The 144,179-nt window shown below is 38.2% G+C and overlaps 5 protein-coding genes across 6 annotated transcripts; 3 read left to right on the top strand and 2 right to left on the bottom strand.

Annotated features, from left to right (window-relative positions):
- Window positions 1–12,724: 12,724 nt before the first annotated feature.
- Window positions 12,725–22,468, top strand: LOC122073598. Its single transcript, XM_042638194.1, has 17 exons — window positions 12,725–13,146; window positions 14,177–14,533; window positions 14,624–14,764; window positions 15,311–15,443; window positions 15,566–15,679; window positions 15,762–15,835; window positions 15,916–15,990; window positions 17,572–17,664; window positions 17,860–17,920; window positions 18,324–18,656; window positions 19,217–19,343; window positions 19,416–19,515; window positions 19,774–19,843; window positions 19,952–20,104; window positions 20,412–20,507; window positions 21,287–21,603; window positions 21,959–22,468. Exons 1-17 carry the CDS (start codon window positions 13,060–13,062, stop codon window positions 22,169–22,171), a joined length of 2,544 nt encoding a protein of 847 aa, XP_042494128.1. The 5' UTR covers window positions 12,725–13,059; the 3' UTR covers window positions 22,172–22,468.
- A 2,184-nt stretch (window positions 22,469–24,652) lies between these two features.
- LOC122073599 (pathogenesis-related thaumatin-like protein 3.5) lies at window positions 24,653–25,860 on the bottom strand. The gene is made up of 2 exons (XM_042638195.1): window positions 25,617–25,860; window positions 24,653–25,526 (listed from the first exon to the last, which is right to left on the bottom strand). Exons 1-2 carry the CDS (start codon window positions 25,669–25,671, stop codon window positions 24,844–24,846), a joined length of 738 nt encoding a protein of 245 aa, XP_042494129.1. The 5' UTR covers window positions 25,672–25,860; the 3' UTR covers window positions 24,653–24,843.
- Window positions 25,861–37,190: 11,330 nt separating this feature from the next.
- On the top strand, window positions 37,191–113,539 carry LOC122074144 (phospholipase A-2-activating protein). Its single transcript, XM_042639010.1, has 23 exons — window positions 37,191–37,343; window positions 37,817–37,872; window positions 38,155–38,243; window positions 44,639–44,746; window positions 49,627–49,687; window positions 51,882–52,021; window positions 52,922–53,126; window positions 61,137–61,198; window positions 61,597–61,685; window positions 66,775–66,847; window positions 66,947–67,006; window positions 69,175–69,321; window positions 69,464–69,502; window positions 69,684–69,721; window positions 78,585–78,671; window positions 83,424–83,589; window positions 86,523–86,600; window positions 86,757–86,893; window positions 104,095–104,171; window positions 107,135–107,204; window positions 107,369–107,434; window positions 111,839–111,993; window positions 113,170–113,539. The coding sequence occupies exons 1-22, from the start codon at window positions 37,284–37,286 to the stop codon at window positions 111,971–111,973; spliced, it is 2,043 nt and encodes a 680-aa protein (XP_042494944.1). The 5' UTR covers window positions 37,191–37,283; the 3' UTR covers window positions 111,974–111,993; window positions 113,170–113,539.
- Window positions 113,540–116,479: 2,940 nt separating this feature from the next.
- Window positions 116,480–118,037, bottom strand: LOC122073279 (elongation of fatty acids protein 3-like). The gene has a single exon (XM_042637836.1). It carries the CDS (start codon window positions 117,734–117,736, stop codon window positions 116,810–116,812), a length of 927 nt encoding a protein of 308 aa, XP_042493770.1. The 5' UTR covers window positions 117,737–118,037; the 3' UTR covers window positions 116,480–116,809.
- Window positions 118,038–127,785: 9,748 nt separating this feature from the next.
- Window positions 127,786–129,436, top strand: LOC122073101 (E3 ubiquitin-protein ligase RNF185-like). Of its 2 annotated transcripts, none has more exons than XM_042637624.1 (2): window positions 127,786–127,943; window positions 128,409–129,436. In XM_042637624.1, exon 2 carries the CDS (start codon window positions 128,411–128,413, stop codon window positions 129,086–129,088), a length of 678 nt encoding a protein of 225 aa, XP_042493558.1. In that variant the 5' UTR covers window positions 127,786–127,943; window positions 128,409–128,410; the 3' UTR covers window positions 129,089–129,436. The 2 variants fall into 2 exon arrangements, with proteins under 2 accessions (XP_042493558.1, XP_042493557.1); XM_042637623.1 differs by having other exon boundaries at window positions 127,787–127,943; window positions 128,392–129,436.
- Window positions 129,437–144,179: the final 14,743 nt, after the last annotated feature.

Below are 144,179 nucleotides of genomic sequence, written 5' to 3'. Positions count from 1 at the left end.
AAATGAAATTTTGATGCCATGTTAGTCAAAGGATTTGAATAAATTTTTTGGAAAAGGTAAACATTTTGTTTGAAAATTTTGGTCGACCTATTTCAATGAACAAATAAATACATATTATAGTTAATTCAAGTCCAATCCCTCTTTATTATTTATACTATGGAAAAAGCCTATAGATTAGGTTTTAGTCATTATCCTAAGGTTATTAATGTTTCCATAGTACGAAGTCGATAATACCCTTCACCCCATGTGTCATACTTTTTCAATGTCTTCTGGGAAGCCGTGGTTAAGGGATTTCCCTTCACCATGGCTTAAAGAAAATATGGTCATATACTTATTATTATTATTATTATTATTATTATTATTATTATTATTATTATTATTATTATTATTATATATACATATATTTTTTTTGAATGGGTTGGTCTTGAGTAGAAAAATTAGAGGTTCCAACAGGAAGTAATTTCATTGTTGCATAGGTATTGTTTGATCATTGCCATCATTAAGAGACAATATGGTCGTTAAACAAAATAGCAGGATCCATCGGTCCTAACCAGGCATGCTTGGTCCTAACGAAGGTATGTTTGTCATATTCTTTCACCCAATACAAGCATAGCTTGAATCCTCTGAAACATGGTTCATAACTTAAGTTGGTGGATTAGAATTGCAAACACAAAAAAGTGGATTAGGAATTAGACATATTATACATAACAATAGAATCTAGTAGCAAAAATCTAAATGAATAATCCATCTTAATTCTTCGTAGCCAGCTTTTGAAGGTGTCATCTAGCTCAACTAGTTAGGTTTCTTGCTAGTTGCAGCAATCGCTCAGAGATCAAATCTCACCTTCACATGGAGGGTTTGGTTTGATCAAGATGTTCCTGGACGAGGGTGATTTCCTTGTAAATCATTTGAGTACCTTAGAAAATTGTTTAAATTATTAAGAAAAGCTTTCTCTTGCCCGACACTTTATATGTTGGAGATTTGAAATGCCCTTCACTATTGTTCCAAGACATTCATCATGGGACCTAAGAGGGCAAGTTCCATTTCACAGTGAATCACTTCCAGGCTGGCATGCCTTCAATCTCTCTTGCCAGTGGCCCTTGTGTGCCTCACTTATGCATGGGTGACATTTTCTATCGGTCAAACTTTTCTCTCTGGCCGTGGGGTTTCGTTCTCGTGGTTGGCTCGCCAATTGAAATTGCCTTGGGTCACCCTGGTCATTAGCCTATCTTGTCTCCGATGGTCCCACCCCCCCCCACATTTAATTAAATACTCTATGGGCAAGATTGAATTAATAGAAATGGTAAGAAACAGCATTCTTCACCTCAAAGAAATGTCACAAAAACTAATAAAAAATGCAGAAAATGAGGGAGGATTTAAAAGACTTTTATTTTTCTTTGTGCAGCACAAAGATACTTATTAAAATTGAGGCTTCAAATGTTTTATAAGACCTGGATGTGACTGAAGTCTTTGGAACCCTCAAAATTAAAATGAAAAAGGAAAAATGTGGTTTACATTTCAATTACTTGAGTACTATTCTAGTTGGGACTAAGATTTATGAATCAAACTAATCAACTTGCAATGTATGTATGTTTCAGAATGATTACCTCTTATTTAATAAATCAAACGAAAACAAAACAGAATTGAATTATGTATATATTAGTCTCTCTCTCTCTCTCTCTCTCTCTCTCTCTCATATAGAAGATTCCTTCTAGATGTTATATTGGATAGTCGGATAGTCATATTTTTTATAGAAGATATTCAAAAATCAGCATCTAAAAACTATCCAAATCCATTCGAAAGTTATATTAGTCAATCGGATAATAAAAAAATATCTTATCAAGTCATCACATATTAATATGTAATTAAACAAGAAAAGTGAAGGTCCTTCTAGGCATCATCATGCCTAGTGAAGTATAATGTCTCATTACTCGCCAATAGGTAGTACATGGGTAAGCCCATGTGATAAAGGACTCTACATACATTTTGATGGCCAAATTTTAGTGCAAAGTAAGCAAAGAAAAATTGTTCAAATTTTGATTCAAAGTTTTAGTAAAATTACAAAAAATGTCATCAAATGGAGATGAATATAAAGCATCTTTTATAATTTTAGTTGCTTCTTCTATTTATTTTAAGCTGAAATTGTTACAATGAGATGATTTTTCAATCCTCTATCACATGGATTAACTCATGTACTAATATGTGGCAAATAATGAAGCATTATATAATAATATGCAGAGTGAAGAAGAAGACTCTCTCTGCCATGCTTTATAATTATTTTCCGTTTCACCTTATTGTCATTAGTTATGTAATTATTTAAATTGTGCTACATCTCTAGGCCTTGCTCTTTTTCTCTTTTGTTCCTATAATATATCTATTTTCCCTATAGTGGTGCATCTGGGAGGCAGCCGGCACTCTATCATATCTGGTCATTCCCCCTTTGCATGGATCCATTTTGTTTTTGTTTTATAACGTCTTTTTTTTTTTTTTGCTGATTTTCATGTCTCACAGACCTATTGCAAATGTAGATCACAAGCATAGAGTCCAACTTGCTACCTAGAACATTGGATCCCTAACAGGCAAGAGCATGGAGCTTTTAGATGTCATGAGGAGAAGAAGGATTAATATTGCTTATATTCAAGAGACATGATAGAAGGGTAAGAAAGCTAAGGCCTTGGATGACTTCAAACTTTGGTTCTCGGGAGATCATAGTAATAAGGGGGGGTAGGCATTATAGTGGATAATTACTTGAAGAATGACATGGTGGATGTGAAGAGAGTGGGGGATAGTATCATTGCAATAAAGATCATGTTGGAGAAAGTTGGAGAAAGAGGTTGTTAACATAATTAGCGCCTATGCTCCCCAAGTAGGGTTGGATGATGCTAGTAAAGTACAATTTTGGGAAGATATGGACGGACTAGTGCAAAGTTTTTCTTAATGGACATGTTGGCAAGCATCAGTATATAAAGATGTTCATAGAGGTTTTGGTGTTGGAGAGAGGAACGAGGAGGGGATTTTAGTTTTAGACTTTGCAGTAGCATAGGATCTACCTATTTTAAACATTTTTTTTGAAAAGCGAGAGGAACACCTTATTACTTATAGAAGTGGCCTTCATTACAACCAAATTGACCTCTTTCTCACCAGAAGATCTGATAAATTGATGTGTAAAGATTGCAAGGTTATCCTGGGAGAGAGCTTAACATCTTAGCATAGATTGACGGTCATGGATATGTAGTTTTGCTCACAGATTCGTAAGACAAAGATGCCGATTTGCCCTAATATTAAGTGTTGAAAACTAAAAGAAGACACCAAAGGTACTTTTACTGATAAAATAACCAAACTTAGTAAGTAGGACAATGAAGGAGACTCCAATGAGATGTGGATCGATGTGCATCAAGATGATATCCTATATTAAAAATGTCGCTAAAGAGGTTCTAGGGGAATCAAGAAGCACTAGGCATGACCTTAAAGAGACTTGGTGGTGGGATGAGGAGGTTCAAAATACTATCAGGCACAAGAAGTTTTGCTTTAAGACTTGGCAAAGGACAAGGGAAGATGAGAATAAAAAGAAATACCATTCTTCTAGAAACGAAGCTAGAAAATCAGTGGAGAAAGCAAAGACTAAGAAATATGATGGGTTCTACAGTAACCTGAACACTAAAGCTGGGGAAAATGCTATATATAAGAGAGCTAAGTTGAAGGACAAGAAGAGCAAAGATCTTGAACATGTCAAGTGTATCAAGGATGAAGGCGGTAGAATGATAGTTAAGGATGAAGACATCATGACGAGATGGAATGATTATTTTTCCAAGCTTCTAAACGGAGACAACCTGAGTGGATCTTACCCTTACGAGTCTCCTTTCCATTGGGACAACACTAGACATAGATATGTAAGAAGGATTGGAGTCTCTGAGGTTAAGATGCCTTAAGAAAGATGAAGTCTAGAAAGACTCCAGGCCCAGACGACGTCCCTATAGAAATTTGGAAGAGCTTAGGACTTTGTGGCATATCTTGGCTAACTAACCTTTTTAATAAGATTATGAGTACAATGAAGATACCTGATGAGTAGAGAAGAAGTTTTGTAACTCCTATTTATAAAAATAAAGGCGATATCCATGATTACAATAACTACATATGTATAAAACTTATGAGCCGTACGATGAAACTTTGGGAGAAAGTTATTGAAGTGCACTTGAAAAGAGAATCAAGAGTTTCGAATAATCAATTTGATTTTATGCCATGGTGATCATCTACTGAAGCTACATAGCTTATTAGAATACTCATGGAGACTTTTAGAGCTAGTAAGAAGGACCTCCACATAGTCTTCATCGACTTGGAAAAGGCTTATGACAAAGTTCTTAGAGATTTAATATGGTATGTCCTAGATAAGAGAAAGGTACCGAGCAAATATGTGGATCTAATTAAAGATATGTATGATGACATGATAACAAGTGTGCAAACCAAGGGTGGTCAAGGCTACGAGTTTCCTATTTCTATTGGGCTACACCAAGGGTTTGCTCTAAGTCCCTATCTGTTTGCACTTGTTCTGGATGAGCTAACAAAATATATACAAGGTGACGTCCCTTGATGTATGCTTTTTGCAGACGATATTGTTTTATTGAATGACACAAAATTAGGACTCAATACTAAACTATGGCAATGGAGATCTGCCTTGGAAAACAAGAGGCCTGAAGATAAGCAGATCAAAGACAGAATATGTGATGTGTAACTTTAGCCACTCAACGGGAGATAATGACGAAGTGACTATTGAAGGAAGAGGGATCAAGCAAAGTAACTATTTTAGATATTTGGGATCTATCAGTAATAAAGAAGGTGATATAGAGGATGACGTTTCACATAGGATTAAAGTGGGATGAATGAAGTGAAAGAGTGCATTTGGAGTCTTATGTGACAAACGCATCTCGGTAAAACTTAAGGAAAAATTCTATCGGACTGTCCTGAGCCCGGTTATGATATACGAGTCGAAATGTTGGACCATTAAGAAATAACAAATTGATAAGCTAGGGGTAGCAAAAATGAGAATGCTAAGATAGATGTGCGAAAAAACTAGAAGAGATATGATTAAGAATGATCATATTAGAGCAGACCTGGGGGTTGCCCCAATTTCTGACAAGTTTCGAGAATACCGTTTGAGGTGGTGCGAGCATGTTCAGCGAAGGCCACTTGATGCCCTGGTAAGGAGAAGTGACTTGATCCAGATAGAATGATCCAAAAGAGCAAGATACAGACCTAAAATTACCGCAGGAGAGGTTGTGAGGAAAGATATGCACAAATTAGGTCTAGTCCCAAGTTGGATTTTGAATAGAGCATATTAGAGGGTTAGGATCCAGGCAGCGGACCTGTTTTAGTTGTGTTCTACTTTGTTAGTGGTTATCATTCTATCCCCATTTAACGCCTTTTATTTTCTCTTCCTTTGGCTTTCTTTTGATCCATGTAACTGAGCTCATTAAGTTGGGACAAAGCTTTGTTGTTGTTATTGTTTTATATGGCAAAACATATTATTTTATGTCAAAAAACTTTAAAATAAAATAAAATAATTTATTTTTTTATTTATAGAAAAAATAAAAGAATTCTCAACTTTATTTTACATTCAGTATCTTACATAGAAACAAGTGAAACTTTAATGGAAATTATTATTGAATGACTTATTTTAACACTTGAAGAAGTTTGGGTATTGGAGCCACACTCATAAGGAAATGGAAGGAATTTCTCTTCACTAGCTTTGTGAAGACTCACGTGTTAAAACCTCTCTATTTTTCTAGATAGATTCTATTTGTCTTTTATAAAAAGGCAAAAAAAAAAAAAATTATATTAAAATATAATACTTTACTATCTATTTAACATAAAATACAAATCTCTCTCTCTCTCTATATATATATATATATATATGTATATATGTATGTGTGTATCATTTCACTGAAAACTCTACAATGAAACAACAAGGCTACAAGGAAGTAATGAAACTCTCAGATAAGGATAAATCAATTATAAATTATATTCCCATATAACTTTGTTGGATTAAAATAAAACCAACTAGTTTTATTCAGGAGGATGATCAATCTTCTAATTAAATGGGAGGCAACTAGGTAGGTAGATAGTCGAGCTCTAGCATAAGTCCATGAAAGTAAAATATAGTAAAAATAGGTTAGTAGTTTGTAATAAATAAGGTCTAATGGTTCCCTTGTTGTCTCTTCATGTTTTTGTTGGACCCTAATGGGACCCATCAAACCCTAATGTGACTCTTTCAAAAATAAATAAATAAAATCCAGGTCTTCTCTTCCGACCCCACAAATCTTCCAAAGGGCGCATCACATCAGTGAGAGTAAATGCAATTAAGTATCATGGAATACAAAGCGCATGATGAAATAAATAGGATTTGTTATTGTCCTAATCTAAGGCCCCACCTTAGTTATGGTTAGTTGGCAGAAAAGTCTTTGCGAGTGATATAAACCACTAACCACCCCCTTGTACGGACTCCGTCTGTGTTGAGCTAATCAGTAAAAAAGGTAGCCCACCAACACGGCACCACTCATAACTTGTAAGCTCTAAAAAAATAACCTAAGCAAAGGCACCTCATTGGCTCCCCACTTCCTACCTGTTATAGGCCGTGCTGGGCCACGCCAGGCTTGGCCTCCTTTTTCCTGAATGCGATTGTGGACCAGCAGGCCAAGCATGGTCCATGTTTCTTATCCATCCGGATTTTGAATAATTAATCTTTGATTTGTAATTAACTATTTTGTTAAAGATGGTATCTTTTGTATTCTTAATGGTAGTTATTATTGGACTTGTCTATGCCAACGCTTTCTGTATTTATGTTGGGGAAATATTCTCTGTCCAAGTGCGAATATTATATCAAGAGTGATTCCTACACATGCATTAAACCCAATCAGTTCTCTTCATTTGATTTAATTTTATGAAGGATTGGAAGGTCATTTTACAAGAAGAAGGAGAGAGACAAGACACGAGGGTGTTGGTGTAGGCCATGCTCCCATATACTCGTATAGTACCTACTTGAGGATTGATTGTATTGGCGTTTGGCTTGTTTGCTTTCCAAAAAATGTGGTCATTGGGTCCCTGTTGACTCTTTCGTGGATTTGTACTTAGTTTCTATGTGAGGCACAGTCAAGTACATAAAGGTGTAGAATTTTTCTAGTTAATAGAAAATTCACTGATGCTCTTAGATGAATGTAAATATATATAATATATTTTTGTCGCACCACATTAAATTTCTTGTGTATGATTGTCTACATTTTATTCTTTCTCTTGCACCCAAAAAAAAAATAAAAAAATCTTTCTCATATTTACACACTCCATTTGACATCATATTTCTCATTCAAAATTAAGATCTCAAATAGATATTCAAAGAAGTCACTATCTGAGTTTCGATTCACTTATTCTTAAGGGAGCATCCGAACACACATCCCAAAGAACTCACAACCACGCTGTAAATGATTTAGAAGCTCAAAAGGAATGATTATTTTTTATATACATATTTTTTTTTTCCAATGGATAGTGATGAATTGATTTAGGCATATTTTTAGCCGGTGGAGTAGAGTGGTAGGCAACCTAAACCTTAGTATGCCACCATTAAAATTCAAGCCAACTGCACCAAGCAATCCCATTCCAATAACAGCATCAACTTATCCATTTTAAAAGTATAGATATAGATTGGAGGAAAAGAAAATAATAAGAAGAAGAATGGATAAAGGCATAAAGCCATCCTAGAAGGCTAACATCATTATCATTCAAAGTCCAAGCAGCAAAGTGCAGAAAGCATTTTGAAATAAATGGAGGAATCAGGTGATGCCACCACCTGTCCATTCCACAATTCTTATATTTTAAAGGAGTGAGGAGCCTTGTAGATAGATCTTAGTTGAAAATATTTGAGATTATAATTTACCTGACAAGCAGTTTTGGAGATGGTGACACCATTTCCATTGAAACTTTTTGGTTGAGCTAACTAATAATGGAGAAATTGCCAGAGCCATCGCACCATCTATGTTCTTCTTTTGTCCACATGATATATGTCAACCTTATTTGGTCATCTTCCAAACACACCTATATGATGCTTAATCCTCTATTTTTTTCTCATCTATGGTTCAACCCTCCCTATGATTTAAAATATCAGTATTGGTCATATAAGATTATTTTATCCCTCAAAAATATCGATTTCGGAGTATATTTCGATAAGTATGACTTTCGTTTGTATCAGTATTATGCATCGATCTGAGATCATGGATCGATATCATTGGGTGTCAATACCGATCCAATCAATCAATACAGCTGATCCAAGACCAATCCCTCAAACCATGTTCCCATGGGATAAATTCTAGCTCAAATAATTCACCTACAAAATAACTAACCATGGTCAATAATGCAAGGAGGAGGACACAAAAATTGATATCATCATGGTCATAATTATTAAATTAATTTTGAATAATTTGCATAGGTCGTTCTTGAACTAAACAATCCATCTCCGATACGATACGATACCCTCCGATACGTATCTTAATTTTGGCTGACCGATACGATGACCGATACCGATACTTTAATCCTTGAGTCGAATTGAAGTAATGAAGGTAAATTTCTGTAATTTTACATGTGTATTTGAAAAATGTATAAGACGTATTTGAAAATGACATAATGAAAAATCATTTATAAATTAATTTGAAAACAATTTTTTTTTTTGGTCAAGAATTGTCGGGAATAAGACAATAGTCAATTAAAAGATGATTACAACTTCTTGAATCACCACTTTGGTTACAACAAGATGCATTCATTATCACAGTTTTAGGTATTAGTCTTGGATCATCTGTATTGGTATTGAATAACATTAATACCAATAGTTAGTTGATTCCGAATGAGCGAACAGTATGAATAGAGGGTATAGTTGTCAAAGTATAATATGGTATTGACATCATTGAGGGCAAAACCATCTGATACAACCAATACAGATCGATACATATGCGTCTAATACTAATATCAATATCTAAAATTAAACCATGCTATTCAAATTTATGTCATTTGCTTTTAATTAGAATGTGATAACTAGTTGGTTAGGTGAAAATAAGTGAGACTGTTTTCCATTAAATTTTTTAGGGAAAAGGTTGGGCACACGCAGCGAGATAGGAAATTCAATCCCTAATAGCAAATGAAATCCGGATTTTTTTTTTATGGAGGGCATTTCGGATCTCCAACAAATAGGAGTGATAATTCCCATATATGGATGGGTGTATCCTTCATTGTTGGTGATGGACCGAGTTTTCCTTGAGCGATAGTAAAGGACATTTAAGACATCTACCGGATAGTAGATTGTAAAATGACCTTAAACAGGTTTGTTTCTTTCATCAAGGAGTAAACAAGGAAAAAAGATTGGTTACAAAGGACAGGTTGGAAAATACCTTTCTAGGGTGAAATTTTGCACCCTTGGCCTTAGAATTTTTTTTCCCTGGTTGGCTGCAACTTGGGTAGCAGACAAGTTCCGCTCATAAACAAGTGATAAGCAAGATTTCTAATCTCGGGTATCTCAACTATCTCCATTCTTATATTAATTTGGATTGATCAAAATCGATTTGGATCAAACGGATTTACGCCCCCCCCCCTTTAAATTTGTTTTTTAATAACTTTTACCCTTAAGTGGTACCAATGTGATTGATCAACACTCAAGAGAGTTGATCTCGATTTCATTGATTCCAATCCAATTTTAAAAACCATGGTGGGAAGGAAAGAAGGTCAAACGACCAGGTCACATACGTTGAAGATTTCCTCTTAGTATAAAAATTAGGAATTTAGGAATTAGAGAAGACATTGCAAATCCCCTATAGACTCTCGTCTTAAGTCAAACCAAATACCCAGAGAGAGAAAGAGATAGAGAGAGAATGGTGGTGGTGGTTGCCATTGGTCGTTGGCTTGGAATAGTCCTAAGTTTGCCTTCTTCACTTCAAATAAGAATTGTTCCAAAACCAATCTATTTATTTCACGTAAACCCAACCCTATATACTCTCCAAGGAATACAAATGTCATTTTCTTAAACTTTCATATAAATAGAAAATCTTTGCTAACTTATTGGATTTTTTTATATAAAATTTGTAATCATATTGTTAAGTTTGGTGATTAGGTATCGATCAGAGTAACTAATCTGAAATCTCAAAACAAAATTTTAATAGTTTCCATACGCAATCTGATTAAGAATGTGATTAGCATTCCTTGTTATTAAACGAAAAAAAAAATTATCCATTAGATAGCTATTATCCTTATATTAACCAACCAATTTTAGGTTGGCCCACAGATCATAAAATTATTTCTCCTAATTCAAATTAATTGAAGATGTCAAATCATCTTTCCTCTTCAAACAGATCATAACAAACTTCTTATTTTATGTTTTTTTGAATAAAATTAGTTGTATCTGTTCAACTGAACTATTTGTAGGTGTTGAACACAAAAGGGTTCATTCATTACAATCAAATGAATGTTATAATTCCATGCCACTTTGGTGATTTCGCTTTCAAGTTTCATGTTTTAATTTTAATTCCTCACGCAATTCCCCAATTCAATGATTAGGTCACCTGGTAGCTCAACCACACAAATCAAATAGGGATAAATGGAATCTTGTGGGTAATTAGGCCAACGAGTGGAAAGAAGATTAGGGAGGATGTTTTCTGCCCGGCGAGATACTACGAACGCCCCGCTATCGGTTCAATCAATTGGGGCAGAGAGGTCATTTAATAGAGGATGAATGAGATAGAAAGAAGGGTGCTAGCCAATGCTACACCCAAAGTAGGAAACATTCTCCATAAAGATTATTACAAAAACATCATTAAATACCCCCATTATTTTCATTAACATGATCGGGTTAGGTGAGGCGAGTGAGGTGAATCACCCGCCAGGGCCGCAATTGTTTTCCCATTTTGGAAAATGAATGATGGAACTTTCTTTCATCAACAGTGAAGAGGACTTAATTCACAATCTCTAACCCTTGAATTGATGGGGATAAAGGGAGAACTTCTTAAGTCACAAATTTGATCTTTGAATTGGTTGGAGAATGGGTGGTTTCAACCATGAACAATACAAGACAATAATTTAAAAATGGAACTTATCATTCACTAGTTCAATCATAAGGTCACATCATCGTAGAAGAAGAGGTCTAACAATTTTTTTTTATTATTTTTTTTTAATGAAGCAAAAAGTATTCCTTTCAAAGTCAATAGAGGGTGACAATTATTCTGCCCCTATTCAAGATGAAGGTTTGGATTATCCTTGGCTATTCCATCTCGCATTTTTTAGTAAAAAAAAAAAAAAAAGGAAGAGATTCTCTCTTTAATATGGGTGAAAGAAAACTCGGTTATAAATAAAAGATCACCACTTTTATTCGTTCTTTACATCTATTGCAATTCTCCATATCATAGTCATGCCAGTGTATATTCTTATTTGTCATGGGTTAATTTCTTATCATTGTTTGGTACTATCATATTTATTATCAACAGAAAACTCTCTTAATAGAAAATGACACTTGATCGGTTAGAGTGAAATTTCACCTGAATAAAGGAGTAAGAATTCAAATTGTCTAATAAGAGGTGTTTTAATAAGAAGAAAGAGTATAGAATCCATTTATGAGATGTGAAAGAACATACGAAAAAATCTGAATCTACAAAATAGCATGGTGACAATCTTCTTCTTCTTCTTCTTCTTCTTCTTCTTCTTCTTCTTTATTTTTTATTTTTTATTATTTTTTTATTTTTACATTTACATTTACATATCTATTAATAGGTCATAAAAGTTTTGCCTATTTGTGATTCTAGTTCTTCCTACTATCCTAATAGGCTAAATACTTAACCATATTATTGTTACTTTTTTACACAAAAGATTGGATTAAATAAGAAATTGTCCAACTTAGTTCTAAGAAGAATAGTGACCCAAGTCCACTTCAAAATATTGTTAGGGTTTATTTAGGATTCTAAAGCTTCCGTATCACTCCAAATCCTGTGCACCTCTCTTCCATATCTTTTTTTCATTAGTAAATAGCATTTTTTTATTATTATTATTATCTAAGGGTCATAACAAATCTCAAGAAGAGTGTACTTTCATTACATATTAATTTGCCATAGGATTTCAGGCATTTTAAGATTTAACCCTTCAAAATGTAAGAGTTCTTTTTTTTCTTATCTATTTTTTAGACTTGTATTTATATCTTGATCATTGTATTCATTAAAAATCACAAGAAATATAAAATGATGTGCATAGTGCATGATCCCCTTTTACACTTTTCAATATTCTCTTTCCTCTCTGACCACGTGGACCCTTTGTAGACGAACCCTAATGCATTCCCTTCCATACATTCATTAGCCTAGCATTGTTAAGTCAAAAAGATCAAGAGAGAGTTCTACTACAAATGCTTGTCTCTGGACACTAAACATGCCTTTTGAAATTCATTTTCAATTAATAACCACATCTTCTAACAGATATCATTCATTAGATTCAATGGAGACATTATTAATTATTAATTAATCACAAAAAAAGAACATAGTTTTAGAGAAATTATTTTACCTAATTCGTTTCATTTATTTTATAATTCTATTTTTGAGGGTGAAAAGGAGAGATGGTTGATATGGTGGCATATTTTGTAATTACAACAATAAAGAAGGTTAGTTAGAAACAATAGCAGACTTCAATTTTTAACCACATCGATGTTCTATATTTTCCCCTTGTGTGTGCTTCTTTTCTTCTTCACATCTTCACTGATTTCTGTATTTTGGACTGAAAATTTCTTCAAATCGCTGAGGTAATCAGTTGGGTTTAGTTTACAGAGTCGATCCAAGTAATCAAGAGCAGTGTGCGCCATTTTTTTTCTCATTTTTGGCTCCTGAAAGACGCCGGTTTTCAATAGAAGAAGAAGAAGAGAGAGTGGGGAAGGTTCGTCTCTGTTGGAAGTTAGAAATGCTGAGAAACCAGCGATTATACGGGGAGTGGGATCCGATCGGGAAATCGCTGGTGGTTTGATGGAAGGGGTAATTAGAGGGTTATTGACTCACGCATCGTTTGATGGAGGTGAAGGCCTTGCGGAGATCTCCGGCTACGTCGCAATCGAGATTTCAGACCTCCTTTCTGTTAGCAGCGCTTCTTTACGAGGTAGGTTTTACTGTTTTCTTCGTACTTCTATTGTCATGAATTTTGGCGTTGCAGTGGTGGTTGCTGTTAATCATGGAGATTTAGAGCATTCGTTCAATTGTTCGGGATCCTCCGCCTCTCCTAACACACACACATACACCACCCCCCCCCAAAAAAAATAATAATAATAAAGGAGCTGTAGGGGCTTTTTCAGTACCTATTTTTCAGTTTCTGGGTTTTAGATTTGAAGGGTTTTCCTTTTTGGGTTTCTGCTGGAGGGTGAGAGAGGGGTGCCGAGTAGTTATTGTTTTGAGAATGTCCTTAGCTATGCGGATTTTGGGGGACCCAGCTATGAAGTGCTGGGAGTCTGGGACTGTCTTTAGATTGTGATGATAGAACTGTGCAAAGTTGAAAATGTATTCAAGAGTTTCTTATATTTATTGGACGATTTGGAATATTTTCTGTCTACACTGATGCTTCTGGGTTTTTTGGGGGCTTCGAAGCTTTTCAGCGATTTTTAAAGTTTTTTTGGTGATTTTCTTTTTTTTGTTAACTTTTCAAAATTTTAGCTTGTATCTGCGGCAACAGTTTGATTTAGTTGACAAATGAAACCAAATTTTCTGTTGTTGTGGATGGTGTTTGGTTGCTTGGAGTTCAAATTAAGTCACTGGGAAAGGTCCAAGAGGATGTCTGTAGAATTGCGGGTTTGGTATGAGGCAGTAAGGGCAATGAATTAATAATTCGTGAATGTACTTTGGTATTTCAACCGGTTTATGCTGGGTTCTACAGAAGGCTTATTGATAATTGATTGATTTTGCAGATTTTCTATGATTTCTAGCTAGCAATCACATGAAAGGAAATTGTAATTACCTGTAGTGTTTACTTGGTTTTATCGGTCCAGAGAGAAATATACCTTTCACTAAGCATTTTTTTATGCTTATCTGTTCCTGTTGTGTGAGGAGATTGTTTGTTCAGAGCAACCTCAACCCCCAAAAGAACAAAATGTTGAAGTTAATTATTTTAATTATTGTGTTGTCCTCTTGCAATTCAGATATTACTGTTCCTGGTTTGGACTGAAGGTGCCAATGCTAATTCCCAAGTGAACCAGCTGCAAGGGCAAGGACTTGAAAGGGGTAATAAGGAAGTTCTCTCACATTCATGCATTCATGATCAGATACTTGAACAGAGGAGGCGACCCGGTCGCAATGAGTATTCAGTCACTCCACAAGCTTATGGGTTGCCTGGTCACTCGAGACATCTTCAACGTAAGGGAAGGGCATTGCTTGGAGTATCAAAACCACTAGAGTTGCAAAAGGATGCAAGGCAGCCAATTAGAATATATTTGAATTATGACGCTGTGGGCCACTCACCTGATAGAGATTGTCGAAGTGTTGGAGGGATAGTAAAGGTGTGTGACGAATTCGCCAAATGTAATTTTGCTGCTGGTACATGGCTATAGTGATTTTCTTATGTTGATTTTTTATGCCCTCCTTTTCAGCTAGGGGAGCCACCTGTGACTTCTGTTCTTGGAACTCCTGCTTGCAATCCTCATGGAGATCCTCCGATTTTTGGGGACTGTTGGTATAACTGCACCATGGAAGATATTTCTGGAGAGGACAAGAAGCATCGTCTTCGTAAGGTCTGGTTCCTTATTCTGATGCATTTAGTTAATTTACTTTTAAACCATTCAAAGATAATGTCAGCTAGCTTCATCTTTGATAAATCTCAAATTTACACCTACTTCGGTTGAAATGTGTCCTAATCTCAACTTTGATCAGTAATCTAAAAAAATAAATCATAAAATCTCAAGAATGACTCATGTTTTAAACCTATCTCTTTGTATTGGACATTTGACCTATGGATGAAACGTCTTCATACATGTGTAGCTATGTAAATGTTTGGTAGAGGAATTGTGATGATATGCAATCGAAGTCTTATTTCCACTAAAATAAGCTACACCTGTGATTTATCTACATCACATTGCTCTGTAGTTAGTTTTTAAAATTTTCAAAATTTTAATTCCTTTTGTTATTTATTATTTTTATCAAGTATCTTTTTAGCCTTTTGACTAATTTTTTTTTTTTTTTTTGTAAGTGATTTTTCTCCCTGTATCATATCAGGCATTACTTGCTAGTTTCTATTGCAAGTAGCATAATACGTGCTAATTAGAAGTAACTTTACACAGGCTTTGGGGCAGACGGCTGACTGGTTCAGAAGAGCCTTAGCTGTTGAGCCTGTGAAAGGGAATCTACGGTTGAGTGGATATTCTGCATGTGGACAAGATGGTGGTGTACAGCTTCCACGTGAATACGTAGAAGGTAATTTGCTGTAGGCGGTGCATGTCTGATGGTTCATCTGATGCAGACCATTTAATTGAAGGCTTTCTTCCTTTCTTGTTTGGTTGATATAAACGTGAGTAACCAATCACATCTTTTTGTAGAGGGTGTAGCTGATGCAGATTTAGTTCTTTTGGTAACTACAAGGCCTACAACTGGCAATACTCTGGCATGGGCAGTGGCATGTGAGCGTGATCAGTGGGGCCGTGCAATTGCTGGTATTTGTTTTTGGGGTGGTTGAAATTATTTCTATTAGGTTCACATATATACTTACCAAACTAATGACACCATGGTGTGTAGGTCATGTGAACGTTGCTCCTCGTCATTTGACTGCTGAAGCAGAGACATTACTGTCAGCTACTCTTATACACGAGGTTAGTTATCAAATAAATAAGGTTCAGTCATTACAGTGGCCACTATCTTTGGCCTTATGGAATTATTTATTTCCTTCCAGGTCATGCATGTTCTTGGCTTTGATCCTCATGCCTTTGCACATTTTCGGGATGAGAGGAAAAGAAGGCGGAGTGAGGTAATATTACTTAAAGTAGATTGCCATTTGTATGACACATTCTTTAATAATTATTTTCCTGTCAACCACCCAAAAATAATTTCCATAAAGAGGCTCATATCTTGCTTTCTCTCTTCCTCTGCTAAACCTTTCAGTATTTGTCAGTTATTGCCAACAATGTACTGGAAATTCATGCTTTCATTTACTTGCCCCAAGTCCAAATCATTTTATTCCATGTGGTCAGATAGACCTTTAACACTGAAGAGAGTTGTGCTCTTTTCATGTTTATTTTTCCTACTTCTGCATATGAACGTAAATTGAACTACGTGACCATCCAATTCTGTGCGGTCACAGCTGCTGTATGGTGAAGCTTGGACCCAAATTCCAGCACAGTGTAGACAATTTCTAAGGGGTGTTTAGAGATGCCAAATTGTATTTATCTTTTGACACATGTATCATGGTCCTGTTAGTCCACTGGTAAGTGATCTATTTTCTTTTGATTCTGTGAACTTGGTCAAAGGCACTGTAGTCAAAACTGTGGCTAGATTGCTAAATGATGTGAAGGTCACATATTCTTAGAACTATTCTCATGAAACAATTAACATATGTCAATGCTATGCTGTCCTAAAAACTGTAAAGTTCACAATTCTTACGCTCCTTATATTTCTCTAGAAGATGGTGTTGGCTACTTTTGACAATGTAGTAAGTGGGAACTCTTGTAATTCATCCATCAGCTACATTGGTAGCTGACTTATATCTGGACTCAGTTAGTTTACGACCTCTTGGAGAAGCCAGAACACTAAAGAACTGCACTTGGGAGCTGATTCAGGGAGACTAAAGATTTTTTGTGATACCTGCTGTCCATAGTTCTTGGGTATCAATTAGAGTGCAACTTGTTAGAATCGTCTATTGGCACCAGTTTGGTGAAGAAGTGGCTTCTGGAGTGGCCGGTTATACTGACAAATGGGGCGAGGGAAATAGAAGTTATTTTATTGGACCACATGTTCTAGTGCATCAGTTTTCTGTTTGGTGGGAGGGTTCTTGATGTTGTTGAATACTGATTTGGTAGTTAATTAATGTTTGTTTCTCGCCCTATATTGATTTTTTTTTTTTCTTACTCGCGATCAGAAAAATGATTTAAATTATAATAGTAGGAAAATATACTATGAAATTCTGGACAATTCTAGATGAGCAGACACTGATCATGAGAATCCACCTATGGCATAGCCGTCAGCAGCATCACTTAATAAAAATTGACTTAACAACTCACCTTCGGCAAAGCCCTCAGCAAGGAAAGCCAGTAAAAATTTTGAAAACTTATAATGGGGTCTTCCTTTAGAATCCCATAGAATCTCACGCTGAATGAAAAGAGGACAATCCTTCCAAGAATTAACCCCTCTCTCGGAAGCAGCCTTCTTAGCCAAAATATCTGCAACACAATTAGAGAATGCCTGCAAAATGGTCCAACAATGGAGCCCTAGATGGATATTCAATATGCCCATTGTTGGTTATCTTGATGAATGGAAGTTGGTGTTTCTGGAGTTGCGATGTGGCTTGGAAATTTAGGGCCTCTCACCTTGTGTTTTCATATTCTATTTGCAGGTTACTGTACAAGCCATGGATGAGAAGTTGGGGCGAATGGTGACTCGTGTGGTGCTTCCACGTGTTGTCATGCATGCACGATCTCATTACGGAGTAAGTACTGAACTTTCGAAAGGTAGAAAAGAAATGCCTCAAGCAGTTTATAAAAAAAAAAAGTCTCAAGCAGATATTTCACAATTTAGTTCTCTCTCTCTCTCTCTCTTGTATTTCTTCTTTTAATTGGATGGAGTTGGGAGTGGGGTTGATTTGGGGTCTAAAAGATTAAAACTGATAGTCTATAATGGGCAGGCCTTCTCTGAGAATTTTACTGGTTTAGAATTGGAGGATGGAGGAGGTCGTGGCACATCAGGTACCTCCTTTTTCATTATTCTGCTCTATATATCTTTGCTGGCAAGAAAAGTGTGCCTTTAAAACTTAGATGATGGTACCGGAGAACATGGTGACTTCTAAAATTGTATAGTATTGTATGGGACAGATGCAGACATGCAGTCGACAACATTAAGTGTTGCATTGAAAATTTAGAAACTTCTAACTAAAATGGAAGCATAAGTAGAACACGGAGTGTGTATTCCTTGTAAAAGATATTGCACTATAATTTTAGCAGTAAGGACAATTGTGTTTTCCATCATATACATTCTGCTTAGTTCATGGAGTTGTAACTGCTGGTTGAGCTCAAGGACATTGGGTTCTTATGTAAATCTTGGATCATATATATGTTCTTAATGACGAATGCATGCTAAATTTGCCTGCAGGATCACACTGGGAGAAAAGGCTTATGATGAATGAAATTATGACAGGTTCAGTTGATACAAGATCAGTAGTTTCAAAAATGACATTGGCTTTGTTAGAGGATAGTGGATGGTACCAGGCTAACTATAGTGTCTCAGACAGTCTCAATTGGGGTCGCAACCAAGGGACAGAATTTGTTACCTCTCCCTGCAATCAGTGGAAGGGGGCGTATCATTGTAACACAACACAATTGTCAGGCTGTACTTATAACAGGGAAGCTGAAGGGTATTGCCCAATTGTAAGTTATAACGGAGACCTACCTCAATGGGCTCGCTACTTTCCTCAAGCTAACAAAGGTGTGCCCTTTTGCATTTTTGTTTTTCCACTTTCACTTTTGGTGATGATAATGGATCTTTCGTCTCTTCTACCATATACTGCTCAGGACATTTGTTCTGCAAAACCTGTGATTGGTACCTAAGAGCATTAGTTATTCCATCAGAGTGGCATCTCAGATCTGGTTGTAAATGTGGATTCTCCTTGAATTGTCCTATGCCATATAAAGTGATTACTAGGACTGACTCTCAGGAAACATGGCGTGCATGATTTTCCAGGACCAAGCATTTGGTGGAATCCACCAATCTAGATCTCAGATTATGAAAAATGATCGGTCACATTCTAAAATGTGAACCATCACTCTTGTGCTGAACCTCCAATGCACAGGACCTAAAATCTTAATATTATATTCGTGGGTGGTAATTACTATCTATGATACCTTAGATTGGTTTATCTCTGAAAATTTTACATGTATTCATAGACAATCACAAATACTGCCTAAAATCATTAACTATTAGTGGCTGGATATATTAGGGTCATATCTTTTGACTTATTGTTAACTACCTGTCTCTGGTCACTGCAGGTGGGCAGTCCTCATTGGCTGATTATTGTACCTATTTTGTGGCGTACTCTGATGGGTCATGTACAGACACAAATAGTGCACGGTCTCCCGACAGAATGTTGGGTGAAGTGCGGGGAAGTAGCTCCCGGTGAGTTGTGCTCTTGAAAATTCATAAGAAACACTTGACACGTGGCAGCGACTTACGTGTTTGAACATATAGGTGCATGGCTTCATCTTTGGTGCGAACTGGCTTCGTCCGAGGATCAATGACCCAAGGAAATGGTTGTTATCAGCATAGATGTGTAAACAATTCATTAGAGGTATAAATATGTTTGTATTTGCTTTTGTCATATATTCCTTCATAGCAAATGTTAAGTGGATCTAAATCTTATGTGCTGGAAGGGTCATTTTTGGGTCATAAGCATGAATGTGCACCGTCGTGAAGAAATTATATTAAATAATTATTTCATTCCTCTGGCAGATACTGAATGATTAGACAACTTGTGATTCTTAATTGTTCAATTTTGCTTGTTGTCTGTCTCCCTTCTTAAGTGATGTTTTTCTATTTGTTCTTTTAGGTTGCTGTTGATCGTGTGTGGAAAGTGTGCCCTGAGGCTGGTGGACCAGTTCAGTTTCCTGGGTTCAACGGTAAATATGCTGTCCTATTGGCACTTTATGTGGTAAATCACTGAAAATATGAAATGCCAGTTGTTTTCATTGTTGATCTTAGTAGCTTCTATCTGTTCCTATCTTCAGGTGAACTGATCTGCCCTGCTTACCACGAACTCTGTAACACTGTGCGGGTGCCTGTACCTGGTCAATGTCCCAGTTCATGTAATTTCAATGGAGATTGCATTGAAGGAAAATGCCACTGCTTTCTAGGATTCCATGGTCATGACTGTAGGGAACGTGAGGCCTATACATCTTTCCCTTTACTTTGGATTGCTCTTTGACCAAAATCTCAAATTATTTACAAAACATGCAACGACATGGAACTGTATCTTCACTTTCTCTCTACCCAGTTTGCGTACCAAAGAAGTTTTCTGAAATGGTTCTGAATCGTGAAAGTTTACTCATTTCTGAATTTACAGCTATCCTTTTCTAGACGCGATTCCCTTACAATATTTACTTTGGACTCACAAACAACATGGACCTCTGGCATTGTTGTTGCATCTGTTAATTTTATTTGAGACCTGACATTTACTGGTATTTGCAGGCTCCTGCCCAAATAATTGTGGCAAGCATGGAAAGTGTCTCCCTAATGGAATCTGTGAATGTCAAAAGGGGCATACTGGCATTGACTGCTCAACAGGTAATTGTCCTTTGAAAGATTATGCTGGTCTCTGCATACTAAGTTCTATTGTTTTGTAATACAAAAAATGTTCACTCCAGTCAAATTAATGTTTATTCCATGAATAGATGAGAACCTTTCTGGGCACTTCAAAGTAGGAACCATACCTTGTGTACACACATTGAGATCAACTACTAGTCTTTAATATTTGTGACGACGATGATGATGGATGTTGTGAACCATTTATATTGCATGTTGCGCTAAAAATATATATTTCTTTTTAGTAGAACTTAGAAAAAAAATTTCAATATAACATGCAGCAGATGCATGCAAATATGATCTCCCTGTCATATGAAACACCCCTAAACTGGAAATAAGATGTGTAAGGTAGTACAAGTGACTTGGTCAAGCACATGCAGAATAATTGAATCCTTACGGAACACTTCAATTTTCATTTATGATATAAAAACATTTTTTAAAACTTCCCTGATATAAAAACATTTTTCAAAACTTCCCTGAAACTATATTTTGAATCCAATAGCAATAACTAGACATGCATGTGTTACATATTTTAAATAAATTGTGTTACATTTTTTAAATTAATTGGATTTTCTCTGCAATACTTGTAGAATTATTATATCGGTATTCAGTACATGATAAGATATTAATTTGAAGTATTTGAAGATACAAATGCCATTTACATTGTAAATTACCATATACTGTTTTTGGGTAAAACATTAGATCAAATATCCAATGGAAATGATGGGAAGTGCTTGACGGTGCCTTTGCATGATATGCAGCCGTTTGTGATGAACAGTGCAGTCTGCATGGTGGTGTCTGTGATAATGGAATTTGCGAGTTCCGTTGCTCTGACTATGCGGGCTATACCTGCCAGAATAGCTCCAAGCTCCTTCCGAGTCTTTCAGTTTGCAGGGACGTTCTGGAAAGAGACGCCATGGGGCAACACTGTGCTCCTAGTGAACCGAGCATATTGCAACAGCTAGAAGCTGCTGTGGTCATGCCCAACTACAATAGATTGATTCCTGGCAGTCGGACATTATTTAGCATCCTAGACAATGGTTACTGTGCTGCAGCTGCAAAGCGGCTAGCATGCTGGGTGAGTTTTCATATTGTATTCCTTTTCTTATCCCCCCCCCCCCTCTTGTAGTATGGTGAATCTTACAGGAAATCCTAGATTTCGTTGCATTTGCATGGGTCAAGCAGCGCATTGGGGGTGCGTGCACCAGATCCCCTGAATTCTGCCAACTTATCATGGCTGTCTTATTAGTTGTCTCCAAAATAGAAATCTACTGATGGGATGATTTGAAACATGCGCTTTCGACAGTGATGCCAAGCAGTGCTCTACTTCTTGCACGCTGTTGTGAACCACAACAATGACTTTCTTTCTTACTACTGATTGATGAAAATGTCAGAAGTAGTGTTATAATACGGTTGGGTCTTTGAATTGGCAGATTTCCATACAAAAGTGCGACAAAGACGGGGACAACAGGCTTCGGGTATGCCATTCAGCATGCCGTTCATACAATGCAGCCTGTGGAGCATGTCTTGACTGCACAGACCAGACTCTCTTCAGCAGTGAGGAGGAAGGTGATGGGCAGTGCACTGGCTTTGGTGAGATGAGACCATGGTGGCTGCGTCGCTTCCGGAACTTCTATTCCTCATAGCACAAGTGTTTAGAGAAATCTGTAAAATATAGCCTCTGTATTTGTCTGTCTTCTGTAATTTTTCCGAAGGGTTTAATCTTAGGAAAGGTGACGACGTGCGTTCACCACAAGTAGGTAGGTTCCTTCCACCCTGCAAAAAGTGAAATCCTTGAAGAAGGATTGGGTGGTATTTGTATGGAGTTTGGGCTTTGAAAGTGAAGTCCAGACGGTAGAAATTGTAACGAAAGTTGAAAAAGAGGAAGAAGAAAAAAATTGTTCTTCCGGAATTGAGAATGAAAATCTCAAGGGCTTTTTGAAGATTTGGTTCCATCATTGTGATTTTTCTTTTCATTGGTTCCAAATAGAAATTAAGAAGATGGGGAACAGTAATCCCTTATGCAACTTATTGTTAAGATTACACTTAGGCTTCTCAATATGCATGGGTTATCTTCTGTCCATGGAGTGTTTGATTCTGACAGTGGTTTAAATATGCGTAATGTTGTTGCCCACCAAGCTGCCAACTATATGATCAATTTCAATAAACCTCAAAAGCCTAAAATATTGGGAGACCAATTCCTCTTCAATCATGATGAAGAAAAAATCTCCTCACCATGGAGATCTGAAACCTTTGATGAACATAGGAAAGATAATTTTTTTATCCAGGGCAATGGGAGCTGGGAGTTGACGACACAAGAGTTCGATCATAGGGTCAATCCTTTGATGTCTTGTTTGTCTCTTTGTTTCCTTTTAATTGTTACTATGGGTGGTTATTAGGGTTATTGAGAATTCTTTGTAAATGCATAGAACCGTGAGGAAGAAAGCTTGTAACTCTTTTTCCATTGCTATTAAAACTGTTCTTATCTCTATGTGAAGGTAGACATAGGCAAACCAAGTATATCTTTGCATTGTGTAATTGTTTTTTCATTTTCTGCTATCATATGTAGATTTTCATTTCTACAACATCATCAGTGATGAACAAACTCTTCTTTATCCAAATGTGAAAGGAAACTTGGTTCAATATTGAAACTAAAAGTTCTTCTAGGGAGGATTAGGAATTATCATTCTCACACATTGCTCCGAGTTGGATCATAAGTGAAAATCGATGGAATAGGCTGAGATGTTAGAAGGTATAGAGGTATGATCCTTTCTTTGGGACTTTGAATGTGTTTTTATTAACCTTTTGGCCCATTTCAATCTAAAAGCTTACACTTTTAACCAGAATCCCAACTAATAGTTATTGCATGAGCTATCCACTTTATTTAACACGATCTGATTTTTCGCCATGATTTATGATTTAATTAGTTTGACCTTTTTTGAGAATTTGGCTCTTTTCCAATTAATCGGCTGCCCAATTAGTGATCCAATGAGCTAGAAAGACCTCGGATCCGTCCTCTTAACCTTTGGATCACTAATTGAATACCTAATTAATTGGAGAGAATCTTTTTTTTATTTTTTGAATACCTAGGTTAGACCAATCGGTGTGGGCATGTCCACATCATGATGACCTTGTAATTGTTTATCATGAGTTTCCATTACCAACTTCGTTGAATTGAGAAACCAATTCATAGATCAATCAAGAATCCAATTAAAGTGTTTGTTTAGGGCAGACGTAATGGTACCTCATACGTGTTAGGCCATTGGCTGTCTGATTTTTTTTTTTTTTGGTAGAATTGGCTGTCTGATTGAAGCTTTGATAAAAGTCAACAGAAATATAAAAATCCAATCGTTGTTGATGCCCATGTATCTATCCTCATTGGTCGTCACGTCAGGTATAGACCCAGACCAGGGAGCCTTTCTTTTTTCAATTTTTTAAAATTCTTATAATTAGTAAGGTTTTGAAAGTCACATTGAAATTGATCAATAACTCAAATTAACCAACTGCCGATTTAGATCAACCTTGATTCTATGTTTATTGAGTCCAACCGAGTAAGACAGTCTAGGCAAGTTCAGTCGATTCTGACCTAGTTACAATTTACAACTATTCTCAGCCAATTTTGGAACTATTTCAAATTGGAATAGGAATCACAAGAGAAGATGATGAATCATGTACCTGATTTCAAGTTTTTAAACCTTGTGATTAAACATTGCCAAAAATTATTTTCTTCCATTAGGTGGAAAACACCAAAAATATATAGTTGGTATCTAGAACTATGCTTTTTTGTTAGACATAGGTTGCCTTTGGTCTGCATTCTCAGAATGCATTCCAAGAAATTTGACCAATTGCAACATTAATCTTCCACTCAATCTTATATATCTGGATCAATTATTTATTTAACATATATTTGTCATTTTATCTTCTCAAACATTTGTGGGACCCACTAATCCTGGACACCACACTTGATAAGATCTAAACTCTAAATTATGGTTAAAGAGATTGAACTATATAGCTATACTTTGAGACAGCTTAAAATTATATAACAGGATTTTTTGAAATGAAAGTTGCATTTGGTATGATTTCTTAGAATATATAATACATACCACACGTAATAATAGACTCTTCTGTAACCAAACTCTCATTTATAACTCTGTTTGTTTCAATGGAATTTACAATAAATAAACGACTATTAGAAATCCAGCCAGAATTAAATCCCCACTAAATAATGAGAACATTCTAATAAATAGATTGAAAATAAAAACAAAAGAGAACAAAGAAACCTCAGCGAATTCTACGCGCCCATGGAGTGATCACGAATTCATGATCCGGTAGGGCAGAAGGTGATTAAGTAATCAGAGCCGTTGCAGGTACAGGTACTAGACGCATCATCGTAAGCGTAGCTATAAGCCGTCGGGCACGCGCTCTTGAACAATTGAGAGTAACGCGTAGGAGAGCACGTCTGCGGAGTGGAGTGGGCCCCGGTGCAACAATACTCCGGCGAGTTGAACGCATCGCACGCGCTCTTACATGCCACAACCGCCCCCGACTCCGTCACCTGCAGCTCGGCCGGACAGTTGGTATTCAGGTCGTCAACACAACCTGCGTACTGACACGAGCCGGTGCCACCGGAAGGCTTCACTCCCATACCCTCATTGTAACCGTCGACGAGACTCACGTCGTAGAAATCCTGTTGGTTGTTGCCGCTTCCGATGGTGAACTCTGCCAGCGTCACAGGTGGTGCGCCGCCCCCGGTGCACTTAAGTCCGCCGCAATCACCGGTGGTGCAATGACCGTTGCCTGAATCGTCGAAGTTGCATCCGGTTCGGGCCCAGAATCGACCAGACCAACCGGGTTGTGCAGTGAGCTGCACTGACGTACCTGGTGGCAAAGGAAAACCTCCGTTACCCAGTAAGGCGCCGCCATCACCTGATAAAGTTCCCGGCCAGACGGTGTAGTTACATGAGTTTTGGAGTGTGAACACTGTGGCCGACATAGTCTTCCCTGCAACAGAAATAAACGAAAATTAATTTCATTTTTGTTGAGAGCCCATTAACAAAAACCAGAAAGAAATGTGTTTTGTTTGTCTCTTACCTACTAGTAAGAGGAGTGGTAGGAGAAGGGTACTCAAGTTTCTCCAGAACGCCATTAGTTTTCTCTGAAATCTGAAGTAGATCGAAGAGGAAGAAGGACAAGTAGAACTATCTGTAGAAGATAAAAGGAGTGGTTGTGGCTGGCAACGTGGAAGTTATATGTATACGTAGCTTGAGTTCCCTCTTATATACTACTACAGAGCCTTGGCCTTTTCAGATGGTTCTTGTTTTGCAAAGTTAATTACATTTTTGGGCTCAACGACAAGTTGATGAAGATATTTTTCTGATCTATCATCCAAAGACTCCAGGACTTGCGGTTAGATTTTTTTTTACCAATCATCCTCTTAACAGTGTTCGTGTCTTTGCGATCGTGAATCGTGGCCAGGAGAGTAGTTGGGCCAACCTTTTCAAAACCCCAATCCAAACCCAGATCCCTTTAACTTAGCCTAAGCCACTCCTAGCCTGGAGAACCAACCTTGTCAGTCTGAGCCCAGCTTAAGTCCGCTCTGATTGGTCTTGTTGGGGCGCTCCTGACCTTGATTTGGTTTTGCTGTTAGGACCAGGCTGACCCTCAAAAATTTTGAAAATCCTACTCAGGCCATGTTCGGACGGACAAGGTTAGGTCTGGGTTGACATGGTTAAACTTGCACCTCCATTGAAGAGTAAGTAATAATTCATAATCGGTAACTAAAAACTACCCTAGTAGTTAGGGTTACTGTAACATTACGTGTCATGCAAGAGTACAACACCATCTTCTGTCACCGAAGCTTCCTTAACAGGCCACTCCTCACACGTTCATAAGTTGGTTAGACTTACCATACCCATCAAAACCATTTAGGTGAATTTTTCTGTGATGGTATTAGATCGACGACCTTCTACCAAAAAAAAAAAAAATGAAGTATTAGATTGACGACCTACGACTCTTCTAGTAAATAGTTTTAGCAAAAAAAAGAAAAAAGTAAATAGTTTGACCCTATTATCTTAGCCATCTGTGGTTCAACTAAGGATATGACTTATTGTAAGAATGTAAATGGATCAGATGTATTCGGATCCCGATATTTCATGATCGGATATGGATATCTTTAAACGAATACGGATGTAGATCAAATTCAGATTTTCAACTATCCGTTTACTCTCTGACTTATGTAATCTGGACCTTCCTTCCCCCAATGAATATAATTTGCTCTTAATCCATCTTTCTAAGTTGTTTTAACTCTTTTTCTCATTCTTTAGAACCTGTTTAAACTTCAAGAACCCTCAAAATCATTAATTGATTTTAATTGGATAGGATAATTATTTTTCAGATAATTGGATTTTAATCCGGATACGGATACCCCTAAACAAATACGAATTCGGATTTCGACTATCCATTTACATCTCTAACTTATTGACTATTTAGTTTAGGATAAGTAGCTTGAAAGTGGTTCAACACTTCAAGCCAACACCAATGGCATCCAAACTTAGAGATGTAAATGGATAGTTGAAATCTGAATTTGAATTCGCATTGTTTCATATAGGGGTATTCGTATCCGATTAAAGGATATTCAGATTGAAATATGATTTATTCAGAAAATAATTATCCAATCCAATTAAATAATCAATTAATGCTTTTGAGGGTTCTTGAAGTTTAAACAGGTTCTAGAAATGAGGAAATAGTTAAAAATAACTTACAAAGATGAATTAAGAGTAAATTATAATCATTAGGGGGAAGAAGGTCCAGATTACACAAATAAAGTAAATAGATAGTTAAAAATCCAGATTCAAGCCGCATCCGTATTTGTTTAGGGATAGTTGTATCCGATCTAGAAATATCTGAATCCAAACATATCCGATCCAAATTTGATCCATTTACATCCCTATCCAAACCGAGGAACCCGGGACCACCACCCTCCCCACTCCCATTTTGGGTGGCGGGGTGGGGGCGTGGGGGCGTGGTGGGCGGTGGGGGATTATGTCATATTAGGTTAACGGCTTCAATAAAAAGATAACTTTTATTTAGGTTTCATGCTTTTTGATACTGTCATTCGTCTGAACGAGTCATTTCCCTCTGTACATGGAACCTAATCTAACCTAATACGCGAAAAGCTGGCTTTACTTGCACATTTTGTTATCTTCCTTGGTGTTTCTACCCATGGATTCTCAGATTAAGCATGATCCCTCATCGTTCCAACCTAACACACTTGACTATATTGCCTGATGAACTACATTGCTTTATGACCTCACCTCTTGGAAGAAGGGGAGGAAGAAGGTTCTTCATTGCTTTAGAGTCGAAGAATTTTTGTCTCTTATGGATTCATGTAATTCCTTCTATTTGAAATCTCAAGATTCGACATGAAAGGTTGGACTGAGTTTTCCTTATTGCATGATGGTATCTCCCTACCCTAGTAGGGAGGGATAATTTCAACTTTGTAAATAATCGTGCCAAAGTTCGAGTGCATTCATAACATTAGATTCCAATCATGAGGTCACATCACCAATAATGTCTAATGGTGAAGGAAAACTTAGTCGGATTATGTTTTGCAGAATCCTGAAAGGAAAACTTTGGCTATGTTAATTGCAAGGAAAATTAAATGGAAAGAAAATGAAATTTTCATACTTAAAAAAGTAATGCGTAATTTGAGCCCCTCCAATCCCCAAACCATCTGGAACCTTTCTACATTTTTACTGGGTATCAATTTCTGACATAAGAAAGCCCCTAGTCCACATATACAGAAAGTCATGTCAAGTCATCCAAAAACTTAAAGCAAAGTGGAAGACAAAGTTTGATCTAGTTATCAGTGGCCAATATTGTGGTTGCCCAATGGAAAATACCTATTAAGCCTTGGGCTACAAAATATCGAGCCACCCCTAAAAGCAAAAAAATTCAACCAGCCATGATTTTGGCAAGAAAAGAATATTTCAGAACAGAACATGCGCAGAGTTTTTCTCAGATACCTCATAAGTCATGGCCAACAATTAAGCCTTGGTTAGTCAGGGAATGAAACAACTGAATAAAGAAGGGAGAGGATTGGGTGGAAATCGTCTGCAATTCTGATCTCGTACAATTCCGTGCAATACCACATTCAGGCGGTGACACGTGTATTGATACCAATACAATGGTCCAGATCTGGTACAACTAATAAAACATTAAATCAGTGAAAAGGCATTTAAATCAGATTTGGACCATTGCATTGGTATCAATACACGTGTCACCCCCTGAAGGTGGTATTTCACGAAATTGTACGAGATCAGAATTGCAGACGATTTTTTTCCGAGAGGATTCCTTCCAACGCCTGTTTTATGATGTGACGTCTGGTTCCCCCTTTCAAACCTTCCAATAGGGAGGGTTATTTTAGACATTTCACTGATTTGGAAGAATAGTGAAATGTTAAGGGGTGTGCAAATGTTGATCTGCATACTGGCAGTGGGAATCTTCTCGCCACAAAAAAATTATTCTAAACAATTTCTCAGGATTATGTTGTACGAGTGTTAGAGCTTTCTATCAGCACTATATACTGATTACAAAGTTTCACTCATAATGCTAACCACAGCAGTTAAAATACCGAGAACTAGTCAAAAGCAGAACTTAGTCCCTGCTAACCACCTCCACTCTAGATTTTAACACATGAGGCCGAAGACCATATGTTGCCAACTTCTCCATATCAGAATGCCTTCTGTGTGTAGAATGGAAGAATAGACTCAAGAACCTTGGGGTGTACTAGATCATTAATTCCAGAAGCAAATTTCTCCAAAAGCAATAAATCTCGAAGAAGGCAAGGATTTTGCCATGGTGACATTCACGACAACATAAATGCAGCAACAGTGGTCCTGAGACAATAAAATTTATAGCAAATACACAAAAGCACCAACAGTTCTTACCTAGTACAGTTAGTACTCTTTCCTTCTTGTACATCGTCTCTTCATGAGGTGAACTTGTATTTCATTAATTGAGAAATATCACTACAATCTAAACTCTTCAACACCATACAATCAATTCTAGTTCTGTTCTTGGCAAATACAATGCTACACTGAAAAGGGCTCGGATTTTGCCATGGTTCTGTAGTGTTCACTATAAAATAAATGCTGCAAAAGTGCTTGTATAACAAAAGACATACAGAAATCCACAATTAAGTATGTCATGTGCTGAAAAAATTTGGACTCTCCTAACCCAGTGGAATACTTGGTCACAACTTAGATTTCTTGTCACAAAGCATAGCCTTCAAATAACCTATAACTGGCAATGGTCGAAAATTGAAGTAGGTAGCAGATGAAAGATAAGCACAACCTAATGCTACATATATTTTGAACCAGACAGATGAGAAAAATGTAAGGAATACACACATGCTGGTGAAAGAAATCACCACTAGAACGTTTACCAGGCACTTGAATGTTGGGAGACTTTCTTCTTTTTGTTGATTGGGGAAACACCCTTGAGCAGCAAAATCGGCAAGCAGCTGATCCTTGAGCTGGAATGTATCCATCAACCAAGCAGCAGCCTCGTTCTCAGAGGTTGGAATCTCGCTGAGGAGGATACGCCGAACATGAATGTGGACTTCCGCAGGATCAACACCACATAAATTGTCCATGAAGAGAGGGCAGCGATGCTTGTACCCAATAGTTACATCATATACTGCAGTTAAAAGAAAAGGATAAGTGAGGGATATTGCAGTTAAAAGGCATGCCAAGAAATATGTGCTGCAGTTAATGGATACAGTATCATGAGGGGGAAATGAGAATCAGATATTGGGGTCTAATAATAGAGCTCTCCATTCATGTGAAATAGCAGATGAGACAATCAAGAAAATATCATATGCAAAATAATAAGTTCAGCTCCTATTTGCATGTTCTCTTGTAGTTCCGGGTACCATCTTAGTTATTTTCGAGGGGATTAAGTATAAACTTCTAAAAATATCTCTCTTCTTCAAAAACAATATAATCTACTATCCATCCCAAGAAAAAATCAGTGCACTAGCAGAAAGCTTGTAGCTCAACTACAACCAACCAAAGCCTAATTCCAACTATTTGGGATCAACTACACAACTATTACTTTTGCATCATGTCTAGAGCCATATCTTCCTAAATCATGTATTTCTCCCACGTTCTTTATAGCCTTCCCCTTCTCCTTCTGGAACCTTATTTAACACCAAATTATTCATCTCATGGCTGCAGCCACTTGTCTTCATCGTATATAAACAAAGCATCTTTGTCAACTTTGGTTTTTGGTTGAGCTTGTCTTGATAACCAGCAAGTTTCATTAAATGCATGCTGTTTTGAATCTTGCCATTAATCTGAATCCACATTGCATATCGGCAAGTGTAAATAGCGAGGCTGAGGTAAGCCCAAGCACCAGCCAGCTGTTTTGAGTCATAGCCTCAGCCAGGCCACCTTGGCCCCAGGGGAGCCAAAAAGTCTCCCAGCAGTCAAGCACAAATTTAACCGACGAAAATCAGGAAGACCCGGCAAATCTGGGTCCAAATCCATAGGGCATTGTTGGGGGTTAGTGGAACTACAGGTTGCACCATGCATGGCAAACAGACACTAAATATGCTACATTGAATCTCAGATGGGGCACAGAAGACACGAAACAGGTACTCCCCAACCTACCCCACTCATGTACCAAGTTTCAGCCCAAAAGAACTTAGCATGCTGCATACAACAAACTTTTTTGGATATTTTGACTTAACATGGACTGTTCGCTGTTGAAAATATGAAGTCGTACACAGTGGGTGATGTGATTGAGGTGAATCCAAAAATTTTACATTTGACAATTAAGAGTTACATTCTCTATTCAACAGTCAAGAATAGCCAAATAAGCCCTCCACATGACTCAAATCAAGTCAATCCATCTTCCTAAGCCTATCAAGGTGATATATATGTGGGTGTGGGTGTGGGTGTGGGTGTGGGTGTGGGTGTGTGGGTGTGTGCGTGTGTGGGTGTGTGGGTGTGTGTGTGTGTGTGTGTGTGAGAGGGAGAGAGAGGAGAGATGCTCCAAGTTGATCTATTGCTTGGTCACCAAGGCAGGTGGTTCTATTTTCCTTTTAGGACTATTCTATTCATACTTGATAAGCTGCATATCAAAGACCCATAAAATGAAATTATCCAGAATACTGATGCCAAAGACCAGTATCACTTGCACAGAGGAAGACCCAAGCTCTAAGAAGATCTATTGCTTGGTCACCAAGGCAGGTGGTTATATTTTCATTTAAGGACTATCCAATTCATACTTGATAAGCAGCATATCTAAGACCCATAAAAATGAAACTATCCAGAATACTGATGCCAAATACCAGTATCACTTGCACAATGTACTTCAGGGGGCTATAGCAACAAGCAGAACCACCAAAGTGCCACTTTGGCCGGCCTAATAATTGAAGCAAGGTATCGTCATTATACAGTGCAAATCAAATTGTCCACGATAAAAGAACTAAAGAAGTGTCAAATGAGAAGCAAGGAGAAATCAAATTTTGAAAGAAATTTATGCAAATATACCATTTTTTATCATAGTTGTCAAAGCGCTAGGCGACAAGGCGTTTGAGGGCCTTCCTAAGCACTTAAGCTATAAGATGGCCGCTAGGCGCATGAACGATTTTAAAACATGGATACAGTTTCGTTCTTACTTCTCAAACGCAAAGGGACATAAACCATGTGGCAGGGTTCATGGACACAACTGTCCACCCTAAAGTCCCCCCTTTAGTGTACTATAAGTCTATAACATAAAGACAAACAAGTTCACCCAGAATATATAATATATAGAAAGGGTGTACCCGGTGCACAAGGCTCCCGCATGTGCGAGGTCCGAGGGGGGGAGGGACTAGAACTATCCACATGTCGAGAGGCTGTTTCAACCACTTGACCACCAGGTCGCAACATTCATATATATATATATATATATATTGTTTTTTTCAAAGCACACGCAAATCGTAAGGGACAAGGGGATGACGAGTCACACGACACATGGAGACATTCTTGGGACTGCCAACCGGAAAAGGACACGAGGGCACAATTGGATAAATATCACCCACCAGCTGTACTCTATTTTCTCTTTTCCTCCATTATCCCTTTGTTTATAATTTTTACTATTATATTAAAGCCAAATAATTTAGGTAAAACAACCAATTGACCGAAGCAAGTAGTAGAGAAGGGCTAAGACTTTGGTTCCTTAGTCCCACAATAAAATCTTCTCCTTTCGCTAAGATACGCTAAAGATACGCACATAAATGGATATGAAACACCTTTTTAAACACTTTTGCATAAAAAATTTGTTAAAAAAAACTATTGATAACATGTATTATGCATAAACACTAAATTGAGGTTATCGCACTAAGAATTCAAGGTTTGTAGTTGTCCCATAAATGTAAAATCCTTGTTCCGAACCTTGATTTCCACTTTAGTTAGAGAGAAGTATGGTGGTAGCACTTTGGAACAAAAACCCCTCAAAAAATCGTGTTTTCTAAAAAAATACCCATCTTGGCCATTATATGACCGTAGCGCACTGTATCGATACATACCGATACTCACCGGTATGTATGATTGATACATACCGATACGTACTGATACTCATCGATACGTACTGATTGATATATACAAATACTCATCGATATGTACCGATACATACCGAAACATATATTTCACCTCGATTTTATATTTTCCATAGAGTATCAGTACGTATCGATAGTGTATTGGTGCATATCGGTATGTAACTGACAAACAAGGGAGTTGTTTCTCCAACCTTTCAAAGTAGTTTCAAAGTCAATTTGGAAATTGGAACGACGAACGAATTTAGCGAATGGAATGGATCTTGAAAGAAGCGACTATGAATCTGTTGAAACTTGAACCGTAATTAGCCCCTTCGGTATCGCTTCTCTGAACATCTCAACCCAAGGAAACCAGTGAACCACACGACGTCCTTCCCTTCCCGTTTGACATGTTAATACGTAATGACTAGCTACTAGGCTATTAGCTACAAACCTCATGAATTACTTGGTAGGGCTTGTATTGTAGTTTCCCTAGAGTTGTTGTAGAACTTTTGAGTAATGGCAACTGGGGCATTTGTTGATCTGCCACTAACTAGTCTTGGTATTTGATATTAAGTTCAAAACAAGAGGGACAGGTTTGAGAGGTATTGTAAAAAAAATAAAAATCTAATTAAGGAAGTCCACACTTCTTTATTCATGTGATATACTAAAGGTTCGGTGTCAATAGTGCGGAATTTGTGAAATATGGAAGTATGTTTAATTGGTGTGGAACTCAGGTAATTGATGATGTAAAGATCTTCAAAAATTCATGCTTCCAAACAACAACTTGTAGAAGAGATTTTCAATTCCATTTTTATTTTTTATTTTTTTATTTTTTAAATCAAGGTGTTCAAGTCAACTTATGCGCACCTCGACTAATCCTCAGTGAGACTAGTACAGCAATCCACTGCTACGTTCTTCACTTAAATTACAGATGCACATGTGGGAATCGAAACCTTAATAACTTGGCATTACAATTCCATGAATTTGAGAAATTTAATTAAACGATATGGTTATATGAGAAAGTGTCATAAAAGAGCACACAAATAAGGTACAATGGAATCATCATACATGAGAGGGTAGCAGGTCATGCCAATTTAGGAGGTGATAGGTGATAGAAAGGACGTTAATTCCCCATTGGCTCAAATAACCTTTTCCATTTCAGACACTAAAATTACAATTCAAACAACTTGTATTGTCATGAATTGTGAAACCCTTGGATTTCCAAATAATTATATCTGCATTCAGGCTTAAAGAATACACTAAAGCCACTGCTTAGTATTTTTTTTTTTTTGAGAGAGAGAGAGAGAGAGAGAGAGAGAGAGAGAGACTTGAAGCCCTAATTATCTGTTTTGTTGCAGAGGAAAAAAATTGTGATTCCTCACGAGAATGAGCCAAATCTATGCTTGTCATGGAGAAAGTGACTTAGTTTCTCTTTGATGGTTCGTTTTTTGTAATGGATCTTGATTGTGTTTCATTGGTGGAAACAAAAATTTCACTTGGAAGTAACAATTCTTTGCTTGTGTTCTGTCGTGATTTTTTCTCCTTCGTGTACTGTCACGGTCTTCAAGATTTTTTGGGGATCATTTATTCGTATCTTATTCGAGAACCAGTGGAGGAAATGCTTAGAAATGGTGAAATCCTATGTTTCTAAAGCATTTTAAGGATCTTCTTATTTCATCAATATACAAGATGGAGGTTATGAGGAATGTTCAGTACCCACTACAATGTCACAACCTATTTCTATTAGTGCTTTGGCTTCTGCCCTCGCAAATGCAACACCTGAACAACAGAGGACGATGCTGGGTGAAAGTCTGTACCCGCTAGTTGATCAACTTGAGCATGAAATGGCAGCTAAAGTGACAAGAATGCTGCTGGAGATGGACCAGACAGAGGTATTGCATTTGCTTGAGTCACCATAAGATTTGAAAGCGAAGGTCCCAGAGGCCATGGAGGTTATGAGGAATGTTCAGTAGCAGAAAAGTAGTCCAACTGACCAACTGGCATCATTGTCGCTTGGTGACAACCTTGTTCCTTGAATGAATGTTTGACATACAGTTTGATTACTAGTGCTGGATTTTAAATAAACTATATGAGGGGTGTTCATGATACACTGTTGATTTAGATGATCACCATCTTCCGACGAAATAGAGAACATCGTCTTTCTTCATTCTCCACCTACAAATCTAACCAGTTTCTTTCCCTATTTTGATTTTTACATATTCTCTTATCAATTCATGGTTCCATCAAGTCAATCGGAGTTGGGAAATTATTTTGAAGCTAAGTTGAGATTGGCACTGCTAGTTCTCCTCCGATAGGTAGACAACTTCTTGGAAGAATTACCTTTCTTCATTGTTGTCAAAAATTCCAGATTGATTATCCGGTTTAGGTTCTTAGAGCATTATTTCAATTTTCAGTGAATTTGGGTTTTCTGCGGAAGATGGTTGGGAGTCCATGTATTCAAGTTTTCTCTTATTCAGCCATTTTCGGTTGCAAAAAACTTACAATAAAAAAAAAAAAAAAAAAATCCTCCACCACAGGAGAAGGAAAACCTATGATCCGATAGTCGTTGATACTCCTCCTACGGTGATGAAAGTTTGAAGATGCTTGTACCCTCATCATGATCATCACACATCATTAATGCCCACAACAAAGGTGTGGGTGAAGGGAAACTACCTCCCACAAAGTATTCTTCAATAATAACCGTGAGGATGGTTGAGGGGTCTAGCCTTTGTGAGTAGGCATAGGTACCCGACAATTTAGAGTTACTTTCCCTAAGCCTTATACATTCCTGCCATGTTTTGTGAAGTGTCGAGTGAAAGATAGATAAAAAAATACCCATGTTTAAGCTAGTTGGACCAAAGTCATGAATCAACTGGTCCAACTTATCAAACACGCGCATATGAGGGGTGTAAAATATGAAGAAAGCATTCGTCATACTGCTGACAGGGAGAATCTCCCATGTCAATTTGTGCATGAGAATTGATTTACTCTCGATCTTATTAGTTATTAAAAAAAAAAAAAAAAAAGCTTAGTGCACGAGGCTTCTGCTACTGCAAGGTCTGGAATGGTCAAATGTGCACAACCTTACCTCTTGCTTTGAAAGAAAAGTTGTTTTCAAGTTTCGAACTTGGAAGAGAGTGTGTTGGTAATTCACAAGGTGTGGGAATTTTTTTTTACCAAACAATTGTAGTACTCTCATGAATGTACCAATCTCGTCTCTCTAATAAAGGTAGAAATGTCACTTCAAATGAGGGGGTGAGAGATAGACAAAGGGGCGCTAGTTAACATACATCACTTTCTTGGACAAAAAAAATTTCACAAAAGGGCAATAGACCGTAGCATGACCCTTGCATTAGTTTTAGGCGAATGAGAGTGCACGCAGAGGCATCAACATGAATGAAATTTTTAATATCATCGGAGTTGGGCGGTAATTTCGCCCTCATGTATGGGCCAAGGTTTTTAAAACATGGGATCAATCTCGACCAATACCTATTCAATTTGATCAAGATCAAATGGATTTAATCAATTTTTTTTTTAAATAGTGTTTGGATCATTTTACCTTTATAACTTACCATTGGATTGAGATTGAATTGATCAAAATTGGAGATTGGTTTCTGGTGATACCGATATGATCTAGGTGATCCTGAGCATAAAGGCCCCAGACCAGAATCCAGAGAGATAGAATCTGCTGCTCGTACGATCACCTGGTCGTACGAATCAACGATCAACACCTGTCCCATTTTATGCCATTAAAAGGATAAAGATGGATATATTTGAGAAAAAAAAAGGACAAGTATTAATCGCTGACTTGTACGACCAGGTGATAATACGAGCAACAAATCCGTTCTTAATCCACAGAGCTTTCTTTTTGAAAAGAAAGCAGGCAGCAGCCTATGAGGCAACGTGCCTTGACACAATGGAGGGTAAAATAATCATCGCACCCCTCATAGATGACACAAATTCCGCATCTACAACTTTGTTCATCCAGATTTCATTGACCTGCGATAGTGCAGAAGCTACGCTGCCTTTTAGGGAGCCCTCTCCTTTTTTTTATTATAAATATATTCCTTGCTTCCTCTACTCTCCTTGGCAGTCAGATTTCTCCCTGAAGGCCTAAAACCCCTTATTTTGCTTATTGAAAACCCTGTTCCCGAGCTGGCTGCCGAGAAGCAATGGAGCCCGAATTCGGAGAGTATCGCCTGAGCTGCGAACTGCGGGGTCACGAAGACGATGTAAGTTATCTTGCCTAGTAGTTTTTTCTATACTTTATCAATAGAATTGGTCTATTACTTTGTTTATCCAACACACATGGCATTATTCTCTAATCAATCGTCTGAAACCCTTCCAGTTAAACGTTTTTGTGACTGCTTCCCCGCGCCTTCCTGTTTTTGTATGCTTAATTGTTCAGAAAGAAGCGGCCGTTTCATAGAATCTACTTTACACTGCAATTTTTAGTTCTGATACTGGCCAAACGATGTTTGTTTAGATTATTGTTTTCTTCTTCGATTTACAAAATTGTGTGCGAGTTTGTTTTCAGGAGCAATGTTTGAGTAGTGAACTCTTGATCGTATGGGAAATTCTAATTTATATGTTCCCTCTATTGATTTACTGTTGTTTATGCATGGGATCATCGGGCATCTCTCCCGAAAGCATTTGTTACTGGAAGATTTTGCATTCATTGGCTCTGATTTTTTTTTAGTTCCAGAGCAGCATCGACTACATGCCCATCTTTAGAAATTTGGAATTTTATTTCCTATGCTGGTGACCCTATTTGGGGAACTTGATGAACTTGATAAGTGAGGATGCAATGGAGACTGCAAAGAACTTCAAGCGACTCAAAATTAGAATTCTGAAGGAAAATATTACTCAATTGCTGCAAAGGTGGAAATCAATCTAGAAGATTGGAAGAAATGGAAAGGGCAACAATGTCGTATGAGTTGTACAAGGATCTGGAAAGGGAAAGGGAAAGGATGTAGCGTGTAGCGGAATTTTATGGCCTTCACTTTCCCTTATTCAGATAATTTGTTGGATTTATGAAGTCAGTCAGCAGGATGTACTTGTAAATGAAGGAAATGATTTATGTGGGTTCTTTGAAACTGTAACATTGATATGCAAGAGTGGTGAGATTCATGGTATTAATTATTAAAGGCTACATAGATGGTGTCTGGTGTTTGAGAGTTATACAAGACACTTGAGACCATAGGATGTGGAAATTTCTGTAAGTAGTAGGATAAACGCAAGGGTGGCAGGCAATAAATGTAAGCTTTCATTATGGTCTCTCTCGCAATATTCATATTATAGTGGATATTTTCTAAATCACTTTTGTTTGCAAGCATAGGTTCCTTTGTGGACCATAGAGACTATTAGGTTCGTGTGATTGTCTTGTCCTTGATGTGATTGTGAGTAGCATTCGCTATACCCTTCAGTATAGTTTGTCACTTGTACAACAATAGTTAGTGGAGGTTAGGTGGCTGATGTCTTTATAGAGAATAACATGCCTTTTCAGATAATGGGGATCAGGAAATTTTATACTCTAAACCAACCGCATGATGGGATTGTTAAGACATTGAATTAGTCATGATGTGCAGCATGTATAGTGTAATGTTAGTCTTTTTATCGGTTAGTTTGGTTATTTTCAGGTTATCTCTGGTGTATGGTAATTTACTAGATTTGGTAAATATATTTTTAATGGCTACAAATGTTGTGTTCTAAAAATTATGATGTATATTTTGTTGTAAATCTCACTGCATTGTTTATTATGAAAATTATTTGGATATTCATGTTCCTTTTACATATAGTGGTTAAAGAGTCTTTAGGGCTTCAGCAGTACTGTTAATTCAGCATTTTCTGTTTTAAGCCATATTAGAGGTAGGTTAGTGATAGCATAATTAGAGACATGAACACCCAAATGTGGGTAAAACTTTTGAGTTTTAGTGGTGTGGATTGTAGGTTCTTGAAAAACCTAATGAGACATGGGATATCCATCTTCATTATTCTTTAAACTTCCCTTACGTTTTTAAACCAGCAAAAAACAAGTGCAGTGCATTGGGCTGAGGAGAAAAACTATTAATCACATTAATGGAAAAAAGGGAATATAAGGGAAGCAGAAAACAAAAGCATAAGACTGACAGTAGCTATTTGAATGTTCAAAATTACAGAATCTCAAGCACATACAAAATTCCCTGATGAAATATGGATTGAAATATCTTTATATATGAAAGTGAAATGGGCAGATAAAGAATAAACTACTGTTAGTTGGTACGTTTCCAGCTAACAGTATTTGTCTTGTTTACACTCTTATTATAATAAATTCCTCTTAACCCTCAATTTGAATTATATCTTTATTACTTGCTTTTACCCAAATAAATCACATTGGTGGATGAATGTTTACAAGAAAATTAAATTCTGATAAAAATTGAAGTTTAAGCCGCAAGACGTACAAACCGAGGTAAAACCTTGGACTTGCACTGAAGTCGGTTAGCTACATTTACTACTCATAATCCATTAAGAAATCTAGGAATAGATTCACACATTTGAAGGGTTGACCGAGGGAAAAGCATCAGCTTAAAGCATGCAAATAAAGTCAAAGAAGTCAATTTGTGCCAAAAATGGCTTCGGCTCATATCAACATTTTGCAAAAGGAAACAGACGGATCTAACTAAATATGCTGTCAACTGACAGAGATAGTTGCAGTAATCTCGTCTTTAAAGTCACTGTTGTAAGCTTGGCTTGAAGACGGAGGGACATCCCAATCCATACAAGGTTGTATGGGTGAACAACAACAATCTCAAAATTATTGGTAAGTGTTCGCCCACATATTGTATTTGTGGGTTCGTGGATATGGTGTGGTGTGATGTCCTACCTTTGAAGGTGTGTCACATTCATCTTGGGTGACTGGCTATTTGATAAGAAGCTGCAACATTGTGGGTATTCCAATACGTACTCTGTCAAGCACGATGACAAAGAAGTAAAGCGTCTTCCCTCTGAGGAACTCCTTGAAATCAAGCTTAAGAAGGTAGCGGGTTCGTTTCTCCTCCAACGAGTTGAGTCAAATGGCATCCTTGGTTTGATTCCGAACTCAACAGGGTCAAGTTCTTTTTGGAGGGGGAGATGTGGTGGCATTCTTTGGTTGGACTAGCATGACCTGTTTTGAAAACCCAAACTCAAACAGAATTGGCCCAACATGGTTTTTTGGTCTATAAGGGCTGGTAGTGACTTTTTTTTTTGGGTGAATAAAAATTCATTACCGAAGAAGAGAAAGAGAAGGAATATACAACCCCTTGGGGCAAACGAAAAGACAAAGGAGGAAGCCCAAGAAAATAAGGCCAGTAGACTACAAAGGGGGGTGGGGAGGGAGAAAGGGGGCGGGGAAGGTCCCAAGAGACAATAATAAGCCTGTTCCTTGGGGAATCTCTAACGGGGCGGGAGGAAAACAACTTCAAGTTGGAACTAGGTATACAAAATTAAAGTAGTTTTTGCCAAAATGATTAATGCGGGAAAATATTCTGTTGTGCAGGAAAATCACAAAAAAGGGCTTAGTTTTTACCAAAATGAGCTTTGGATTGGGTTATAGATGTATTGGGCTTTGGTTGGATGGGCCTACAATTTGAGCAGAGGTTAAGAATATGTGATTTAAGTCTTTCTCTAGTAGCATTACGAGTTAAAAGTCAAATTGAATTTTCAGTCCTAGTTTATAGTTTGGATTTTGGATTTTGGTGTTGTAATTTTTTGTGGTCACTTTAGGAGTTTGATTAATGCTCTTTCCATGTTTTCTTGGTCAAATAAGTATTAGTTTGAGTTCTATTATGTATGCTGACTATTGGGCATACAAAGTTCATTATTGAAGTGATACAATTTTTGTTTTATTGACACTGTATGGATTCAGGGTGGTGGAGATGAATTTCTCTATATTCTAAGGTAGATTTTTAAGATTTTAAGAGGTCGATTACTTAGGTTTCTGGGTGGATTCCCAGGTCAATTATTGTTCTGTTTTTCTGGTTCTGTTTAGATTTAATATCTGAAACAATCTATCCTCTTAGTTAATTGTTGTCCAGTGCCATCAAACCCTGATTCCTGTTTCACTTTCCAAACCTCTTTTCAGTCAACTGTTACTTTGTTTCTGAAACTTGTTCTCTAACCAGCCGTATAACCTGTCTCTGCTGCACCCTTAAGAACTGCAGAGAAGTTGGTTTATCAGAACTACATTGTTGAGAGTGCAAAATGGCCTCTCAACTTCAATGTTTTGTCCAACCAGATTTGGGATTTTAAAATTAAGGGTTTTCTTCTTAAGGGAAAACGTAATGATTGTTATCAATTTCTGCAGTTTCCTAAGTTTTTTGATATATTTTCTATTCACTTTGTTACATCTAAATCAGCTTCTTAAGGGAAAACCTCTCTGTGGACTTAATGGATCCACTCGGAATCCAAGCGGTTTATGCCCTTGATAGTGGAATCAAATATGGGAAAATTTGTCTAGTCTACATCATTTTCCCAATTTCTTGAGAATGGGTTTGGAAAAAATGCCCTCCACCTTGTTTTTTGAAATACCGCGTACTTCATGGGATTTGAAGTTCTATGGAATTCCTGAATCTGGAATTCGCATTTGTTAAACTGATGGACCTAACAGTGTTTTTGGATTTAGGGGCCTTAATTAATGCAAATCCAACCACTCAAATCCTTCTACCAAAAAAAACGCCCCTCAAATCCTCAGTCAAAAGTATTCAAATTTTATCTGCCAAGTCTGTAGACCTGATTTCCATAGAAAGGATCTTGTTAGCTGATTTTCCTGTTAATGTCAAGCTTGCACAGGCTTCGACTGAAAAAAAAAAAATCTTGCACAGGCTGTCTTTTTGTGATTCAGTGTGAATAATTAGCAGTTAGGGTGATAAGACTTTTTGCTAAATGAAATTTATCACAGCTGCGGATAGCATAGCACAATTATACACAGCCTGGTTGATGCGAAACCCGGATACAAAACTCTATTTGGTTCGCTTATGGGCCCACCCAAGTAACACACGCCTCAATAATTGAAAAGAACGGCAAAACTGTACATATTTCAAAATTGTAAAGGGAATGGCAGGGTTGTCATTAATCAAATAGGGGGTGTCACCTGATAGACTAACGCAAGGACACAAGCGGAATTACTATTTATTAAATGGGGACAAACTCACAAATAAAGGGAGAACACCTGATTAATAGAATAGGGGAGGGAAACTTGGGAATGCAACATAAAGGAATAAGTAACGAAGAAGAGCTCTTCTTCCTGTCTACTCAGTACACTATTCTTTTTTTCTCTTTGATAAATACATTGTTATTCATAAAAAAATTTCTTTCAGAATATTCATGGGCTTGGTAATCCATCCTGCACTACAGTTTAAAGAGTAGACAAAGTAGAATCTTGTTTTTGCAAGAAACCAGCTGGTCGGAAATTGTAGAAATATGGGGGCATAAAGTGTTGGAAATTAGAATCGAATATTTCCCATGCATGGGTATGATTACTGGTACGGAGTTTGGAAATGTCTTAAGCAAGGGGTAACATAGTTAGAGTCTTGGAGAGAGTAATCTTAGCATAGTTGGGTCTACTCTTCTCTCCTCCGCAATGACTCTCTCTGGATTGCTCCCCTTAACCCTAACTCCTCTTGGGTTTGGTGCAAGATCCCCCTTGCCAGGCCCCTTGCCCTGCCTACCTGCCATTCAATCCCTCATTGGCAATAATGAAGGTACCTCCTTGTGGTTCGACAACTGGCATCCAGCTGGCGTGCTATCCACAATCGTGGGCAGTAGATCTGTCTATTCCTCCGGTCTTTCTCGGTCATCTAAAGTCTCCTCCATCATCTCCCTTGGCATTTGGTCTCCCCCTGCTAATATCCCGTCCCTCAATGCCATCTGGCAATCCTCCCTTCCCTGCCACCCCCTTCCTCTGGGTAGACCGTCCCATTTGGTCCCTCTCTTCCTAGGGTTGCTTCTCCTCTGCCTTGACCTGGAACCTTCTTCGATCTGCCTGCCCTTCCGTTCCCTGGCATAATGCTCTTTGGTTTAGTGCTCACATCCCTTGCCACATTTTCACAGTTTGGAAAGCCCTCTCCAATTGCCTTCCCACCTAAGTCTTCCTCATCTACTGCCATATTTCTGTCTCTCCTACTTGCTGCCTTTGCTGGAATGGTATGGAAGACGTTAACCACCTCTTCTTCAAGTGCCCTTTCTCCTCCCGCATTTGGGAGTTTGTTGTCTCTAAGTGTTGGCTTGCCCGGATAAGGCCCCTTACCTTTTAGAGAGTGTGGGTCTGGTTTGATATGACATTGTCTGGGAAAACCATCTATGACACTATTAGAAAGCTTGCTTTTGGAGCTGCTATCAACCATATTTTGATGGAGCGCAACCTCCGTAGATGGACCTCCAACTCTATATCTTTTGATAAGATTTGGAAGGCCATCTACTTTGACGTCTCCTCCTTACTCGGTTCCCTTCCCTTTAGATTGATTGTTGATTCCCCAAGGAACAGGCTCATTGCTGTTTCCTGGGGGCTGCCTTTGTTTATTATTTTGCCCTCCCCTGCCCTCTAAGGCTGTTTCCCCCTGCCTCTGGCTTTCTATATCCCTTCCCCCCCCTTTTCCTTGCTTTTAATATTATTCATCCAAAAAAAAAAAAAAATCTTAGTGCTTTTTATAACCTAACTAGATAGGTTTATGGCTAATGTGTACTCTATATGGGTTTGATGAGAATGGGATCTGTAAGGGATCAAGCTTATATTTTATACACACTGTTGTAGGATGGGTAGGGTAAAAATGGTACTGCAACTGGAAAAGATGGTGTGGTTGTGGAAAAATTAACAACACTTGTTGGACTGGTGAGAAAAATTCAAACATCAGAAGTTAGGACTCAAATGGGTAAACCTCGAGTTAGAAAACTTGGTATAGACTCTAGGGTTTATTAAACTTGGTTGATATTAACAGTCTGACAATTCAGACTAGAAAACAGAAGATATGGAAAATCTAGGTTTGGGGGTAGATTTAGATCGAGAGACCTAATTAAATGTAATTTTGAGCAGGATCAAAGTGATTGTGTGGTTAGGCCAGATTGGATTACGTTCAAGTAATTATTAGTCTTATAGTCTATTATGTGGGGAATTTGGTTTGGTTTGTATTTGAAACAGGTAGAGGCATATGTATGTTTGTGAAATTAGGTTAGAGTTTAGTTCTGGGGTTAGGGAACTAGAAAAAGATTGAAGGACTAGGATTTAGGGAAAGTTGGTTTTATTTGAAGGTGAAGGGTTTTGGGGATACTCTGGTTACTGATTGAGAAGTTGACCTGCTTGGAGAAACAGGAAAAGAATAAAAAAGAACACTTTAAGAAGTTCCTAGGGTTCAAATTCATTTATGTTCTTAATCTATCCCACATATGGGAGTGCGTAGCTTTTACAATAGCTGCTAAATGGATGAAAAGTCCCTAAGACTCTGATTAATGTTGATCTCTGGAGATTAGAAAGCTGGCCTCTACTTTAGTTGAAAAGACTGCTTGGTTTGATTAGCCTATTGGCTTATTATTTGCAATAATTTGGCTTGTACAGGTTCAAGTGACTCAACTTTGAAACTTTGGAGAGGGAAGACTTGTCTGCACACTTTTGTCGGGCACACAGGTTCGTTTCTCTGTTACAGTGCCTATAACTAGTACTGATGTACTAATGTCTCATATATATTTTAATTGTTAAATCTCATGGTTCAAGCAAGAAATAAAACTGGCCCTTTACCTTATCAGTTTTGATATTCTGAGACCTTTGATCACGCTACAACAGGAAAGTCTGTGACTTGGTACAAAACAGAGTTTCTCTTATGTGGAGAAGCTGTTATACATCCCTGATGATTGAAACTTTCTAGAAACAACAACAACAAAAAACCAAGTCTTATCTCAACTTAATGGGGTTTGCTACATGGGTCCATGAAAAAAAAAATGATGAAAAGATGAGAGATGAGAAAAGATAAGAGTAGAGTAGATAGATGACAGTGTCAGGAAAGAGGCATAGCCCAATGAGACAGGAGAATCTCAGCTAAATGGGGTCGGCTACATGGATCCTTGCTCTCCAATAGGCTCTATCCAAGGTCAAGCTGAGACTAGAAAGTTGGACAACATTTTATGAAGCACGTGTTCTTAGAAATGTCCATACTTTTCTTTCATTCTGTTATTTGTTTCTTAGTAGAGAATATGTTGAATACATAGTGTTATTAATTGGTTGAGGAGGATTACAAATAATTTATAAACAAGGTGGTCCCCTAAATAAAAACTTCCTCATTGAACCCATGCAGGACACATCTTTAGTTTTTCTTTTCTCCCCTTTCTTTTTAAAGAAGACGCAGGATGCGGCTTGATCACCGACAGTGGAATTGAGCTCTCGTGGCTCCACTTGAAGAGTGGTGGTGTTCATGCTTGAAGTAATGGATTTTGCTTCTTTAAATAGTTGGGAGTTCTCCAAGGTCTATGACGCAGGATGCGGCTTGATCACCTACAGTGGAATTGAGCTCTCTTGGCTCCACTCAAAGAGTGGTGGTGTTTATGCTTGAAGTAATGGCTTTTGCTTCTTTAAATAGTTGGGAAAGTTTTCCAAGGTCTATAAATCACGAATTAAACCAGTGATATGGAAACCTGAAGTCTAAATAACAATGCTGGGATTCACTATGATATTATTTCCCACACATGGGTTTGGGAAAGCACTTGTGCCATATGTCCCGTGCGGAGTGTGGAAATGCCTTTCTATTCCAGATGGCCTAAGTTCCTAGAGAGGAATGGTGGAAGTTGAATTTGATGATAGTTATCAGAGAGTGGGGATGGGAAGTAGTTGTCTCAGTCCAACTTTTGATGTGGTGATTGGACTTTGAATTGATGATAGTTGTGCGAGAGTCGAGATAGGAAATAGCTGTGTCAGTTGTACCTTTGAGTTTGTGATCAATTACAATTCCTGCGAAATGACAAACGTAGAGGCCTAAAATGCGACCATGATTTTAACACCCCCTCTCCCCACCTCAAAAATAAAAATAAAAACCTAGAAAAGAAAACGCAGTCTGCGAGAGTTAGTGTTATTCCTTGCCTCCCGAAGTAGACCACATCCAACTATTAATGTGTACCCAATAAAAGCTTTACCTTTTTACCATACAAGAGACTTTGCAAAATAGACACGAGGAAATAGTCTACAAAGAGGAATGGCCTAATCCAATCAGAAAGCCAGTTGCCAATGGTCAAGTGAAATGTTTTGATGGACCCACCATGATATGGAACACACTTATGCGTTATGATAGGAGATGTACCAACATTTTTCTGGAAAGGATTCCCAAGACAAAACCATGTGCCTTTGAATGGCAGATATTTTCTCATTGATATAATATTGGAAGGAGGATCTATTGAAGTGAGAAAGGTGAATTACTTGTGAAGAATGATTTATTTCTGAGAAATTTCAATTTATGTTGAAGTCAAAACTGTCTTCTGTCTCCCCCAAAAATTTGTAGGAGTTTGGAGATGGATAGTGCAAGAAATTTACACTCCCTCCCTATCCAAGTTTTACGGATCTCTTGTTTTTGAGCAAGAGAAGGCTTTATTGCAGTGATATTTCCACCTAAAGCGGTTGGTCTTCAACCATGTCAATTTCCTCTTCAAATTATCGAGGGGAAAAAAAAGAATGGAAATTTGGTTAACTTCTCTCTAAGAAGTCACTGAATGTAAGCCCAATGGGTTTAAAAGAGAGACCTCACCCTACATTGAAAACTAGCAGCCATCTCATCAGTATCTGAAATATCATTGATTGCATTAATATGACTCAAAAGAGTGGTTTATCTTCAATCCCGATACAGTCTCAAAAAACCTCAAGTAGAACTGAATAACCTCAATTATTGGTGTGGAGTTGCACAAATTACTAGTCACACCATCAAATTACAAGTGGGAGACTGGAGAATTCGAGTTGCCAATTTTAGAGTCTTCTGTTATTTCTCTTACAATTACCTTCTTAAGCATTACATCAACACTTAAGTGGCCAAAACAAACCAGAATGATTATAGAGAGCATCCTAGGAACGGAATAGTATGGGAGTGGTTCATGGAATGACCTGGCTAGGAATAAAATTTAATAACGTTACTTCAACTCACCATATTGAGAAGCTAACTGAATAGTGGAAATTGTTTATACCACTAGTGGAATTCTTCCCCAAAATGCATACACCTTTATGATGTGTTAAAGAAAGTCCCAATTAACAGTCATAAGCTGTCTTCATGTCACGCAATTCCCCAGGAAGTCCAATACTAACATGTGAATCTATATTTCATTAGCAAATAGCAATTATGGGTTCATCCGAAGATCAAATTCAGCTGATCTTTAATGGAAGGGCCTCGAGATTTGAGAAGATGATGATCACCTGACCACTTGCATTTTATGAGCAAGCACCTTAGATGGGATTCTGTATATTCTGCTATCATATTGGTTATTCTATAATTGGATAACTAAATTGTCAAAGAAATGAATGTGTGGTTACTGCCTGATCGAAGTAATCATTCTTCTGAAGGTCATGTAATCCATGCATCATATCATCTTTGATATATATATATCCTACATCCAACAAAACCATCCATGTGCAATCAAATAGTGCCCTAAACCATGGTGCCTCCTTTTCTTCACTCATATTGACCAAAATGTATTTTACCAAGCTCCACTTTGTATATTTCAGAACATAATTGATTGGGAAAGTCACCCACACTAGCAATAGCTATTCAATAGCATCTTATGAAGCTGCTGGTGCCACCCCTGATGACACCTGCGGTATACTTAGGGGTTCCCATCTGGAGTGGTGATGGTATCATGAGGTAGAGCATTCATTACATATCCCATGAGCGGTTTTTGCATTAAGGTTATATATAATTTGTTAATTATTTTTGGCTGAAAATTCAGTTTAACATTGATTGACATGTTTTGTTTGTGTTTTGGGGATTCTTTCAGATAAATTTGGTCAAATATCATGGTAAGTGGGGGATATGGGTCATTTTTCTAAAAGGTTTCTAAAAGCCCAGGGACATAAGGAAGAAAAAGCAGAAGAAACACATTAAAACTGAGTAGCTTAAGGTTCATTAAACAGACCATTGCTGAGGTGGTCTTTTCTTTCTACACCTAGAAATGCTTTGGTCACTCTTTGCGTCCGGGCCCCCTCCGACTCCTTGGGTCTCCTAGATGCCATGACAACTATGGTTGACACTCGATTTTAGCGTAGGAAGGGCTCATTTTGGTTGCAGCAACTGTCCAAGTCCAATGTGAAGAGAACCAGTCAGGTTGAAGGAATTTTATCCAGCTGGAGTTCTTTCACCCCATTCCTCTACTTGAAAAATTTAGGTTTCCATTTCTTCTTCAACCAATTTTTGTCTTTCAAAATCACCACAGATATGATTTTTTTCTGTCTTTGTAGGAATCGAGATCAAAATTGAACTCTTCAACTCCAATTTGAAGAGCCAACAGCAAGTCCTACAAAACTGAGATTTCTGCCTCACCAAAAAGAATATTATTTCTTTTATTTCAGTTCCTTTCGAGTGTTTTAGGATAAATTAGTCACTCTTGTAGTTGGGATTAAGCTAGGAATTAGTTTCTTTTCGTGGCTGTTCGAATGGAAATAAGGTTTAGGATTTCACAATTCTATAATAGGACCAAAAGCATGGCCTACGGCTGTACACAAATTTTGCATGTCATAAGTCGTTCAATTTCAGTTTTCAAGTTCTTTTTCAATTGTTTTTTTAATTTTTCTGTTGGGAAACTCGGTTGCTCAGTTGCTTCTATGTTGAAGGTTTTTGGATGACATCACATGTTTTGAAGACTTCTCTACAATGGTTTACACTAAGGTGATACAAAAATGGAAGTATTTAATGGATGGATATATGCATGGGTGTTATGGTGCTTAGTTTATTATTTCTAAAATCATGACATTCATCAAACAACTTGAGGGGCTACTACCAAAACGGCATTACTGCTGAGTGGAAGGATTGGTATCCAAATCATGGTATTCAGCAGACAATTTGCGGGCTGCTACCAAAATAGGCATTACTGCTGAGAGAGTGAGAGGAAGGGTTGGTATCTTTTTTTTCTTTTTATTAATAATTGTTTTCTCCTTGAATATACCCAAGCTTATCTTGATGTTTGGTATTCTCAAGGAACATTCTGGTTGGGTGGGTTCAATTAACTCCACCTCTCTTTTCCTTTGATTTGGAAAAAGAAAAATAAGGAAAGCAGGAGGTTCATATTTAGAGGACCATTCTTTTCCGTTTTGACTTTGGAATTAGCTCCTAAGAAGCTCTTGTTAGCATTGTCAAGATTGTTTGGTACTTGTTTTGCTGCTTGAGGGGAAAAAGTTAGGCTCCTAATGTTAGTGTTTATCATGAATAGTATCATCAACTGCTAGGCATTGGTTGTTTCTTAAATTGAACTTTGCATTTTCTTGTATGTGAATCATTGTGTTTCACTTTAAATCTTTCCATCTCATGCCATTTGATTCCTTTACAGATACCGTTCGAGGTTTAGCTGTGATGCCTGGTTTAGGAATTCTTTCTGCATCACATGATGGGTAAATTAGCTTTCTTTGATTTGTTCTTTGTAACATTGTTGGTACACTTTGAATGGTTTATATTTGTGTGCTTCTGCACTGATTGCTATTTAAGTTATCTCGTGTTCTGAACTTCTGATCCTTAGTTGAAAGTCTGATAGACTCATGGGACCCTTTCATGAGAGGTGTTGTTGCTCAAATTATTTCCTTTTTTTTAGGCGACATAAGTCTTAATGATATATAATGGAAAGTCTTTTGAAGAAGCTATTGGGTAGACTATAACCAGCTTGGTGTTAAAACAAATTATTGGAATAAAAATAGGACTTCTGCAATAGATTTGAATACATTGAAATGAAGAAAAAAAAATCCAAATAAAATGTTTTTAGATCTATGTTGATTATTGTTCATACTTACCATTGTTCTTGATTGCATGCTTAGTCTTGGAGCTTGAGAGTGTGACCTTTCGACGCAGTTAAGGTTTTTCAATTGGGCCTAGGAAAACTTTATTTTGGCCCATGGATGGGTTTTCTGGGTCTTGGGTTTTTTAGTTTTGGGTTTATTGATGCAAAGGGTCTCTTTTATAAGCCCATAGTTGTGGTCTTAAATCACTCTTAATTCTGTACATGGGATGGGTCCCATGTGCTGTTAAGTAGCAAGTTCATAGTTGTCGAGGTGTTGCCAAGGCGATGCCTAGGCACCTTGTTGGTGTCACTTTGCTTTGGGTCCCCTCCAATAACTATGGTCAAGTTAGTTTAGGAGAGTCTGTCCTGGTCAGTTAATTCTTTTGTTTATGTTTTTTTTGTTTTTGTTTTGTTTTTTTTTTTAATTTTAATTTATTTATATTAATTAGATATTTGACCCAAATAAGGGACTCTGGCAGCAGCCAATGATTGGACTATCTAGGACAGTTTATAATTCTGTTTTATATAACTTTTCTGTTTGGCTTATGAATATTTGTAATAGTCTTAGCCTCCCTACGATTACGAGGGAATGAAATCAGTATTTTTGCTTGAAAGTTTAGTTGGTCTCTCTCCTCATCCCTGCGGTACTTTCTGGATTCTTTTTCTCTCTCTTTTTTTTTTTCTTTTACTTCTCGTTCTTTCTCTCTTCCCTATTTCTTCTTTCAATTTTCTGAGGTACTGACTGATCCACTGAACCGGTGAGCAGTATTCTCATTGACTAGTGTTCCTTCCAGCCAGTAAGTTAACAGATTTGAAAACTATTCTCAGTTTATTATTCTTATAAATCAGATTTGTTCCTTTGAATCTTTAATCTGCTATTCTGTTTTCCTGGGATCTTCATACGGGCTGCTTCAGAGTTAGCATCCTGATTTCAGATCTGAGATTCAAGTTCATCCCACATATTGTTATCATAACCAGATCTGTCTTCACTCTTCTCTGATATTACTCATGGTACTTATTCTGGTTGCTTGATATTCTGATTTCCTTTGGTAATGCACATCTTATTCCTGATTATGTCTTCTAGTATTTTCTATGTAATCATTGCAATTCACTGTTGATGTTTATGATTTATCTTCTGTTGTTAAATTCTGTGACCTATATATTCGACCCCTAGTTTCTTGAATAATCACCTTTAAACCATCGGCCTATCAGCATCCTGTTGGACCTTAAGTTCTGATTTTGGGAATTAAAATTCAAAGAAGGCATTACATTCTGTCATTCTATGGATGGATGGAAGGAGGGAAAAATGGGAAATATCATTGGCTATTTGAAGAATATGTTAGCCCTAAAGAAGATGTTTTATTGCTAACTGTGACCTTTTAGGTGGACTAGTAAATGTTGTAATTGAGAAGGATCTTTGTATTTTTATAGTTATTCAAATATAATATGCAACTATCTCTGGAGTCAACCAGGTAGCTTCGAATTTATTGTATCTCTATATTCAATTCTCAGCGCACTACTTGAACCCTGAGTAAAAAAGGCAGGTTGGTCTTAGTTTCTCTAATAGAAGAGGCTTCTATGACTTTCCTTGGTTAATGTATATTTTTCTTGATATTTCTCCTTTCTTTGTTCTTGGAATTCTTTTTTTTGACAGAAGACCCCTTTTTTTGGTGTAAATTTCTCTTTCTTTTGTGCCTTTTTTGGGGTCAGGGATAGTTTCTCTCTTGTTTACTGTTTATTTGTCCCTTATTTTAGTGGGAATTTCGCCAGCTATTTTATGCTTCTGATTCCTTTCATTGCTTGTTCAATGCCAGTTCGATCAGATTGTGGGCCATTACAGGTCAGATTTTGATGGAGATGGTTGGTCATACTTCGATTGTCTATTCTGTGGATGCGCATGTTTCTGGGCTTATTGTTAGTGGCAGCGAAGATTGTTTTTCCAAAATATGGAAAGGTTTGTGTTTGTTTTTGTAAATCATATGTTGGTTACTGCTTTACTTTTTCATTTTTGTCATTGCCCGATTCCTTGGAAATTGTGTTTTTGTAAATATTTAATGTATGCTGAGTTTTACTTGTTAGAGTGCAATTTTTTTTTTTTGGGGGGGTTTTGTGGTGGGGGTGGTTTCAAATAAGTATTTAGCTAGTTCTGGTTCAATATGTATGATGTTCTACATCTTTGGATTCTCCCACACTTGAGGCCAGTCATGTTGAATATAGTGTTGAACTGTCGATGTGACCAAGGGTTGTGGTGCTCTGGATAAGTTCTTGTTGACTTCTCCTAAGTGATTCTCTGAAAATTTACCTTGTGCTCTTGTTTATTTACATTATGTGCATCTATGTGGTCTTGCTTGCTTGTTAAGAGATTAGAGGGCCAGTAAAGAAATAAGATTATATTAGTGTGAGTTGCTGTCAGAACTGAAGGAGGCTTGATTGAGCTTTTATTAGGGCTTCAAGGTGGGGTTTGGGAATGTTGCCAGCAATAGTCATTGTTGTAATTTCCCCTTCCATATGAGTTTGTGGAGTCTATGCATGTCTTTCTCACTGTTGTCTTGTTATCTTGTGTGTAGAGGGAATTGTATATGAGTACCATTCTGATGATTATGAGGATTTTTAATCACTGAATATGAAGGGGGAGGTCAGGAAGTTCAGTGAAGAGAAGCCAAGGCCTTAAAACTTGAATCGCCTAGAATTGAGAAAGAGGGCTTTGTGTAGCGTGAGGGTTTGGTTGCAGAGTGCTGACATCTCTGGAGTCCTTTTCCATCATCTTCTGCTGCTGTTTAATTTTTGTGCTTGCCTGCAATTGTGGGATGGTTGTGGTCAGGTGTCATGATTGGAGTTATGTTTGCGTGGTGAGAGTGGATTACTGGATTTGGCCGTTCTGTAATTCGCCGTTGCCTGGGGGGGGGGGTCTGGGATGTGAAATTTTTGAAAAATGGTGACATTGTGACAGCATGTTCTGATGGAATTGTACGGATTTGGACAGTACATAAAGATAGGATTGCCGATTCTGTAGGGCTTGAAGAATATGCTTCCCAGCTTTCGCAGTACAAGTGCAGCAGGTATGCCTCTGGTTGTGACTAATAGTATAGACTTTGCATGTTAGGTGCTTTTCAAGATATTCCGCTTCTGTAATGTTATTTCATCTGATTGGTTCCTGGTTGGTGCTGCTTCCATTGGAAAATTCAATATCTTTCTGTACTATGATGATTCCTGTTTTATTTGCACACAAGAGAGAGAAGTAGGAAATATGGCTTCCATTGTGCATGGGTTTGTTAAAACAATACTAAAGTGACTTAGGTTCACCATGTAGCAGCACTAAAAGTCCCTTGGCATATCTTAAACAGAGGTAAATGAATACAACTATACAATTGAGCTTTTCTTCGTTGATGTCAAGGTGCGAGAAGTGAAAAGCTTCACTTGAATTGCTTGAGATTAGAGTCATTAGACACTGATCAATGGTAGGGAATTATGATGTAAAGCCTCTGTAGTGAGGTTGCAATAGGTTTGGTCATGACACTACTGTTAGAGCTTGTGTAATAAGGGTACTTTAGGAATAAGTTTGTTATATTCTTGTTTCTTATTGTGTTTCCTATTTTTCCCTTTCACCTCACTAGGGAGGTGTATGTAATTCCTTTCATATTGTTAGTGAAGTAATATATATGTGGTTGAGAATGTTTTCTCTACATACAACATTCCACCATTATCTTCTCTTCTTCTTCATCTTCTTCTCCTTCCTCTTCTTCTCTAACCTTCCACTCTCTTGTTCCCTTACTTTCTCTCCATCCACGAGGTAATCTAGAACTTGATCCTAGATCCTAGACTTACTCGGCAATTGAGATGGCAAGAAGAAGTGAAAAGCTTCACTTGAATTGCTTTAGATTAGACACTAATTAATGGTAGGGAATTATGATGTAAAGCATCTGTAGTGAGGTTGCAATATGTTTGGTTTGTTCATGACACTGCGAGGTAATCTAGAACTTGATCCTAGACTTACTCGGCAATTGAGATGGCAGTACCCGATCTTGTCTTGATTGGTCTGTTTGTATACAATCTTTTGTGTGTGATATATGGATACACAACAATTTAATTTATAAAGAGAACAGGTAAAACAACCTAATGATACAACATTATAATAGTTAGAAAACAAGGCTCCATACACCTAGATGCTTGAAATTAGTAAGTGCAACACCCAACACCCGATTACAAAGCAATATTTCCTGCAAAACATAATATATATATATTTTTTGGGTGAGTAAATAATTCATTACGAAGAAAAAAAAATACATACAGCACTAAGAAGGGGGGAAGGGAGAAAGAAATGCAAAAACCAATCTCAAAGAGGAGGGGCAGTCCTGATCACAAAGCTAGGAAGGTCCCAGGAAGCTACAATATGACAATTTCGAGGTGAGGGATTACAAGTAGTAGAAACACGGAAAATCTTGACTTTAGCATCAAAGAAAATGGAGTCCCAAATCTTTTCAAGAGACCGAGAGTTGGAGGTCAATTTCCTATGATTTCTTTCCATCTAGATCTAGTTTATGATTGCACAGAAGGCGAGCTTTCCCACAATATCACAAATGGACTTTCCTTGAAACGTCATATCCATCCAAATCCACTCCCTTCTGAAATGGAAGAATCCTCCTAGTTGCCGGACAACATTTGGCAAGAAACCCTTTATAGATAGAGGATGAAACAATGCAAGCAATAAAGAGATGATCAATGTCCTCCGGTTCATTATCACAGAGGAGGCACAACCAGGGTTTTAAGTATCAGTGCGTATCGTACCATATCGGACGATACATATCCGTATCGGCCCTTACCGATACGATACATGGAATTTTTAAAACCCTTTCATATCGATACGTATCCTACGATACGCACCGATCATCGATACTCATCGATATTCACTGATATGCACCAATACATACCGATACTCTATGAAAAAAATAAAATGGAGTGGAATGTATGTTTCGATGTATTGGTATGGATCGGTGTGTATCGGTATGTATCGGTCGATACATACCGATACGGTGCGCTACAGTCATTAGTTGGGTCATTTTTCAGAAAAACACGAATTTTTGAGGGGTTTTTGTTCCAAAGTTGCTGCCAGCCATATTTCTCTCTAACTAAAGTGGAAATCAAGGTTGGGAACAAGGATTTTATATTTATGGGATAATTACAAACCTTGAATTCTTAGTGGGATACCCTCAATTTAGTGTTTATGCATAAATCATGTTATCAATAGCTTTTTTTAACAAAATTTTCATGCAAAAGTGTATAAAAAAGTGTTTCCTATCCATTTATGTGCGTATCTTAGCGTATCTCCGATACGATACGATACCCTCTGATATGTATCTTAATTTTGGCCGACCGATATGGCAACCGATACCGATACTTTAATCCTTGGGCACAACAGGGCTGCAGGAATGTCTCTCTAAATGAGGAATGATTGCGTAGGCAGGCAATTTGAGAAGACTCTCCAAGACGTGAAGCTCTGACGAGGAATGTGATATTTGAACCAAATAAGTTTGTGCCAAGGGGAGGAGTGCCCATGATTCTTGACAAAATCCCTAGCAGCCTTAGCACACTAAAGAGCCTTGTAGGGGAAGGCATCCAGAGAATGGTATCATGTGTTTATTGTTGAGATTCAGGGATGACCGGCAAAGAGTTCCATATATTGGCAAGCTGGATCGAGGATGGGACGGGGGGGTCCAATTACCAGAGGATAAGGTATAAGCCACAAGCGCATGCCTAGGAAAACCCGAACTATAGATGGCTTTGGCACTTTTGGCTTGGTAGAGAACTCCTTTAGGATGCCAAGTGTTGAGCCGAAGATTAGTAGTGGCCACATCACCAATCTGAGAGGAGATAGCTTCGGAGATAGATGGGCGGAGAGATTATCTTATGCCACACCCAGGAGGCATCAGATTCGCACTGTCCAGAAAGTATCTAACCGGAGAAGGCTCGAGTAGACCCAATCAACCCATATACTTTTCTTCTTTGTGACTACCTTCCAAATTAGTTTGATGATACTAGCTGTATTTACATCCTTGATGCTCCTTAATCTTAAACCCCCTTCCACTTTAGGGAGACAAACAGCAGTCCAACTGGAAAACATAATCTTGGTCTCACATTCCCATGCTTTGCAGTTTGCCTACTCATCTGCCACCTCATTTGTTGATCTTGGATTCCACTGAAATGTGTTAAATGAGGGGTCAACAGACAAATTGGTTTTATGTACTAAAGATGGTGCCAAGGATCTTGTGAACATTGCATACATTGCTGAATCACCCATCTACAGTCACATTAGAGTACCCCTTACTCCTTGAACATCTTTATTCCCGTTTCTATAGCCAAAAGATTTGGTTCTGAAAAGCCCCAAGAACTGGACCATATTCTCCTCTTATTATTCCACCTAAGCCTGAAGGACCTGGATTCCCAAGAGAACAACTTTCCAGATTTAATTTGACCAGTCCATCTGGTGGGGGCTTCCAATGGGCCATCAGCCTATTCATCACCTCATGTGAGGAAATTAGGGTACTCCAATCTCTATATAGCTGCTCTGCTTGGAAGTCTTTGTAGCATTTTTGTACCGTATTCAAATTTACCAACCCTATCTTAGTTTCTTTTTATCTTGTTTTAGGCAACAAGCAATATTTTGTTGAAATGAAAGGGAGAGTGCAAATAATAGGCTAAAATAAGCATGCCCTACAATGACAACAGAAAATTACTCCATCATTGTCTTAATTTCTCTATTACAATGCTGACTTCATTGAATTGACCTTGAAACAACCTTCACATTTCTTTCCTTAATAAGCACCACCATTCGGTCATTAATACGGCTTCCAAAGGAACTTTCTTTCTTCCGATAAGGGCCCCTTGCCAAAACTCCCCTTGCCAAAACTATGTTAGTTTTGCAGTCTTCTATAAACATTAGATATACATGATGAGATAGAAATTGTCATGTTGAAGCTTTTGGTGATTCATTCCTCATCCTAATGCCCTTCATTTCAGTAGAGTTTTGTCCTCCAAAGTCCAAATAGCCTTATAAGGAAAAGAACCATGGGGATTCTCATCATTATTTTTACAGAGAATGCTACACAATGTGATAAAGACCACCTTCGAAAACAACTTCAGCTTTGGAAAGGCAAGCTTCTCTCATATGTTGGCAGCTTGGTGCTTATTAGATCGGTTCTCTAGAATCTTTGGTTTACCCCACTTTACTTTCAAAGAGTTGGAATCCCTTATCTTTCTCTAGAAAAGGGCCTATTCCTCCAAATTTCTCCACCCCCTTAGCTGGGCGGTTTGGGCTTGAGGCGTATCGAAGATGTCAACTCAGCCTGATGTAGATATGGCTATCAAAAGGAGGCTCGAACTGATCAAACCATGGTTTAGTTATATCCCAAGTCTGGACCTGGTTTAGTCCATCGAGCCAGCCTTGTTGGCCCCAATTTTGCACCTATGCTGCCCCACTCTTGCAGCCATCAAACCAGCATAGCAGCCCCTTGGTTAGTGCATATTTTACTTCCCTAATTGGTATTCTTGAAGAGCCCAAGCTGCCATCGATCCAGCCTATCCAGCAACTTCCATAACTTGTGTTACTGTTCACATGAACTGTATTTTTCTCAGCAAGTTTTGGTCTTCAAAAGGATCTTTTAGAAGCTATACGTCCCTTATTCAGCTCCAAGAGAAGATCTCCAGCAGTCATCGAATTGGCCAGCTAGCATAGGATTTAGTTTCGTAATTTAGATTGTCGAGTTAGTTAAGTTAGTTTCCTATTTTGCAACTTAGGCTCACTTCCTTTTTAAGTTCTGTTGTTAGTTTCTAATTTGGTTAAGCTTGGTTAGCAAGTTAGATACAAATTAGAAAGTCTTATTTCAGCCTGTTAGTTTCCTATTTTGTTTTTTTGTATGTTCAAGTGTTGTAAGGCTATTTAAAGCCCAATGATCATAATGAAAAAAGGAGATTGAAGTTTGAATTTGAGTATTTAATCGTGGATGAGATAGCTATTACATGAGAGGATGAGATGCCCATTCACTAATTCTTCTTCCCACTTCTTAACCCCTCCATCGATTCTCTTTTTTTTGCTTTATTTTTTCTTTTTTATTTGATTGTTGTGAGAGAGTGTTTGAGTGATCATTGCAAGCTTGTTGAAGTTCATAAGTTCCATCAAAAGACCAGTTTGAAGGTTTGTAGCTGCTGTACTGCAGAATTTCCATAAAGTTTCCCTTTTCATTCTTCGAGCATAACTTCCCAATTAGTCATCAGTTGAGGCTTATCTTTTGATGGATAGTTGGGCGTCACACGGGGGACCTTTGCTCCAAATTTGAGGTTCATTGGAGGCTGAAATCTCAAGATAACAAAAGTTGTCAAAAGTTTCATAATTCATGTCAACAACATAATTCTCAATTCAACCATCAGAATTGACTCATATTTTGAGAGCTTGTTGACTCATCGAGGACCTTCATCTACTCCAAGTTTCAGCTCCATCTGAGCTACGGTTTGTGAGATCTCATATTTCTCCCTATTCAGCAATTTTTCAGATCCCGCCTGGGAGTAGGTCCTTTGTGATCTAGTCTTACATCACAGCCGGTATTATTAAGCTGATCTGGAAGCTTGTAGCTAAGACGAAAAGTATTTGGGTCGATTGGGTTTACTCGGGCTTCCTTCGCACTGATTCTGTTTTGATTGATCTTCCCTTATTTGATGCATCTTGGGTATGGCATTAGATCTTGTCCCTTCAGACCACTGCTTTTGGGGCCATCTCATCTCAGATAGTTGATGGTGCCTCCACCTCCTTTTGGCTTGATCACTAAAACCCTATGGGGGTTCTCCTTCACTTTGTCAATGTTAGAGCAATTTTCAGTTTGGGGTTTTCTATGCATTCTTGGGTGGCTGATATCATTAGGCTTGACAATTGGGAACCTTTGGCCTCCTCGTCTCCTCAACTCATTTATTTGTGGGATGCCTTGCCAATAGTCTCTTAAGGAAAAGGGGATATTATCGGGTGGACCCCGATCTCTTTAGGCCTATTCAGCTCTAAAGCGGCTTGGGAGTTTATTAGGTCATGGGGTACTTTATCTCTATGGCACAAGTTAGTATAGTTCAAGTTCCACATTCTTCGCCATAGCTTTACAATTTGGAGACCTTCTCCAACTGTTTTCTGACGTGGTCCTTCCTCATCCATCGTCACATCTCCTTCTCACCCTCATGCTGTCTCTGTTAGAACACGATGTAAGATATAAGTCACATATTTTTTTGCTTGCCCCCTTTTCTCTTCTATTTGGAAAAGAGTCCTTGCAAAATGTTGGTTGCAAAATGTTGGCTTAGCATTCGCCTATTCGGAGGATTCTCCCCTTCAAGAGGGAATGGATTTGGGTGTATATGTCTTTTGCTAGTTCTACCATATGTGATGTCGTGGGCAAGCTCGCCTTGAGTGCCGCCATCGACTAGATTTGGCTGAAGCGTAATCTCAGGAAATGGACCTCCAATTCTAGATCTCTTCGCTAGATTTGGGACTCCATTTCCTTTGACATCAAGGCCAAGTTATCTGGTGTCTTCTTGTTATCTTGTACTGACTCCCAGAGAATTGGCACATAGTTGTTTCCTGGGGCCTCTCCCTCCCACTCTCTTTCCTGTTCTGTTTTTTTTCCTCCCCCTCTGTTGGGGCTGTTGTGTTCTTTTTCTCTTTGGTAATGAATTATTTATACACACCCCACCCCCCCCCCCCCCCCCAAAAAAAAAAAAAAGAAGTAGGAAAATTCACCATTCCTGTTTAAGGTCCAGATCCTCTTATCATTATTATCATTATAGATTGACACTTCCTGAAGGTATGCAAGCAACTCTATTGGTTGTCTCAGTTTGACATCCCTTTCCATGAAACCCCTCCTATAATGAAAATGCAATTGATACCATATTTATCCAAGCAACAACACATGTCCATATGGAAGTTCTTTGCCTTATTGGATATGGGATACAGGGTGGGGAATAAATCCTTAATAGGTATTACACCCCACCAAATCTCTTCCCACAATCTGACTCTCCTCACATTGCTTACATCATTCCTAACCCAATGGTTTTGTCAATTGACTTCTTACCCCATTCCCCAATCATAATAGAAAATATGGTAGTGCAATCCACAAACAAGGTGCAGCAAAGGCAGCTGTGCGCTCATTACTTGCTTTTACGTATCAAGAATCAAGAGGATGAATGTACAAAGCCAAATATGCTACAAACTGATATTTTGAACATGTGGCAACTTATAAGTGCCCAGAGTGCTCAATGGGAGTTTGGTTGCTGTCCAGGACATCTGGAATGTCATTTGCTGATCATCCTTGAAAATGGTTGGGCGTGCCTTCTGGTTAAAAAATGGAAAATATTCACTAAAATGGGCGTTTTTATGGTGTCAACAGTTGAGACAAATTCAGAACACTGAGACATCGAATGGCAGCCCCGGTCCTCTTAGAAGCCACCCTATTTTTAAAGACGTTGCTTATGGGACTTTTGGTATGGATTTTGGGGCCGCACATGACCAACCATGATCCCCCCACATTTGAATGTGAGCTTGGCCTTGATCACTGCATTCACTTTTGCTGGACAATCCTTGTGGTTCTCATCCCGCTTGTTGTAAGATAATTCATCCTAGCAGATGATCATGAGCGCTGCTTACCTTCATCTTTCCATAGAGATATACTGACTATTTTTTATGTCACAACTTGTTTGTTGCCTGGCTGTTGATGATGAATACTAGGTGATATTTACTTTTTTATTTGTTGCTTTTCACTTGCTTTCTTCTCTTGGTTCATTGTGTATGGTTGATATGCTTGACTTTTTCCTGGGCGGTAAGTTGTATAGCAGGAGCGTAATGTGAACCAACCCTGCTCTCGTTACTTGTAAACCATTTTTCTTTTGTTTTCACTTTCATTTAAATTTGTGATGGCAGCTTGCAGATTATCTATATATAGCATGGTCCTCGGATTTTGTGGAAGATAATTTAGTGGATTTTTTTTCCTTTTTCATTTCTCATCTTGGCCTAATATGCATATCTGTGGCCTTGTTTTTTGCTTCAGGAAAAGGGTTGGTGGATTGAAATTGGAAGAGTTACCTGGTCTAGAGGCTTTGCAAGTGCCAGGTTTGTTTTCAAGTACTTCTTTAATGAAACGTTTATGTGTTTATATTTTTTGTTCGATATAATTTTTAAATTGTTATGGATTTAGGGTCCTATCTGTTATTGTGATCCTGAAAAGTTGCAAGTTTGATATGGCAATATCAATATGTATTGCTCAACGCTGAGTGAATTTTTCTTTCCATTTATTTGAAAAAATGAAAAAGGAAGTTACCATGAAAATTTAGGCATGCGGCTGCAATGATGCCAGATAACAATGCGGCTGTTTGTTAATATTATTTGGTCCAATTAGGTGTTCGTTATTTGGGAGAAGGTTGAATTATCAGTGACTTTGACTGTTTCTTTTTCTTTTTCAATATTTGTTACGTTATCTAATGATTTTTTTTTTTTCCTGTGGTTATCAGGGACCAGTGATGGGCAAACAAAAGTTGTGAGAGAAGGGGACAATGGTGTTGCTTATTCGTGGAATTTGAAAGAACAGAAGTGGGACAAAGTACACTCTTGATTAAATTTTCTTTTATATTTATATGTATGCTAGCTTTTATTATTGTTCTGTTTACCTGCAGGGAATCTTTTCATACCTTGTATACTGCATTTCAACATGCAAAATTGAGTGCTTTGTAATTCTTGTCAGTAGGAACTACTCTTCTTTGTGATTGATTCTGTTCTAAGCATTCTTCATTGTTTAGCATTTAATTTTTTCCTATCACATGCACTACTTTTGTTAGTCAAATTTTATTACACTCGAATTTGAGTTGTTTAAAACTGTAATCGAGAAGGACGAGAGGCATCTGAACACAAGTGTCTTGCTTGACCAATATGGTTGTATATGAATGTGATCAAGACATATTACTACCAAAGTCAATGTTTCATGGGTTTGTCATTTGTGTAAATTTTTTTGGTGTCATCCTGTTTCTCAAGTCATAGCCTTTAAAACTTATTGTTCAGGTACTCAGCTAACTTCTTTTTTCTATTATATGGCTAGTCGAAAATTTAATAGTCGATGCTTACCAAATTCTATCATCCTTGTAAGCAAGTTGTATCTTCTAATTTATATGTGTATATTATCCATTACAATAAAAGATGACAGTCAACTGTAAATTATGTATTTATGAGCTTGTGATAAAAAATGATAAACTATGTTTATTTAACTCAAGTAAACCTTACACTAACCATAAATTTAAAAATGGGACCTGACGATAGTTGTCAAGGCTTCGCCTTGGTGTCCAGGCTCTTTATTGGGTCCAATGCGATGCATGCCTTGTTGACACTTCATGAGTTTATGTTGATTTCTGTTTATTGCTTTGTTTTTGATGAATATGCTTACATTAGATCCTATGCCTTGTTTGTTATATGTTGGTTTTCTCATATCAGACCATACTAGCGTTATAATATCATATTGCATTGACATGGCTTCTACGTTACATATAAACATAATTATATAATACTGTCATTGCTATATTACATATAGCCATTAATGCATGCCTAGGTGGGCACCTTGTTGCCTAGGGGTGAAACAGGGCTGTGTTGGGTCAGGGTTTCTTAAAACCCCAACCCAATCCTAGGTCCCCAAAACTCAACCTAGGCAGAACCCAACCTTACCAGGTTCATGCTTAGGCCCAACCCTGCCGGGCTCATTCCAACCCAACCCGACCCTAATTACCCGGACCTAATTGGTCCTCATTTTTGCTAGGTTCAGGCTAACCCTGATTGACTCTGTTTTTGCAGTCAGGGTCAGGGTTGCATTTGAGAAGTATATCGAATATTGGAAGAAATTATGAAATTTTGTATTTGATGAAGTTAGAAACTTCCGTATAAATTGGGTATAGGAATCAATGATCCAAATTTCATTATTTTGAATAAAATGATAGGATGACAACCCTAAATTATATATAAATCAGGGTTAAACTTAGGGTCGGGTCGGGCTGGGCCTAGGCCTCAACCCAAGCCCGGCCCAACCTTGACATAGGGCTAGTGTTTTTCAATCCTAACCCGCCCTCAGGGTCAGGAATCTTAGTCCAGGCCGTGTTCGGGCCATCTTACACCCCTATTGTCGCCTAATCGCCCCTCCATATGCCTTGGGTTGCCTAGTTGCCTTGACAAATATGGACCTGACTGAAGAACCCTGGCTCCTTGGTGCTTGGGATTCCTTGACGTAGGAAAGCCATAGAGACTCCAAATTTGATTCAGAATTAGGCTTCCAAAACAATCTATGGTCCATAATGAGTGAAGCCGTTGTAGCCCTGAGCCGAAAAAGGTAATTGGGAAGGGGAAGAAAGGAAAAAGCTTTTGGGTGGAGTGAAGAGTCCTATTAGTAGTAGAATTGTGAAAATTAGGGTTCTTATGGTGCAGCTATTTTGATGGTCGGGTAGTGGATGATTGGGATAGGCTAGGGGGATGAGGGATTGGGGTTTCCAGAATTTGGAGTGAGTTTTGAGCTCTGGAAAGACTAGAATGGATTCTTTTACAGGTGGAAAAAAAGTATAATGCACGGACAACCTTTCTTATGACTATGATTTGATGGAGGTGGTCGGGGAGAAAATATAATGCTCTCTCCCATCTGTATATTTAATCCTATAGCTGTTGTGGTAAACCCATTTAACCTCTCGAACTTTTTATAGCTTTACATCCTTGGCCCGTAATTGATTAGTTTTCCTGAACCAATCATTTATCAACATGATTTACCTTTTCATCTTGCAAATTTCTGGACTTCTAAGTCAATGTATGTAGTTAAGATCGCTTCTTTCTCAACAGGATTTACCTCTTCTATATATTCATTCCTATAGTTGTTATGCTTAACCTATTCATTCCTATAGTTGTTATGCTTAACCCATTTGCAGCCCCCAATCCCTTATAGCTTTACATCCTCAGCCCCTAAACTGCCAAGTTTTCCTGAACCTTCCATTTATGGGCTTAGCAGGCCCAATTCTTTATAGATTTACATCCTCAGCCCCTAAACTCCCGAGTTTTCCTGAACCAATCATTTATCAACGCAATTTACCTCTTCATCTTGCATAATACGAAATCAATGTATCTAGTTGAGAGTTGAGACCACTTGCTTTTCCAAAACCTACAAGATGATCTCTTTGGAAATGCGTTTGGTTCTGCTGATTGCTTACTGCTCTTCGGTATTTGATTTGACATTGGGTGTTTGATTTGTTGGTGTCTACTGCTTTTTGCTGGCTGCAATCAGGAAAATCTGAATGATGCTGTTGATTGTTCTAGCGACAGGGTGTGCCAATGGGAAATAGATTGGTATTCTAATTGCATGGTCCATCTGGAGGTCAAAGTCATAAGACTGGGTGGTTGATCCCTGATTTTAAAATCAATACTTGAACTTGCTGTTGAATCTTTGCCTAAAATATTTATTTCTTTTCACTCCTTCTGTTTGCATGCAAAGGAAATGAAATTAATAAAGAAATGGAAACTTTTGTCATCATGATCTAGTAACTAACTTGGAATCTTACTATGGTTTTAAACTTTTCAAACGGAATCTTTATTTTTCCAATTCAAACCTAAGGAATTTGGTTGAAAAGTAAAGTAAAATGTAGTCACTTGATTTAGAAAGTTTGTGTGTTTTAATTTCATTTCCCTTTCCTTCACTTCTCCATCAATTAGACAGAGCCTTCATGGATACATTTTAGTATCATTCCCATTCCCTGATTCAGTCACCTTATTGAGTGTTGATTCTTCATTCTTCCATGGGTATATATGCAAACAATATTCTTCTTTGTCACTAAGTAAGATTGTCTGAGCATTCACCATATGTTTTCATTATATACCTCAGGTCCTCAACATATTTTTGAGTTTTCCTCATTCCAAATTTCTCATTAGTTTTTCTTGCTCCTTCATCCTTCATTGATTCCAATGCATGCACTTTCTTCATTAGGGTTTACACTTTTTTCAATCATTCATTTGTTCTCATTTTTCAGCTTCCCTGGGGTCTAATTTTATTGGAAAACAAACTTATTAAATGTAGTGACTTGATAACTTGGCGTATCGTCCTCTCTAGGTGATTTGTCAACAAGGTGATAACCATTGAGATGACCATTGACACCAAAGGTGAATAATGGCCTTCCCGATTAATTGTTGGTATCACATTTTGATATTAAAAAAAGTGTAGACATACACAACAAATCAGATGAGACATTAATCATTACCAGAAAACAAAGTTAGTATGCAATATTAGTCTGTCAAAGTAGTTGATGCTGAAATAAAAATGAACAGTGACAATCAAATATTTTGGTAGGTTAATACCCAACGGTCCATAAATTTTTATGATTAAACCAGATAACAAGTTTAAAAGCCCCAAATGGATAATTCCTCATAAATTTTTATAACAATCAGTAAATTACTTCTATTCCATCCAATAAACATGTGATGTTAAAAGAGTTTCAAAGTACTGGAGGAAGTAATTTTTTGCATGTGATGCCAAAATAGTTAAAAGATATGCATGGAATTTTCTTAATCCAGTTGTGGTCAACTAGTCTAAGTACTTAATCCACTTGTGGTCAACTGGTCTAAGTACTAGCTTTACTCAAATTGTTGGCACTGAAGTTGATTGTCTAGGTAGTAGCACCTGACTTGTGAACTCACTCAGTCTACCACATAACATATAGTTGGTCACCTTGGGGGCAAGCCAATGCGTTGACAACTTTTAGAAAAGGCAAGACCTGCTCATCTAGTAATTTGGAACATGTGCCTTTATTCTTTCACCATCACAAATTGTGATTTGCTAATTCAAAATTTATTGGCTTTGGTCCTCACCTTTTTGTGAATTTTGTAAAGAATTTGATGCAGGACCATTAATGCAAGTAGGTAGTCCGTAGTCTGAATATAGTAGACTACCTGCCCAATAGTTGAAGCGCTGATGTATCATTCAAACTTGTCATTGCACATGCCCTTATCTTGGGGAATGATCATGCTCTCACACCAGAAATCTTCTCCCACAGAATTTTCAGTCAGTTCGTACACTGAAATGGCCTTATTGCCTTTCAGACATATTGGCCTCGTTTTTCAAGACAAATGAGCTGTGAATAAGCTTCCACCATAAACATTTTTCATAAATCTTGGGAGTCTATCGCCAAACTACCTGATTTCTGGGAAATCAGTTTAGTCAGCTTATTATTATTATTATTTTTTTATCTCTGCAAGTTCACAGTGATATTCCTTTTTTTTTTTTTTTTTTTTTCAATCAGTGATAGGAGTATATCACGAATTGAAAGTATGAGAAATATATACGTATCCTTTAGACTGGACTCATATAGAGACTACAAAAATCTATGAAAAAGCAAAGACTCCACCTTGAAACACAAACCTTCCACTAACTTTTTGCCACAATCCTGCCCCTGCCCTGCACCAATCTCCAATGCTTCTCACCTCCAGAGAGAAGAAACTTAAAACCTGCAAACCTAAAGAACTGCATTCCAGGTTTCTTCTTGTTTCTTGGATTTCCATGCTCCTACTTCAGTGTGATTGGATAAGTTACTTCCTTTGTGCTCTTATTTTATTAGCAGTTGCTTCTCCTTCTCTGGTTTCTGTTTAAAAATTGATGTTGATATTAGAAAATTTCAAATGTTTAGATAGGTGAAGTTGTTGATGGACCTGAAGACAGCATGAAAAGTGCAATTCTTGATGGGGTTAAGTATGATTATGGTAAGCATACATTTATTTGGAAGTGATTTGACAAGATAACCTTATTATCCATCTGAATGTATTTCGTAAATCTTATAATATGTGATAATACTGTAACAGTGTTTGATGTTGATATTGGAGATGGTGAGCCTATACGTAAATTGCCTTACAACAGATCAGGTATATCCGTTTTAATAAAAGTATCAAGCAGTTGTTTGTGCAAATAGTAGTAAATATCTTTGCTATTCTCGTGTTGGCATGCTATTTATTGGATATGGATTCTTCATTTCTTCAACGGTTGGTCCAATTATTTATGATAAGGAATATGCTTATATTCAATCCCATAAATATCTGATCCGATTATTTTAACATATATACCCTTATCCTTTTCTATTTTATGAGAAAGGGCATACCCAGTGCATGAGGCTCTCGCATGTGTGAGGTACGTGGGGCGAGAACTACGCAACCTTACCCCGAGAATATTGAGAGGCTGTTTCAACTGCTTGACAACAGGTTGCAACATTCGGACCTTACTGTTGGACCAAGCCCACCCCTTATAAATAGGAATTGAGGGATATCTAATATTCTTGTGTGTGTTTACTTTTAAGTGCAAACAGTAGAATTGAGGGATATCCACTATGTTTGTCATTATGCATGCTTATTTTTCAGTACAAACAGTATTGCCAGTTTAGCTTGACAATAACATCAACATGATTTTCTTTTGCTTTTATTGGGGCTTAATTGGATATCTGATATCTGATCCAGTATTCAAATATAAAAAATGAAGTATGATCCACCAAACTTGGCGTTGTCACCTGCTTACAGCCCCTCTTATTCTTGGCACGCTTAATCCCCATTCCCCCTTTTCTTTTATCAAACATTTTTATCTTTTGGAAAGAATTGAAAACTGCAAAACATGTTAGAGAATTGACACAATGCTCTAATTTATGTGGAAAAACTTACTTGAAGCCTTGGAGGACAGTATTGCTCAGTGCGTGTTGTTTTTTATGTTAGTGGTTTGATAATTGCATTAGCTGTTAAAGACTGATTTAGGTTCCCTGAGGTGGTTAAGTAGTTTCCTGATGCTCGTGATATGCTGTATGACTAGCACATATTCTAGGTTGCTGAATACAGTTAAATTTAGTTTTATAGTTGGTTCATGGTAAAACCCTGTCTTCTACCTTTAGGCTTTATCTAAAATATTAAAAGGAAAGATGAGTTTATATCACAGTCAAATGGTTCAACAAAGAAGACATCATAGCTGAAGTGTAGAACAAGATGAGGAACTTGTCTCAAATTTACAAACATTTCCTTAGCAGTCAACATTAACTGTATGTTATAGCCTATGGGTTGTACGTGGAAGCAGTGGATGTGAGAGGAATATGTGGAGTTGTGGGTTGTAACCATTATCCTATCCTATTTGATAGGAATGAAGATGAAATAGAAGATATGTTTAAATTCTCTCTTTGAGAGTGAGATCTGCTTCTTCTGTTAAGCAAAGTTACTCCTGAAATCTCTCTTGTCCCACCCGAATGTCTCATCCAAAACAGGGAAACACAGCCAATCTTCCACATAGGTACCAAACTCCCTTGTGGATGTGCTCCATTCCCTTGGCTTTGGAGAAAAAACCAGTAACTGAGAACAGAAAATATGAGCTGTGACTGAATGCTGGAGAGAGAAGACTTGAGATGGGATCCTTCCTTCTCTCATTTAGTTGATCCCATCCATTGGACATTTTTTTTTCAATCTTCGAGTGGAACTCTAATGCTGCATTTGAGATTATCCAATCGTACAGTTGAGATATTGAGACATACCTAGAATTGCTAAACATTTGCTTACTTTTCCGATGTCCTTGAAGGCAAGGTTTAAGGATCAACTGCTCCTTGTCTTGATTACCTGATCCTGGTCAGGATCAGGGTCAATCAAGTTTGATCACTGATCCAGACCCCTTGTGCCTTGGAACAACCCCCTTCCAACTCTGGGGAAAACAGGTGGAAGAAATTCATTTAGAGCTTATCTTTTGGTAACATGTGTGCCATTGTTTTCCTCTTTTTTAGGAGTGATATGGTGTTCCAAGTGAATATGAGTCTTGGGACATCATGCTGACAAACTAACCAACCACATCATTTTGTTAATTATTATTAATGGGTGGATGCTACTGTTGTTGTGTGAATACGTGGGAAAAAATGTCTTGAGTTGATGATAAGAGGTCTTGTGATGCATTTCTGTGGTCATGCTTTTTTAGAATGCTCATTCTTGTATCCATTTAAATTTGTTAAAAACAGTATAAATCACATGATGTTTTCATCAACCTAAGAATGATTATACAAACAGTGAAGTTTTTCCAGATAACCCTTACGCAACGGCTGACAAGTGGCTAGTCAAGGAGAATCTTCCACTTTCTTATCGTCAACAAATTGTAGAGTTTATCCTGCAAAATACTGGGCAGAGGGACTTTACACTTGATACATCTTTTCGTGATCCTTACACTGGCTGTAAGTACTACTGTTTTGTGTCATATGGTTGACCATGGGATAACTGAACAGGACCCTATCATTGTGTTTTTAATTGGTATTACTTGTCTTAATTTCATGTTTTTTCATGATTCCCACAAACCTAATACATTATATGTTCCAGCTTCTGCTTATATTCCCGGAGGGCCGTCCGTTACTTCAGGTAGATGAATCTTACTTAAACTTAAAAGTCTGTTTGATCCAAAATGATTGGTTGGTATGAGAAACTAATATACCATGCGGTGTTTAGAAATCTTGTATTCTTTGCACTTTTAATCAAGATTCTACTGGAGACATGGTTTTATTTTTGTGGGTTTCCTCATCATATTTTCGTTTACATCCAGGTGCTTCAGCGAAGCCTGTTCTTAAACATATTCCTAAGGTAATTTCTTATCTTTCTCGGTTTTCATATTTCTTCTTGTTCATGAATGAGAATATTGGTGTTGTGAAAACTGCACTTCTCTGTAAAATCTTGCTCTATATGCAACATATTGTTTAAATAAAGCCCGATAGTATTGCTTAATGTGTTGTGAAACAGAGCAGGTCTAAACCAAATGTGAATCACTTGGATAGCTTTGTGATATTTTCTGTCCGAACCCATTGTTGAATTGATAAAAAAACATATGCTGCATTATGTCATGTCATTGTGGAATTAGTATTGTCAAACATGTAGTAATTGATTTTTTTTCATGAGTAAATTGTTAACTATCAAAAGAAAGTTATATATAATCAAAATTTGTTATCTGTATGTGTTAACTTGTTATTTTCTACTAAAGATTTTTAGTGATGGTTGATTTTAAAGACCGTTAATTATTGAATCCAAGATCTCTTATATAAATTCATACTCTTTATTGCAGTTTAAGGTTCTAAAATATAATCCAGAAGAATGAACTACAATAAAGATCACTATTTTCAAGTTATATTCAGGAACTTGAGTTAACATTGCAATTATGGATGATTAGATCTGAGAAATTGTTTAGATATGTTGTAAACAGTATCAATAACAGATTTTGATTCTTAGAAATAATATCCAGCAAGAGATAACCAGAATTATGAAATTGATTTTGGTAATGATGCAGATTCTTCACCAAACTAGGCTAGTTTTATTAGGAATAAGTCTAGGGTTGGGTTGTCTATGGGCCTTCGGTCGATGTGGTTTTGAGTGTAGTAGGCCACTTTTCTGGGCCTAAACTAGGGGCATTACGGCTGAATACGGGATTAGTAGTTTGTTTTGTTTTATGTTGGTTAGGTTCCGTTCATTACTTGAACCAAGTTGGGTCAATTTAAGTTATATTAGTCTTTGTTTGGTTTCTTAGGAATCAAGTTATTAATTGTTAGCTCTAGATTTTTTTAATGATTTGGAAAGCCATCTTCTTCGATGATAGCTCCAAGCTTGCGTTTCTTCCCCATTACCATGTTAGGGACTCCGCAAAGGAACATGCTTATTGTTGTTGCCTGAGGTTTTCCCATCTCCATCTTTCTTCCCCCTCCCCCCTAGGTTGCTTTTGCTTGGATTTTGAGTTTTCTTCCCCCTCAAGGCTGTGTATTATTTTTTCCTCTTATTAATGATATTTATTCATCCAAAAAAAAGTTATTAGTTTTTAGTTTCCTTTTCGAAAGTTTCCATTTTTAGTTTTAGAAACTATAATACTAAGTGAATCTTTGGAGGTTTCCTTTTCTGGAACCTGCTGTTACTTGTTAGGATATAATCCATAGTTGTCACGGCGCCAAGGCGAACCAAGGCGGTGGAGGGTTGTTTAAGCGCTTAGGCGAGAAGGCGCCCGCCTTAAGGCGAACTAGGCGAACAAGTGTTTTTTTTTATTTTTTCAATTTTCTAACATTATTTAGTAAGTTATATATACCTTGTATCATAAAAAATCAAGATTAAGCCACATCAAGTCATTAAAAATCAACATTTAGCCACATCAAATCATAAAAAATTAACATTAAGTCATATTAAGTTATAAAAAATCAACATTTAGAAAAATGCTCTAATTCTATAATAAGTTTGACTGGTCAAATGATTTTATTTTTACATGAGACTTTTTGTATTAGTTATAATATAAAACCAGCTTTCTAACAAGTCTAAGATTACTTAAATCTGAGTTGCAATAACAAAGTAATGCTTCAGTCAAACTTATTTTTAAGTGCGCGAATACTGTTAAAATCGCCTGAATGAAAATAATTTTATGAATATCAAAACAAAATATTTTTTTACCGGACTTTTGGTTTTTAGCAATATTTTAACATGATAGAATTTATAAAATTTTCATAATTGAGAAAAACCCCAGCATTTAAAAGTTGAAAATCGTCCATATAACCAAAATCCAGTTTTTGTTCTTGGACTGGGGGGTTGACTTTTTATCCTTTTGGAATTTGATTTTTAAACTATTTTTATTGGATTCAAATAGGGGGTATTTGCTTATTTATGAATAATATCTTAAGTAAATGAAATAACAAATATTCGATATATGGCATAAATAAGTGCCGAAACAGAAGGCAACATGCAGTGCAACAAGGCGGCTGTCGCCTAGGTCCCAGGCAAACCGCCTGGACGCCTAGGCGACGCCTTGACAACTATGATATAATCCCACACCCCCCCCCAAAAAAAAAAAAATTATCACTATAAATAAAGTGGCAAGGCTCCATAGAAACCCACGATTTGAGAATTGAACAATGCCTGCTGCTGCTTCTCCTTGCTGAGAATTAGTTTGTGTTTGATTAAAGTTGATGAACTGGTGTTTGATCCAGTTACTCTCTGCCATGTGAAGCCCAAGGGGTCCTCTCCATATCTTCTTCTACTGTTATTCAACTTATTTAAAGCTTCAAACATCAATTCAGATCTCCAGATAAACCAAGTTATAGTTCTTCTATTGGTTACTAATTCTAATTTCTGTCCAGATATTCCAGCTTTTCTTGTTCCCTAGTCCACCACTTCCCTGACCTAACCAGTCACCTGATGGCTTTCCCCTTTTGATCGAGTGACCCGCTCCATTAGAAGGAGACTCGATCCAAGTTTGGTCTACATCAGACCAGTGGATCCTGCTGGAATTACAAATCTCCGAGACTGCCCGATCTTTGGGTTTTCTCAGATTCTGTCCGGAATTTTGGAATCGATAAGAAGGATTAATCTGAACTGTTTTCTCTGATGTTTAAGTGTATTCTCCCTATTAATTTAAGTCTGATTTCAGTACTTTCATTAGTCCTTGTCACCCCTGTTCTATTCTGTTTCAGAAAACCCTAATTTCTGAGATCGCTACCTTGATCTCTAGATCTCTATCCTGATTTTTCTTCCCTGTTATTGATCCGTTATGAACTACTGTGATACTTTGATTGAGATTATGTTGACCTGTCAATCCTAGTTCTACATTAGGTAAAACAGAGAAAAAAGAGATAATTTGATATGATAAAGAGAAGAAGACTAAGAAAAATAGTGGAGAGATATCATCTGGCTATAGGATGACCAAAACTAGAAGAAGAATAGAAGAAGAAAACAGTAGGTCAAAAGAAGAGCTTTCATCCAACTTTTCCCTGTTCAACCGCTGAAAAACTATTGAAAAAATTTTAATTCTATTATTATTATATTATGTCCAATGGAAGGGGGAGTATACCAATCTGTGTAACATTTTAAATTTCCTAAACTGACTCATCAAACGACTCCTAATCACTCACACACTGACAAACTTTTTTTTTTTATTAACATTTTCATTACCAAAAGAAGAGAAAAAAATATATCTTACAAGGTCCAACCTTTTCACATGGGGGAGGGGGGAGGGCCAACTAGAGGGCAGAGGGGGGGGGGGAAGAGGGGGGACAACAAATATTGTTAGAAATGATGGAGACACCAAGAGCATCTCTGGGGATGCCAGAGGAACAAATGGATCTGGCGCTAACAATGGAGAGGAGAGCGTCCACAGGATGGTAATGATCGAGCCAAAGGGAGATGGAGGGTCCATCCCGAACAGAAGAGGATATGCCACCATTGGCAAAATCTCTGGTAAGAAGAATGTTGCGCTAAAACCAAAAAGCATCAACAGGTATGGGAGCAGTCCAAATGGAATCCTTATGAAGGAGAGGAGAGTAGACCCAAGAGATCTAGATACTGATATGTTTGGAATCAAGTTTCCAATTGAGCTTGATAATGCCAACAGTATTGACATCCTTAATTCTTCAAAGACATAGGCCTTCTTCAGCTTTAGGGAGGCAAATGGAGGGCCAATTGAGGGGGTGGAGGAATTTGGAAGAATCAATCCCTTTCCGTAGGAAGGAGCAAAAGAGGGACTCTGTAGCCTTGATGGTGGCTTGGGGAAGCACGAAGATGCCCGACCAGTAGAGTTAACAGGTTTGAAGAACAGATTTGACAAGGACAAGACAACTGACATAGGAGAGGAGTTTACCTTTCCAAAGCTGGAGCTTTTTTTGAATGAGATCAAGGGTGGGGGTGCAATGATGAGCAAAGAGTCTAGCAGAGACCAGAGGGAGACCCAAATATTTGATAGGAAGAGAACCAAGAGAAAATCCAGTGAGCTGGAGAAGATGGGCTTTGGAAGAATCAGACACTCAAGAAAGAAAGACCTGGGACTTTAGGAGGTTCATGCTAAGGCTAGACCTAGATTGGAAGAGACGAAGAGAAGACATAATGGATTCAATGGAGATGGGATCAGCTTTGGAGAAAATCATCAGATCATCAACAAACGCAAGGTCGGCTGGATTAATGGATTTACGCTTGGGGAGGGGGGAGATGAGGTGGAGGTCAGTACTAGATTGAATGGATCTAGAAATGACCTCGAGGGCTAGGGAAAAGAGGAAGGGAGAGAGAGGGAAGCCTTGGCAGATACCTCTCGAGGAAGAGAAGTAGCCAACAGGATTACCATAAATGAGAATTGAAAAATGGGGAGAAGAGATACAAAAAGGAATCCAGTGCATAAAGACAGGAGGGAATCAAAAGCCTTGTGGGTGTCAATCTTAAGAAGGGAAACAGGAGAGAGGGAATATCTCTCAAAAACTCGAATAAACCCATGGCGAAGAATGATATTGTCTAAGATACTTCTCTTAGCAATGAAGGAGGATTGGTTTGGGCTCACCAAAGGGTGATGCGAGTGGAGAGAATTTTGGCGATGAATTTATAGAGGATATTGCAAAGGGAAATGGGTCTAAAATCTGACATAGAGGAAACACTTTCTTTCTTGGGAATGAGGCACAAGAAGGCATCATTCACACCTTGAATTTGACTATGATTGAAGAAGAAATTGTGGATGGCCAAAATGAGATCTCTCCTAGACGATATCCCACCAGGAGAAGAAGAAGCCCATGCTGAAGCTGTTTAGGCCAGGAGCTTTATTGGGCTTGAGGGAATGGACCGCAAAGAGGATTTCATCATTTGAGGGGATGGCTTGGAGAGAGGCCACAAAGTGGTTGGGAATGAGTTTGTTAAGGGGCAGGGGGAAGGAGGGAGAGGGAGAGGGAAAGGGAGGGGGAGGGGGAGGGGGAGGGGGAAGTGGGGGGGCTAAAGATATCCTTAAAGTATTCAACAACCTCAGTTTTGATACTCTTAGGGGAAAGGAGGGGGGAACCATCCCTAGTAGAGAGGGAGGCAATGGAGTTGGCATTAGATCTGGCATTGAGGGACCGATGGAAGTGAGCCGAATTAGAGTCGGCAAGCTCCAGCCATTTGATCCTGGATTTTTGGTGGAGAAAGCTTTCTTCTTGGGCTATCTAAGAGGATAGCTTAGAAGTGGCGGGTTTTTCCTCATCCACAAGGAGAGAGTTATGAACATCTCTCTGAAGATTGGATTGGATGACGACCAATTTGTCTCTGCAGATGGACACAAGGAAGGAAATGTTTCCAAAAACATTGACATTCCAAATTTTAAGAGCAACTTTGACATTCTTGGGCTTCTTTGAGAAGGCTATAAGAGGGGAGGAGAAAGCCTAAACCGGGGAGAAGTCCACATGTCAAAGAACTTGAAGGGATTAGGACCAAAGGAGATATAGGGTTTTGGATGAAGAGGGAGATGGGGCTATGATCTGAAATACCCTGAAAGGTCATAAGAGGTGTGGGAGGAGGGAAAGGAACTAAGCCACACTTCGTTGACTAGGTCTTTGTCAAGTTTACATGCAACTCTATCCAGGCCAAATCTATGATTATGCCAGGTGAGCTTAATACCAGACCACTGCAAGTCATTCATAGCTATGAATTCAATGCAATCATTGAAAGCATCCACAAAGTTGGTATCAATGGGAATACCTCTGACATTTTTCGTGGCTAGATCTAACCACATTGAAATCCCCCCAAGGCCCCAAGGAAAGGATCCAACAACAGACAGGAAAGACCGGAGGACATCCCAAAGCGGAAGCCTATCGACAAAACGATTGAGAGCATAAACAACAGAAAAGAAAGACATAAAGTTACCCCCAGAGTTAGAAATAGAAAGATGAATGAGTTGGGAGGGGGCCGAGATTACCGATATGGATATCTTGGCGGGGTTCTGAAGGACGCAGATTCGGCCATTTGGGCTTGAAGCATAATTGGCGTTGAACGACCAAGAGGGAGCAATACTAGAGACAATGCGGCATCATATGGCTGAAGGACTTTGGTCTAAAGGAGGCGTCAGAGATCATAACGCTTAGAAATGAGGCGGGAATGAATGACAACATGCTTAGCTGGGGAATTGAGGCCTTTGATAGTCCATATGATCCAAGATATCATTGCGGGGTAGTAAAATGGGGTGACTTCTTGGCTATGGTAGAAGGCTTGCTTTTTTTGCCAGCAGAAGACTTACCTTTGGTGCGGCAGCTGTATTCCCTAAGGGGGGCATCACTGGAAGGAGATCTGGAGTTCAGGCCCTGCTTGGGTGCAGGGGCGGCGGGAGGCATCCTGGAGAGAACCGTGAAGTACTGAGACTTAAGGAGCACACAGGAGGATTGCAGTGCCTGGCAAGATCAACCCAGAGATAGCAGGAATTTCAGAGGCATGAGGCTTGACGGTGCAGGCTGGCGGAGAGAGGCTAAGGGCCTGAGGACTGGTGGTTGCTGGCGGAGAGAATACCGTTGACAGAGAGTGAATGGTATTGTAGTGATGATGCTGCTTTGGTGATTCAGCTAGGTTATTGTAGTGAGGAAATAACTGGTTAGTGGTGATTCTAACCTAGCTCTATGGTGGTGAGTCTATATTTCATATCACCCTTTCTTCTCTCTTTTTCTTTACTTTCTTATTGCTGAAATCAGGTCAGTACCACCTTTCGTATGCTTGGTCTTTCACTCTATTAATTCTTATTTCACTTGATCTGTTTTTCAATTCCATGATTACATCTGAGTTTCTATTGTTTTCAGCCCATGGGACAATGGACTGCCACCTGCCTCTTGTTGGCCTCCTAGACTTACATCTATGCTTTCATACAGGACCAATGTCTAATACAATTGCATCAATTTCCCCATTGTTGGAAAAAACTCGTCCTTGAGTTTTGTAGTATCGTAGCACCACCACCATTTGATGATCGGCACCGTCAATCACTTGCTTTCACTTGATGGTGATCCAGTGCTTTTCTAACTCGAACACTTAACTAGTAATCCTGTGTTCTAACTTCACCCCCACTTTATGGGCTTATGAATTAGACATTACTATGAAACCTACAAAGTAAAAGTCTTAATTTGTAACATAACTATCCAAAGCTTGTTTTCAGCCCATTGGACTGCCACTTGCCCTTCGCAGGTCTTCTAGACTTACATCTAGGTGCCTCTACTGGATCAATGTCTATTGCAATTAGGGTTTTAAGTATCGACGCATATCGTACTGTATCGGCCGATACGTGTTCTTATCGACCCTTACCGGTATGATACACAACGATACGATCATGGTTTAAAGTGTCGGTCCGTACCGTACCGTATCGGCCGATACGCATTCGTATCGGCTTTACCGATACGATACTGACCGATATGATACATACAATTTTTAAAACCCTTTTGTGTCGATACGTATCTTACGATACACACCGATACACACCGATACGCACCGATACACACTGATACGTACCAATACTCTATGAAAAATTCAAAATTGAAGTGAAATGTACATTTCGGTATGTATCGGTACTTATCGGTGTGTATCGGTGTGTATCGACCGATACGGTCATAAAATGGCCAAAATGGATAATTTTTTAAAAAAACAATTTTTTGAGGTGTTTTTGTTCCAAAGTTGCTGCCAACCATTTTTCTCTCTAACTATAGTGGAAATCAAGGTTGGGAACAAGGATTTTACATTTATGGGATAACTACAAACCTTGGATTCTTAGTACGATACTCTCAATTTGCTGTTTATGCATAATACATGTTATATATAACTTTTTTAAACTATTTTTTTATGCAAAATTGTATAAAAAAGTGTTTCCTGTCCATTTATGTGCGTATCTTTAGCGTATCTCCGATACGATACGATACCCTCCGATACGTATCTTAATTTTGGCCGACTGATGCGGCGACCGATACCGATACTTTAATCCTTGGATACGATACATGAAATTTTTAAAACCCTTTCGTATCGATACGTATCCTACGATACACACCGATATGCACCGATACACCACCGATACGTACCGATACTCTATGGAAAAAATAAAATAGAGTGAAATGTACGTTTCGATATGTATTGGTACATATCAGTCGATACATAACGATACGGTGCGCTACAGTCATATAATGGCCAAGCTGGGTCATTTTTCAAAAAAACACGATTTTTTGAGGGATTTTTGTTCCAAAGTTTCTGCTAGCCATATTTCTAGTAACTAAAGTGGAAATTAAGGTTGGGAACAAGGATTGTACAGTTATGAGACAATTACAAACCTTGAATTTTTAGTGCGATACCCTCAATTTAGTGTTTATGCATAATACATGTTATCAATAGCTTTTTTTAACAAATTTTTTATGTAAAAGTGTATAGAAAGTGTTTCCTATCCATTTATATGCATATTTTTAGCGTATCTCCGATACGATACGATACCCTCCAATACGTATCTTAATTTTGGCCGACCGATACCGATACTTTAATCCTTGATTGCAATGCATCACTCTTTTCTCATTTAATCAGGTAGTTGGATTTTAAAACAAAGTTACATAACTTCTGACTTGTCATTTTTGTTGGAAGACATGTGCGCTCAACCGCTTCAAATTAAACTTGTCAAATTACTGTTGTTTCATTTTTTGGAAGGATTGCTGACATTTTTTTTTTTTTTTTCTATTATAAATTCCAGAAAGGAATGCTTGTCTTTGATGCAGCCCAGTTTGAAGGGATTCTCAAAAAGATTGCTGAGTTCAACAATGTTCTAATGTCGGAACCGGTATGTTTTTTGTCTAGGACCGTAAGTTTCAAGACATCGGTTGGTTGCTTGATTGCGATCTGCATATATTTTTCCTTCTATTACCTCTCCTAGTTGCTTGATCATTGTGCTATAAAGTTCTCTGAGGGTTTTTTGCCTTCTTCATTTCCGGTCTTGATTGTTTCATTTCTGATGTTGTGCTTTTTGAAGTTGTCCTATCGTTTTTGGAAGTTTGGTTTATATGTTTTGTTTATGTAGATCTGATAATAGAGAACCGGGGAGAAAGCAGTTACTTGTTTGATATGTTGTGCTTCTGGCGTTTTCTTTTTTCTCTTTTTAAGTCCATGGAAATAGCCTTTTTGTTTGTGGAGGGATTCTGGAACCTGAACGAACCCCTTGGATTGTGCAGCTTCCAATAACTAATGGAAATTTTCAAATAGTAGTATCATCAATAACACAAAATAGAAGGTAAGTCTCCTATCCTACAACTGAAAGGATCTTCTAAAACCATGGAGAACTAGTTGCTTGGACTATTTGTGATCCAAGTTATGGAAGAAACAACACCCATATCTAGCTCCATCTCCTTGGCCAATACTGTATAATTACATAATTCAATAGGACGCCAATGACATAATCACCGAAAGAACTTTACTTTGCGTGTGGTGTTCCCATGATCCCATGATCCCATGATCCATCTGCTTACATGCTCCCAAGTAGGCCCCACTTCTGGATATCATAAAGAACACAGCCATACAGCTTAACAACCAAGGTTCACTGCCAAATGTTGCTGTTACTTGTTAGCTCTCTTCCGTAAGAGAAACGCCAATCACAATCCCCCAGTATACTTGATTTCTTGAAATTGATCAAACAGGCACCAATCTTTCAGTATTTTGATGAAATACTAGAGTGAGTCTATAAATATCATTTCTGACCGAATTCTCAAGGCAGAAACCACAAGGAAAAGGGTAATTTGAAGGAAGATGAACTTTTCCAGAATCTGGAACACAGGTGGATACAATTTTGACTTCCAGTCTCTTACCTCTTCAAATTTTTAATCTGCACCATTAGGACATGAAGGAAGGAGTCTCTAACAGAGATGGAGCATTCATGCCAAATAGCCTGGCAGGAATGCTTATGACATTCTGGTTGCTAATAAAATCCTTATGTGCAGTGAGCTTTACTGGTACAAAGTAGAATTTGGGAAATAAGTGGGAGGAGAAAAGAAAGAAAGAGAAGCAATGCGGAGAAGAGGAAGAATTGAGAGATGCGGTAGCAATCTTATGGTTGGATTGGTATGACAGCCCAGATCAAGGAGAACCCGAACCTGGATTCGGTCCACTAGGGAGGGTTAGGATTTATTATTTTAATTTGAATTTTATTTTATTGGTGTTAGTTAACGTTAATAGCATTAGGAGACTGAGTTTAAGTTGGTTTCAAAGTTGTTCTCAGAATTCGATCAGGACTTTTTAAGTCTATTTATATCCAACAATGTTCATCGAATGTTCAATTTGGATTTGAATGAAAGGTTTTTTTTTTCCTTTTCCGTGGCTGGTGTTTGCTACTGGGTGAAGCATAAAGGCTGTCCAAATGGTTCTCTCCCTCCATCTCTCTTGGCTGGATTCAGATCTGAGTTCCTCTTTGGTGTTTTCTTTCTTGATCCTTATTATTCTTTCCCCCTTTTCATCTTGTCTGCTCTCTGTTATTGTCCCTTTTACTGGTTCACTCTTTTCTTCTAGCAGTACTAATAGTCCCTCGAAGATTGGGATCGATCTCCTTCATCCATTTCCCTTTCATCCTAAGATTTTGTGCATGAGTTCCCCTGCCCTAGGTTCTTAGCAGCTGAAAATCATCCTGTTGAGAAAACCAACCTGAGTTGCAGAGCTGGATACTCTAGTTTCGCAGATTCAGTTTGCAGGAAAATTATTATTTTAGTAAGGATATTTTGGGTCTACTATTGGTTACTCTTAAGCATAGTTATTAAGTCGTCGCGTAGGCTGCTATCTGATTTTGTGGGACCAAGGCAACCAGCCACCTAGGTCTGAAAATCCACCCTTGAAAGGGAAAAAGGGGGGGGGGGGGGGGGGAGAAGAGAAAGGCAGGGAAAAATGTAGGAAAAGATAAGAGAAAGGGATGAAGAAAAATAGGAATAAGAAAAAAGAATGAGAGAAGCAGTTGCAGTGGCAGCCACTGCTGCCGGAGTTGCATGAAAGAAGAAGAAGAGGAGAAGCAGTTTCAGTGGTAGCAGTGCTGCTGGAGTTGCTGAAAAGAAGAAGAACCTACCTGTCACTACACTGCTGGTCCCGCTGCTACAATCACTGATGTAGATAAGTCACTTGGGCTTATTTTATTGCAAATAAGCCTTGGGTTGTATAATATATGTGTTAGGCCTTTGATCCCATGAGTTTTCTTTGAAATGAGCCACTTTAATGGGCCTAAAATATGGGTAGAAGGCAGAAAAAAGGGATTTAATTCATTAGTTTAGTTATTTGTTATTTAATTCAATAAAGGCCCATTAGGCCATTGGTCGGTTGTAAAGTCCTATATGGATTATTAGTTAGTCATACTCCATGTTGGAGTCATAAAGTTAAGTCCTAGTCCTATTTCGAATTCATAGTTGTAGTAGGAGTGTCTAGTCCTATTGGGAAACTAGCTCCTAGTAGTAGTTTGATTGCTATTCTGCCCTCTATAAATAGAGGAGCTTATGCACTTATAATTTTAGATTTGAATGAATGAATTATTGAGTGATTACTCTTTGGCTAAAAAAGCCGTTATTAAGAGGTGAGATGCCTAAACCTTTGAGGGGTATGATACCCAAGACCTGAGGGGTGAGATACCCATTCCTTTATTCTCTTTCACCCTTCTCAACCCTCCATCGATTCTTCTTTTTCTATTTTTATTTTCTGTTTATTGTTATTAGAAGTTCAGAGCTGCTAAAGCATACAAAATCAGAATCAACCAGCCAAAGAGTTCTTGTTCTTGAAGCCAATCGACCCTCATTGCTGCCCAAGTTTGAGATCTGATCTACAGATTCTTTGGAGGATTGGTTCTATACTCTAAGAAGATCAATCGATTCTCTCTTGAAGGTTATCTGAAGAAGACAAGCTGCTGTTCCTGCAGAATTCTTCACATTCTCTCTCTTAGGTCTGAAAATCAAGAAAGCACATAACTCCATAACCAGCTATCAGAAGCCCTTCATATTTGGGGGTTTTTGTACCCTCCCTAGGGACTATCTACACCCAAAAGGGCAGCTCAGTCGGACTCCCACAGACTTGGCCGCACCTTTCTCTCTCCAGCTCTATAGAGGGTCTTTCTCTCTCCTATCGGGTTGGGTTTTGGGCTGGTTTTGCTCCTATGTGGGTATTGTATCCTTGGGGGTTTATTTGATGGTATTATTTCTTTGTTTCTTGCTCCTATTTGTATTGTTTGGGGTTATAAACTGCGGAGTTAGTTACTTGTAATTTACTCCTGCATTAATCATGGTCACATCTCTCTTTAGGCAACGAGGACCAGAGAAAATGGGTTATAATGGTTTAAATTTTTAAATATAACCCCCTGAAAATTAGATCATGAAATATTAAAAGTTTCATATTTTACATGTGACCCCCCTTTTGTATGTGTACACTTGGGTGACCAAGGAGACACCTAGGCCTACCTTGAAAACTATGCGTTCTGTCCAACGATTTCTTTCTTTTCCCTGCAACTAGTCATTGATGTTGCTTGTTAAATTTAGGAGGCATAGTTGCCTGGGTCCTGAAGATTGTATATTTAGGGCCAATTTGGTGTTGGACAAAGTGTTAAAGTGGCATGTCACTTACTCACTACCCTGGAATGCTCTACCACAAGGTTCAAACAATTTCAGGGCCTGATAGCTTGGTTGAAAGCTTCAATTCTGGCTGTTGATTTATCTGATCCAAAAGCACTATTATGTGGAGAGGCCCAACTGGTGTATGAAAGCATCCAAAATCCCAGAGTTTTCCAATGTGGGATTATTCCCAACATTCGCAATCCGTAAAAATGTTTCCAAAACCACTCCTTTATGATCGTTGAGACTACTGCTTTAAGCACTGGCGCAGTGTCTGTACTGTTTTACCATCTCACTTTGTAATGTCACACTTGGATAGAATGAGCAAAAATCTTAAAACATACAACATTTACGTTTGATGGATCGACAAAGGAATTGTGCAACTGGTTGTGATTTAGTTGAAGTTATTGGTCGTAATTGGCTTTTGAATTAGTTCCTGAGTGACTGATCCTGCCCTCTGGTTATGTTGTGTACTTGGCTCTTATGATTTCTCTGTTATCATACTGAGTTTTTGTTCTGTTTTCTAGTTTTTACTTTCACAATGGGTATCCAGCTGCTGTGAAGTTGGAAGGGTTTCCTGCTGCCTGCTTTTCTGCTGCATTATCATATCTGTTGGCCTCCTTTGTAGGCCAGTTGTCTATGCAATCATCTAACAATGGGTTGACTTTCAGTCAGTCCAACATTGCTATGTGTCAGAATTAAGATTTGAAACTTGGTTGAAACAGTCCACCCTGTTTGATGAATAGGGACTGTTGGAGAAACGGGGGAAAAGCCCCACAAGTGGTTGAGATAGGTCACCAAATATGATAGGTAAATAGAGGTCCATGGGAACACAGTCTATCCAACTATCTGAGTGACCAACCGGCCGATCATGGTGCAAAAATTGGGTCTTGCAGCAGGAACCCTTTTTTCTTTATATATATGTGCGTGTGTGTGGTTGTGAATTAAAATAATGAAATTTTTTGTAACAGGGGCAAAATTCATTGTCAATAACTGAGCTTGAGCTCTCAAGGTTGACTTCGGTTGTTAAGATATTAAAGGACACATCACACTATCATTGTAGTAAATTTGCTGATGCTGACATTGCTTTGCTGCTGAAGTTATTGAAGTCATGGCCAGTTGCACTGATGTTTCCAGGTTATTATGCCAATTTTAACTACTACCATTTTGTTATTTTGTTTCTAGAATATGGATCAGTTTTTTTGGGTCTCCTTGGGACTTTTTTTAAGTTCAATCTTTATATATTATTTATTTAGTAGTCTTGCTATTTTATGCCTGCTCTTTTTTGGTTGTTCCTCCCATCATGAACAGATGCGCACATAACTCAGGCGCTTCAACCACTATCCATGCCAGTGCTTTTTTATTGGCTCATGTACAGGAAACAACCGCTTTAGACCCTAGATGATATCTTCTTGAATGTGATCGATGTTCTTGCGTGTCTGTGTGAGTGAATGTGCGGATCTGCATGTGTGTGTGTGTATGCACATATGGCTGTATGCGTGTGTGGTGTTGCTAAACTTTTGCTCTCCTTGAATGTGTTTATCCATAATGGGATTTTTAATCAATGCATAAATGGGACAGTGCTCAGTTCCTCAGTTGTGTGTTTGTATAGAATTAGATAAGTTTTCGCTGTTTAGGTTGAGTAATCCCTTGCACAGTATAGATAAACTAGCCTTCATTTGCTATTTTTGATCTATCACATAAATTTCTAAATATATGTTTTCTTTATTTGATCTTATTATGTAACTTTTAAATATAATTTTTAGATTCTTCTTAAAGACACAATCTTAGCCAAACCTACCATTTAGGCATTCTTTCCGTGTTATTGGCAGATTAGTCCGTAGTATTTGAATCTTGATTTGAGTATATTTTAGGAAGCTCAAGTAGTTTAAGATCAGCACTCTAAACCCATGTGAGGGTCAATGTTGAGAAGGATATTTTAGGACTGGAGGTGCCACAATGTATAAACATCATTAACTCTGCTTTTTTTTTTTTTGCTTAGCAGCCTTCTTTTTTCTCTAAAGAATAGATGAAAAAGATGATAATGTCTGATTAATAAGAATGGATGGAGAAATCCATGTCTGATCACCATCCAACTATCTCTGACCATGGCAGCGGCTTTTGAACCATTCAGAATAAAGCTGGTGGGGGGGAGGTAGGATAAATCCTAGGTTCAGGTTACACACCCATCTTAACCAGATCCCAAGTAAACCCAAAACAGAATTTTAAGTCAACCGTATGTAAACCTTTTCTAATGTAGGTCAAAATTTAACCAAAGCTCACAAACCAATAGAATAACCCAATCCCAAAATGTTGCGATGTTCGGCCAGATTGATGTCAATGGTCCGAGACGTAAATCTGGACAACAGGGGCAGATTTGGGGGAAATTTTATAATTCCAGATCAGCAGACCGATCTATGCTAAGATTGGTCGAAGGTCTCGATTTGGGAGACCTTGAGTGTCCCAGAAGGGCTCCTCAATCTAATGGCCAGATACAGAAATATGAATGAATCTTCAGACAGATAAGATGGGAATGCCCAGAATCAAAGAACTGGCCAGATCAGCACATCTATGATCAGGGTGATTATCTCGTTGAAGGAAGGGTCCTTCTAATGGATAATATCACCAAAACCTTATCAGTAACTATGGCTGGATTAGTTGTCATTACAAATCTCAGGTAGCTAAAAAATTACCAGAAAACAGACCATCCAACAGTCAACAATTTCAGCAATTAAGTAAACTTAACCCTCGATATTTTAGTTTCTCTTTGTCAACAAGGACCCCCTTCTCAGTCACAAAACAATAACAGAATATGAGCACCAGAATTTCAGAGAATTTTTTCTAGTTTCGACATGCCCAAGACGAAAAACAAGGTGAAACCAGAAGCAGCATAATTTTAGTTGAAATTTCACTAATCTCCGCTGAAATTTCACTAATTTCAGTCATTTCAGCCATTTGCCCCCAAACTGGCCAGGCAAAATTCATGGAAAAAATGCACTATTTGGTGAAATTTCAGTATTTTTTGCCCATTTCGGTCTGACCGAATTGGCCTACCGAAATGAGATTTAGAACCATCAGGAGAATAAAGCTTACCAGTACTGCAAATTATGGTGGGAGTAACAGAGCTGGAAGATAGAACATTACCTGAGGCTTTCACTTGATAAAACCAGATCAGAATCCCAGTGATCTCGTGGACTTCTTGCCCGTTTACTGAATGCCACAGCACAGCTCCGTGAAGAAGACATTAGCTTGTTTATTTATCAAAATTTGAGGAGCTAATGGCACTTACAAGCTATCAAATAAAACCAATACTCAGTTTGCTACTAGGAAACTAGAGAACAGGTGTTCAGCTAAAGGGAAAGTAATAAAATCTAAAGAGGAATCTCCATCATGGGGGAGTCCTTAAAAACTTTAATTGAAAACTAATTAAAAGAATAAAAGCAATTTAATATCTAACAAAAGACTATCCACCGGCTTCGACAACCAAGCAGGTCCACGAATGGGCTTTAAAGGCCCATGTTGGTCTGGACGCTTAAAAGAGGCCTAGGCTGCTTGTATAACTAAGGCCTGTCTGGTTTCTTCTTTCTTAAGGAATAAGTTAAAAGCTCCCCGGAATCAAAAGCTTTGTTTCTTTTCTGATCAATTGATCTAAACTGTCTGTGACATACCATTAGTTTTGATGAGATTTGCTTTACACTCTACAAATGATTGATAGTGCAACAGCTTCCTTGCTTAGTTAGGAATATAATTCTGGCTTTGATTTGTTTTCCTGGACTCACTTATTTAATGCATTTACTTCTGTAGTCCCATCTATGTGATTCAGTCATTTTGATCTGCTTGTGGTGAAGTTTAATATTTGAGCAGCTTATCACAAGAGACGTTTCTCTTCAGACTGCCTACATACATACCCTTTCTATCTATTGTTTATGGTGATTGGTACTACTACTATAAGATGTTGCAAGCATGTTTGGAATGGTTGATGCTGTTTTAAGTTTTTATGTGCCATTTGTGTTTTTCTCTGTGGATCCATCTGCTGTATTTTGCTGACATTCTATTTTGCTGCTTTGCAGTGATTGATATTTTAAGAATGGTCATCCTGCATCCTGATGGCGCAGATTTACTTTTTATGCATACGAAAGACCAAAATGGTATCAGATTTGTCCTGTGATATATGATGTATGCTTAGCTTTAAAATTTTAATTTTTTTTATACACCAAAATTTTTTATGATCCTGCGTCTCTTTCTTGTGAATACTTTCTTGGTCTAGTTTGATACTAACTGTGGTCCTTATCTGCTCTAACTAGATGTGTTGGTGGAGATTATTAAGAAAGTTACCGTGATCCCTCCACTGCCTGCAAATATTTTGACTGCCATTCGTGCTGTGACAAATCTCTTTAAGCATTCCTGCTTTTATCCATGGTTACAAATCCATCGCAGTGAGGTTAGTACGAACTCACTTTTGTGATCTAAGTTCCCAATCTAGTTGGCGAACACCTAATGAGAATGACTCAAAAATTTAGAGAGTAAAATTTTCATTTTCTGAAAAGAAAGTCCCAAACTACTCGTTTGGATTTTGCATACTATGAATGAAAGTGTAGTGGCTTTTCTTTGTGAGTGAGCATGAAAAAATTGTAGGACTTAAACTTAATGGCTGAGCCCTGATGAGATCCGGAGTCCCAAAAAAACCGGTTCGGATTGGCTATGGGCCCACCCTGAACAATAGAACTCAATTAATGATGACTAATGGAAATTTTGTAAATAAATTGAAGCTCAGAGTTCTTTTAGGAAGGAGCAAACAGAACTGGGACAGAAGGATAATTAATTCAAGAGGTGTTTTCTGTCCGAGAGATCGCCCTGTGCCCAGATGCGAGCACATCCCCAGGAGGGGTAGGGTGATCATTTCGTGCCCCGTGTCTGTGGTGCTGGGGGATCTCTTGGACAAAAAACTTGTCCCTTAATTTAAAATGGAAGGTCAGTTTTGGAATTCAAAAAGGTTGGGGATAAAGCTGAAACAGTTTAATTAAAAAAGGATATCAGAGTAAAATCAGCACTAGGGGCTTCCTTGTAATATTGATGAACAGTATCATCTTCAACCCACGATAGAAAGATATATGGCAGAGAAGTGTTCCCCCTTGCAGTTGCAGTTGAGATATTTTCTTCAAACGGGGCCAATCAAACCAAGAATTTAGGAGGGATTCACCAACTTACCAACCAGTATCCAATCAAACCAGCAGCAGGACTTGGTAGAAAGTGTCGAAGATGGAACCTGGGGAAGTTCAGGAACCAGTCTCGGTTGCAGATATGGTTACCAAGATCAAAGAGGCTTTTGGGTCTGTGTCTTGGGGGTTTGAATCGCCTATGAATGAGTGATTTAAATCCCTAATCTCAAAGTGAGTAGTAGAGAGACAATGGAGATTGGTACTCAACTATTGGGATGCAAATATCGTTAGTTACAGGAACAGAGAAGTAAAGCAGAATATTGGTAAGCGATAGAAGAAGAATAGAGGGCCGGAGAAAGGTTGGATGTACCTGATATATAAGGGAGATAAGATGAAGAACAGAAAGGAAGAAAAATACAGATGGGCAGGGGAGGAGAGGAGGTAGCGTACACGACACACACCTGTGAGGTGCAACTCTCAATTTTCATTCCATAGTCAACTCTGTCTAAACCTGTCAAGGCATTGACTAGGTGGGTGTGGTCACCCTCCAATGCCTTGGATCATCTAAACGGTGTGACAACCATAGTCTAATCTTTTGGATTACAAGCATTTAAATAAGAAAAGAAAAAGACAACAATAAGGAAGCAAGTCTACTAAGATTCCTAACCAAAAACAAGACTTCAATAAGGAAGTTAGTCTACTAAGATTCCTCACCAAAAACCACTCCAAGACTTGCTAGACTCTTCATATGTATCCTACCCAGAATTAAAATATTACATAATATTTTTTCCAGATAAAATAAAGCTCCTTAAAAATCCTATTGAACCAACCAACCATAGTTGGACTTGGTTCATCTTGATATGGGCCTCTAACGGATTCGTAACCGTCCAAGGCAGCGGTACTGCATCAAGCCATGAACAGAAAGTCTTCTTTTCTCCCTTCATCTGTATCAATTGCACTTCATATCCACTAACAATAACTGATGGTGATATTCGAGGCTTATTTCAACTCTTAACCCTAATAGCCAGATTTCGCATGGTTATGAGTGAATAATTGAGTCTGTTTGCCTGGAATGATCCTTGATTCACTGTCAGACAATTCACGGGAATCACTACATGCAGAGAATCAGACAAATAGGATATTTTCCTTCTTGTAATCAAGTACCCTTTATTTTCTGTCAAGTAATGCATTAACAAACTGAAGCAAATGTTTTTGCAGATTGTGCATAACAAGTTCACAAATCTCGCAGATTGATACCTTGAAAGCTTAGCTAATTGACTGTCCAATACCTATCAATCATACAGCAAATTGAGCATTGTAGTACACCAGATCTTAGTGCATGAACCTATGTGGTCAGTAGAGGTCAGTGTACTTTAGGCAGCAATTCTCGTCAGAACACTTCTCCATATTGGTAAATTGACCTTCTAAACCCCAACTAGCACAGACCCAAGTAATTAATGAAGCAAACAACTAATAAGACCCTATATAGAAATTCCTGTCAGAACACTGTTCCATGGTGGCGAATTGACTATTACTTGTACTACTGAAAATCCAGATTATGGATTTGAGATGTAAGCAGGCCCAATGATCAGATTAAGGAAGCAACTGCATTGTTGAGGGAATTAATTAGATCGATGGAAGGGGAGGGAAAAGAGATTAGATTGATCTGCTTGGGAGGAAGAAGAGACAAAAGAGTACAGAAGAGAAGAAAAAAAATCAGGTATGGGACACCAATCCCGTATGCACAGCTCACCAACACCAAAACTCTTAAAAAAAACTTCATATCCTCTAGCCAAATAATCTCTAATTGACGGTAGGTTTATTACATGTATAAAAACCTAATATTTCTAATTTGACTCATAAAAAGATTCCTATCACAATATAGTAACCAAACTCAAAACAGAATTCTATGTAGTTATTAAGTATTCTAATCTAACTCAAAGCACTTTTATAAATTATGTCTATTACAATGAAACCCAAAAATATAATAGGCCCAACCCATAATCTAACTACCCAAACAATTTCAGCCCATTGGACTGCCACCACACCTTATGTGCCTCCCAAGCTTGGATATAGACCTTCATATGTGATTAATGTCTAATGCAATTACATTTGAAAATAACCTAGAGGGGGGGTGAATAGGTTATGCTAGTGAAATTTAAATCTTTTCGAAACTATGGATCCCAAGTGTGATTGTAAATAAAAAATGCGGAATAAATAAAAAGACTACAATCAAACAACACCAAGATTTATAGTGGTTTGACTCAACCTGAGTCTAGTCCACTCCTTATGAGATCCTCTTGTAAGGTATTCCACTAGCTCTTCCCTTTCTGTACAATAGGTAGGGAGTAAAACCTTTCCACAATCTTTCTGGATAAGAGAATCCATACAATACTCTTTACATGTAGAGAGGCACCTTACAATCTCCTTTAAGGTAGAGAGACACCTTACACTCTTTTAAGTATAAGAGGATCCTTACAATCTCTTAAGGATGAGAGGGTCCTTACAAAAGCCTAAGTATAGTCTAGACTTAATGTAAAATAGAAAATGGAGAAGTGGAATAAAAGAGGATTATCTCCGGTGTGGTGCAAATGAAATATGCAATGATGATAGAATGAATGCACCTTTGAAGTTTTCTTGATGCTTGTAATGTAAATGCCAAGATGTAGATGAAGACTTGTAGATAAGCTTGAGTTCCTCTTGAATGGAAAATGAAGAACTTAAACTCAAGAGATGGTATAGACCAATTCTCACTTCTAATGCTCGAATAATGCTCTTTTAATGTTAGGATTAATTGATAATTAATGAGTAGCATTAAAGGTATTTATAAGTGAGGATGGGTGGTCATTTTAGGCAGTAAATCAAGGTCTAACGGTCATGGTCCACTGGACCGGGTACCATGCCAAGAGCCGTTAAGGCAAAAATATAGCCGTTGGGGCTCATCTAGGAAGGCACCGGTCAAACGGGGGTTTCAGCCAGTTGACCGCCCGCAGGCTCTGTCCAGATTGACAAATTTGTGTCATACTGACCATTCATCAGTGTTTTGGCCATAACTTACCTCTCTGACCTCGGATTGACCGGATTCAAGTTGCGTTGGAACCGTGACTCGATTTCCTACAACTTTCATGTAGGGTCCATCTCCTGATACCAACTTTAAGGTTACCCAAAATGCCCTTGAGTCAGGTTATTGTGGTTTTCACATGATTTCACTAGAACATATTTTTCGTAATATGTTCCATACCAATTAGGGACTTTCATACTTAGTCAAAGTATGTCCTAAGGTCATTTTAGTATGGTGCAATGCAAATGCATGAGGTGCGTGCACACAAATATTTTGGAAGGTTACATATTACATATAAAAGACTATCTATCTTGGAAGATCTTCATTGAGCTTCTTCACTTAGATCTTCCAGTTCTTGGCACTTCTTCTTTAATCAATTCATTTGTAAGTCATTGTCTTGAGAGATGAGCTTCAAGTCTTGATTTCTTGAAACTTGATACCATCTGATATCTTTTTTTTTTTTTTTTTTTTTTTTTTTTTTTTTTTTATAATTCATTACCGAGAAGAAGAATATACAAGGGGGGAAGAGGGAGGGGGAGAGGCCTTAGCCAACTAACAAAACACAAGCCGGAGGCCGGAGGCCAAAGCAAGGAAAAGAAAACAACAAAATGAGCATGCTCAAACATCAGAAAGGCTACAAAGAGGAAGGGGGGAAAGAGAGCCAGGGCCGAGACTGGGAATCCATCAAATGGGGGGGATAAAGTCAACCTGCAGGTTCCAAGAGGCAATAATGAGAGAATTTCTTGGTGTATATGGGACCAGGCGGGTATGAAGGAATAAAGCTTTAGACGTGACATCAAAGTAGATAGCTTTCCAAATCTTATCCGGAGAATGGGATTTGGAAGTCCATCTACGGATGTTGCGCTCCATCCAAAGGTGGTTAATGGTGGCAGCAAAGGCTAATTTCCCAATGGAATCACAAATGGAGGAACCAGAGAAGGTCATATCTATCTAGTTCCACTCCCTGTGACAAGGAAGAATGGATCTTCTAGTCTGCCAACATTTGGACAGGACATTAGACAATATGAGGGAGGAAAGGGGTAAGAGAAGAAGAGGTGGGGGATATCCTCAATTCCCAAGGGGCAGAGGCTATGGGCAGGGTTGGCTAGGATATGACGATGGATGAGGAATGCTTGGGTGGGACGCAATTTGAAAGGCATTGCCAGAGGGTGAAACTATGCAGGGAATATGCCCTTTGAACCAAACTACCTTGTGCCAGGGGACAACTGGGGAGGGAGTTTGGATGAAAGACCAGGTGGAGGCGGAAGAGAAAACACCATTTGAGGAGGGAAGCCAGATGCATTTGTCTACCCTCCCTCTATGGCCAGGGGGAAGGGGGGAGGGAGGTCCATTGGCCAAAAAAGGGGAGGAGGAGAGGTGGGAGGGGACCAATCGGTGGGGGAGAGGATAGAGGAGACTAAGGCATTAGAAGAGAGGCCCGAAGAGTAAATGACTATAGGGGGGAGGATGTGATAGAGGATGCCTGCAGGATGCCATGGGTCCTTCCATAGGGAGATGGAATGGCCATTACCAATCTTGAAGGAGATGGCAGAGAGGGCCAGGGGTCTATGGTCAAGGATCTTGCGCCAAATCCAGGAAGCATCAGAGATGGAGGGAACAGTCCAAAGGGGGTTAGATTTGAGAAGACCAGAGTAAATCTAGTCCACCCATATACTCTTATGTTTGGATACAATCTTCTAGATAAGCTTGAGGATTCCAACAGAGTTGGTGGTTTTGGTTCTTCTATTCCCTAGACCACCTGCGGCTTTAGGGAGGCAAACCTTTTCCCAGCTTAAGGGTATGAGGAATTTAGAAGAATCGGTTCCCTTCCAGAGAAAAGAGCAAAGGATGCCTTTAAAGGTCTTAATGATAGAGACAGGAAGGGTAAAGATGCCTGACCAGAATAGGTACATAGATTGGAGGACTGATCTAATCAAGGTTATGCGGCCAGCAAAGGATAGAAGCTTACCTTTCCAAAGTTGAAGCCTTTTCCTAAGATTATCCAGCATTGGAGCACAGTGGTGGGTAGATAGCCTGGAGGAAATTAGGGGAAGGCCCAAATACTTGATAGGCAGGGAGCCAATAAGGGTACCTGCAAGCTCAAAGAGAGCGTTGCGGACCTCAGGAGAGACCAGAAATGAAGATGTTGGATTTGAGGAGGTTAATGCTTAGCCCCAAGAAGGATTTAAATGATTGCAGAGTGGACATGATGGTGGAGATGGAAAGAGGATCAACCTTGGAGAAGATCATAATGTCGTCAGCAAAGGCCAGGTGGGAGAGGAGGGATTTGCATTTTGGGATGGGGGAGATGAGATGAAGGTCAGTAACAGATTGGATTGAGCGGGAGAGGACTTCCAAAGATAGGGAGAAAAGCAGGGGAGAGAGGGGGGCAGCCTTGGCGAATGCCCAGACCCGAGGGAAAGTATCTAGCAGGGCTCCCATTTACCAGAACAGAGAATCGGGGGGAGGAGATGCAAGCATGGATCCAATGGATAAAAGATGGCGGGAAGGCCATCTGGAGCAACACATTAGAGATGAACTCCCAGCTGATGGTGTCAAAGGCTTTACGGATGTCAATCTTGAGGAGGGCTGCAGGAGTATGATTCTTTTGGTCAAAACCACGGACAATCTCGTGACAGAGGAAGATGTTATCAGAGATGCTTCTACCGGCAATAAAGGCCGATTGATTGGGACTGACAAGGGTATCAATGACTCTCTGAATCCTGTTGGCAAGGATTTTGGCAATGAATTTATAAAGGAGATTGCAGAGAGATATGGGCCTGAAGTCATTAATGGAAACCGTGCCCTCCTTGGGAATGAGGCATCGGAAGGTGTGGTTAATTCCTCCAACTTGGTTCGGGTTGTAGAAGTTGCGAATCGCAAAAACAAGGTCATATCTTATGGTGCTCCAACAGGCAGAGAAGACGCCCATGCTGAAGCCATCAGGGCCCGAGGCTTTATTAGATTTGTGGGAGAGGATGGCAGAAATGATTTTCTTCACAAGGGATGGATTGGAGGAAAGAAGTGAGATCTTCAGGAACAAACTTGTTGAAATTATGAGGGATGGGGGTTGGGGCAGTGGGGGAGGGGCTGAAGAGTCTTTGAAAGTGAGAGGTAGCTTCAAACATTATGAGATCAGGGGAAACTAAGTCGATCCCAGAGGCAGAGGTAAGCATTAGGATGGAATTGACATTATTCCTAGCTTTGAGGGAGCAATGGAAATAAGCTGAATTAGAATCACCCAAGTCAAGCCATTTGATACGGGCTTTTTGATGAAGGAAGCTCTCTTCCTGGTCAAGGAGCTGAGAGAGAGCGGAAGCAGTCGTTTTCTCTTCCTCGGCAAGGGTAGGGTTGAAGGGGTCATAATGAAGCCTAGCTTGGACAGAGTGGAGATTGTCCCGTCCAAGAGAAACTCGAGAGGAGATGTTCCCAAAGGTAGTGGAGTTCCAGAGCTTTAGGGCAAGTTTCACACTCTTGAGCTTATTCGCGAACACAATGAGAGGGGAAGAGGAGTTAGGGGTGTGGCTATTCCAGACATTATGGACAAGAGAATGGAAGTTTGGGTGGGAGATCCACATGTCAAAGAACTTGAAAGGCTTAGGCCCAAAGGAGCGGAAAGGAAGAATATGAATTGAGATGGGGCTATGGTCAGAGATCCCAGGGAGGCCGAAGCGAACGTGAGAGGAGGGGTAGGAATTTAGCCAGGCTTCATTGACTAGAATCAAGCTTGCAGGCCACCCGGAGATTTCCGGCTCTTCTGTTGTGCCAGGTGAGCTTAGTCCCAGACCATCTAAGGTCAGTGAGGTTGAGATCTTCAATACAATTATTAAAAGAATCCACAGCTTGAGAATCAATGGGGTTAACCCCAAGCTTTTCATGGTTAAACCTGATAGCATTGAAGTCGCCAGCAATGCCCCAGGAATTGGAGCCAACGGTGTTGGAGAAGGAAAGAAGGTCATCCCAGAGAGGGAGATGGAGGGAGGCCCGGTTGTGGGCATAAATGATGGAGAGGAAGCAAATGAAGGGACCTGAATGGTGGGAAATGGAGATGTGGATAGCTTGAGCAGAGGAGGAGAGGCAAGTGATGTTGAGAAAGGAGGGGTCCCAAAGAATCCAAATCCTTCCATTAGGACTATGCAAATAGTTGGTAAGAAAGGACCAAGACGGAGCAACCGAAGAAGATTTGCGAGAAGCATTGGGTTCCAAGACCCTAGTCTCCAGGAGACAACAAAAGTTGGACTTAGAGGAGCGAATAAGAGATCTGATTTCCGCTTGCTTGGCTGAGGAATTGAGACCACGGGCATTCCAAATGGTCCAAAGAATCATTTGGAATTGGGATGAGAGGGCAACGAACACTGAAGAGCTGCAAGGGGTGTTGGGGTTAGGGAGGCCTGAATGAGAAGAAGTTCTATGACTGTAGCTAATGACAGGAATGGTGATGGGGTTGTTTGATGATCTGGTGGTCATGATTGAGGCATTAGGTTTCTTCTTTTTTAAGGTTAAAGTGGAGGATTTAGTGATGGTGTTAGGTGATGGCTTGCTAGAAGTGGGGTGGTTTTGGTGTTGGTGATCAGAGGTCTCAGTAAGGCTGGTGTCTAGGGAACCAGACAGGATTGGCTGGACATTCAGGTTGACTGTAGCAGAGGAGCACTGTAAAGTGATGTCAACAGTGGCTTCCGCAGGCAAAATAGTTGGGTTCCCAGCAGTTGAGGGGTCAGGTAATGTATTGGGAGCAGCAGCAATGTCATCAGAGGGTCCATGTGTAGTCAACGATTCTAGAGTACAGCAGGGGCCTTCCGACGCCAATTGCAGTGGAGAGGGAGAAGCTTGAAGACCTTCAAGGTCGGACGAGGCGGACGTGGCATCAGGCGAGAGTGAGTTTCAGAGATGACCGCATTTTCAGAAGTAGCAGGTTTAGCAGGGTGTGAGGCATCAGCCAAGGTTGGTGGCAGAAGGATGTCGGCAGGAATCGAGACATCAGCAGCAGCGGCAACGGCAACCGCAGCGGCAACTGCAGCAGCATTGGCAGTGGCATCGAGCGGAGCAAGGTTGTCGAAGTAGCAACTGGCTGTAGCACCTGAGGAAGTCAGGTGGAGCAGAGAAGCGACGGCTACGGGCAGCGATGAGGAGAGTGTCCTTGATCAGCAGGCGGCGACCGAGAGAGAACAACGTTGAGTGGAGGAGGGTTTGATGGGTTAAAAGTGTCGGGTAAAGGGTTGGAATGGGTAGAAGGGACAAGAGAATGGTTGGATGGTTGAGTCGGGTGAGTTGTTGGGTTGGATGGGTTATGAAATAGGTCGGGTTGGGTAATAGGGGTTAGAAGGTTGGTTAAGAGGGTGGGTCGGGTTATATAGGTTACTGGGATAAAGTGGATGGTTTGATGGAAATTTTGAAAATTGGTTTAGCAATTGAACCGGAAGGAATTGGTTTAAGGGTATAAATGGCAGTTCAAGGCTGGGCCGAGTTGGTTGGGCCAAGGGTAAAAGGTTGGAGGGTCTCGAAGGATTAGGAATGTTCACCAAAGAAGGCGAAGGCAAAGGTGAGGCAAGGCTAGCAGAGGTAGGGAGGGGTAACAGAGGTGGAAGGGGGGGTATTGGGATGGGAGCAGATTCATCCGAGGGCGAAGGGCTATCGGTCAGACCTTCAGGAAGCAAAGAAGCCAGTAGTGGAAGAGTGTGCCGTCTGATATCTTCTTCAAGTATTGATATTAGCTTGTTGATACTCTTCATTTGATGACTTCAATCTTCATTTCTTCCTTTCATTCATCAAATTCAATCTTTGATATGAAGTTTCTACAAAACAATACTTGGAAGGCAAATTGTGAAATCTTTCATATGTTTGTTATCATCAAAACCAACTATAAGAGTGTGGGCATATCCCTAACAACATCAACAACTTGCATCCAAATTACATGATATCTTACTGATGGAGAAGTTGCTTGAATAGTCTTTATAATACCCATTAAATCAATGAACTTGGACATGTTTTTACAAGAGAAGCTTTGGCAACAATTGATGGGATTGTGTATTGGAACTTGGTCTTGATTCCCTACGTTGTAGTGTATCTCAAACTACAAATGCTCTTATTTTTCTTTTCTCATTTCTTCCCTCCGCCCCTTTCCTTTTCAAGAAGTGACCACTTTGAAAGATTCTATCTCCAAACTATATGAATTTTTGCACAACAATATGTTTCTGATCATCCAAATGATTTTTTTTGGTTAGAATGTTAAGATTTATGATCATCTTATTAGGTGATTTTGGGTTGGGAGGTCTTTGAGGGGGATCCATCCATCCACAAATATGCATGCCATAGAGTTAACCTTTCCTGGGTGTGAATAAAAATTTCATTTCCAAGAGGAGAAATATAAGGAACTCCTCAAGCAAAGGGGGAGAAAACAAATAATACAAAAAAAAGCCCTACCTTTACAGAGAGATTTTTTTTTTTTTTGGGGGGGGAGAGGCATGGACATGCGATAGAGAAGGGAAAAGACCTGATAAATCTACAATTAGTCTTTTTCTAGGGGTGTCGGCACATCGGGAGGGGGCAGCAGCTAGCTTGGTTGTGGCATCAAATAGGATGGAATCCCAAATCTGTTGGAAGGATTTGGATTTAAAGATCCATCTTCTGACATTGCTCTCCAGCCAGAGATGGTAGATAATAGCTCCAAATGCAACAACAACCGCGTAACAGCAAGATTTGTCGGTAAATGGACATGCCCACCCAAATCCATTACCTAACAAAGGGAATTTTTTTAAGGCCAGCATTTAGTCAGAAGGCCTTTCCAAACCAAGGAAGGGAAGGGGTAGCCAAAGAAGAGTTGATTGATGTCTTTTTGGTGGCATTCCAACAGAGGCAGCAAAACTGGAGAGGCTGGAATCTGCATAGGGAGGCAACTGGAGCAAACCCACCAAACGGTGCAGCTGTGATGGGGGATATGTGCCAAAGTTTAACGGAGTTATGAACATTGATGAGATCCAAATCTGACTTGACGTTGAGACGCGATGAAGAAGCAGACCAAATAACAATGTCACCAATACCACTAGGCCTTCTGGGAATGCTTGGAAGAACATTATTGATGACAGATGAATGATATTCGAGATTATGTCCGTCCTGCCATATCCTGAACTATGAGTAGCTCTTTCGCAGACCGAGTGGAGAAGAACTCCTTGCGAGTGGCAATCATCCTGCTAGAATCTAGTTGAGGCGCCATCATCAATCAGGGAATTTGTAATCCCATAAATGAGAGGTCTGAGCTTGAGGATCTTTCTCCGGAGTCCGGACCCAAGAGGAACTACTAATAAAAGGAGCAGTCTATATGGAGTCATTACAAAGGAGGCGAGTATAGACCCAATCTACTCAAATACTCTTCCACTTTTAGCTGCTAACTTCCAAATCGTGAGTATACCAGCATAATTGACATCTTTAATTCTTCTGAGACTGAGACCCCTTCATTTTTGGGAGGCAATTGATATGGTGAAGGAATCTCATGGTAACACAACCCTTCCAAAGAATGGCACATAGAGAAGCTCCAATTTCATAATGGTGTACTGTTGCAGCCCAAAGATGCGAGACCATTATATGTAAGAGGACTGAAGAGCAAATCTAATCAACTCAAAACCATAGTTGTCACGGCGCCAAGGCGAACCAAGGCATTGGAGGGCTACCTAAGCGCTTAGCTAACAAGTCGCTCGCCTTATGGCAAACAAGGCGACCGAATGTTATTTTTTTGTTCTCTCTCTTTTCTAACATTATTAGTATGATACATATACCTTGTATCATAAAAAAATCAACAGTAAGCCACACCAAGTCATCAAAAATCAACATTAAGTCACTTTAAGTTATAAAAAATAATATTTAGAGAAATGTTCTTGTTCTATAATAAGTTTAACTAGTCAAGTGATTTTATTTTTACATGAGACATTTTGTACTAGGTAGAGCACAAAACCAGCTTTCCAACAAGTCTAAGATTACCTAAATCTGAATTTTAATGAAAAAAGTTGTTCTAGTCAAACTTATTTTGAAGTGTACGAAAGCTGTTAAAATTGCCTAAATGAAAATAATTATATAGATATCAAAGCAAAAGATTATTTTACTGAACTTTTAGTTTTTAGCAATGATTTATCATGATAAGTTTATGAAATTTTCAGAATGGAGAAGAATCCTAGTATTTGAAAGTGGAAAATCACCCATACAACAAAAAATTCAGTTTTTGTTCTTTGGGGTAGGGGGGTTGAATTTTTATCCTTTTAGAATTTGATTTTTACTCTATTCTTATTGGATTCAAATAGGAGGTGTATGCTTAATTATGAATCATATCTTAAGTAATTTGACATATATAAGTACTGCCATTTGTTGTAAAGCACCAATGCAATAAGGCGACAGTCGCCCAGACTCCAACAGTCGCCCAGACTCCAACAGTCGCCTAGACTCCACATAGGCTGCCTGGACGCCTAGTCTTCGCCTTGACAACTATGCTCAAGACAACTGGCATTAGAGAGAAGCTTGCCCTTCCAAAGCTGGAGCCTTTTGTGCAAGAGATCATGAATAGTGGTGCAATACTTAGCCAAATACTTAATCGGAGAATACCTTAAAGAGAACACAGACTTCTCCATCAGACAAGGCTTATCAACCTCAGAGTGTTTGCTACTGTTTCACCTAAAATATCGAACCATTAGGGAAGGGTAGCATAAATGTGTATATCAACACTCCTCCACATGTGCAGGCCAAGATCACATGGTCCTTTTACACGTGGAGTTCACGCAGCATTTCCTTTGCGTAGTTCCAAGGGAGAAGAAATGTCAGGAAAACTCGTACATAGCACTTCCCAAGAGTCAAACATTCAACCTCCTTGCTTTGATACCATGTTCCCTACTGCTTCACCTGAAGCTCAAAACCCTTTTTTTTAGTGAATAAAATATTCATTACCAAAGAGCAATGAAGTGACCCCCAAGGGGGAGAATATACAAAGGGAAACAAAAAGGAAAATACAACCACCCCTCCACATTAGAAATAGTGGGGAAGATTCCAAGAGGCTACAGTATGCCTGATTCTTGGGGAGTCAATACATCTAAAAGGGGACCACTGACAACTTGCTTCTAATGTCGAAGGAGATGGAGTTCCAAAAATGCTGAAAAGATCTAGAGTTGGGAATCCATCTCTTGAGTTTACGCTCCAACCAAATATGGCGAATGGTAGCGCCAGAATCTAGTTTGCCAACATGCTCACAGACAGAGGATCCACCAAAAGTCATGTCCACCCAAATAACTCACGTTGAAGAGGGAGAACACGCTATCTATTAGGCCAACGACGGGTGAGAATCGAAGATCAAATCCTCAAAGAGAAGGGCCAGTTTATGAAGAGGTGATGCACATCTTCAAAGGCATTCTAGCCCAAAATGCAAAGGGAGGGATTGGGATGTGTCTTTAGAGGAGGAAAGACTGCAATGGGAGACAGTAGGTGAGAGCTCTCCAAGCTATGAAACTGTGGTGGGAATGTGGGAAGGGAGCCAAATCAATACGTGCCATGGAAATGGAACAATAGGACCACGAGATCTGAGGAGATTCCAAGCAGACTTCAAGCTAAAGAGGCCTGAAGAGAATGCAGAACAAATAACACAATCTCCCCTACCAGAAGGAGCCTTGCAGAAGCTAAAAGACCAGCCCAAATGGGGGCAAATTGAGGCAAGGAGATGGGAGGAGCCCATGCATCACCTTGGATGATATCAATGACCATGGCCATTCTGTTTGAACCCAAACTATAGATAGATTTGTTTCCAACTAAAGGAAGAAGGATTCCAAGAAGGTTCCAGTGATCCAACCAAATTTTAGTGCAAACTCCTCCATCAATCAAGTAGTTGATATCGTTATACGCCTTAACCGCAATCCTCCGTTAGCTTTTGGAAGGCAAATTGAGGCCCATGAGATGGAATGATAGAGAAAAGAGCACACAAGGGCTTCAAGCTTCACAATAACTGCCTGTGGAAAGTGCAAAGATGCCGGACCAATAAATGTAGGTGGACTGAAGAACCGATCTGATCAACTCAAGCCGGCCCGCATATGAACTATTGGGGAAGGGCAGCGTAAATGTGTACATCAACACGACCCCAACCAAGAACATGAGAGATTTGGAGTGGTTGATATGAAAACCAGACATACTTTGAAAGCGACTCAAACATGATATAATGGCCTCCACTGAAGGGATATCAGTTTTAGAGAAGATCATTAGGTCGTCAACAAAGACTAGATGGGAGATCTTGAGAACCTTACATTTGGACATGGGTGAGATGAGCTGCTGGTCCATGCAAAGATTGAATGCTTCTAAAAAGCACTTCAAGAGCTTAAGTGAAAATGTAGGGGGCAAGAAAAGCCAGTAGGGCTTCCATTAATAAGCACTGAGAAGCAAGGAGAAGAAATGCCAACTGACAAAAGGCATGGGAAAGGGCATCTTAAGCAAGACACAATGAGGTGGACGTGGTTGCTTGCCAAGACGGCACAATATTGTGGATTGTGGTTATAAGATCAGTTATTCTTTCAAACACGGTGGGCTCAAAATGAAGTTCCTTCCAGCTGAGGACCTTTTGGCAATCAGGCATCAGCGAATATTGGGTACTTTTCTCCTCCATCATGTTAAATCATATGGTCTCCTTGGTCCTTGTCTGGACTCGATGAAGTCAAGTTCTTTTTAGAGGAGGAGAATTGATGTAGTAGCACTCGATTGGTTGGACCAGTACGAATGCGTTTGAAAACTCAAACCAAGATAAAAGCAACCCAACCCTGGTTTTTGGTCTAGTAAAGGCTTTCTTTTATATTATCATATTTTGTTTTGAATAGGTCACGTAGGAATAGGAGATAGAGTTTGAGTCTGGTTTGGTTTTACAATCTAGTCAGGAGTCTTTGTTTTTTTTCCTCTTTATGTATGTCATTCCTCTAGGGAGGCTTGGTAGTGGGATGATGATACTAAGAAAGCTAGTTTTAAGAAATGGCAAAGGAATAAGGATGTAGAGGATTTACAAATGTATAAATTTTTTAAAAATAATGCTAAGAAGATTGTGGGAAAAGCAAGGACGAAAAAATATGAAGATCTTTATATAAATCTTAGCACAAAGGAAATGGGGAAAGGAAGAGAGAGATCTTGACCATGCTAAATGTATTAGAAGTGAAGATGGTAAGGTACTAATGGGGGATGCAGACATTAAGGTAAGATGGAAAGTTTATTTCTACAGCCTACTAAATGAAGACACTTTGAGTGGTTATCCTAGAAGACTGCATTATCCATTAAGACACCAGATGTCGTGGATATATACGAAAAATTAGGGTGTTTGAAGTAAAAGAAGCTTTAAGGAGGATGGAAGTAGGCAAGGCACAAGCCCAGATGAGGTCCCAATAGAAGTGTGGAAGAGCTTATAAATCTATGGTTTATCTTGGCTAACCAAGCTGATTAATATGATTATGAGAATAAGAAAATGGCAGAAGAATGGAGGAGAAGAATTGTGATTCTGTTTACAAAATAAAAGTGATATTCAAAGATGCCATAACTATGAGGCATTAAACTAATGAATCATACTATGAAATATGGGGGAGGGTTATTAAAACCCAGCTGAGAAAAGAAACTACAATGACGGAGAACCAATTTAGTTTTATGCTAGGGAGATCCACAGCATAAGCTTTTTACGTAGGAAAGCTTATGACGGAGTTCCTAAAGAGTGATTATTTTAGGTATCGGGACTCAATCATAAATAAAGAAGGTAATATAGAGGATGATGTTTCTCAAATAATTTAAGTCCTTGCTCATTACTGGCCTTCTCGGAGGGCGATTCTTCCCTTTGATAGGGAATGTATCTGGGTTGACATGACATTTGCTGGCTCCTTTATATGCGACACCATTGGTAAGTTAGCTTTCTCTACTACTATTACTCATCTTTGGATGGAGCGCAACATTCATAGATAGTCTTCCAATTCCCGCTCCCCGGATAGGATTTGGAAAGCCATCTTCTTCGATGCTGCTTTAAAAATCCAATCCCTGCGCTCCTTTCGCTTCTGGCCAATCCCCTATTCCACTAGAAATGATCACATAATCTCTTCCTGGAACCTTTTGCCAGTCCCTTCCCCACCCCTTTTTTTTTTCTGGATTTGGTTGGCGGTTGCCCCCTCTTGGTTCTTTTGTTGCTGCTGTCTGGTTTTTTTTAGTTGCTTTTTGCTTTGATCCCCTAGGGGTTGGCTTCTCCTTGTTGGCTTAAGCCTCCCCTCCCCCCCTTTTCCCCTTGTTTTTTCTCTTCTCTTTGGGTATAAATTTATTTATTCATCCAAAAAAAAAAAAAAAGGATGGATGAAGTGGAGAGGTGTGTCTAGAGTGTTCTATAATTGACGTATTCCTTTAAAACTCAAAGAAAAATTTATAGAACAGTTATACGAATGGCTATGATTTATGGTGTGGAATGTTTGTTACAATCCCAGATTCCTGCAACCAAATCAGTAAAACCAGCAAAGGGAAGAAGAAGAGAAGAGGAGAGTCCGAAATCTGTCCAGAAAACAGAGCAGCCTGCGATCAGTCCAGAATGAGGCTGATCGCAAGAATCATTAGTATATAAAGAGCAAAACAATGAGTACAAAGTCTAGAATGCCCCCCATCATAAGAGCATAAAGCCTAAAACACAAATAGGGACCTGATAGGGAAAAACTGCCCCTATCGGGTCCAGTGGCTGACGCTAATCCCGATATTGGGATTAGCTCTCGGTCTCAACAAGCCGTTTAGAAGCATCATGTAGATATACTTAGTGTAGCTGAGATGGAATGTTGAGATGGATGAGTGTGGTAAAACTAGGAAGGATAAAGTAAGGAATGATCATATTAGAACAGATTTGGGAATAGCTCCGATACATGATAAGCTACGAGAAATTCGTTTGAGGTGGCATGGCCATGTTCAACTCAAAGAGCTAGAGGCAAGCCTAAAATGACCTTACGAGAAGCGGTGAGGAAAGACATGCGAAGCTTAGGCCTTGTATCAAGTTTGACATTGAATAGAGCTGATTGGAGGGCAAAGATTCATGTAGCTGACCCCATTTAGTTGGGATAAGACTATGTTTTTGTTGCTGTTGTTTTTGTTGTGGTTGTTGTTGTTGTATAATTGCTTGTACACAATGATAAAGACAGATTTGAAATAGAAAGTTGATTGGGTTTCCCAACGGGAGAGTGTGATTATGTGATTCTCATGTCAGATATTTTCCCGTTCTCTCGTTGGCCCTCCTCCAGACTCCTCATTTCTTCTATGGTGCAACGTATAGTGCTTATGTGGCTAGCTATCTCAAAGCTGTTTCCATCTTGTTTTTGTATTTGATTCTTTGAATAAAATCAGCTCCCTTTTCATGCCATTTTGATGCTCTTATAAATTTATTCTGATTTTTTTTTTTCTCTAATGAGCTTGCAGGTTCTTGATGCATTTTCAGGTTGCTGTTCATCTTCCAACAAGAATATTCAATTGTCTTTTTCCACTTTGGTACTCAAGTAAGTCTTTTCTTTTTTATGTTACTGTTGGTTTTATTTTCCGTTTTAAGGACGATTTCATTCCTGAAAAAAGGAGCTGGACATATCAAGCTGTGAGTAATTCAGACCAGAGGTCTGTGGTTAATCCTGCCCCGGACAGTGGAGACAGATTAGGCACTTTTTTGGGCCTTGAGATTTGACTGACTATGAGTAGGAAATGCTCGCAGGCACAATTATAACTCATTTAGCGTTTTGCACAAGTTGAGGTGTAATGTTTGCTTTATATTCTAAATTTTGTTCTTTGTAGATCTTCTAGCGCTTACTATTTCGGTCATTTCTGGCACTTTGGTTTAGTAGGGTTATCTAAGGTGTCAAGTATATGTATTGGGCATCGTATCAGAAGGCTGGTTTTAAGAAATATCTCAGAGATGTAGCAGAGAGATGCTATCTACGCTTAAGATACACAAGGATATGTATGTGATACTTGCAAAACAAATATTTTTGAGCATTGTGCATCATAGATAAGCAATAAATACTGATATCCAACCAATGTCAGGTTCTCTGTCTTCACAGCATCGAGTGATTCATATCTTTGTTGGGAAGTGCAATATCAAACCTATTGATAATTAATAAGAAGCAATTATGCAAGAAGATTTTGAAAAAGAAAACTCTACTTGCATATTAGGATAGTAGCCTATAGTAACCCCTAAAGGTCCAAACCAAGCAAGTAATATTTATATAAACCGAGTAACAAAAGACCTCTCCATCAGCCATTCAGAGAAAGGAGAGGAGACTATATATGCTAGGATCCAGAGCTTAGAGGGAACCTTTTAACTGGAAAATGGAGGAATGCATAATTATTGGGCAGAGTTCAAATGATTCACCAATTAGAAGCTCTTGGGAGATACAAGTATGTTAGAAGCAAAGCAGTTTTTTTTTTTTTTTTTTTTTTTTTTTTTTTTCTTTCCTTACCCTGCCGTAAATTTTTCCTACCATCCCTAGGCCATGCAGCTCAGACATTGAGGGCCTGTTTGAAAATATGGATGAGGAATCCCAACCTTGGCAAATTCGAATGTGCCTGCCCCCAGGGATTCATGTAAAAAATTGCAGTTCATAAAACTGAAAACCACCAAGTTCACTGTGGCCTTCTCTTTCTGTGTGTGTGTGGTGGGTGGTAGATAGGGCAACCTCCCGGACAGAATCCCATGTCAACCCAAAACAGAAAGCCAATTCTAAAGTCAGCAGAAAAGTCAACCTTCTCAGTGAAGGTCAAAAATTCTAAAGCCGGCAGAAAAGTCAACCTTCTCAGATGAAGGTCAAAATTTCTAAAGTCGGCAGAAAAGTCAGCCTTCTCAGATGAAGGTCAAACTTTCAGTTCAATCACAAAAATAGGGTATAGGACCCCTTCAAAAGACGGGACAGATTTGATGGTTAAATTAGAAGTAATTAGGAGAAGATTAAAATCTGAAACTGAAACCCAGAAATCAATAAAACTGAAATTAAATCAAATCAAACCAATGGAATGGGTTTAAATTTGGATTGAACCTCTGTTAAAGCAACTTAATCCAATCCCCAAAGCATTATTACAAGCAGATGGTTTGTTTACAATTAATTTTAAAAACTCTTAAGTTTAAAATATAGAGAAAAATGCAGAATAGGGAAATTTTAAGTAGCATGAAAACCAGAGCACAGAATGGACCCAAACCTGGCTCAAGTTCCTATTCCTAGGAAGCCCTTGAAAACCACAAAAGCTGGGTCTAAACTGACCAGCAGAATGGCTTGCGGTTGCGAAGGTTTGGGGAAACAGGTTCCAGAACAGGGGAACCTCAAGTCAATATAGGGAGGTATGAATGGGGTTTAAATAACAGAGTAATATGCCCAATATATGACCAAGATCTGAGAATATAAACTAACAAAAATCAGAGAATAAAACTATAAACAGAAGTACCAATCAAAGGAGATAGATCAGTACCTGGTTGGGGTTAAGAACAGGTTATGGAATGGAGTAAAAGAAAAATATGTCAAATGGATAAGGCATCTCACCCAAGACTGAATAGCACAGCTCCATTAAGTAACTCACTTTATTAATCTTCCGTCGTACCTTGGCCTGAGGCCTTACAAGCTCTTTTATAAAAAAAAAACTGATTAAAGTCATAGTTGGCTAGTCTAATTAAAACACAGCTTAGCTTATGTACCAGGCTACTAACAAACCAACTAACTAATCACCCCTCCCTTCCATATAAATGGAATATAGAACTGGGATTTGATTTGCTTTGCTGTGAACGCTTCCTCTTTTCTCTTTCTTCAGGGTACTGTTCAAAGTCCTAAACAGTCTTCTTATCTCTTCTTTATTCTTTCGTTCTTTCTCCATCACAAGCTGCTGGAATATCGAAACTAGAATGCTTCTCTGCCCTTGAATCAACAAAAAATCTCCCTATAATTGAGCTTGTGTTGCAGCCAGTCGATTCGTTGATTATACTTTAGAATTAGGGTTGGCTAGCTGCATCATCCACTGGTTGTGATCTCCCAGATTCAAATGTGGAGGTGGAGATCTCTGTCTGAGGCTTTGTCTCCCTCTTTACCTGTTGCATAACATGGAGATGAATGTGAACATATCACTCTTCTTTCTGTACAATTTACCGCTAAGCATTTTCCGTCTTGGAAAATGTGAAGTTGAAGAGACACAAGGGCCATAGTCATAGGGAATCTTCCCATGTTCATTATTTTTTTAATGAGTTTCCATCCCTAGCATTGTCATCCTGTAGGTCAATATTGAATATTTTCCTCAGTTGGCTGTCCATTGGAAGTAAGTATTCCTTAGAAGCACGAGACTAATTTTAAGTAAAAATTATGCATAGTATCCGAAAATACAAGTGCAGAGCATGCCATAGAAAAATTTCTCTTAAATTGAGCTCAACATGCAACTTCCTTGTGTAGTTTGAGAAATTCACACATAATAATAAGCTGTTTGTGTTCTTTTGCAGTTATGCTGTGCTTTTGATTGATAAAAAGGACCAAGAAGGCCAATCTCATGTTCTTTCAGCTGCCCTTGAAGTACGTATATTCAATTAAACCAATGTTTTCCCTGGGTGGATTTTTATTTCCAATGCGCAGTTGGTATATTCTGCCGTATTCTCAATCGTGCTCTGTGGACAGTCCAAAAATTGGGAATGTCAATTTTGATCTTTTATGCTGACACATCTGTTCACGTTTCACAGATTGCAGAAGAGAAAAATCAAGATGTTGACTCAAAATTCCGTGTTCTCGTAGCCATCGGATCACTGGTATTCTTTGAGTTTGATTACATCTGTTCATATATGTAGTGGTTGCTACTGATTTTCTGTCTACTGATGTAAGCACAATTCAGTTGATGACATGCTGTGAGCTTTTTGTGTCTGATTTCTTCTTGTTTTCCTCTTTGCTTTTCCATATATGCTATACTCTGCTTTCTGTTAATATACATGAGAAAAAAAATTTTGGAAATCCTTTTGCTTAAAAAATATAACATTAAGGAAATAAACTAAGGCCCTCTTTGGTGTCATTTTTATTTTTTGAATTTTGCTCACAAAAATGTTTTTGCAAGTGTTTGGTATCATTTGTGGGCCCTATTTCTATTTAAGATAAGTGAGAGTTACACAGAAACTATGAATGGGTCAAGAGTCATTTATTGTTTTGGCGAAAAATGGTTTTTGGTCATCTAAGTGGAATTAACATGAGCTCGTAAGTCTCAAAGTCGCCATTTCCTCTTCTAATTAGAGAGATGAGCTTCTTCTACTTCTTGCAACTCCATCCGCCCTTTTCCCCTTCTATTCTTCCTGCAACCCCCACCCCCTGCTGCAACCCAAACCACCCTACCCGCCCCTGCCCCTGCTACAACCCAATCCAGCACAGCTGCCCTCCTGCCCTACCCAACCTGCATTTTGGAACACGTCTCGTGAAAAAACAAAACAAAATCTGGAAGGGGGAGAGATTTTAGGAGGGACGTGTAAGATAGAGGAAGAGGGAGAGAGAAGGAAAAGTTGTGATTTACATGATTGAAAGGGGGAGAGATTTTAGGGGAGTGGGAGAGAAAATAGAGAATCTGAGTTCCTTTTCAGACTTGATCATATCTGTCTCCCTAGATCTCTCACCTACATAATTCGTGGACAGATTTTAGGGGAAGGTATTTTGCGATCGGTGTCGGTAGCCTCATAAATAGCTGAGAGATTATAGGAAAGGTTTTTTGCATTTGGTGTTGGTAGACTTATAAATAGCGGAGAGAGGTGGCTTCAGCAACAATGTGTAGCAGCTAGTGAAGACGACGCCGCGGGGCTGAGAAGATTGGGTGAGGGGGAATCCCTTCACCCGTTACTTGGAATTATTTACACCAATGTAGTTACCGAACCATTTCTCTCTCGATACTCTATTATGTCTAATGTTTACCAAACGATTTTTAGTTTTTTTGATAAAAAATGGTTTTCATTAATGAATTTTGTTAAATAGGCAAAAATAAAAAATAAAAGTGATAACAAAGAGAGCCTAAGTTGCTTAAAATGAGTAAACCTGTAACTGAATTTGAGTGACCTGTAAGTAGTCAGATGGAATCTTTTCAGGAAAAGCAAAATAGGGCCGCTACCCTGGCAGCAATAGTAGTTTTTATAGGAACAAGAAGAAAAGGTGGCTGTAGCAACAACAGCAATGAAAGAAGATGAAGAAAAATAGCATAGGTATAGAAGAAAAGCGTTCCTGGTTCTGACTCCAACCTGTCCGGAAATCTCCATCGAGCTGGGAATTTGGGCTTTGGATCCCCAAGCCCCAAATGAAAAGGGGAAATTGAAATGATATCAAGTACCTAAATGTAATGTTTTACAAAAGGCCCCTTTATGCTCAAGTCTGTTTATGCTTAACCCAGGTCTTTTTTGTTGTTTTTTCATTTATCTCCTCTTGTTTTAATTCTTTTAAAATTATCTACCATTTCTCAGAAAGACCACTTGTTTATAAGACCAGTTGACTCCCTTTATCTATACGTTAAGCTCCTTTTAGAGCATTACCCCTATTTCTTCACCAATTGGATATTGGATTGGTAGCTGTCGATCCCAATCCGAATCAGCTGATCAAGCCAGATTTCTAGAAGTATCGACTGCTATTGGCTGGTTCAGTGACCGCCAATCCCGATTGCCTTTCCTAATCTGATCCCAATCCTTGGAACCATGGTACCCTGTTGAATGCATATTCCCATATCATTAGTTTTTTTTTTTTTTTTTTGGTGGGGGTTGGTTGTGGGGGTTTGTCTCCTTAACACATCTTCGGACCCGTACTTGAACTTGTTACTTAGCCCTTGAGAACTCACAAGCATCAATGAATCTGCCATATTTATCTCAATAGGGGACAAGTATACATAGCAAGCTTCCCAAGTTTCACTGGAAGAACAGATTTATGACATAAGCTTCTTGTATACTTAATTCCTGTGAACTGCTCACTCAACTTGAGTCCTAGGTTTGCTAATGACAAGGCAGACCAATTAAACAAACTAGGGTGCATAGGTCAATGGAAGGATTTTACACTTCTATTCCATTAACTTTTTAGTTGCTTTTATGCGGTTTTCTCCTCTGTATTTTGTGGTTTTGGGTCTGGACTTGATGGCACATTTCGGGGAAAGCCAACTAGCTCTGGTTTTGAGTGGCATTTCACCCCTAACCAGACCATCTCACATAAACTAGAGAAAAAAGGAATGTAGGATGCAACACTGCTTTTTGGCATTCATTCATTGAGCCTCCATTATTAAATTTCTCCCTACCTTGGTTAACACGAACATTTGGTTTCACCTACATTGGTGTTTTTACACTGTTGTTCTCTCTCAACTTCACCCTGTGTCTGTTCTTGGCAATCATCCATGGGGCATTCAAGTTGCACCATAACACTCATATTAGCTCTCTGCTATCACTGGTTTTTGTTGCACCTATAAGAATTTTCTTTTCATAGCCTTGATTTTTTTTTTTTTTTTCAAAAAGAAAATAATTTGACTATGTAAATGGGGAGCAACAAGGAATATAGTACTTGGACTCTGGGTTGATTGCTGACTGTCAATCCTTGGTCAATTCAGACTGTACTTGTTGGATGGGCCAAGTTCGGCCACAACAGTGATTGTCCAGGCTTGTTACAACAGAGCTCTAGGGCTGGGACACAAAATCTGCTAAGATCAGTTGCTATCTATCCTGATACATGTATCCAATCCCAATCCCTAAACTTGTGGTGACAGAGCAACTGGAAAGTAGATTTAAGTTCTACATCTTCCGGTACCCATTTCTGTTTTGATTCTCATATGGATCCAGAGTGAGGATCCCCCGCTTCTTTTCCCACCTCCATCGTACATTTGCCCCTCCCAGACCCTACAGTAGCGGAAGCCTCATGCACTGGGTTGCTCTTTTTTGGTACGGAAGCGTTGTCATTTCTCTGCCCTCAGTATAAAAAATCTGTTTACAAAAGCTTTGACCTTGATCTACCAGTTTGCAGTCTATATTCCTTGCCAAACTAGTAAGGAGTGATCTGATTCCGATTGAAGTAGGTAAAAGAGCTATGGGCAGGCCTAACACGACCATGAGAAGTTGTGAGGAATGACATTCATAGTCTTGGTCTTGTCCCAAGTATGACCTTGGATAGAGCCTATTGGAGGGCAAGGATTCATTTAGCCGACCCCATTCAGCTGAGATTCTCTTGACTTGCTGAGCTGTGCTTCTTTCCTCTTACTTTCATTTTTCATTTTTCAAGTTTCTGTTTTTTCATTTATCATTTCTCAACCCATTTCACTTCCCTAATTTCTGCATCTCTTCATTCTTCGTTTCTTGTTTGGATCTCAGTTTTCCCTACTTTGTTTTGCACAGACCCATGTAGCCGACCCTATAAAGTTGGGATAAGGCTGAGTTTGTTATTGTTGTATTCCTTGCCAAAATAGTCCTTTATGTATGGTATCTAAGATTTTTCAAATGACCTACTTTGAAAGGTAGTAAGCTTGGTTAGACTTGGAGACCCTGTTATATCATATAGGATCTTTCTATTCTAAGGTTATTGCGAAGCATGCAATCCTTGATACAAAGATATTCCTCTTTCTGGCACTTTGTCTCCCCTAAAATCCTAGAATATTAAGGACACTGTAGAGGTCCTTGGAACTTGTATTGCTAAAAAAAGGGTTACTGCTCCAATCATGCAGCTCCTAACCTCCATCATCCTTTTTGCATGTGTAAAATAATCACCATCGTCGTTACCTCTGCTATCCACCCTCAAAAGAAAGCCCCTAAAATAAGATAAAAAAAATTAGCAAGAGTGACAGAACATCGTCCAGTAGAGCCAGTCTTGTAGGATAGAGAATCCTATGTTTGGTACTGGCTCATTTTTTGCTCAATGGTAGCAAACCTAATAGAGCCAGTCTGACAAGGAATCAGCTGGTATTGCTTGGGATTGATCTGCATGCATTAAAATTATTAAATCCTTACGAGGTTGGTCACAGTTTGAGTCAAATCATTGCTGTACCTTTATGAAATTGTGCTCACTTGCTGGATGTTGGAGCTTCTTTTATGGTATCTATGGAAGTTTGAGTCAAATCATTGGTGTACCTCCATTTTTTTTTTTTTTTTTTTTTTTAAGGGATGGGGTACAAATTGCACATTGTTTTTAACTGTCGGTCATTGCCTCTTCTTAATTTTGTTACGCAGATGCTCGAGGATTCCATGAAAAGAATAGCAATGGACTTTGATGTTCAAAGCATCGCTAAAATAGCAAAGGATTCAAAGGAGGCAAAGATTGCTGAAATCGGAGCAGACATTGAACTCTTACTGAAACAGAGTTAAAACTGCCCAGCATTTCCCAGGTAATTTGTTGTCTTCTTTGCTGCCTGGTCAAATCATATACTGGATTTTTGGGGCATGGACTTAATGACTCCTTCATGAGTTGGGACTAGCAGCCAGGCAATTTTCTACCCAGTCAACAATTTGGGTCAGGCAGCTAGGTGTGACTGGCCAATTTTTGTGTGTGTGTGTGTGTGTGTGTGTGTATGGCATTGCAGCTATTGACTTTGTTTATTTTGTTAAACCTTGTATCTATTATTGTTTACTTTTTACCTTTTTTCCTGTCATTGTTATTTATTTTCAGTTTGATGTCTCATTATAGTATGTTTTAGTGCATAATTGTGGTCCTTCATGTTGTCAGTAGCTCAATTTTTTATTCTACTATTTAATATAAGAAACCATCATAATATTTTGTTGTCAAATAGTTAGCATTCGTTTCAGGAGGTCTCAAATTCCTATTGAGTTGTTGCTTTGGCAAAACAAAGTCTTGGTTCAATAAAAACAAAGTGGTGAGGAATGTTTTCCTTAATTTCTTTGATCTCTTGTTTTTCTTTTTCTGGCCAGCTGTGGGTGATAGCACAGTTCACCAGCTAGAAGGTGTAGTATTTGTCTTCTGTATTAGAATGAGAGAAGGTTGTAGGTTATAGGGTACACAAATGTCTCAGGTACACAGGGTCAGCTAGATGACCATGTAAGCTTTGTCTATTCCAAAAATAATATGATCATAAAATTTTGGAACTTCTGAAGCTTATGCAGTAGTCACCCCACCCCACACCACCCCTAAAAAAAAAAAAAGGACCCTCTTTTTTTCTCCCCCCTTATCTGCCGAGTCATCTGTTGAAGTTGATGTTTTGGGTTAATCAGTTTACTATTTTATGTGTGACAGTGAAGTGGTGGCCTCTAATCCTCTCTATGAGATTTGTTAGTTTAAAGGGCACAACCCATAGTTATTTCCATGAAAACGTTATATGGAAATGTTTGGAAGTTCTGTCCCTGCACCTATGAATCCCTGAGCCCTCAACAAATCTATTGGTGGGATGCCCTTTTTTCTGTTCATTTTCTTTTCTATCTTGGAGGGAAGGCATTCAGGGGCTTTATTTGTAGGTAGATGAAGGAAACCAAATCGATGAAAAACCCTACTTTGTATTTTAATTTCTGGTTCTGGCTGTTGAAAATCTCGTCATTTTCTGTCTTTGCAGGGTGGTATATCAAGCTAGGTTATTTATTGATGGGACCAATGAACTCTATACCATGATTGAATCTTCGTTCCCAAACCGAGAATGACTCTTTATGAACACTATAACCTCTGTTGCCCCATTAACGATGTAATCATTGGGGAGAACTCACTAAGTAGATTGATGTTACTTCAAAAGTAGCTGCTTCAGCTTCAGGCACTAGAATTTTCAATATTCCTTTTTGTTTCTCATCAAATGAATGGCATCTTCTTCCAGAAATCCTAGCTATTCTAAGCATTATATTGGTTAATTCCAGCAATACGAACATATTTTAAGTAATTGTCACCCTGTCAGACCATAATGAAAATGCAATTTTTTTTTTTTTCTTCAAGAATATGATATGGTGACATGTTTTCTTGTACTTTGAGCCAAGGAAAACCTGATTAGGATAGTAAGATGACTTGCAAAGCCTTGTTTGCAATAAGTTCTTAGGCCTGCTTCCCCACCTTCAACAACAGACGGAAAGCAAATACAAGAACTTTGATCTTGGGGTCTTCTATCTATTATTTTTCATTTAGAAAAGCATCATCTACGATAAACTTTTCCATGGACCTTTGCAGTTTGATTATTAGTGTATCTCAGGTTTGCCAATGAGGTTATATTGTCTCTAAGATCATATATACTATGTCAGGAGCACTGCGGCATAGGGAGTATGTGTGGGGACTGAAGATTACAGGCCTGGGTTCCTGACCAGATGATCCCTTGAAATAGACCATTCTTTGATCTACATGCGGCATGTGTGTGATCATATTTTTTATCCAGTGGCACTGAATGACCTCAAGTTAGCTTTTTGAAAAAAAAATTAGAACCATTGTATCGAAGATGCGGGGCAAAGGATGATCTTGAGGTTTCATAGGTGTGTTCTGGTTGTACTCTGCAATTCAAGGATACATGGATCTAAAGTACGCATGTATTGAAATTGGCTGACTCTCACTTGGAAGTTTCTCTCACATGTTCATATTCTTGAGGAAGACCATTGTTGTGATTATATATTACGCTCAATCAGCTAGTTTCTGATTTTTCTGGGCTAGCAAAGGCATTCATATTTACGAGATTAAAATACACAAATTGTTTGGCCATTAAATTACCACTGTTACTGCATATATGATATTCTTGGCAAAAATTTGCATGGTTTGAACGACTGTAAACAACTATCTGGTCCTATGCACCTATTTGTGCCAAGTGGAATGATGATGAGCCATTTTGATCATTGGATATATAAGACGTGATTTAGAACTACGGAATAGTCACACCAAATTGCAGTGTCCAGTTTAGGCATATACCCACTTGTGTATGGGCATGTATCTCCGTGTATGCCTATGCATTTCTACTAATATTTCAATCAATTTTTTTTCTTTTTTTCTTTTTTTAATTTACTTGGAAAACTTTGTGCAGGAACTTGACATGTGAACAAGAAATCTTGGAATTTAAGTGTCTACGATATTTTAGCCACACTGAATGGGAATACCTCGTGAAGTTAGCCTAGGTATGGGGATCTACGCCTGTAAGGATGATTTGGCAATTCAAACCATTAGATCTACAAAGAGTTGTGTGTCCAATTCCAAGCTTAGCCATGAATTGGCATGTTCTCTACATTGCCCGCTCAATAATTATGGGTTTTTCAATGGTCTATTTACTAAGAAAACATTAATTGGGTTGAAAATTCAGGTTCCTTCTGATTTCTTCCAATTATTTTCGTTTATGATAATCTACCGCCAGAACGAGGATCCGCAGGATGACGTAGGAAACCAATTCCGAATAAAATTCATATGTTGAATGATCGCTTGTTAATGGCTAGCATCTCTAGGGTCTAGAAGGTCAACAAAATAAAATAAAATGTCAAACCAACTGCATTATCTCAGCCAGCGATTCATTCTTTCAGACCATGCTTGGGTCAGCCAAGTCAAGTCTACTACTCATCTCAGGCCAGAAAGATCGTCTTTCTCGAAGCTGACATTTCTAAATGTGTGTCCCCACCTATTCATACTGGTCTCTCTCTCTCTCTCTCTCTCTCACACACACACACACAGTTTAAGCACTAGCTAAGAGACCAGGCCATGGTTTTAGTGAATGATGTCGGCTAGGTATCAATATGGATGACTTGCCAAACCCATACAGATCACTATTCGAGCAGTTCAAGATTGATACTTATCGGCTAGATATCAGGATCGGAGACTTGTCAAACCGATACAGATCAACCATATCAAGTGATCCAATACCAATACTTAGAACCATGGACTAGGCTATATATTGTTCTTTAGGGCCTTTGGGCTAATGGCCTATTCTATGAAATTTTTTGCCCTTTCCTCTTCTTCATCCCTCCCAACTCAAAATAATGATTATTATAATAATTTTCACAACAAACGTTCACACACATAAGCAAACAAGGATACGACTAATTTATCCAAATCTGATCGTGTTTGGTGTTTTAATTTCTATGATTGCATAGAAAAAATATTCTTGCCAAAAAAATTGATCTCATCCCTGAATCTATTTTGCACAATATTAATCATTGGATTTCTGATTTAAAACTGATTCAACATACCAACTCTAGTGATGTTGTCTACTCAATTACAGATGCTCCAGAAGAAATCTTAGGAAGATATTTATTTCTTCCTCTTTTTAATTATCATATCATAGTTTGTGTTGGTGTTACTAACTTTTTAGACACAAAATCAGGTTGAGTTTTTGCCATTCTTGTTCAAGGAAAGCTCCAGGTTATCAGAATAGACTTCAACAACTGCAACACTAATAGAACAAAGGCTAATGACATTCTTCAAGGTCTAAGATTAACAGTTACTAAGGGTTGGATGGACTATCGGGGAAGTTTGATTCTCTTCTAAGAGCTTACTTCAACTTATTCCAACCTTCTAACAACAATTGGCCATTCCTTTCTTTTGCCACATTTAGGAAATATATTCTAATTTTGGATCGATTCTTTATATGTATAAATTCTAATCCTACTATGATGTGCTTATAAAGAACTCGCTAATGGTGTTGGGTTAAGAAATTCACACCTTGGTGATCATGATGTAATGGCAGATTATTTTTTAAGTTTCTTTTTTCTCACTTGAAAAAAAAAAAAAAAATGCTAATTGATCGCAGAAAAAGAGAAAAGAAAATCTGACAAACATGTCAGTCAAAGATTTATCAGGCCTTTTAATTTTTTCATCACGGCACTTTTATATCAGTATCTGGTAAATATATCAGTATCCAATTGATTGAATACTAAAGTTGAAACAAACCATATCTCCTGAGTGACCTCACACAATGATAATAGTACATGCCATTAGAATATCATTTCTAGTTGGTGAATGATGGAATGAACCCACAGGCCACAGCTCATGAAAAAGGCTATCATATACCCAGTAAAGTAAACCCCCCCACTCCCCGGGCCAACCCAAAAAAAAATCAAAAATCTTCTCTCTTGAAGATTGATGAAGGTAAGATATCAACATTTTGTATGTCAGATTCTATACAAAAAAAACTGGGGGAAATTGATTGATTTCTCCCCAAAATCGATGGATGGATGGGATTACAGTTACAATTCAGACTCTCACACGTAAACTTCTAAAGAAGGTGAATAACGAAAAGAGAAAAAAAATCACAGATCCTTCTCTTCAATCTGGTCCATCTCTCTTCTGGCTTCCAAGCCAGAGCCAGAATATGTATGGCTCGTTGAAGGGTCATCTTCAACGGCAACGACCTTTCTCTTCCTGAGATGCATCTTCACATAGAAGTTCAAGAAAAGCAGGAGAATTGCTCCATTCAATACAGAATTGAAGACCCAAGCCCCAATTCCATTGCACCCACCGTTCAGAAAATGTAACAGAAGAACCCCAACATGCCACACCAAGTTGCAGCCCAACAACACTACCTGGCAATTCACCACAAAGGGGAAGCAAGCACTGGGAAGCCCAATTGCCGTCCAGAATCGATAACCATAGACCACCGAATACACTAGAGTGGTCGATAGTATAGCCAAAACCTGAAACGATTGCGAGAATTCGAGCCAGAGGAAGGACATAAAGATGAGAATCGACTGGTTGAAGAGCTGAAAGAATGTGAGTTTCCGACGCCTTAGTATTGTGAAGAATGTGCGAAGCAAGTGGAGGAAACGAGAGAGGTAGAAGACGTAAGACCAGAAGAAGACGCGTCCGCTGGGGCGAGTTCCCAATGGGAAACAGAGAAGCCACTGGAAAGGGGTCTTGGAGCGCCGCCAGAACCACCGTGTGTCGCGTATCTCGGCGGTGGCGGAGAGGAGGATTCCGACGAATATGACAACAGATAGTAGGGCCATAGAGAGACTATGGACGGCTGGGATTGGTCCCAGCGGTACGGGGCGGCGCCGCCGGAATAGGGCCAAGGAGAGGTGGAGGAAGACAGAGAGGATGATATAGAAAGCTATGGAAGTGAACAGGAAAGACCATGTAGATCCCCATGACTGGGTATGACTCCATCTGAACCCAACGATCGATGGATGCTCCGATAGCCAATACGTGATGGGTTGTTTAACGGTGGAAATTCCCATCTTTGAATCGATTATACAATAGATTTTGCATTCAATTAACCTGCAATCTCTTCCGTTTTCTCTCTTTTTCCCTTTTTTCTGCCTCAATCGATGAAACGAAGAACCCAATTTCCTCAACTTTGATTATGAAGAACAAGAGTAGTAGAAAGAAAGATCTCAGAGAGGGAATCCTGGGTTTTATTAATCCAGAAAGGAAGGAGTAGAACTAATCAGAAAAGATAGACAAAGGAAGTTAGAAACTTGAAGGGTCTGAGCTCTGAAGGTAAATAAAAGAAGCCATTGATGGTTCTTCTTTCTGTATCTGAATCATATACGGCTGAACCGTTGTGAGTTGTGTTTATCTTAGGGAATGATACGTGGCCAGTTTTCATTGGCCCTTATGTCCACCGGGTTCTGAATTAGGCCGAGTTGGGTCGACACGGTTTTACTTTTCAAAAGGGGGAATATATTATCTGAGATTCTAGGATTCGGTATACAACGTTGAAAGAAGTTTCTAACCGTCCGATGTATTGGGACTTGTGTTTGGTTTGGGACTTCAATCTTGGGAGTTTTGAGTTGGTGACCTAGTTAATGGTTGGGTGACCCATGGGAGGATGAAATTTGCCCTTCTTGCTTGCCCAATAAGCAACACGTGGACACTCTTGTAACCAAGTGGTGGATAATAAGGAATGGTGAACTTACATATCTTTTGGCTAACCAACGAAAATGAAAGTGAATTTACATTTGTCTCCTTGAGAAAAAATTTTATTATTTGAAACTCCTTACTACAAAAATAAAATCCTTGGAGTTGGAATCATTCTAGAAGCATTGCTTTTTTTATTTTGCCCTGAGATTTATTGGAATCAAAACTTTAGAGATATGTCTGCCATGTCATCATTTCATAGCACACGAATTTTCATCCAATTAACACTAACATGCTTAAGAACAATGCTCTAAATATTTTATGGTTGCAAAAAATGTTTGAAAAAAAAAAAATACATCAAAGGTACTTAATGTTTAGATTTTTTTGTATCTCATTTTTCATTAATGTTATGTTTGAAGTACCTTACATTTCAAGAAAATTAGAGAAGCTAATGGCGATATTATGCAAAAGGAAGTCACACTTATTGCTCGTTACAATATAGAAAAATCCCTATATAATGAGACAGGTTGACAGGGGAGTAATTGAAAGGTCAAACGAGAAAATTCTCATGTCTCCTGCCTTTTTACCTTGTGATTGTGTAAATTTTATCATATTTGAGTAATTTCTTTCATCCTCTCCTGCAACGCCTAATTGACGAAGATCCAAGTCAAGCGAGAAATGGTGGGATCACTACCAAAGACATATCAATTGGAAAATCAAAAAAGAGGAAATATCTCATAGTTACATATTTAGAACTTGTCGACAAGTGGAAGTGGAAGTGGAGGTGCAGGTGATCGCGCAAGGAAGAGGGGTGGTTGCATGGGGGAGATTGTCCGGGTGGGGTTGGGTGGGGAGAAGAGTTGAAAGGGAAGGGGGAAGTGAGAGTGGGAAAAAACGGGGGTGTTGCATGAGGTGGTGGTTGACGGCAACAAGGCCAATGGTGACAGTGGTGATGATGATGTAAGTGAGAGGGAAAGACACACAATGCATGTGCCACACGATAGCGAACAGCACCAATAGGTTCACGGGCAGGGGGATCATTAATTGCAAAGCAAGGAAAGAGAGAATAGACACAATCCCACTATGCCAGCTTTTTCCCAAAAATCAATTACATAGGGACTCTAAAAGAAACAAAAATAGCACATTTTGGGAGGTGATTCCTAAACAGTCCATTTTCAACAATATGACCGACCGATGAGTTGTAATTCTAATTATTGAATAGATAGAAATAGACAAGGCTACCAATGTATCAAAATTCAAAACTCAATTAATCAACTACTCTTTGTATGAACATGTATACCAATATATGTACATTCACATCTGCAATTTTGATTTTTGTAGCTTAATCTTGTCACTTGGCGAATTTTCATTGGATTCAAATTTTACATGTCACCAAGGGACCTATAAGTCTACCTGTCCATAAATTTTGACTCAATCCAACTTCCCATGTGGCAATATTTAGAGTTTAGAAGAGATTTCCTAAATACACTGTATAGACCTTTACCCACATAACTATTGTACATAAAACGAGGTGGTCCTCCCTGTTATTCCTCTTTTAACCACACCTCTTTTCAGCTCCTTGTCTCTCTTACTGATTCTTATATCTTTAATAGGAGGGGAAAGAGGACAAAAAAGGAAAAGGGTAAGAAAAGTACAATACATTAGTTGAATTTCAATATCTAATCTGTTAATACAATGGCTAAATATATAGATATGACTTTGATTAGAATTGGTTCCTATTTCTCCATGCAAATTAATTTAATCAAAACTATATTCCTTGTCAATCCTAAACGAAAGATATACATGGAGTAGGTTCAAAAAAGATGGGTTTGAGTAGAGTTGAATGGTAGCTAAGGATAAGAATTTTATAAGGATTAGTTGGCTCAAGTTGAGCAGTTAAAAGAGAGAACTGTGATAAAAATAAGATAAAATTTTTTTAACTACAATCATCAATGGCTGTCAATGTCCAAAAAGAACCCCCCCCCCTTTAGCTTTGTTATGTAATGACATCTCAATATCTAAGGAAAATCTTAACATGACAAAAGCATGAAAGGGACTAATAATTTGCTGCATTGGAATTAAAATTATTACACTTTGTTGATGAAATTGTTGAAGTGTTTAGTCTCATGTAGATTCTGAGTGAGAAATTATCTTTCCACCTATATTTGTGAACACCTCCTTTCATTACGCTGATCTTTTAAGAATTGAAGTCATAATACTTTCTCTATAAAAATAAGAGAAAAGAGTATTTGATCTCATACAAATAACATTTTTTTTTTATTTGCTAATGACGGGTTTTCAGGCCTTTGGCATGACTAGTCCCGCGAGTCCATACTGACCTCACAACCGTATGGACCGGTCATACCTATATTTTTTGCTAACAATGGGTATCCAGGCTTTCGACTACTGACCCCACAACCGCATGGATCGGTCATACCGGGGTTGAATGAAAATCATTCAACTTTCCCTGAAAGCAGTGAAGAATACTAAACATCTCTGTGTGAATGACCCAATATATACCTAGTGGGAGTTGAACTTAGAACATCCAAATTTACGCTCATACCAAGTTCATTGCTCACCAATTGCACTACCCCTTGGCTAACCAAAAACGTTGTCACTACCGTAAAAGTGCCATAAAAATGTCAAAGAGGTAGTTAAGCCAGCAAGGTAAAGAAACTTGGATATAGAAGCCCATCATGTGGATGCATCTTCAAAATCAATGGTGTAGTTTAAAAAATTGATTACTAGAATGGCAAGCCTCCCTCGTGCTCCCCACTTCCCTCTACCTCGAACTCTCCGAAGCATATTTGAGATTACTCGAATATGTTCAGAATATTATATATAACTGACGACGAGAAAGATAAAGTGTCTGAGACTTTGAGTAGAGGGTATCACACGTTGATCTCAGTGCAGGTCGGTGCCGATGCCAAGCCAATGACAAGCTCCCTGCTCCTACTTGAACCTCTGTGGTTCATGGAGATTTATTTATTTATTTTTTTTTTTTGTGATACATTATTTTATGGAGAAGAGAGATAAACACGTTCACACGCAAAGAACTTTATCATTTTTTTTTTTTGCTTTAGGATAGAGATTATTAATCGTTCACACAGCCCTGGGTTTAGAAACAAGAATGATGACATAACAACCCTGCTAGAATTTTCTCTTTTTGTTTTCTAGAGGAAAAGCATGGGGATTTTAATCACATAAGTAAGCAATTGCATGTATGTGAGCTTTTAAATAGAAACTTGTGAAATTTCCCACTAGTTTCTTTATTGCCGACATTTTCTTTTATTTGTCATTGTTGCATGTTTAAATTTTCTTAGTGTAGAATGGGAAACAAAGTTTTTCAAAATTGGGCTAAGCACTAAGAGCCAAGTTAAAGTTTCATCAAATATTATAAAAAGAGTTTAGTTTAGATGCATGTATTCAAATTGGGGTTGGTGAAATAATCCTTTTTTTTTTTTAATGCCTGATCATTCTCATAAACAATAATTTAACCTAACAAACTTAAAAAATTATGAAATGCTTTTCTTATTTATATACCACACTCGTGGAAATATTTGAATCAGAACTCAATTTTCATAAACAGTCAACAACGAAGAATCGAATGCTCTTATCCGACGGCTGGAAATATTAATCATGTTCATACATGACCGTGTATGAGATCTTTCCACTTTTGAATTTTTTTTAGGACTAAAGTGATGAAAAGTCTCTTTCTATCTTTTTGGATTTGGGGTCCCGTAAGTTACATTGATGTTTTCGCAAGTACGAGTTTAGGCCTCGCACATAGATCATCGTTGTTGGTTTAATCGTGAGAAGGGTAGCCAATTTGAAAACAAACTAAACTACAAAACAAGCAAACAATGACTTTCATGATCTATTAAAGAAATTGAGTTTACTTGCCTATTGATGTCAACTGATTTCAGATTTCTAACGCATTACCTCAACAATATTATTTTAAGAAGATAGATTTGTCTCTTAATAGATATTAATATTGTATTTATTTATCATTTGTTATTTATGTATGCTTATAAGGCCCAAGACCAAAATCGGAAAGCTTAAGCCCATTATTATTAAAGGCCTGAGGAACATTCTTTAAACATAATATGGGCTTATATAGAATGGAATCATATATGGGGCCTTTTCCTAAAAAAAATCTTAAGCCCATATAAGTAATAGAGCCATGGGCCTTTTTCTTTTAATATAGACATTAGGGCAAAGAATGCGGGCAACCCATTAAGTTATTTTCATTAAGGGGAAATGATTCTACCAAAAAAAGAAAAAAAAAAAAAAAAAAAAAAAGGGAAATGAATGCTCCTTGGTCAAACGGCTTGCGCTATTGTGGGAATTAATGAGGGAGTGCATATGAGCACCAATAAGGGTCGGGGCATGATTTCACTGCCCTCTGTGTATGGATGTAGGGATCGTGCGATCAAGAAGCATTCTTTTCCCCTTTCACTAAAGTCCGTTGAATGTTTCTTTAATAAAGTTGTTATAGCAAACACCAACAAATACAAAAATAAACAAACACAAATCTGCACAACACAGAGATTTAACGAGGTTCACACACCGATATGGTCTACTACGTCCTTGGGTGAAGAAGAAGATGCTTCACTATGTAGAAGAGATATTACATCCAAACAGCGACGAGAAAACTCACTCTGAAACCCTAATTTGAAAAAATCCCCCAAATTACAATGACTTACTCAACAAGACAATAGTACATTATATACTCCTCTAAGACCGAATCATCGATTTGTCAGTCATCGGTCGAACTATAGCCCTTGCATCCTCATACAAGATTAGTGTTGGGCTTTGGACTAGGGTCTATTTCCATCACAGATCTTAGAAAAACTTCCCATTCGGGTCACCACCAAAATATGTCAGAACAGGTTCAAGACAAACTTAACAAAAGTCTCATATACATATGGACCAAAGTTGATATGGAGGTGACGCGACATGGATTGAAGTCAGAGGTGGAAGAAACATTGTTGGTTTGACATAAGGAGGGGCTTTCTATGTTACTTGGCCTGCAGCCTCTTGGTCGTGGGCCTTGTAGGCCAAGTAAACATGAAAAATCAAATCCAATGCGTGCTTAAAAGCTAAAACCATGGAGATGAACACCGACAAGCAAACGGAAAGAACAAAATTAGAGTTTTTCCCCTATGCAACATGATTGCAAGAGAGATAAGATCCCTATGTTACAATGTTGTTACTAAGGTAGAGATCAACCACATATACAGTCATAGGGAGTTAATCTTACACAAAATCTTTAAAATATTTTGATAATATACTTGGTGCACAAGTTAAGAGACTTTCCTTGCATATGGATTTCTTATCGAACCCAAGATCAAAATGTGTGTTAGAAAACGTTTAACAGTGAGATCTGCATCAATGCATTCTATATTATTATAATCCATGTGAGTCCCATGTGGATGATAGATATTGTTCTTGCATTGCTATTGATGTGATATATAGATTCATCTCTACATTGTTTACTTCAATTAGCATAAATAATGATTACATCCAAAATAGCATCTAAATCAAAGATTTGAGTTTTCCTATGCATAACCAGGTAAGCAATCTACTTGCTTAGATAAAACCACTAATTTGTTAGACATAAAAAAAAAAATTAATAATAATAAAAATAAGGGGACAGCTCCAAAGCCACGAGATAGTGCTGGCATTGATGACTAGGTTATACAAAATCACCGAATCATTCCATCCTTCATCTTTTATTTGCTTTAGACCTTGGAAAAACTTTTAGAATCACTCCAATGCCATGGTGTTGAGGACATGTTTGTTGCTATTGACGTGCTAAAACTTCATCAAGATTTTTGCCTCTATTTTTTTTTTTTTTTTCATTGATATTGTCAAAAACCATTTGAAACCAAAGCTACATTAAGTACTTAATTAAAGAAAAAAATCTGACATAAATAACATAGCCCATTGGTGGGACAAGGAAGGAACAGGTCTTTGCCTAGGATGCTTTAATACCACTCCCATCCATCCAGATCCATTGTATAAAAGCGACATAGAACAGCAAAGATATTGAAAAAGGAAGACAATAATGCATTCTTTCTCTTATCAAAAGTGATGCAAATTATTACAGAAAAAAAAAAAAAAAAGGAGATTGTCCGATGTCTAACCCAATTCATATTCATCACTAGGCTGTAAAAATCAGGAATAGATAGGTTGGGTCTTTCCGATCCAGTCGAAATTGATCATAATTGATCTTGATTTTGGTTGATTCTTCCATTTTAAAATCTATCATTATCATAATTTTGGGCCATTTTGAATTGATTCTCATTGGTTCAAAATCGATCGAACCAATCTAGATCCCCAATTCTGGTGTTTTTTTTTTTTTTAGAAATAGAAGATAGAATGGGAAAATATTTGATGCTGATTTTCTCCTTCTATCATTGTTAGATGTTGACATCTTGTCCTTGTGTCCCTTTGTTATGATATATATTATGAGACAAAGAATGATCCATAATGGAGGTTGAAAATTTGCGATTGATAATGGAGAGTGGGGTTCAAGATCCTCTCCAGCTGCTAGGACATCGAGTACGATATCAAATTATTGGAAGGATTCAAGTATGCACCCTAGGTCTCACAGCCAAGTGTCCGGTTATGGAGGGGGAGGATTTGAGAAAGACCCTTCAACTCCCAGTCAACTCCCAGCAACCATACCATCTGTCTTTCAGGTTTCAGCCCCTTGCTTTGTTACTGGTAGGGCAGTTTCATAAGTTTCTGTTGGCTTGCTAAATTATGAAAAAAGAGAAAGGAAATATTAATTAAAAAAGGCTAATGATGCAGTGATGCCATATCCATTGGAATAGAAGCTTTCTATCCCATTAAACAATGTTCTCTTTCTTTTCTGTTTTTTAATGTTACTAAGAAAGAGGTTTATTTCAGCCAAAAAAAAAAAAAAAAGAGTCAATTTATGGTGTATGGTTCTAAAAACCACACATAAATAAAAGATGTGGATCCCTTTACTTTAATGTGACGAGAAATTCGATAAACTCTCCCTCCGACTCATGAGAAGGAATCTATCAAACATGTCATTTAAATTGGAGCTACTAGACGTGAAGGGCTCAAGAGAGCTAGTGGAAGAACAACAGAGCTTCGATCAAGGCGATGCGGGAGCAGTATTACTTGTAACCCAAGGTGGTACTGTTAAAAATAATAAGGAAGGAAGAACGTTATCCGTTCTTGTGACTTCTACACGGCATGCGGGAGTATTGATCACATAGGGGTAGGGCGGTCTTTTATGTGCTGGCACGAGAGTCACAGGGATTAGTAATGTTCCTTCCCCAAATAAAAATCTAATACCTAGGCTGCGTTTGGTACTTATCTAGAAAAACATTTCTGACGTTTTTTCATTCTATGGAAATAAAAAAAAATAGAATAAAGCGTTTGATGTCAATTTTGTGTTTTCCTTTTTTTTTGGAACAAAAAAAAAAAAGGAAATGAAAAGCTAGGGTAATCGTTCCTGAAACATGTTCACCAAACACAATTTTTTTTATTTTAAAATGGCATTATTTTGACATAGAAACTGAAAAATCTATTTTTGACACGAAACGTCGTTTCTGAAACTGAATGACTACCAAACACCACTTTATCTCAATGAAACGACCCTCATTTATAATTTTATCTCCTCATTGGTGAAGAAAATCAATGAAAAACTCGATTCATGTATAAATTTAACTTTTCTAACATCACATAGACCAAAGTTTTCCTTCACCCCACTTCTCCAGAGATAAAAGTGACCTCATAATTAATTAACGTCTTTCTTTATCCAGAAAAAAACTCTTTGATTATCATTACAGCAGATAAAGTTGATAATTCTTGTAAGTGGGAAACATGTCTTTATGTCTTTATAGTATGAAACAATGATTCATACCAAAACCCTTTCTACCCAAAAAAAAAATCATACCAAAACCCTTTCATGTGGCAAAGGGAAACGTTGGCATGGAAAATGCTTTTTTCCATTGATTGTGTAAAGTTGTAAACATTTTTTGTTGCTTGACTTTGACCTAAAGATTGATTCCTTCTGGGGGCGCTAACGGCTAGACATGATCCTTACCCATCTAAGGAAGAAAATTTGGGATTTTAGCCTAAAAAAAAGGCATACTATTTTTAATCATAAATAAGACTCGGTGAAGAAGATAAGATACAGTGAAGATCGATTCCCCTAGTGTAAACAGCATAGGTTCTTCTTCTATCTGTTCTATTTTGGAATTAGATCCAGAAAATTTTGTATTTTCTCTCAAAAGGAAGATCGACGGAATCCTAGGCATTTTACAATCTTCTAAGCTCTTACTTCAACATCGATGGCAATTTAGTTGTTGTGGAATGTGGACCTTAGACCGAACTCTGAGAGAATCTCTACACAATTTACCTAGAAATGGCTTTCAATTCTTAGATTTTAGTTTCAGATAATAACAGAGGTTCCTTAAAAGCTACCGTTAAGGAGAGGATACCCAATTACTTATAAACAATCTCCTTCTTCATGTGTTAGTTCAAAATCTTCTTTGATTTCTTAATTAGAGACACACTGACTCTAATATCACTTGATAGAAATAGCTAGCTATTAAGAAAAGGCTGCCTAAGTACTTATAAATTTTCACATTGGGTTACTCACTTCTGATATGAGATTATTGATTCCGCCTTCTGTGTGGAATTCCAATAAAAACTTAAACTAATCGGAGCCATCCTTAAAAGAGTTTTTTTACGATCCATCTTATCTATAAGTAGGGCCGGATATAAATGAATAACCAAATTCAATTTTGAATTCACATTCACATTTGTATCCGATCAAGGGGTATCAAAATCTCAATCCAAATTATTTAGAAATAATTATCCAATCTGATCAGATAACCAATTAGTGATTCTAAGAATTCTTGAAATTTAAACAGATTCTAGAGAATGAAAAAAGAGCCAAGACAACTTAGAAGGATGGATTGAGAGCAAATTAAATTCATTAGAAGAAGAAATGTCTGGATTACATAAGTCAGAAAATAAATGAATAGGTAAAAATCTAAATTCGATTCACATTTGTACCCTTTTAAGAGTACTTAAATTCGATCAGAAAATATCGTGATCCAACATCTGATCCGAATTCGATGTTTATCTATCAGCCAACATCAAGGAAAGTATACAGTATATCACATGAAATTAGTCTAAAATGACCCATCGAGTAGAGAGTTGCAAGCTTATGAAAAATAAAAAAAATAAATAAAGAATAAAGAGTTGCAAATTTTTCCAAAACTGTCTAGTATCTGCCACGTGGTATTTTAAAGATCGGACGGTCGAGATCATCAAACAGTAGAATCCGTGACCCTACGGCGCCTGAGGGAGACGAACATTCTGCTGCATGGCTGAGCTGGCGTATCTCACCAACGTAAACAACGGCCGTCGAAATATCCAAACGAGAGTTTCTTCGGTTAAAAGCGGATGGAGTTGAATTAATTGATTTTCCAGACCAGTCACCACCAGAGACAGAGAGGGTTTAAGCCTTGAAGAGGCTTCAATTTTGCCTAAGGCTATCTTTCTTCGATTGGATTCTGCTCCATTACTAAGGTTTGTTCCAATTTTTTCGTGATCTTCTCTTATTATTGTTTCTTCGTCTTGCCTAGGGTTTTTGAACTTAAAGTCTTCGATTAGTTTTCGACAGGAATCATCAAAACTTACTTCCCGTTTTTTGATTGCATACGATATGCTTTTGTTCGTGCTACGATCCATATTGAGAGTTTCTCCTTTCATTTTTTCACCTTTTGATCGCCAAATATATGATATAGCCGCATTTCCATGGGGTTTCCCAAATCCTGTTTTTTCCCTTTCGAATTTGTTCGAATGCGAAATTGAGGCGTCCTGGGTTTGTTGTCGAATCGAATGAATATAAGAACTCGCCGCTTTCCTAGATTCTCATTAACTAGAATTGTGTTCCAATATAATTCAAATTTTCCGTTTTTGGGGGGTTAGAGGAGGATGTTTTTTTTTGTTGATTGTGTGTCTGTATGATTTACAGGCTTCTTTTGTATTTAGAGATGGCAAGTGGATTTGGGGAATCAGCAAGCAGGCCGCCCCAAAGCCCTTCTTGTTCAGGCAGTGGTAGTAACGATGCTGGTCACTTTGAGTGCAATATCTGCTTCGAATTGGCGCAGGATCCAATTGTGACTTTGTGCGGTCACCTTTTCTGTTGGCCTTGCCTTTACAAGTGGCTCCACATTCACTCGCATTCTCAGGAGTGCCCAGTTTGTAAGGCTCTTGTACAGGAGGAGAAATTGGTTCCTCTTTATGGCAGGGGAAAGACACCCAGTGATCCAAGATCTAAATCAATTCCTGGAGTTAATATTCCCAATCGTCCAGCTGGGCAGAGGCCGGAAACTGCTCCACCACCAGACACTAACCATTTCCCACAGCATGGGCTTGGCTTCATGGGGTTCCCTCCAATGGCAACTGCGAGGTTTGGGAACTTCACACTCTCTGCAGCATTTGGTGGTCTGATTCCATCCCTGTTTAATCTTCAGGTGCATGGGATCCCTGATGCAACCGTTTATGGAGCTGCTGCGGGTTTTCCCTATGGATTTGCTAATTCATTCCATGGGGCTCATCCCCATGGGTTCACTCAACCCACAACTCAAGGACAACAGGCTGATTCCTATTTGAAGGCGCTGCTTTCTCTGGTTGGTTTCTTGGTGATCCTTGCTCTAATTTGGTCGTAGATGAATGTGTCTACCACCATTTGGATTTCTGATGGATATCCATGATTATTATAATCACATGTTTGTAAATTCATGAGTTTAATTGAGGTTTATGGTCGAGGAAATTGTTGGTATGATACTTTTCTGCTGCTCTTGTAGCTTGTGTTATTTCAGCCATTAGCATCTGTAGTGTGACTTAAAATGTCTCTTAACTGGATTGAAGACCTCTATTTAACATAAAAGAGAGAGAAAAAAAAGAAGAAGAAGAAGAAAAGTATTGCGCACCTCTTTCTTTCTCTTTCTCTCATTTAAAAGCTTCATGTCAAAGAATGATGCATCAGCTAAGTGCAGATTAATGTGTTGTTACAAGTTTACCTCTTTTCCCCCTTCAAATCTTTTGTACATTTTTTTGTATGCATAAAAGAAGAGCTTACTTATGTCTTGTAGCTCTTTACAGTTTTAAAGTAATAATTTTAGTATGTTGCTTGTAATGAAAATCATTCTTTATTTTATCAGTTTGGCCTCTGCTGTTACATTTAATTAGCTTGTGATGGTGAATGTCCATAGTTATGAATTTTAAGAACCATATTACAACTTAGCAAGGAAGTCAATGACATTGTGAAAAGGATTAGCAGGATTTTCATGCAGCAGTTATGAAATAATATTGTGAGCTTTGACTGTTAGCCTGTTTTGTGTCTTGAACCAAGTAGTTAATTTTGGTTGTCATTAGCTGATTAATATTAGGGTATTGGATCGAATTTGTTTGATTTCTCAGTTAAGTGCTTCTGCTATTTTAGTAGAAGTAGCACGTTCAGTATATGTAGTTATGGGTCCGCCTACCCGTGGGGAAGCAAATTCTTTGTTAAGCTAGTTTTAGTGCTTAGTCATGCTTGGCTTTGTAGTCTGATCTTTAAGGTATGTTTTGCTTCTGTACATGTTTATTCCCCATCTTGTGTCCTTTGGCTGTTATGAAGTACATTTTAATTGATTTTAGGAAAAAGAGAGATGGGATATATAGGAAAGTAAGTTTTAAGCTATTTTATTTTTGTTCTGGCTATCTATTTGTAGTGATAAAATCTTCTGGTTATCTATCACCAACCCACCCCGGCCCCCCTCCCCTTCCCAAGAGAAAAAAGGAAAAAGAAAGAAAAAGAAAAAAGAAGAAGGGAATGAAGAAGAAAGTGCCCTTGCTAACTGTTCTATCATGGTCTATCCTTTGGAACAAATTAATGTCTGTCACAGTCTATCCTTTGGAATCGATTAATGTGGGGGAAGACTTTCTGTATTTCTTTTCCTGTGATTTATTTCAGGGAGGATTCTTAGAGCTTGCAAATAAAGACCAGAATATAGTCTCAATTTTTATTTTTATTTTTTTTAATTTCCTTATGGGCCCCCCTGCACTTGCTCTTACTGTGAACATCTGGTTCTGATGGATAAAAAACAGTTGCCTAATTTGCAAATCTTTGGGTTAGCCAAACAAATAGTCACTGTGTCATTTTTGTCATCTGGGCAGAACATGAGAATCTATCTGTTTTGTTATGTTTCTGATCTGGTCACTACCAATAAACGGAGTGGTAGTTTTTCATTTTTTTCTTTGCACTTTTCTCTCTTTATTGCAGTTTTCTGACACTGATTTCCATTTTTTTAACGATTTTTAACTTGGTAAGATTGGGGCAAGAGTTTTCTTTCATTGAATGTGGTCATAATTAATCATTTTTTTTTTTTCCTTCTTAGAGGAAAGTTTTACTTAGTTATGAGCTAATGTATAGGTGATTTCCAATGAACAGTAGGCTGTCATCAAGTGATTGGTTTTAATTTCTTGAGATCATTATAGTGGAGGACTTTCCTATTTTTTCAGATGCTGTTGAGTTTCTTTAGAATCTGGTTTGAAGAAGAGGAAATTTTTCTTTAATTGGTAAATAAACAGGGAAAGATTGTTCACAAGGAATTTTTTTTTTTCTCCCATCTTCCTGTCGAATTCCTCTTCTTCAGGGTTTTAAGATATGAGGTTAAGCTGAAGTCTATACAACTTTCAGATCTTCTCCTTAAATGAAGCTTTATTGTAGATGGGTTTTAATGCAGCTAATTCTGTATGTAACACCTCCCTCAGTCTCTAATCTTGACTGAAACAACCTTGTCAGCATTCCAATTTTGCTCGTGTCCCCTCAAATCCTATTTAGTAGGTAAAACGGAATCTTTGATGGACTGCCTTTTTCAATGGGAAAGGATAAGAAAAGAAATTCTATTTTATGTCTAGATCTCAGTTTTGGTATCTTAGATTTTCTTAGTAAGATATTAGATTATTTTGGCTGGATTTTTCAGTTGGGTCTAGTTTGAATTGAGTTACCCAAACCTAATTAAATAAGAGTCTAATTAAAGAGGTTCATAGGATGTCCTCTAAGAGAACTGATGTGATCCCGGGGTAAAAAATCCCTGTTTAGGATTGTGAAGATTTCAAGGTGTGATAAGGCAACCAGAAAAAATATTAAATCAGAATTTAAGATGAAAGAAAGAGGATTATTGTTGAAGTTGAATATTAGGATGGGAGAAAGTAATGCGGTTAGGCATAGGGTTAATTAGAGATGGTTATGTAATTTTTATTTATTTATTTATTTTTAAATCTTTATCTTGTTAGAGTCATCGTTAGCAAGAGAGGTAGAGAGTTTGAGTTCAAACTGATTTTTAGAGTTTGAACAGAGAATGAGTTTGTTGCCAAGAGTTTTGACGCACGACTGTTATTCCTCTTCTCTGCATCCTTGAAACTTCTCCTATCAAATACAACCTTCTCCCTCTGTTTTTCCACCTGGAGCACTTTTAGATTTTCTTTATAAAATTTATACTTGCTGTTTGGGGATTAGATTCAATGGGTTTAGGGAATACGAACATACTCCTAAGTCCTCCTGTGATTTGGAGTTGTGGTTGAGTAGCTGGATTGACCAAAAGGATTTTCATTACTGCTGATTTGCTACTTTGCTACTTTGCTTCCTATCATGAACCTAAGGTTGAAGAAGGGTACTATTTATCAAAATTACAAAAAAAGCACTACTTTCTAAGGTTGGTTCTATTTGGCCGCACTATTGTTTAGACTTCCATAATTACCTTCCACTTAATAAGTATTTCCATTTGAGCCCTCAATCTCTTTTCCTCTTCCAAAGATTCTTTAAACTGTTGCCATATTTATAGAAATGCCACGCCTCCTTAAAATTTGAGTTTTATTTGTTGAGTGGGCCCGTAGCGACCCCAACCTTAGGGTTTCGAACCTGGGTCCATGTCACAGAGAGAAATAAATTCAGAGGGTGGGGGGGTGGTTGTGTATTATTCTAACAAATAGATTTTTACCATAATTAGAAGAACCTATCTTCATCTTTCTCAAAGTTGTATCACAATGGAGGAACCAGTTCATGCTTAAGGAGAGAGAGCTCACTGGTATGGTCTACATTCGGTCTGAAAGGGGGGTTGTGTATTATTCTAACAAATAGATTTTTACCATAATTAGAAGAACCTATCTTCATCTTTCTCGAAGTTGTATCACAATGGAGGAACCTGTTCATGCTTAAGGAGAGAGAGCTCACTGGTATGGTCTACATTCGGTCTGAAATTTCTCGTGGAGGTCATGACCTATTGATTTCTGCCAAGTAGCACTCCAAGCAGAGATCATATAAGATCATGAGACGTTTCTGCAACTCAGATCTGATGGTGAACAGATACCAGATTTGGTTTCAGACTTCAACCTCAGAATATGGATGAAATTAAAGGGTAGGGAACTTGGAATCAGGTCACCTGAGAGTGGTAAAACTACTACCCAAAATATTAGGAGGGAAGACAAGGGTATTGGGCGATTGATCCCCTACTGTGGATGATTGAGAATACCGCTGGAACAGGACGATCTCCATTAAGAAGGGATAAACAGAAATGAGTAGAAGAAATAGAGAAATGGAAGAAGAATGAAGGACTAAAGAGAAGATGGGGAAGCAAGCCTGAACAGAAAACAAAGTTCTGCTGGAAGGAGATTTTGAGAACAATGAGCGGGGAAGGGGAGAGAAGGGAGAGGAACAGAGCAGCACGCACAACTCACTACTAACAACCTGTGAGAAAATCAAATTCTATTCCATTATTTAAATCTAATCTCCAATGTAGTATCACGTGCATATAAATAAAAGAAGAAACCTAATTGAAAGAAACCTATACTACTTTGGAAACTCAAAATGATTGGCAAACTAAATCTTAGTAGCTATTTCCTATTCTATCCAATGAAATAAAAGATTACATATTGATCCCCAATAGAAATAAATCCTAAATATCCTACTAGACCAAAAGTTTCATTTCTGTCTGGTTTCCTGTACAGTTTTGTGCCCATCCACAGAAGTGATACTGCATCAATTTTTTCTTGACTAAGGAGGGACACCCAGTTTTCTTGTCTAAAGTTTCATTTCTTGGGCTTCTTTCAAGCTTATTTGCTTAGGTAAAATGTCCTTGAAAGTTGAAACCATTGGTTGAGGAAGAAGTCTAATATTGAATAATATGAGGTCTTAGCATCCTTCTTGGAATGGTTCCTAGAACAAAATACTTAACCACCCAAAGGAGTCCATGAAGAAGGATCTAAATACAGTGGAAGGCAAAACAAAATCCTGAGATTCAAGAATAATCAATGTTCAAAACCAATTGTGTTATTGATGAGACGATATGGTACAAAGTAGAAACTAGATTCATGTTTGGAGATGAAGGTATCTATGCCACTGAAGACATTTTGTTCTTGTCTCACAAAAAAATTGTTTGACCAGGGAAAATTGAGGCTGATGACTCCAGAGCTAAATGGAATGGATCCAGCTCCCACCTTTTGGGGTTCCATTATACATAAGAGTGACATTGTGGCTTTGGCGACATAGCTTACTGAACCAACAGCATGGGTAGCAGATTTTATGATTTTGGTATTGATAGGAGAGACATCAATGCCCTTAACTTGGAATTTCCTTGCAAATTCCAAGGCACTGATAAATGGGACCTGTTACTTTAGCCTCGAGACAGAGACTCGAGATTAGCTAACCATTTTTTGTAATGCAGAGCTACTTCCTGTTAGGGCCTTTCATGCTCTCCATAGACATAGAAAGAAGCATAAGCCTCACATTGGATTCAGGTTCTTTAAAAGCTCCTGTCACTTTCCTGTCCCTATTTAGTCCACCAGCTGAGTCCAGTGAACCAGTCAATCCAACTTGGAAGTTGGAGAAAGACCATTTGAAACTTAAAAATTGTCTCATGTAGCTAACTAGCAGCGAACAAGCCCAGTTGAACCAAAAAAATTAGGCCAAGACAAGCTCATGCTCAAGATCTATCTCCGATGCAGGAGCATTCCATGGATTGTCCTGAACCCGTTTGGTAACCCAGACCAAGAACCAGGTCCATATTTGAGTCTTTGGTCTAGTAGGGTTTTGGGAATTTATTTTATTTTGGTGGATAATATCTTTTATTTTATTTTATTCTGTTTATTTTAGAAAGTTGGATACGTTTGTAAGTTTTAGAGTTTTTTTTTTTCTTTTCTTTTCTTTCGGTTAGGAATCTTAGAAGGTTGTTTCCTTGTTAAAGTTTTTGTTTTATTATTTTCTTATTTATATTCTCGTAACACAACAATTTAGTTAGTTGAGTTTGAAAAGAATGGAGTTGTGAGTGTTTGGTTGAAAGCCAAGGTGGCTTGTGCGATTCCCCATTCTCTCTCTTTCTTTCCTGTTCTTTCTTCTTTTCTATTTTCTATTATGTTCTTGTCATTGACGATACTGTTAGTTTGGAGGATAATATTCCAGATTTACCTTCATGGTTTGGACTGAGGGTGGGATGCTTATTTCCTTACCCCAAAGCAACCCAACTTCTAGCATCTCTCCCCATAAAACCCTCTTGATGGTGGGATTCCAAACAAAACTTAGATTTGGTTTGAAGATTACTGTTAGATTTGATTTAAGGTCCATCCAATTCCTTTATTGATTGCCTTTTCGGCTTGGTATTTGTCACTCTTGGAAGGATTGGTATTGGAAATGAACCCTCTAAAACTTCAGTCCTATTGGTGTCCTTGTGAAGGATTTTGGTCACCTAAAGCCTTGCTGGTTTACTGCCCCTGCTGTGTTGTTAAAGGTTAAAGACAACCTACCCCTCTTCTATTTTCTCTTTCCATTAATACCTCTCCCCTTCCCTTTTAGTTCTATTTAATCTTCTAGTCATCATTTGTTTTGTATTTTCCTCTTGTTCTTACGTAAGATAGGAGATAACTCTCCCTCCCCCCCCATGATATTCTTCCTCTTTACTTTATTCCCCCACTTTCCAATTTTACTCTTCCCTATTGTCACTAACCCCTTCTGCCCTTTGATTGGTTTTTCTTCCAAGTCTGTCCGTACACAATAATTATAATTCCATTTACGTCCTTTCTTCTTTGCCTTCCTAATTAAGCCTTTGAAATTCTGGTTATTTATAGTTTTGCCATTCCATTTACTTGTTGATTGTGTGATAATTGGGTGGGTCCATAAACGAACTCAGTAGGGTTTTTGTGACCCCATTTTCGCATCAATCTCCTTTCTTCCTCCTTTTAAGCTCTTAGGTAAGTAAGCTTCTTGCTCTTTCTTCGGAAGCTAATCCACCCCAATACAACTTGTATGGTATTTCACAAATCTTGTCTTTCTACCTTCTCATTCCTTTCAGTGTTGACCTTTAAAAACAGTTATATGACTTGCAGTCTGATTCCCTAGACTATTTTCCTTCACTTACACAAGCTTAAAGCTTCAACAACCTCCAAATTGATCTTCCTGAGGCCCTGAAAACCCATTCAATTGAGCTCCATTTGAGGTGAAATTTGAGAGGGCTATTGCACTTTCTACAGTAGTAGCTGACACCAAAAATTCATAAACTTTGGAGTTGAGTTATGAGGCTTCTTAATGTAGTAATGTATTTGAGGAATCAAAACAGTACCAATTAACAAGATCTTTCCTTGGAGAATAAATTCAGGGTAGGAGAAAACACAGAATAAAATCTGATGGATAGACTGAAATTATTCCTGTTTTCCAATCCTGCCTCTGTTTCTTTGTAGGCTAACTGTTTTATACCCTTATATACTGATATCGATTCTGATTTACTGTTCTATTTAATTTACTGACATCAGATTCATATGCAGAATTGATTGCCGAACTCCAACCCTAATTTCTGATTTCAGTTTGGTAACTTTCTGACCAGTTGATCTTGAAAAATCCGATTTTTTCCATTCTGCCCTTGCACTCATTAAGTTACTGTTTTGTGCCTAGATTGGTTCTGAGTTTCGGATTTATTTTAAGTACTGCTGTTTACTCCATTAGCAGAATTGATTACATATTATTAACCCAGTTATGGTGCAAAATGCTTAGAGACACTACTTTGGCATGTATCATAAACATATCCATCCGTATCAAATTGTGTCCTAAGCGTCTCTCGGATACATCTCTTAAAACAACCTTTCCAATACGTTGCCTTGATACTGATTCTTGACTGCCTGTTCTAATATAGTGATCCACTTTGTTGTGTGAGCCATTCATGAAGCTTTTGACTCTTGTGGAATTAGACACTGCATATGGACTTTTAATGGTCCTCACAAAGTAAAACATCACCTCCACATTTATGTAATGACAGATATGCGGCTCTCAAGGTCCCTTATGAATGATGCTTCTGCATCAACCAAGCCTGTTCGTATCAATTGGTGGGTTAGCAATATGTATTTCGGGTGCCAGGAACTATATAGGTTTCTGGTTATAGCTGAACTGGTTTGTTTCTGGGTTCTGGTCCAGTTTTCAAAATATGTATTGTGCTGCCATTTCTCAAAAAAATCATTAGCAGATCGTAATCTTCTAAATTAGTTGATCTGAGTTAGAATTCCTGCCCCCCGGGGGGTGGGGGGTGTTCAGTCTGCTGATGAGATGATGCTTTTTCGTTTTTAATGAAGTGTGTGTTTAGGTAGAGTCTGGCTATTGTCAAACTGGTCGTCGCCAATCTTGTCCAGTTTTCAAATGCATGCTATGTGGTGCCATCTGTGACAAAAATTCTTGCATAAGTTTGAAATCTTTAGATAAATTAGAGTTAAATTTGGACTGTTTATTTATTGAATGTTCCTTTCTTGTTTTCCATTAGTTATGTCTTTTAAATAGAAAAATGCCCTTAGATAGAATGGAGGGCCTAGACTTTTCTTTCGTTTAAAGTAAGTAATTGGTAGTGTGTTTCTTCTCCAGAGTTTTATACATCAATGTATTGAATGGGATACCAATATTCATATTCTTGATTTGGAAAATGAAGGATAATTACCCATTTTCTCTTTCCAGTCTTTCTATACATAGCTGTTTCTATACATTTGTGGACCAAGTTAAATGTTTCCTTCTTAAAGTATGCCTTGGACATAGGCTTGGAGTTCTATTTTTATTTTTATTAGTTTTCTTGGTTGAGAGATATGAAGTTGATTTAATCTCAAAATACCGAATACAGTTATTTTTAAGCCTGTTCTGGCGCTCTTATTTTATTTTGGATAAAGTTGAATAAAGTTATTTTGAAGCCTTCACTGATTCCCTGTTTTGTATTTTGGACTTTTTAGTTATGCCTTGCCTTTTCAATGTAATCAAGTTATTAAAAACGGTGGATTGTAATTGTGAGCTTCTTGATTTTTATTCTGTTTTAATGTGGTTGAACTTTTGACACTTCTTGTTCTTGGATGGTACTGTGAATTAATCATTTGTCAGTTGTACCACCTTAGAGTGTTGGCTATGGTCAGTGGATACCAAGGTCACTCCACCGATGGGGACATTGGAAAATCATTGGCTTGTAGATCCAGTCTATGTGGAGGTTGTTAAATTTCAATTCCTGGTTGCTTTTATTGAGCTTGTTTGCAATTGCTGTGCTTGAAGGGATGCAGAAGCTTTAAGTGTTCTGTGTTATCTGGTCAATTCACGTGGAGTTATAATTTAAATAGGTTTTTTCAATGGTCCCCTACATTTAAGTTAGAATCCCCAATCTTTCCCATTGACTAATATTTGATGATCTTATGTGGATGAATGATGATCCCCCGTCTACTTGGTTGCCCGCCTGTGTAATTTTAACATTATTGGCTGATTCAAGGCTCATGATCTTAGTCTGCTTTTTAGAATTTGACTCGGATCAGGTGAATCTAAATCTGGGGAAGGCTACCCAAATCTGGATCATGTGGTAGTCCTTTAAGACATGAGTGTGTTCATGTTGGTTTGACAGGTACTATGAGACTCTCCTAATTGCCAGCTTCAGGAGACTTTCAACTTACTAAGCCAGAAAATCCCTAGCAGCAAATGTCGATGTTTTCCTGTTACATCCTGAAATTGCCTCATGATTTCGTAGTTCTGTGATAATCTATCAAGTGTTGAGATCTTGAAAAGCAGTTTCATTTTCTGTAGATAATAGTCTACTTTGTCTGCTATGCTTGTGTCTTTCAGGAGACTCCTTAATTATAGCAGAGGCATCTAGGATCAGAAGGTCATTCTTGATGGAGTATCAAAATTTTATTTTCTTATGATCGTACAGCCATTCCCCAGTTTTCAGATGATATAATTTTGGATTATTGTTAATCATTCTGGTTACATGAACCTTATGTGTAGATGTGAGTCTGTCTCCTTGCTCCAATAGCAAGCTTCTGATGGATTCCTAAAGTTGATTTAGCTTCTGTTCCATAACTTAAAACTGGAACATTCTATAGTTTAACTTATTCCAAAGTAATTGAATTCTTGCACTAATTGTGGGCTTGTTGATTTAGCTTCTGATGATCCACCTTGTTCTACACAGATCCAGTTATTAATCACTATGTTTATTGATCCTTAAATGTTATTGATTATGATTCCTGGTCTCTCTCTCTCTCTCTCTCTCTCTAGGGAATGGATATTGGCCGAGGGTCCTATGACCCAAACTCACCAGCTTTTAACTTTCTACTTGGTAATATGTTGAGCCCACCAAAAAGGATTCTGTGAAGATTAGCAGTGCCACACCACACCCTCTGCTGCAGAAGGTATATGAAGTGTCAGAGTTTGTGTGGCTCAGCTCGTCTGTGAAAACCATTGGGATTACCCTTATTTCAGTCTTTCACTGAGTCTAGTCTCCATATTGGATTACCCTTATTCCAGTCTTTCACTGAGTCTAGTCTCCATCTCCATCTCCATCTCCATTAGTTACTCCATTTGACTAAGATTAGTATCATCTAGACCCACCACTCCATAAACTTTCAACTCCAAACCTGGTAATTATCAATGTGAATAATCTCAACTTAAGGGGCAGTACATTTATGTATGTTGATACATAGGTATTTCTCTTTGTGATGAGATAAATATCAAATTAAAAAAGGTCTTCAAATTCCAAATACATGATCTCACTCTGGGTTCCCTTCATGTGCTTCAGTGGCATAAACTAAGTTTATTCTTTGATTATAGAGAGCTTTGGACTTTGAAGGACTGATTCCGAACTGAGTATTTCTAGCAGGGTTGAGGAGTTGGGAGTCAAATAGGTGGAATAGACTAGCCCTATCCGATTGACTCTGATCTCTGTAATGGTGTGGATTTTTCTACCCTACTCTGGCCGGTCCAGAATAAAATTGGATCAAAATTGGCGGCGGTCTTGGCGGCGGTCGTGAACCATTTTCTGAAGAGATTACAGCACGAGGGATAAAGAGTTCGTTTTTTAAATTGTGAAGGAGGGTGAAGAAAACTTCTAATGTGCAAAGTAAGAGTCTAGCCTTTGACTTAAAAATTGTTCTATCCGGTTGTGCGGTTGACAGCATATTTAAAACTTGGAATCTGATGTTTGGTGAATTCAGCATTGAACTTCTGTCTGTGTATCTAAATTTCCATGAGACGTGTTCAAAACCAGAACCAAAGTCTAGAGCTTCCATGGGCCATTCATGAGCACTTGCAGACAAAGAAGATAAGAAGACGACAATGAAGAAGACGGAAGAGAGAGATGATGGCTTTTGAGTCTTTAGCAAACTAATACGCGCTTACGTACGAAGCATCTGTACTTTTTTATATTATTATTAATAATGTCTTTCTATATTTAGGGGTAGATACTAGAAAGTACTATTGCTGAACTAATGATGGATGATGCTCTTTAATCGATGATGGTTGGGGAGAGGTTCTCCGTGTGGAGACAGTGTGAGACCATGTGCTGCACAGGCGCGTTGGGCTCACTTTTTGGTGGTCTGTCAGCTGACCATGTGGGACCCGCGGCTCGTCAGATGTCGGTGATCCCCACGGACGGCCGTGATCTCTTTCGATTTTGCGATTATTATAAACTTTTTATTGTTCGTAACCCTAACCCTAACCCTAACCCTAACCCTAATCCTAAGCCCTTTTTACTGGAAAAAGAAATTGTAGAACTAAATAATGGAGGATATGCAAAGGGCATGTTACAGGCTTACAGCACATGTATTGATGAATCATATTTAATCGTGGGGAATTATCTAAAAAATTATTTCTATGAAACACTTTTAGTTACTTGTAAGTTGTTGTTCTGTGTTAAAATAAAAAAGATTCATATGGAAAATTTCTAAAATCCATCATAAGATTTCTTTGCATTACTGGGGGCCAAAAACTGAAGATCTGGTAAAATTTCCTTTGCCCATCATCATCAGTGAAGAGAGGTTGTGTGGGAGATCGTAGTTGCTAGCGGGTTGGTCGGTGGTTCATTCTTTATGAAATGTACCTTTTTCATATTGGTTGAATATCTTCATATTTCAGATGGGTCTTTCTCTCTAATCTATTAAGCTTTTGAGTTGTATAAGTCAAGATGGCATAAGTCATCAAAACCCACTACATTGATTATACACTTGTGAACAATAAACAAAAATAGAGATCACATCCCACGTGTATTACCACTCAAAAGAGGGGCAGCCCCTTCAGAGGAGCAGCACATGAAGGGGAGTGCCGGAAATATCTCACATAAGAAAACTCTTTTGACTTACTGTTTTCATATACAAGTTGGACTGACAAGTTATTTTTTATTTTGATTTTTTTTCTTTTTATTTTATTAAGTGTTCTGAACAAAGTTCAAGAGACCGGCTGATGATTTTAATGTATGTTTTGCCAATTGCTTCTAATTCTTTGTAGAAAATCATTGATTCTTCTACATTCGGATTAGAATTACATACCTGATTTCTATAACATTTGTCAAAGATAATTTTTTATAGGTTCACTCATTTTGAATTTTTGAAATTTTGTCTAAATTATATATTATCTATCAAATAGTCAGAATTATCACATCATCATATAAACATAATAAATATGAATCACTATATAAACTCACTAAATCCCGTGAAAGAAATTCAATCCCCTACTATTAATACTAATTAAAGAAGACAGAAATTCAAATCCAAATGAAAATAGAGAGAGAGAGAGAGAGAGAGAGAGAGAGAGAGAGAGAGAGGTTGGGAGGGGGGAAGTGTCACTCACATAGTCACAGGAAAGATGGAGGATAAGAAAGTGATGGAAGAACTGTAAGTACTGATTGCGTAGATGTAAAATTACAGTAAGAGAGCCCCGGAGAAACAGGAGAGAGCGGATGAGTGACAAATATGAGAAGAAGAAGCAAATTGGGAGTCAGCACAGCAGTCTTAGTTAGGTCACATGGAGCCACACGTGATACGTAGGGGCGGTAGAGACTAGAGAGACAGACAGTGACCACCGCGCGCCCTTTGGACTTTGAGAGTCGATCGACCGTTGCTTTCTACTCCAACAATTAAGGTGCATGTCACCTCATCTTCTCATCCAACGTGGTCTCTCCCCACCTTTTTTTCCATGGGTCCCATTGTAAAAGCTACACGTGGCATCATTATATTTGCTATTTACAAAAATCACAAGTCTCCCTCAAGCATCCCATTTTCATTTTTTGGGTCTGATTTGATCAATAGGGTCCGTAGTACCACATAGTTGATGGTTCATCCGTGCATGTGTGTGGTCTGGGCTTGTGTAACGATGGGGCCAGGGTTGTTCGGCATTTAAAACCTTTTCTGCCGGCAGCTCTAGAGCATGAGATTTTTGTAATCGATTATCTATCATTTCAGTCATGTGGTTGCTTAATTCGAGCAGGTCTTTATCATAAACTTGTTTTGATACCATGTAAATATTCATCCCAATAATGCGAATGATTAAGTGAAAAAAACTCACAAGTATTGGAGGGGATTATAAAAGATTTTAGGGATAACCAATCTGTGGCACTAGAGGATGTAAAGGATTATCGGCAGGTGTATAGATCGTGAGATGATTTGGGTTGAAGTTAAAACTTTACATGTGACTAATCTAGACTATTTTTCTAGATATCCGGTTGCCAAATTATTCACATCACTAGTGTTTTTCACATTGTAAAAAGATAAGAACCATGGTTACATGTACTAGTGACAGATTTCTCAAAGTTGAAAGCAAAGATTTGGAAAACCTTATATAGCTTCGTTAAAGATTGTTAATGGTAAAAATCATTGTTTATGGTATCCAAAGTATTCAACACAATGTGAATCTTAACCAAAAAAAAAAGGGTTTTGGTTGAATCACAGTGGTTGTTGTGTTTGGATCACCTACACATATGATTAACTGATGACATATGTCTCCTTTGATTGCGTAAATATCTTTTCATGTAGAATTCGGATCCCCTCCCATGCATAAAACAACACCACGACACTCCATCCCATCTCACAGTGTCCTGTTTGTCCATATCCCATGGATGATTTGAGATGAGGTGAGGTAGTCATCTGCAGAGGAGAGCAACCAGCTCTTTCATGCATGTACTCTTAGTGGTAGAAGATAAGAAACATGTCATCACCTAACTATACGTAAAACTTACACTCATGGAAAGTGATTAAGAACTTTCAAATCAATGGTGGGACTGGGAGTGAGATTAAAATTAATGACAATGATAGTGTCGGTAGCTATAGTAGTAAGGGGCTGCAATTGAATATTAGCCATATAATTGGTATCAGCTATATATTTAATATCATTGGATATGTATGCTTAGCAATCATAAATACCAAAGATAATAGACCAACGCTGGTACGTTAGACCATAGGACAATCGGAGGGGGCTCTATTCTATTCATGTCCTATAGTCTATGAGTACGGTGACCCCCTCCCCCCTTCTTTCCTAAAATGGATCACATATGAACCCCGAGGGTATTTTGGTAATAATATCAAAGTTCTATGTAACTATGCTTTGTATACATGATGGGTAACCTATGGTTGCGATTCATCTAGTCATGCACTTTCAAATTCAGTCTGTCATCATTCGATGTGGAACATATAGCCAAAATGGTATTGATTGTATGATACGCAAAAAGTTTGAAATTATTATTTATGTCTTGTAAAAAAGATAAAGATGACTACATCCTTTATATAAACGAGGGATATGTGCTGGTTGATACTATATAATTTAGATTTCTATGTACATTAAATCAATTTTCAATCAAACATAATTATTAATTTACATGAAATTATTGAACGCATGTTATATATTTCTTAGTATCTTAAATTATTTGCAACTATGGACAAAACTAGACAATCTCTTATGATTGTTACAATGTGTATTCTTAGGATTAGTGATTTCAAATACAAATGTGAGTATATATATATATATATATATATATGTATGTGTATATGGAATTGGATCACTAGAGGATCTTTTATGTATTACTATCAATTGTTCAAAATTGGATTCTCAATAATATTTCGTAATTGTTCCTAAATTTGAGGGTTCTTATCATTATAGTTGAATATTATGAATATAAATTCCAAACTCGGTGGTATGCATTGTAAATAGCTTGCAAAACAATTTAAATATGAGTACTTATCTATTTTCAAATGTTTTAAATTTTTATTTATGTTTAATCAATGATTAAGGTTCTCTATATATGACATTCCGATATTCTAGGATATTGATTGTAATTACTTTTATGCCCATAGTAGGGACTAAATCATAAGAAGAAAGTTTTCTTCTCCCACGGTGAAAGAACCGCCTCTATTGTCACTATTACCCCTACTTGTTGGAGGTTCAAAATACCTTTTGCTATTCTTTGCTACCTATCCAAACAAAATAATGGACATCAATAAAAGAATACCTCACCGGCT

The sequence above is a fragment of the Macadamia integrifolia genome, chromosome 3 (assembly GCF_013358625.1).
Source record: "Macadamia integrifolia cultivar HAES 741 chromosome 3, SCU_Mint_v3, whole genome shotgun sequence".
NCBI classification, from domain to species: domain Eukaryota; kingdom Viridiplantae; phylum Streptophyta; class Magnoliopsida; order Proteales; family Proteaceae; genus Macadamia; species Macadamia integrifolia.
This window is presented reverse-complemented; position numbering and strand designations above follow the sequence as displayed.

Coding starts and splice junctions, on each gene's coding strand:
- LOC122073598 (XM_042638194.1), top strand. CDS start 13,060: ATGGAGGTGAAGGCCTTGCGGAGATCTCCGGCTACGTCGCAATCGAGA. Junction 15,836..15,915: donor CAGCTACTCTTATACACGAG/GTTAGTTATCAA, acceptor ATTTCCTTCCAG/GTCATGCATGTTCTTGGCTT. Junction 17,921..18,323: donor AGGAGGTCGTGGCACATCAG/GTACCTCCTTTT, acceptor ATTTGCCTGCAG/GATCACACTGGGAGAAAAGG.
- LOC122073599 (XM_042638195.1), bottom strand. CDS start 25,671: ATGGCGTTCTGGAGAAACTTGAGTACCCTTCTCCTACCACTCCTCTTA. Junction 25,527..25,616: donor ACCACTCCTCTTACTAGTAG/GTAAGAGACAAA, acceptor TTTCTGTTGCAG/GGAAGACTATGTCGGCCACA.
- LOC122074144 (XM_042639010.1), top strand. CDS start 37,284: ATGGAGCCCGAATTCGGAGAGTATCGCCTGAGCTGCGAACTGCGGGGT. Junction 53,127..61,136: donor TCGCAGTACAAGTGCAGCAG/GTATGCCTCTGG, acceptor TTTTTGCTTCAG/GAAAAGGGTTGGTGGATTGA. Junction 69,722..78,584: donor TTCTTAAACATATTCCTAAG/GTAATTTCTTAT, acceptor TATAAATTCCAG/AAAGGAATGCTTGTCTTTGA.
- LOC122073279 (XM_042637836.1), bottom strand. CDS start 117,736: ATGGGAATTTCCACCGTTAAACAACCCATCACGTATTGGCTATCGGAG.
- LOC122073101 (XM_042637624.1), top strand. CDS start 128,411: ATGGCAAGTGGATTTGGGGAATCAGCAAGCAGGCCGCCCCAAAGCCCT.